The 144,179-nt window shown below is 37.4% G+C and overlaps 1 protein-coding gene across 5 annotated transcripts; it reads right to left on the minus strand.

The window, feature by feature from the left end:
- Positions 1-1,257: 1,257 nt before the first annotated feature.
- Positions 1,258-118,863, minus strand: LOC117399482 (nuclear factor of activated T-cells, cytoplasmic 1-like). 5 transcript variants are annotated; one of them, XM_034920139.2, is made up of 11 exons: positions 118,312-118,854; positions 108,097-109,162; positions 101,162-101,321; positions 77,762-77,964; positions 69,600-69,772; positions 68,916-69,056; positions 54,667-54,722; positions 52,119-52,251; positions 35,577-35,941; positions 35,270-35,480; positions 1,258-2,828 (listed from the first exon to the last, which is right to left on the minus strand). In XM_034920139.2, exons 1-11 carry the CDS (start codon positions 118,439-118,441, stop codon positions 2,773-2,775), a joined length of 2,694 nt encoding a protein of 897 aa, XP_034776030.2. In that variant the 5' UTR covers positions 118,442-118,854; the 3' UTR covers positions 1,258-2,772. The 5 variants fall into 5 exon arrangements, with proteins under 5 accessions (XP_034776030.2, XP_058878300.1, XP_034776047.2 ...); XM_059022317.1 differs by having other exon boundaries at positions 35,270-35,941; positions 118,312-118,857; XM_034920156.2 differs by lacking the exon at positions 35,270-35,480 and having other exon boundaries at positions 118,312-118,852.
- Positions 118,864-144,179: the final 25,316 nt, after the last annotated feature.

The following is a 144,179-nucleotide window of genomic DNA, read 5'->3' on the forward strand; positions in this document are numbered from 1 at the left end:
CACATGCAAGATAACAAGTACTACCCAGCTCCAATCTGACGGTGGCAAGGTACTCTTTGCAGCAAAAATGCATTGCATAAAGAGACCCACATTTTCTTTTGGAATCTTAAACGACAGCTTCTGTCTTCATAACACATCAGCTCAGCTAGTGGTGCGTCACCAGTGGTATTTCACTTTATTCCTGTCCCCACCTCTCTCACCCCCATATACTGATAAGGTCTTAGATTCAAAATGAAGGCACTCATTATACACCAAAGCATGATAAGCACAAGTCACTGGTCAAGCATACAGTACACAGTATACAAATCAGAACAAACAACATTTAAGTATGTACCATCGTGAGAAACAGAAACCTAGTGTATGTAACTTACAGTTGTGAATGGAAATTTGCAGAAGATGAGAAATTTGATTCTCAGCTAATTAGTTGTTACCTTTTTTTGATCAAAAAGGCTGCTTCCCATAGAAAATGGTGTTTCAGCAGATTTGTATGCCTGGTTTGAAATTCTGAATGGCACACATTTAATGATGTTTCTTGTCTTCTGACTGAATGCTGGAAGCTGGAGAGTTTAACAATGCACCCAGCAAGGTTCTGAAGCGGGCATATGATAAGCACAGAGTGTTTAAAAGAAACATGGCATGCAAAATCTATTCTTTTTATATGGACAAAAGAGCCAATAAGTCACAGCTATGATTAACAGGGACTGTTGCAACAAGTTGCTTTGGAAAAATGTACAAATATCTTTAAAGCACTTTAAAGCCATACTATATTCTATAGTCTTCACAGTAATGTGCAAATATTACCAATATGGCTTTTATTTGATTTGCTTTTTGTTTTTAAAGACACCATGAATACATCAAACATCATTTTAAAATCCCCATAAATATGTAATATTTCAGAGGAAATACATTTCACTTTGTGCTTCAGCATTGTAAGCCCTGGCAAACCATGAATGTGTAAAGTATAGCCACGTCTAGCAGAAACCATGACTGACTAAGGCACAATATTTTACTAATTTCATATATCAAACCATGCCACAGACTATTCTACACACAATCTGAAAAAGTACAATTTCATTCATAAGTGTATAATAAACTATTAACTGTATTCCAAGCGGAACTAGTACGACTATTCATAAGCATAACATACTCTAGGAAGCTATACATCTAGATCAGTTTTTTTTTTCTCATTCCATTAAAATATTTGATTTTAAAAATCTTATAGGAGATTACAGTTAGCAGTCAATCCTCTTCAATTTATTATTATTATTATTTGTTTATTTAGGAGATGCCTTTATCCAAGGCGACTTACAGAGACTAGGGTGTGTGAACTATGCATCAGCTGCAGAGTCACTTACAATTACGTCTCACCCAAAAGACAGAGCACAAGGAGGTTAAGTGACTTGCTCAGGGTCACACAATGAGTCAATGGCTGAAGTGGGATTTGAACTGGGGACCTCCTGGTTACAAGCCCTTTTCTGTAACCACTGGACCACACAGCCTCCTACAAAATTTATAATTTCCCTCAATCGACTGACAACATTTGGTCATTAAAAATACACAAACGTTTGTTTTCACTATCTAAAGTGCATACATTCATGAGGCATGAACAAGCTAGCTACTGTATCTTCTTAATCTAAAACAGCCAAAAAGATTAAAACAAAAAGCAGTAACTTCACTAGCTAATATGCTTTGGTATCCACAGATATGTTATTGCTAGCTTAAGTCTTTTTTTTTCCACCTCCAAAACGGCAAACAAAAAAAGATCATGATTGTCAGATATATTACTTGCATAATTTAAAAAGTTATATTTACGTGCACACGTATCTGCAATTAGTCTTGAATAAGGTATTGTGTTTGAAGCCCCGTTCTTTATTCAATTCTAAATATTTGTATGTCCCTTTTAGTGACCCTGCAGGCAAGAACACTCACATTTGATCACGGTATATGCTATAAGTCTATACTAAAGAAGAATGTTGATTAGCAAAAATCTATGCCATTTAAAATAGCAAACTTAGGAAATCATTATGGATTTCTCCAGTCTCTTTGTATTGTAATTTAACTATATACTAGTTTAGACTATATGCAGTTCTTCACTGTGAGCTTAGTTAGTGCACTAGGATGGAAATTACCATTGTGTCCTGTGCAGCAGTGTGTAACATTTAATCATTAAAAAAGTAAACAGGCCACTTTAAAGGAAAATAACAAATCATACTATTTTCAGTCATGGATATGGCATAAGATACATTAAAAAACCTGATGGTTTTGAATGATGATGAAAAAGGAAACCAGAATAAAGGCATAACATTAACATTTTTGACATTTGTTTTGCATTGTAAAAAGCACTTCTTACGAAGACAATAACCTTTTTTTTCTATATTGTATTGCATCCCGGTTTCACTACATAAATATATAAGGCACATCCATGGCTGTTCCTTAAGACCGCCAATTGATGAACAAACAGTGCCAACTAGCGCTAAGATAGAACAGTGCCACTCAGGAGCAACTTCTTTGGATGGAAGATCAGACCTTTAAAAAAATGCCAGTTTTTAATAAAACAATACAAAAAGTGGTCCCAGGAAGATAGACGATAGGGCAGAAGGGTTGCTTCGCTGCTTTGTCATCTTCTTCTAACATTGAACAACATTGGAAGATCAGTGTGCCACTCTTTAACATCGTCTTTACCAGAACAGTTCATTTAAGAGTCTTAGAATGATTATTATTATGATTTGATTTGATTTTTTTCAATCCTTCAGTCCTGTAGTTTGTATGTGGCTATGCATGGCCATGGACAGAAGTGCTGGATAGATCATTCCTTATAATTTCATTTACTGTGAAGAAAAAAAAAGAGCACAGAATTAATAACACATAGTTTATAAATAACATTAGGAATAGAGCACATTTCTTGAGGATCACAGGGAAGTGTATAAGGCAATAAAAGCACAACAAGTTAACATCTTCAGTAACAGTAAAAGTAAAGTTTTCGTTGCGCAGCTGAACATTCAGGTCTAATACATTTTCTTTACTTTGAAACCCTCTCATGCATATTGGTCTGCACAAATTGAAGAATGACAAATAAATATTTCCTCTGTCCAGCACGGAGGATAAGTATAGTGCTGTACCTTCAGAGATGTTTAAAAGATGAAAAAAACTAAATAAAATGATGAGGGACAGTGATAGCGGTACTGAAACCAATAGGTTAGCTACAATAAAAGCTTAGGAATTACAGATGTGAATTTAGAAGAATAGCTTTGGGTAAATATCTCCTAAGTCTATTCCCCTCCATAGGCAAACACAGGAGTTCAAAGTGTACAAATATCAAAATATTGAATATAAACACACACACACATATAATAAGTCCACTGGTTGCGAAAGGTGCTTACTCTCAAAACAAAAACAATATTAATGTTTATAAAAAGTAGATGAAAAGCAAACAATATACACTCTTGGTAACTTACAAAATAACCTACAATTTAATCTTCTACCAGCTCTACAGAAATACTGTAGCTTAATACATCCTCTACAATTATCAAACCATTTTTGTCAAAGAAGAAAAAAGGGCCAGTGTCAATATGTGTTGAATGTGAGTTGATGTTGTTATAAAAATAATTTTAAAGGGACTATCATGAAGAAAAAATTCATTGACAGAACCCATGAAGATTTGGTTTAAAACAAAGGTTAGTTTTCAACATGCAACATGGTTGTATTCTAGAAAAGTAGCATTCTAGATTTGGAATTAACAACATACATGCGGAAATCAAGTGGTAATATGTAATAATAATAATAATAATAATAATAATAATAATAATAATAATAATAATAAATTGTACACTTTGTATACAAAGTTCACCTTTTTGCTAATGACTGACCACCTTCTACTTAATTAGAACTGATTTATCAATATTGTGGGGGCAACTGTGTAGCTTTAATTCCACACCCATAAACAGGAGTAAAACTCCAGGTTAGCATAAAGGTAGCCAGCAAGAGGCTTTAATGAACTTTGTCCAAAAGTCAACAAAGAACAAAATGTGAATTTATACATTCTTCCTACGTTAAAATCAAGTTTGCACTAAATCACCTTTACATCAACTTTAAAGGAAGCCTTATCGCATCCCATGCCTACATATTTGGTATCCTAATTCAAATTGAGAGAAAAATAAATAGTATTATCTCACAATATCAGGCAGTGAGAAACTCCATGGCCAGTGATAATCGTGCTTTCCTTAGAAAAGACTCTCTTTTTACTCCCCCCCCCCTAGTTTCCCACACTTAAAACGGTGTCTGTTTATCAGTTGTGTTCTTTGGCAGATGAACAGGAAATGACTGAACATGGCAAGGACCAACCAAAGCTAAACAAACAGCAGCACATCTATTTCCCTCGATGTACATTCCGATAAGTGAAAATGTCACAGCTAAGGCAGCAACTTGTTTATGCATCCAATCTATTATCTAAAACAAGTATTAATCAGGCATCCAACAGTGCAGCCTCATGGAGCCAGCACAGGAAACCTTTATTTTCTTATGCCACTGGCTGTGCCACCTTGTCTGCTCATATCCCCTTCATGCCCTTCTAGGAAATATGTTTCTTGCACAAATGTCAGCGGTAAGGTTTTGCAAAGCTGACATCTTTGTGTTCGATTTCATTTGATGACCGCTCAGTGCTACTGCCAGCTACATTGTCTGTGGGGTAGAGAAAAAAAGCATTGCTCCCCAGTTACAAATTAATCTCACCTGAGAACATTTGGCAATCGCCTTCATTATATTCAGAAGCAAGCTTTCAATACGACCTCCCACATAGTACCACTGGTGATGTAGCTGACATAACAGTTTCATCAATATCAAACTTAGAAACAATGCGCTCAAAAGGATGAACAAACCCTTAGAAATCAAACAATAGTCTTCAGTAGTGAATCTGTGGGAAATATTCCTAACCCCCTTGAAAAACATCCAAAAAATAGCAGCATTATTACTACAGCCTTCTCTTGTTATGACAGATGGCTTTCTGCTCAGGTGGGTGTAATAACCTATAGCTACAGATGATGGATATACTGTAGGAAAAGGGGAATTCTGCCATCAGCGTGAATCAGGCAGAAGCCAGATTTGGGAATACATTCCTAATGACAAACAAAAAAACAAAACCCAGGTGTTGAAAAGGTTGGGAGAAGGTCTGAGAGACCCAGATGTTTAAGTATATCCCATCTGCACTGAATAGACTTTGGTTCACAACCCAACTCAGTTTGTCTAGTCTATGTAAGGAAAACAGGAATTCAGGAAGCAAAATGAAAGATTTCACAACGTCTTGGGGTGCATATGTAGCATACGGCTTAACCCTTAGCGGTCCATTTATTCAGCGTGTCTCAGGCGCGTCAGGTCCAATTTATTTTCACATGCGCAGTTTATTTTAGACGTGCTGTTTAAAAGTATTTTTTTTCACAGTAAAACAGGTTTAAAAGGCACTGCATATCAACAGGACACTCAGTACTGCATCTCCAGCCCCGCCCCACCCCTTGTTCGCTGTATTTTTCACATATCTCTTCATAGTAGTGCATACCGATAAATCATCTCCTGATCACTTGTTTTATCACCAAACTCCTCAATAATGCGATCCAAGTCATTATTTTATTACTATAACATCTAAAAAAAGCTCTGCAAATGTCTGTGATATTCTTTGAGTGCTAGATGCAGAAGCAGCTATCTTGTTTGTTTGTCCGTGTTATCTATGTGATGCCGGGGCTATCTGTATTCATGAGATACACCCCCTTATTTTTTTTTTCCGGCTTCTCTCAGCTCCTATCTGTCTCACTCGGCCATTGAATGGTTTTCTCGGCTTTTTCCAGAGAAAAAACGACTAGAGACCTGTTTTTTACATCTTTTTGATGATGTCGGACAGGGTCCGACATTGGACCGGAAAGGGTTAACTTTACTGAAGTCTGACATTTTTCAATTTTAGGGGCTTTTTCAAGTCATTCATGGGGATTCCCTCTTTGACAAAACTTTTTTGTACACTTGAAAAACAAATCTGAATATTATGGTCAAAATCACTCTCCAACCAAAAAAACCTTGTCAGTATGTTTACTTTGCTTTTTTAAAAATTGTTTGTAATTTTTCACGTGTCTTTTAATGTGTGAGTTTTAACCATTCAACTACTTTAAATCTGGCACTGGTTGAAATGAAAAAAACCACAAGATGACAAAAAAAAAACACAGATCTGTAAGACCCACATAAATAACAATCCTCTAAAGCAGTTACCATTATACAGATGCAAATATTACTTTCCTACTACCTCTTCTTGGGTAATGCTTGGTAAACGCCCACTTTAAAAATGAATATGATGCCAGAATTAACTCTTAATAGCTGTTGCTGTCTTAGGGCAAACTAGCATTTACCTGCTAAAGCATGGCTATTTATAGAAATCTTGTTTTTAAGCTTTTTTGTAACATTGTCTGACTTAAAAAGTGCCAGCTGCTGAAGACATTTTATTTTTAAGTGGCAAGGCAGTGCCTTGAACTTTCATTGTTTGTGACTCATTGTACCAATTCCTTGCTTGTACATTGACACCTACACTAAACCAGTGTTTATTTATTATTATTATTATTATTTATTTCTTAGCAGACGCCCTTATCCAGGGCGACTTACAATCGTAAGCAAATACATTTCAAGTGTTACAATACAAGTAATACAATAAGAGCAAGAAATACAATAATTTTTGTTCAAGTAAAGTACAAGTTTGACAAACCACAATTCAATAATACAGCAGGTAATAGTGATAATTACATCAGGATATGATTAAATAGTGATAGTTACATCAGGATGTGATTAAATACAAAGTACTACAGGTTAAAAACTTGGCAGATTACAGTATTCTGAAGTACAGGATTAAATGCAGTAAAATAGGGGCTGATAAGAGCAAAATAAAGCACATTTACATGAAGGGTGATAGTGTCCCAGGATACAAACAGAGGAGTTCTACAGGTGCTCTTTGAAGAGGTGAGTCTTAAGGAGGTGCCGGAATGTGGTCAGGGACTGGGCAGTCCTGACATCTGTAGGAAGGTCATTCCACCACTGCGGAGCAAGGGTGGAGAAGGAGCGGGCTTTGGAGGCAGGGGAGCGTAGCGGTGGTAGAGCTAGTCTTCCAGTGCAGGCGGAGCGGAGAGGTCGAGTGGGGGTGTAGGGAGAGATGAGGGTCTGGAGGTAGCTGGGTGCAGACTGGTCAAGGCATCTGTAGGCTAGTACAAGAGTCTTGAACTGGATGCGAGCGGTGATCGGGAGCCAGTGGAGCGAGCGGAGTAGTGGAGTAGCGTGGGCGAAGCGAGGCAGAGAGAACACTAGGCGGGCAGCAGAGTTCTGGATGAGCTGGAGCGGACGGGTGGCGGACGCAGGGAGGCCAGCCAGGAGGGAGTTGCAGTAGTCTAGGCGGGAGAGTACCAGGGCCTGGACCAGGAGCTGGGTAGCATAGTTGGTGAGGAAGGGTCGGATTCTTCGGATGTTGCTCAGGAAGAATCGGCAAGTGCGTGCCAGAGTGGAGATGTGCTGGGAATAAGAGAGGCAGGGGTCCAGGGTGACTCCAAGGTTCTTAGCTGAGGAAGAGGGAGAGAGTGTGGTAGATTCCAGAGGAACAGAGATGGAGAGATCAGAGGAGGAGGAGGAGGAGGGAAAGAAAAGGAGGTCAGATTTAGAGAGGTTGAGTTTGAGGTGATGCGAGTGCATCCAGGAGGAAATAGCAGACAGACAGGTAGAGATACGGGAGGAGATGGTGGAGTCAGAGGTGGGGAAGGAGAGGAAAATCTGAGCATCATCAGCATAGAAATGGTATGAGAAACCATAGGATGCGATGAGGGGGCCCAGGGAGCGGGTGTAGAGAGAGAACAGGAGAGGACCCAAGACTGACCCTTTATTTTTTGTTATAAACTAATACTTTCCATTTTTGTATAAAATGTTTCCACTGATACAAACATAAAAAATGCTTGCCAGTTCCACAGGTAGTTTGACTTTACCTGTTGAAGCATAAGATACAGACTCTCTCCTCATTAAATATACTAAGCCACTCAAACAGGATGTGGCAAACTGTTAGACCACATGCAATTCAGTACTGTAGGATTATTTATAGCTAACTGCTGCTGCAAATCTATTATCTATCTCGGGCTATATTTATATTTTAACTTTTTTATAAAAAATATCACAGGACGAAAGTTCAGCCTTTGACTGTTTTTTTTATTTGTGTGGTTTTCTATTAATAGCGACTTCATTTTTAAAAATACATTACTTAGAATTTTAAGTAAACATTTAAATATTAAAAACCTGTGATCAAATGTAGCTAATACCAAAGACGTTTAAGTTGTATGATGAAACCCTTTGCAATGTCCACTTTTGACAGGCTGTAATTCAGCAGTAGTTTTGGCAGCTTCTTGCAGCTGGTATTTCAAAGGGAAAGACTCTTTTTGTTGCAGAAGGTTAAATGTTGATGTTTGTCCAAGGCTGGTCTTGTGTTTAACAACAGAACATTGGGTGGGCAAGTCATCTATTAGGGAGAAATAGAGATTGCACAATTTGTGATTCATCATCCCCATCTGTGTTAATCCACAATTTAGAGTTTTCACAGATTCCTGAGAAAGTGTTTGGAACAAGGCAAGGGGTCATAGATTGCACTTATGTTGGATGCCTTGTTTATTTTTCACTGAATTGTTCAAAGATAAATGTATTTTTCTTTTAAGTCAACGAAAGTTATTAACCTCTCCTGCTCGTCAAAAGAATGCACACTAAGATTTTTATGATAAAATTAACAGGTTTCCAAGGCCCTCTCTGATAGGCCTACTGTGTAATATATGCATTTCAATTCAGAAAAAGGACCAAAGGGGGTTGTTTGACAATTGTTCTTGAAACAAGCTTTAAAGCACTACTATTGTTGTTATACTGTAAATCACAACCCCTGAATTGAGAAAAATGCAGTCAAAGCCATAAGAACTGGCATTTTTGAAAGCTTCAGACACATTCTCACCACGTGGGGCATGAGATAAACATCTCTTCTTTTGCACCCAAACAGCACTTACTCTATGTGGTTTATGTATCATCAACCACAATTAGTGGGACTACCCCATAATTTGGTTCACTTGAGAGTGAATGACCCAGTATTTAAATTTCTTATAAAACATTGTCAGATGATGATGATGATGATGATGATGATTATTATTATTATTATTATTATTATTATTATTATTATTATTATTATTATTATTATTATTATTATTATGTATTGTTCCTCATTATCTTGTAAAGCGCTTTGTGATGGTGGTCCACTATGAAAGGCGCTGTATAAAACAAAGGTTGATTGATTGATTGATTGATTGATTATATTGTTTACAAACAAATTTATTTGTGCCACACTGCAGGTGACATACTGTAGACAGGCAGGCATACAGTGGTACTCAAGAAACAACACTGGGTTCCTGTCACAGTCAGACCAATTATAAGGGGTATTATGAAAAGGTCAAGCATACTGCATACTTTAAGGAAACAGTGGACACATAATATTCAGCAAGGGTTTAGGACAGGGTTTAACTTGGATCAATACTGTGTAGTATTCATTACCCATATAATCTCACCTAGATAGCTAATGGAATAATTTATATTTTAAAATAGTACTCATGAACCCTAATTAGACATGTTGTTTAAGGTCTCCAACATGCCAGAAAACCCATATCCAGCTTTTACTGGTATTATTATAATTAAGCAAGCTAGGCTTAGTAAACATTAGACTAACTAAGTATAGTAAAAAACAAACAAAAAAAAAACAAAAAAAAACCCAGTACATTAGATGAAAATGACTTTTCTTGTCTGACACATATATAGTATATTTATATTATGTGTATTACACACCAAAGCCCACTGAACACAGTGAAGCAATGTTGCTGGTAGTTGTATTGGCCGACAAAGCAATGTTGCCATTGCTACTGTACCAAATAAAAATAACAAGAGGCTCCAGAATTCAGGTTTTATCAAGAATGCAAAAGAATGCAAACACAATGAACAACATTCATTTTAATAAGAAATTACCTCTTTTTTTATATCACCAGAAACCCAGCCTTATTATGTAAAGTTGGGTGTAAATTATTCCTTGTATGACATAGTATGCTGCTTCAGAAAGCGAAGTGCTTCAGCCCCATCACTTTGAAGATGGTCTGGGATCTCAACACCTAGTTAGGTTCTAGTTACTAATTTTCCCAGTACTGGTTTACAGTAGATCACATTGAACAGGAAGTTTGTAGCAAAGGAAAGATTGTCTTAGCTGTGTTATCTCTATCAAGGTTACCAGGAACTCCCTTAAGACAAAACACACTGTAGCTCCAAAGCTCCATGGAGAATGAAATCATGACATTACAGTAGCATTCAACCAAGCAAACAAGGACTCCCATTAACAATTGCTGCTGTAGCTTTCGGGATGTCACAGATTGGATGCAAACATTGACCCCTGACCTTATCTGTCTTTTGCACAGGGTGCTTAATGTATAAAGGATACTGACGCCTGATTCATGAAACTTATCAAGATTATTTTTAAACAGATCCCAGACATTGTTACTTAAATTTGACTTGTAGTTTTGAAGAAATACACACTAAGTAACCCAAAAACAGACCTTAGAAGGTGCATGAAAATGAGCCAGTATAATTAAATTATTTAAAAAAAAACACTTTTTTTTGTAGGGGAAAAAAACCCAGATGTTGTAAGAAACACCAGTCACTTACTGTAAGGGACTAGGTGGCACAGCAGGTTAGTGATGGTATAAAACGTTGTTTCTTGAGTCAGATCTTATTGTAGAGATCAATAGTAATTTAAATGAAATGGTCGGCCCATATTAAATAATCTTTGGTGATGTAAACCATCATCATAACACTGTCAACCACTGGCGGAGGAAGAGAAAGATGGGCCCTGGTGCAGGACCTTGTTGTGGGCCCGGACCTTATGTAATACTTTTATAAACATAAAACATGCCAAGTCAAGTGTTCAATATTTATTCTCAGAATGTTAGCATGTATGAAACAGTATACGACTACATGTAATAAGAAGCTTTTCTACTCACCGACTTGAATTGCATTTTGTGTGCAGCTTTACTTCTAATATCACACTCTTTTTAATCACAAGCTAACAAGTACAATCACCATTCCCTCCAGGATTCAGTAGAAATTCACAGAAAAAAAGTTAGAACACTAATTTTAAATCAACCATTTTTTTAAAAACATAATTAAGAGAATAGCAGTACCTGATGAAACGAGGGAGAATAAAAACTTAATTACTGGCACTGGTAGCTACAATGTTATGAATATGCAATCATAAATGTGAAGGATATTTTTAGGTTTAGTGAAGGTTTAGTTTTTTTTGACTGGTCAATAACTTTATTTTTGCCGAAGCACAGTTCGATTAATACATTATCAATACACGACATATTAAACTCGCAATAAATATACACATTGTAGTGAGAGGTCTTTTAAAGTTTTAAAAAATAAGTGACATTCCTTTTGTCACATTTGATCTTTTCAGAGGCATGACAGTAGACAAGTGGCTAGAAACAAAACCTCCGTTGGCAAAAAAAAACCCAAAAACAAGCAAGAGACACAAAGATCTAACAAGTCAACAACATAATGAAATCGAAGAAAACAAAAATGCCTGGGCAGCTGGCGTTTTTATTATTGGATAAAACATAAATAAATGGCAATCGACTTAAAAATGTAAGTGTCCGTTACAAGAATTCTCTGCTTTAGTGCATAATTCAGCTGGTCAAGAGTACTCAATTTCTAGATTTGTTATGTTCGCCTCCATGCTGGTCTCAATCGCTCCGTAAACAGTGCTGACATAAACCGCAATGATAGCCTGTTAGTGACAATGCCAATCATGTCTTTTTGTATTGGCTTCTCCAGGTCAGCAGTAGTAATGCGTGGATAGTGAACTTTGTCGTTGCCTCCTTTTCTGTATCTTTTCATTATCAACAAAAATACATGACTGGCATTTTTAAATGCTTGGTCACTAACAAGGCTAACACTGCGGGTTGGCAGGTTTATGTCAGCTCTGTTTATGGAGCGATTAAGACGAGCACGGAGGCTTCATTCATTTGAATCAATTACAATAAATGGAAACGTTGAAAACCTCCAGTTTAATGTTTACAACAAATTGGCACTATACTTGTTTTAGGCACTATTTTTTCTCCAAAGCGTAAGGATATATAATACACTTGTTCGTTTTAAAAAAAGAAAAACAATTGTGTTTTATTTTTTAATTTTTATTGTACCCATTTTATAAGAGGGATAATACACGCCAGGGCTTATGCGTTACGTTGCATTAACATACCGCTTTGTTGGTTGAAGGCACTCATCTTTGCTTTGTGCCTCCAACCCAACTACAGCTGTATGTTAATGCAACACAACGCACAAGCCCTGGAGTGTGCTATCCATTACGTATTAATCCTGCATGACATCACAATTGGCACTGGAGTTGGCACCTTTGCGAGTGGCCTCTCAGAAAATCAAAGGGCTGCATAGGCATGGTAACTGAGCCACCCTCTGCTGAGCAGTGTTCTGGCCCACTGGTGGGGCACTGGGGTAAAGAACATACAGATTCTGCTTATGCTGTACTTGATTAGTATTTCAAATAGATGACTTCAGTCTTCAGTGCTGCCAAACTGGCAACTTTCACCAGCACTTGAATCAAGAGAGGAAACAGTGCTTAAGAGTTTTAAACATTTCTACATTCATGGTGACAACAACACAAAATGGACCTCATTTACTAAAGGTTCTTATGCGACACCCCGCGTGTTATCCAAGGATAAGGGGCATGCTAGAAAATCCTGTATTTATCAACCACGATAAAGTGCGACTTAAAGCATAAAACGTGAGTTAGCATGCACGCCTTAAAAATAACAGGATTTGTACATTAGCATCTGCTGAATATGCAAAATACATGGTGATGTATTAAAATTAAGTGGCATGAGAGCACTAATGAGGCTAATGCTATTCAGACGATATTTAATAAACTGTGCTAACCATGAAGCACACCTTAAATTGCCTGCTAGATAGCACTGATGGAAAGCAGGTGTTACCAGCTGAGATCCGTCTTAAAGCTGTCTGTCAGCACAAGGTACAGCTATATGTATGTACGATACTACACATCTGAAACTCTGTAAATAAGTAAGACTCATTTTTAAAAAAATGCGTTTATATACTAAAACGCACATATACCAGCCGACTACATAAAATAAATAAAATGCGTCTATATACAAGTATATTATGATTAAATAAAACCGTATAAACAAAATAAGTAACAGGACATTGAAAATAATGTTTATGTAGCCTATAGACATAAAAAGCACGCAAAAGCTTTCTATGCAAACGAAGAAAAAAAAGGTCATAACTTACTATGCAAATGAAAAAAAGACATAGCTGCGTTCATACAGACATAATTGAAACACGGTAATATAAATAAATAAAGGAAATTGGGCTCCTAAATCACATACCTGCATACAGTGCACTGTTTTCTCCACACGATTTGGGCACAGCTATACCATTGCAGGTGTCGGCTGGCACTGGGGTCGATACCTTCTACATACCTGCTTTTACTGTTCTGTACAAATAATTCACATAAGAGTTCATGGTGCAGTAATGCACAAAGATTCAATATATATAGTACTATACATATGTTAGCAGTTAAAGTTCATGATAATTGATGTTATAGTGTTATGAGGAGAGTTTCAACAATTATTCTGCAATGACTTCAATAAATATTGCAGAGGGAGAGTTAGTACAGTTGTAGTTTATAACAGAAATAAAAAGTAATCTGCGCAAGATACTGGACTAAAAACCAGTGAAGTAATGGAAAATATGACCTCACACATTCCACTCACAAAAAAACAAAACAAAACAAGAAAATCATCTATTTTATTACCTCAAGTGCCTGGATCTGTTCAAACCCAGAACTTATTTGTACCTCTTTAATCATAACGAGCCATCACCACAGGGAATTCTATTTCTGGAATGCCTGGGACAGCAACTGACTGACTACAAGTAGCAGGCTTTAATAAAACATGATACTCTCAGCTAAATATGTTCTGTTGGCAGAGATGAATAGCGTTGTTACAAGTGACTGTCAGACACTACAATGGGACTGATTTTCCTAACTCCAGTGCCTGTTTCTCTGTTTATCTACCTTTCCTACCTTTGTAACCTGCAGCATGGATTGGATAATAGTTGTTCCGCACTACTGAAAGCGTGGGAACCGTCAGGTTTCCACAGAAGACCTATTCTGGGGGTTTTGAAACATAATATGAGGGTGCCATTTTTGTTTTGTTTGTGATTTATAATAAGTTAATACATTGTGTGTTGGTTGTCTTTTATTTTAACAGAAATATTTTTTTACACTTTGAGCAGCAAGAACCGCTCAGCTTCGTGGTCCTGCACAAGATAACATCCCATATGTAGGGGTTTACTTAAATTGCGGTAAATTTACATATTTTTCACAGGTAGGTTGTGGAATAAAATTTGGATTTTGTGGAAATTTTGCGGACCTGTTTAAACATTAAATAAAAGTAGACAGTATTTCAGAACACTATAAAGCCTAAAAATAGTGGTACTTGCTTCCTTACTAAAACAGAGTGCTGTCATTTGTTAAAGGCAAGCATGCAACATCTCCCAACAGTTGACTTGCCCATACATTGAGACTGCACGTCTGCATCCACTGAATTGGTTGGAAGTTAAGGCAAAGCTTTGCCAAGTTATACAGGTGTGGAAATCGATTAGAAATAGCCCAAAAACTTGTTTACCCAAGGACATCTGGCATAATTTAATAAAGGCAATATATGCAGCGCGTTCGTTGCCATGTTATTTGTCCCATCCAATTATTTATTTTATTAGTACCGAGACAAAACAAAGAAAACGTGCCTATTCGGGTCTAAAATTCCAACTGCGAAAAAGTAAGTAGCAGGTTGGAGCGAGGTGGCTGTGCTAGATCGTTGTAGTACTGATTTAACTTGCCAACAGGAATACTTTTTCTCTGCGCGGACGTTCAAGTTTGTTTTCTGAAAGCTATTATTTGTTTAACGTTCTGTTCAGCAGCCTCTGTAGTAGCCTTTCGTTTAATGTGTGATTCTGAAGATATAGAGATCGATCGTGTTTTCTCCAAAGACACATTAAGATATGCAAAACAATTACTTCCATCTGCATGTACAGTTTCTTTGGGAAATATCTTCACACGATCAATCACCGAAATAAACTTTGCTTTTTTTGCTTTGTCGTCCATTTCTACTATTTTACCTCCAATGCTGAAAACTAGATTTTAGTAACCTAAAACAAAACAATGCAGCACTGACTTTGTCCCACCTCCTACTGCACAGTACAGGTCACAGAAAAGCAGTACAGACGCACCGATAGGCTGAATAAAACTTCGTTGTGATTTGAACAGTAAACAAGAACGTTAACCGCTATGGAGAATTTTTTTTGTAAATGTTATTTGTGGACGTTTTTTTGTTTGATTGTTTTATGCTGACGTTCAATGCACACGGGGCGGCAAAGGAATAAAAAAGGGCTACCTACAGAAGGAAGATACATAGTTTGCGTCACTTGCGTTGTGCAGTAGTTCATTTAAACAAGGTTTCTTTATTTTTCCTCACCGTACTTGTTCGGTATGCATTGGCCCCTAAAAGAGGTTAATTTCGTGGTGACCCCTCAATTTCACGATTTCCGTGAAATCTTCGAAATCGCGATTTAAGTAGACCCCTACCCATATAAATAAGAGACCCCCTACACATTACATTATTAACTTATGATAACAGACTATTTGTATCATCCATTGTTTATTTATTTATTTTCAATTTAGAGTGCTTGCGAAATCCTGAGTGAAGTGTTTTTGTTTGTTTTAGTAACTGTGTACATTTGTCTTTGCCAGACGGCTAATACGAATCCAGGAGCTGCCGCGTCAAGTCAGCAATAAGCCCAGACTTCACTGCACCTGTAAACAAGCAAGCACCACTGTTTAAAGCACCGCACCTGCACCTGAGCACGCACTGTCTGGAGATGTGTCTGTATCTGTGTTGTGTGTCTGTGTTTTGTATTATTATTTCAGGACTGCAACCCCTTGGTTTATACGCTGGCAATACCCATAGCTGGGTAGAGTCAGCATTATTATTTCATACGGTCAAGGAGACCATTAAAAATAAAAATTAAAGATCTTGAACTGTGAACTTTGTGTTTGTTGTTGTCTGGAGCACCTGCATCACCCCTACATCCATGCACTGCCACGTTCACAGTGCCCCACCATGCATTGTACTCCTGCTGTCTCGTCATTTTAAAAATGCTTCATTTCAATGTCCTCCATGCTCCAACCTCCATACCAACTCAGATAGCACTAAAAATCAACAGGCAGTCAAGCCAGCCACCTCTCTTCATCTGGCCATCCTTAGAAACGGGTGTTCCCAAAACACTGAACACCTGAGGTGAGATTTCATCTGAAGAATCTCACCTAAACATTAATTCGTCATGAACAGGAGCATTATTTTAAGGGTGAACTACTTTTTTTTATTTTTTTTTTACTGTCAAGAGCTTTAAATGTGACCAGGTTGGGTACTCTAACAAATGCTGAAATAATTACTTTTGACTGTTCTGAACCATGACCCCAACCTTACATCATAATGAAAAGCACTCTTGTTCGAAAGTGTCATCATTCAAAGTGGGAGCAGGGTAGGACTTCGGTCATGAGGAGGAGATATGACTTAAGCAACCTCCCTTCTCCCACATACTTTCAATCTTACATAAACATTCACTTGCGCTGAACTGAGATTTGAAACCAGAATTTTGTGGCTCACAGTCTTTAACTTGACAAAGACACACTGGTTTCTATTCCCCTTGCTTATAAAAGTCCTCTGTTCTACTTGTAGGAAATCAGTACTCGACTTCACAGGTAATCCTACAGGGAGAGTACAAATTAGATTAGTCACATGCCTCACCAACTCGGTTGCTATGGCTGTGAAAATCACACTTATTTCTTAGGTGCAGTCGTTGATTTTGAGTCAGGTTAACAAAACTGAACTTCTATTTATTTCTAAACAAAAAGCAAATGAAGCCACATTTCAAGCTGCCCTGCCTTATACGATTGAATTGTTTACCTTTTAGATAACCTGTTATATATATATTACAGTTTTTCTCTATTCTATTGTTGTTTCTGCTTATGTACCAAGTCTTCTGATTGATACCCCTTTTCAACCACTTCTGAAACAACTTCCAAAAGCTGAATTTCTAAATTGTTTTTTGAATTTAAGAGATGTGCTACTGACAGTTCTACTCCCTCTGCAACTGTAGCAACTGTGATTTTATAGCATGAAAATGTGGAAGAAATAAAAGTATCCTTTTAATTCACAAATACTTCTGTCAAGTTTGGCTATGTTTCGCAATGATACATTATGCTTTACAAAACAGCTTTGGCTTTGGTAATGTACACCACAAACTTTATAAGGGCAAACATTGTTTCCACTGGCAAATTTTACCTTAGCTTTTGATAATGTTTCCACTAGCCTTAGAGTTAGTTTGGTAATAAACTTAACTGTGCTTATCTGGCACATCAGTGGTGCTGGAGAAGTCTATCAGTGTACTCAGAAGAAATGCATCCTGCTTACAATAAGGCTGGCACACTTCACGATTTCTGAAAAACTGAGGGAGTTTTTGGAAAATTCCAATAAACAAAAAATATAAAAATTGCTGTAAGAAACATTGATTAAATCATGACTCTTTTTACTACAGAACTTCATGTAAAAGCCCATCTGGTAGACACTAACATTGTTAGAAAAAAAATGTGTAAAGGAATGGGGATCGACCCATCTTTCAGAACACTTTTCAAATGGCAATGGGAACAGAGGAATGCATATCTTACTGTCTTACTGGCTCCAGTAAATCCGATCATGTATAAGTCATTTTATGTTACTTTTTGGAATATATAGTTTGTTAGAAATACACATATTCTGTGGCCAAAAACTAATTTAACACTCCTGCACTAACTGAAGAGGTCAGTTAAAGTTTGTTTGCCTGTACCAATTTGTTAAGTGCTCTTCTAAGACAGTACTGTTACAGACATATCTATATTAATAATTCATAAGATTGAACTACTTGTCTTTGGACATATTTTAATAAATAACCCGGGGGATAACATATATATTAAGCAGGTTTCTACAACAGCCCAATTTAACAGATTACTGGTCCTGTCCTTAAACAAAACAAAACAAAAAGTAAACCCCCTTAATCCCATAGTGTTCAGTATATTGCAAAGGGCTTTCAATAACACTCAGTTTTCATGGCCGATACTGTAAAAGCATTTATTAGAAAGGGATCTGTATCTCCTTGGTAAAGATTATTTGGTGAGTAAATCAATCATTACAGTAATGAAACAGTCACTTTTTAACATTATACTTATGTGTGCCACAATGCTTTCAGCTGTTAGCAATAATTCTGAAAGACAGAAGCTTTAGCGCTCACAAGCGACTACTTAGTTTAAAAATATAAATTCAATTTTCCCTGATTACTATATAATTACTACTTCTTAAGATGGATTCAGAGACACTAGACAGATGAAGCAATTTATCAACCTGTATTAGGTATCAGCAGGGATTTATGATTTAAATGGGCAATTTAAACCATTGAAATGGTGCTTAAGAAGATCATGAAATTGAATTAGCAAGCAATGAATATGAGCATATTAAATAATGAAGGAATCCATGTTAGGAGCTAAGGGTTATACTCATGATTCAACGGAATTGCTACAAAGAAGGCTTTTATCACTACAGTTAGTGAGCTGATCAAAATCTGTATGCATAAAGCTTAGACATGGAAAACAGGGAACTACAGTAACAGCGGGGAGGTTTAGAAATACACCACCACTTTATGATACACGTTTCTTTTTACCTATTCTATGGGAACGTTCAATTTCCCATAGTTTTTTTTTTAATGTTGATATATTGATAATTGTGCTAATGTCATTTTACAGCACTGTATAGATGTAATTGTATAGTTGTTGTTGTCGCTAGTGCCTCTAATGAGAAGCATTATAACATCACAGTAAAGTGGTAATTTTACACCATCCCTGAGATTTTCTATGCTTGGCTTTTTCACTTTACTGTGTTTTTTTGTTATCGTACACCACATTAAGGTTTCATGAAGTTTAGATATAATGAGTTTGCAACTGCTTTACTAGGATTTCAGATATAAATCGACGTTCCTTGCTAGCAGTAACTCTCCAGGGTGAAAAAAAAAAGAGTGACCATACATGAGTCAATTTTGTCGGTTTCCAAAGGCACAAACTGGAAGGAATTCCTTAATGAGACAACCTGTTCTCCTAAATAAGTTACATGTGTACTCTAAGTTTCAAATACCAGGGCCAGCTTACCCTCATCATAAACGTGGAAACACACCAGTGTTAACAGCTTGGCTAATTGGTTAGTGTCTACTTGTCTGTATTTTATTTTAAAATGTCATATTTCAAAGTATCTCAAAGCAATGGTATCAGTTACCACCATTTTTTATATTTTGACATACCTGTGGTGTCACACTTCTATACCATGGCACCAGTGATAATGTGCTATCGTATCAGTATTGTCATGACTGGTATAGATGTAGTCGGCTTGAGTTTGTTCAATTCGAATTTCTGCAAGGGGTTGCTGTAGTAGGCAAATATGGCGGTCATGCACTATACTGTACAATCATGAAAAGATGCACATGTCTCAGAAAATATGTATAGCCAGTTGCTGTGATGAAAGACTAAGGTCTACCTACTGCCAGTCTGGGACCACCAAAACTCAATTTACATAGTAACTGTTGCTGTGCATTCAATGTGCTCAATTGAAGTTCCAGAGATTCAAAAGTCCCACTGATGAAGGGTAGCGTCTGAAACCAACAACACATTTATTGCACCACCCATTATTACCACAGTTTATTACTGTAAATCATTACTATTGCTTTAGTAGTTTTAGTTATAGCTTATTGGTAATACAGATGTATGTAGCAGAGAAAATCTTTCTTAGAAGATAAGCAGGGTACTCTTGTCTGGATCAGTCATAGGTGATGTTATACCAATAACGGAGGGATGAATTCTTTAAAACAAATAAAGCCGTTTCAGGTAGGTTTACAGTAAGATGACATATAAGGGGGCACATCATTAGACAAAGTAAAATGAGGTTTATATGGTTATCACTCAAGATTTTCAGAAAAAAAACCCATCAATTTAATTTAAATTATGGGAGAGAAATAGATGGATTAAGGCTGATTCATATATCTAGCTGTCTAGATTATAAGCAAAATCATATTTGCTTGATGATATCTTTCTTTTTTTCTTATAATAGATAAGTGACACCCACACAGGAATAGATGGCAGCAGAATGAACAGCTCTGTTTGGTTATCATATTCCACATGACTAATTCAAGGTATTTATCTTGTTTTCTCATCACGACTTCTTCCTAATTATTCTTGTGATAACCTAAAAGCTCTGTGGCATTCTGTCAATTTGAAACCATATTCTTCTTGTACCATGTGGAAAGTATACAGCTAGGAAAATTGCATCAAAGCAAGATTGTGTCAGACTAATTGTGCCATGAAGATTCCACTTTGCTTTGACATGTTTCATAAATTTGACTCAAAACAATCTCTCTGGTTAACAGCTGGTTACTGGCTGCCAATAAACACCCACTCTTAAAACCATATGTTGTTTTCTGAAGTGTTTCAATCACTTGACAAAATGTAAGGTAAATGTTATGAAAGCTACTTTAAACATTTCACAAGCAATTCTTTCTTCGAAAAAAAGTTTTTTGTTTTTTTTTTACCCCAAAATGCTATTAGAATCTTAATAATGACGGTGCCCTATTGTCAAAGTACCAAACACAAATCCTGTTATTACACTTTGTCACAAAGACGGCTGCAGTGGGTGACGTCAGACCAGAAACAGGAAGTAACACACAGAGACTTGGGGTTTTGATGAAGAGCATTGAATAATTAAACAGAACAGAAAATAAAAGGTTTGAACACAAAACACACAGGACACGGCACATTCACCACATACAAAAGAGATAAACAAAATGGACTATACAGACAAAACACGGTGAGCAGATTTAACTACTTATTATTTTTACAATTATTACCTCCGTCTCCTATCCCGTTCTCCACTCACCGAACACACCACCCAGAGTGAGTGAAAACATGCTGCTTTTATGCAGTTGTACCGAGACTCGATTGCTAGTCAATCATTCAATTGGAATCTCGGTACAACTGCACGTGAATTAATTAAAGTGCACTTTCCCATGTTCACATACTAATACTTTAAATGCACGTGATGTGATGTGCCATCCTCGTGCCTAAATACAAATATACAATTTAAATCACATGTGCTGCACACACCCATTTATATCCCGTGTACCAACTATAATATACCAACATTAACACATGCAACATACAACATATAACACACAAATGCACACAGGGGCGGGCACATTGCCACACACTTGTAATGCATTTGTTTGACAGTCAAGCTTGTTTGCATATTTGCTTACTTGGAAAGCAATTTGATTGTCCAAAGAATCATTTTGCTTTTTAGTTTGAATAAAAAATAATATTTTTTTATTCTAAAGAGTTTTGATTTTGAGAAATGTTGGGTTTCTTAGTTTTTGAAAACCCAATCAGACTGATCCTTTTCAGCTTTTAAGCTGCTACATGGGTCTTTGGGGAACTGACAAAATGAACCAGCCCTCAGAACAGGAAACCACGAAGATCTCAAGCTTTTTGTCTACTTTGAATAAAACTATGACATGATTTCCACCAGACGCAGAATCGCTTGAGTGAGCAATTTTGAACATGTGGATACCACAATTTTACTTAAATTAAACTTTTTATAAAAATAATAGATTAATTTAGCTTCTTTATACAGAAATTTACCAAATCATTTCTGCTATTGCATGCTTTTATAGACTTCTATGGACAACACTTTTTTTTTCTTTTACTTTTTGGGCCCAAAGAGGAATAAAACAATTATGGAGATAAAAAAATTAAAATAAAAAAGCAATAAACAACTGCAGTCTTTCTACCTTGGGGTTTGATCTCATCAGCAGTTAGAAGCTAAACAAGGCATGGGCCTGGCTAGTATTTGGATTTGGATGGGAAAATCAGATGCTGCAGGAAGTGGTGTAGGTGGCTCAGTAGGGATCACACTTTTTTCTGGCCCAGGACTCATTGTCTATTCATGGTGTTGGGTAGGGTTTTTGCCTAGCGCCTTCTGAAACTCTGCCTGACTTCAGTCAGTTCCTTACCCTATCATAAGCACCAAAAACATTAAAAACAAACACAAAATAATCTTGTTTGTTCCAACTGTTTCTAGCATGAGCATGGGCAGCAGTGTGGAGTAGTGGTTAGGGCTCTGGACTCTTGACCGGAGGGTCATGGGTTCAAGCCCCAGTGGGGGGCACTGCTGCTGTACCCTTGAGCAAGGTACTTTACCTAGATTGCTCCAGTAAAAACCCAACTGTATAAATGGGTAATTGTATGTAAAAATAATATGATATCTTGTAACAATTGTAAGTCACCCTGGATAAGGGCGTCAGCTAAGAAATAAATAATAATAATAAATAAAATATCTTCAAGGGTTACAAATAAGTAAGACATTAAAATACTAATTACACAGTATTCCAAAGCATTCCAGGACCTTGGACTTTAAATTAATATAACTGATGGGTGGTATGCTTGCTAATGACCAGCTTCAGCAGTGGTTGGATGTAAAAGTCTGTTGAATTTGTTTTTATTTGGTGCTGAGGGAGCTTCAAGATTCCAGAATGATTGAATGCCCTTGAACAGCTGTACAGCCATGGAGGTATGTAGCAACCGCAGTCCTGGGCCAAGCAAGTTCACTGCATGCCAATATGCACATGGATAGGGGAAAAAGGCGACTGAAAAATTAATACCATGCATGATGATAAGTGGTGATGTAGAGTATGGCTGGGAAATCCCATATACAATAGGGGAGTTCTGCCACATGTAATTCAACAGTAATTTATGAATGCACTACTGTGCATCAGTCTCATTCCTGACGCCTCAAAGCAGCCACTTGAGAATGTACCTTGTTTTTAGGAACTGCATTAGTGGCTCGTTTCACTGCTGTTTTGGTCACTGCTCAACGCCCTTCCAAAGCGACAGCAGATAAATATCCAACCAACCAGGATTCCTGGTCAATGTACAGGCACTGTCTCAAATAACTTATCCCCTCAACTGGCTTTCCTCAGTCACTAACTGAAAGTGAAGGCTTGTCAAGTAAATAGAAAGTGACCAGAATGCTTATCTCACAGGAAGAAAAAACTTTTCTTTTTTTATTTTGTCAAATGTTTAACAATGTTTATCATACCATCTAGTTGTAGTTTCTACTGGATATGATATGTCTCATAAAACAAGATTATCATGGTGTGTAATTCTGGAGTTCAGTTTAATAACATAATTGCAGCTCTACTGTAGTTATGCTAAATTGATTGAATTCTCACGAGAGGCCTCGTTCTATTATGCTACAATAGTGGGTTGGCTGACAAACCTCATTACCCATAAAAAGATTGGTCTCATATGACTTGATACAACTCTTTTGCTGTGTAATCTAGGATTACCAAGCAAGGCAAAATATGGCAAGGAGATTCACATGCACTTTTGAAATGCTCTTTAATCACACCAAATTGTCTTTAAATATTCTTTTTTAAAGAATGTGCATCCTAAAAACATGCAACACACACCAAAAAAGAAGAAAAAGGTCATTGAATAATATATTATTACCTATATACTGTCCTTTTTAAAGTGGTTCAAAAAACTTTTTAAGTGTCCAAAGACTTATTTCAGTACACATTTGTATCACCTGCATTCATCATAAATACAATAGTTATAAACAGTTTTTTAGTTGATGCAAGAAAATGGAAACTTGGCACTCAACCAGGAAGAAGATTCAGTTTATATACTGTATTACCATTCGTCAGGATTATCCACAGACTACAGATGTTGGAGTTGCATCAAATCTGCTATATTTTCCTTGTCTGTTTATCAGGTTTCAATTTAGAATAAGCTAAACGTAAAGCAGATGAGCATGATCTCATTGTTAACTGCCAGTTCCATAAAGAAGTTGAGCTTCATCTTTTTAACCGCTACATGATGGTTAGTGGTTTGTAACTATGTCGTGGTAGATATACTTCATAAATATGCAATGCGTATTACTAAATGTTGTACTTATTATAACGCACATAACTCAACAGTGAGACAATGTAATAGCTCTGGTAGTGAAGTCAGAGACAGCCTCTCTACCCTATTACTGGCTGTTAAGTAATAACTACAAACTGCCAAGACATTGTGTGCTTATACTCCCCTCCCCCGCCACACACTTTTTAACCTTGTAAAATAAGTCAAAGACAGTGCATGTCAAGAGGTCAGGTGACGGGGAGACACATCTTCCCCAGCTTAGTCTCAGAACTGTGTCTGCCACATCATTTTCTCCATTCACATATTCTGGCAGTCATCAATAAGAGGAAATAGCTTCTCCGTACTGGGAGTCTGGCAAAGACAGACCAAAAAAAAAAAATAGTAGAAAAAACTTAAGTGCTCCTTCACTTCAGTGTTCAATTATATTCTACCCTTACTTATAATGTCAACAAAAGCATGATTTGTGTAAAAGTTGAAGGTATTTACATCTTGTTGATATACAGTAGTTTACGGGCCGGTGACAACCACTACTGTGAAGAAATGAGGGCTTTTAAAGGGCTGTTGCTTGTCTGAACACTGTGAAGGCAGGGAGCACTGCCTGGAGCAGCAAACAGCTTGGCTTTCCCTATCCTGCTGGCTATACCTTTCTCTATTGACATCCATCGCTATGGGATACATTTCACGGCACTAACAAATTTCATATGAGTTTATAATTTAAAAAAAAAAAAAAAAAGTTTTATCCCCCCCCCCCAAAAATGTTTACAGTTGATATCTAGTTTACTTGCGGAACACAAAGACAGGGAACATCTCTCATTCTTTATCTGTCGTGTGAAAGGAAGTTTGCATATTTTGACTGAAACGTTATAAAACTTGTTCGGCTGCTATGGTTTACCAGGTTTCAGGTTCTATTTTGCTGATAATGAAATGTTAATCCCAAAAAAACATGTTCTATTCATAGAGCAGAGAAGAATTTCTAATTCAGTTATGTTTAGTCAGGCTTAATGCATACAAACACTATTAAAATAGGTTGGTTACAGTTCCTAGCAGCGCAATGCAGACTTAATATGACACTACCCCACCATGCACTGTATTTTATTTTATTTTTATTTATTTACTTATTGCATTTATGTAGCGCTTTTAAGTATTAAGTATCGCAAAGCACTGTACAGTACATAGCAGAAAAAAATACATTTGTATAGCATGTCACACATACAACTGCCACAATCAAACCACTTAAATAACACATTTAAATCACAGTATACACATAATTAGGGCTTCTGATTTTTTCGGTTTTAACCGATAAAAACCGAAAAACAAAAACTGAAATCGGTGGATAGCCAACACCGGAAACCACTGGAACAACAGTGGAAATGGTTAATCAATTCATGTTAACTTCACCCCTTGTTTTTGTTGAGAAACTAAAATAATACTAATGGTAATTATACAGTACCATGGACCATTCATAAAGATTAGCCTGACAGGAGGGCAAATGATCAAAGCTATTTAGATCATTTATTTTTCTTCAGAAAAGAGAAACTCAGCCAATAATGTTACCAACCAGATAAAAACAACCAAAGATATATTTCAGCTATCCCGAACTGCTCTGTGCTCTTGAGGCAAGTATTGTTTCCTCTGACAGTAAACCTCAAACTGGTTAATTTATTAGAAACCTGTGCGTAGAATTGGAAGTTACACCTGTTCCAAGTTGTTATTTTTTATGTTTTGAGCCCTGTGTGCTCACTCAGCCTGCCCTGAGAATGCTTTACTATTCATTTTTGCTGAGACATGAATTAAACTTAATGTAGACAGAGAGAAGGGCAGTCATTGGAACAGTGTGCTCATTGAGTATTGTGTTCAGTATTTGTGGCCGTGAAAAGCAGTCTTAAGTTGTTTCTTATTCACTTTAGAACTGTAATGGTGTTATTTCCTTTAAGAATAAAATTGTACTAATGTAGACTTGTAATAAAAAAGCTTTATGAATCTACCCTTAGTTCTTCATAAAAAGAGGCCTTTTTTATATAATATCAAAACTTACCAAAAAAATTCAAGTTCCTGAGTCACTTTCACATTTCGGTTTCTGGTTTGTTTCAATGTAATTCAAAACTAGAGATTTACAGGAAATTTTGACCAAAAATTAGCATGTATACCAGAAACCACAAAGAAGTAATGCACTTTGTAATTGTTTGTATGGCTTATTTCAAGTGTTTCGAAAGTTCTAATCCAGATACAGAAAAGCGACAGTGCACCCTTAAATAACTGAGTTTGAAAAAATAAATAAAGACATACATTCAGAGTTGTTTGTAGTTAAAGAAGTCAGCACAAGAACATAACTGTAAATACATAAACGATTGCTCCTTAAAGATTACCAAGGGGTTCTCTCCAGTGGCTTCCTAGTGCACACAGAAGCATCTGCTCCACTGCACACGTGTTAGCTCCACCTCTGCAGCATTAATTCAAGTGGAACTTTTCTGGGAGCCAAGCGCCTCATAATTTACACAACGGTATCAAATAACCCCACAGTACCCCTGTGTAAGGTGATTGCGTAAAACCTGCAACCCGCCTTCCCAGCTTTTTTTTTTTTTTTTTTTTTTTTACAGTGACATAACCAAACACTGTCTCTGGAACACTGCAACTGTTTTTGATTTAAAACAGTGACTTCATTAGAAAGTTTAAAGTACAAAAAAATAATAATTAAAAAAACGTGGTTAACTTTTTAACATCTTTCTCTGTGCCTCGATGCAACCACTCATTATTTTCCGGAACCTATTTCCTGCCTTATCTGAGCTAACAGCAGCTGCGGGGGCCAGATAGAGGAGGGAGGAGCGGGCGCGCCTGATTGGAGGCACTCGCAGATGGGCAAGGAAAAAAAAAAGAAAAGCGGGACAGTCAAGAGGCGGCTGATAGCAGCTTACTGCGTCAGGTTGGGAGCTGGAAGTGATAGTGCTGTACTGTATGTAATCTGTGTTATTGTCTACCAGGAAAAATAAAAACAGCCAGGGGAATGGTAATCCTCAAACTGATTACTGCAGCTGGGTAAAAGATGGGTTTAATCGCAGTTCCTGCCCTACTCTAATAACTATTAACATTATTATCCCCATGTCCCCAGAGCCCAAGTTGTTTGGGTGTCACTACAGTGTTCTAGATGCAGAAAGATGCACATTTTTGTGCTGAAGCTGTTTTGTGCAGCAAAAGGTAAGTTTTTACTTAACCGTCTGGTTATTCTTACTACAAATGGTCAATCCAATTAATATACAAGATGTTTTTAAAATGTTATTATTAAAAAAATAAACTGCAATGTTTGGCCTCTTAATTCACCCTTAGGTAATGCTTATAAAGCAGTATAAAACTGTTATTGTAAAATAGATTGCATTATAATCCTCACTTCATAAAGCAAATAAAGAGAACACAAACATGGTCTATTTTAATGATCCAAACTCTGGCAGATCTTAAACTTTTATAAACCTACTTTTTTGCAGTTCTCTTTCCTTTGTATTTTTGCGATGGGTCAGAATGCGCTGGAGGGGTTAGTGGCACATGTATGCAGGCTATTGCTCCCAACATGCAGGGAAAACCAGAAATGTCACAGAAATTTGTTTTCAAGGTCTGTAAGTACACCCTGACTTTAGTGAAAATTAGGTATTCGAAAATGCATTGAGAACAACTGGCAATGTATGAGACAAAGTGGACTGGGAAATGCCAGCAACAATTGCGAGTGTTTAAAACGTGCTTTCAAAAGTTCTGAACAAATTGATGCAATTGTAAGTGCCGCAATTGTCTGCAGCTTTAGTACATCTCATTATAATATTTGTGAACCCTCATCTGCACTATCTCCGGCCCCTTTTTCCGAATTTATGCAGGAACGCCCATAATTACATATTTCTCTAAGGTTGAACCGCAAAGAAAAACTGCTGCCGCAAAGCATTCCCTAAAAAGTCGCTAACAGCTTTGCGCATGTTTAGTACATTTCACCCTAGACTTCCGACTCGTTTGCAACTGGTTTGCTAATATTGCGACAGACGCAACACTTTAGTACATCTTCCCCAAAGTGTGGATTGTGCACTGAATAGCAAAACTGGTATATTTTGGTATAATATGTATTTATGGTATAGTGTCTATATTGTTCATTGATGGGCCATGTCTTTGGTGCACGGTGTGTGGTGAGTCCAGATCACTCTGGCCCATCCCCACCGCCCCAGTGGCGCTTGGCCAATTGTGCGCCGCCCCCTGGGAGCTCCCGTCTACGGTCGGCAATAGAATAGCCTGGACTCGAACCGACGACCTCCAGGCTATAGGGCGCATCCTGCACTCCACTTGGAGTGCCTTTACCAGATGACCCACTCGGGAGCCCCCTGACACTCTTTTCTGAGGGCCTACGAACTTCCATTCTGTAATATATTTATTTTCTGTTAATATTTATTATATATAGTGACTGGCTTTGCAATACCTTTTTGTGTAAGTACAACTCATCCACATCTGTTGTATATTCATTGATTATTCTGGTAGTCTTAATGGTGCAGTAAGCCCTTGTTAATCCTTTGGGGGGCCCTGCAGACTGATTTTTGTTTTCAGACACATTTTCAAAACCCCCCAAAGGCCTAAGTGCATTCTTTTGTACATTTATGCTCTGGCAAGTTCATAGAGTTCTCTAGGAAAAAGGGGAGTTCAGCATCTTACAGAAGAATAAAAAATAATCTATATTAATTTTAAAATCATAAATTATAAAGCCATTTGCTTATGAGAACCTGTCAATAACCAGCAAGCAACTTATAGCCCCTGGTACATTACCATCTGTAGTACTTGACATGAGTCTTTGAGAAGACAACCAGAAGAATGCATGCTTGTCTGCACCAATTAGATTTTGGTGATGGATCTCCCATTGGAGATGAAACTTAAGGTCACAGGTTGAATGGTGTAAAAGCAATATTCTTACTGCTGTCTCAACAACATTTTTGAAATGGTCTACCACTTCCGAAGCTCTGAGTCCACCTCCATTAAAGTTCTGACCCTAATTAATTATTCCCCTTTCCCTAACTAATTGGTACCCACCACGCAAACCTCCAGCCCCCAAATGTTAAAGACTCAGCATGTTTTATCACAGTGTGTATGCTCTCAATCATCATTAGAAATGCAGAGGGCCTAGTCCCAGGCATGAAGCCAGATTAGCAAAACTTTCCATGAGGAAAGCCTTTTGTTTCCTCCAAAGGGGAAAGTGGTGGTGGTGGTGGTGGTAGTAGAGGGGGTTGTTTAGAAATTTTAGCTGTCTGGATTGTTAAATAGAGAGACAGAGAGAGAGAGGGTAGACTGCCTTCCTAAAACTGAACATTCAATCTGCCCGTGGCTCCAATTACATGTGGACTACCGAAAAACCAAGAGATCAGTCTGCTGTTTAAAAAAAAAAAATAAAAAAAAAAATAGAGGAAGACAGAATTATGGCAGCGCCAGACAAAACTAGAGGGATTTAAACCTAATCGTTGTAATTACTGTATGGAAGTCTTCTGTAAAAAGGAGAATACAATTCTGAGCAGAATAATTTTGTCTATTAAAGTTCCTTTTAAAAAGAGGTAGCCATTTGTGTTCTGCATATATTTTAACCTGGCTCTATTTTTTTTTTTTTTAATTTAGTCGTTGCCAATTATTTTTATTATTTTCTCCCAATTTGGAATGGCCAATTATTTATTACGGTCGGCTCACCGCTATCACCCCTGCGTTGACTCGGGAGGGCGAAGATGAACACACGCTGTCCTCCGAAGTGTGTGCCGTCAAGCCGACCGCTTTTTTTCACACTGCAGACTCACCATGCAGCCACCCAAGAGCTACAGTGTCGGAGGACAACGCAGCTCTCGGGGAGCTAGCAAGCCCGCAGGCGCCCGGACAGTCTACAGGGGTCGCTAGTGCGCGGTGAGCCGAGGACACCCTGACCGACCTAACCCTCCCTCCCCCGGGCGACACTCGGCCAATTGTGCGCCGCCCCTTGGGAGCTCCCATCCTCGATCGGCAAAGGAATAGCCTGGATTCGAACTCGCGACTTGCAGGCTATAGAGCGCATCCTGCACTCACGTGGAGCGCCTCCACTGGATGCGCCACTCGGGAGCCCCTGGCTCTATTTTAAAGGCTAAAGCATCAAATGTACTGTTAACAATTTCCATTCTTAAACTACTACAAGAATGGAACAGAAAATAGCTAATGCTAACATTTGTGTACATGTTACACTCTATAAACAAGGTATACTCGGGTATACTTGGCTAATACTGATCTATGCAGTGTAGTATGGTTTTTTTTTGTTATATAAAAATGAGCATTATACAAAAGCTGGAGCCTAAGGAAGCTCAGTCAAGGGTGTTATACACAGTGGGTGGGTGTAGCAGGGCGGTAGAAAAACCCTGCACATATAAAGGAGGGCAGGGCAAAGCCCTGTATGTAAATGAAATGTATTGTAAATGTTGTATTGTGGTGAAATGTATTTAAAAGAATGGTTTGTGGGTTTATTTAAAATAGAAATGTATTGTTTGTTTGTTTATTTAGTTAAACGGGTGATGTTGTAGTGATATGATTTAAATGTGATGGCGAAAAAGTCGTGTTTGTTATTGTTTGGCAGCATGGCACTAAACCTTGTGCAGAAGGTGACCATCTCCCGAGTTAATTAAGTGATTAATTTGTTGCTAATCGGGAGATGGTCACCAATATATATCGAACTCGCGGTATAGTAACGACAGCTTTAGTAGCAAGTGATTTTCAAACGAAATTTGTTAGTAAAATCAAACCATTAATGCTTTGAAATTGAGTCGATGAGGTTGTTAGTTAATGCATTTCTCATTAAAATGCTTAATTATCGCAGGTCACATGCATCACTTTCTGTCTCAACGACTAGATAATGGGAACTTGTTAATCAAAATGCATGTGTGACAAAGAGAGAAAGAATCTAAGCTGCAAATCTCCCTCCAGATCAGAAAGGGCATTGTGTAAGGTGGACGGTATGCTTCCCCTTAGATTGGTCAACTCAACGGTAGGTGAAAAAACAGAAGTTGGCCATCTTGGCGAAAGAGCGTAGTGGCGAGTACACAAAAGGAATCCCTTGCAATCGGCTACGGGGCAGGCAGTGATTGGAGAAACCATGGCGCCGGGCTGATTGCAGGGAGGAGTTGGGTAGTACCAAGGGGACGCGGTTATGTGAGTACATCCCCTTACAATGAGACAGTACGAACCAGCTGGAGCCTGTATTTTGTATTTGTTTTGTTGTGTTGCAGAGGAGTAACGCAGATCAGGAGCAGCAGCCATGGAGCCAGCTCACCATCACGATTCACCGCTTCACTGCACAGTATAGCACAGTGACTGACAGACACTCTCACCACAATCACAGAGCACAGTTTCATGCACGGAGGATTGTGGTCATCGGAGTGTTTATACTGTTTTTTGTGTTTTGGATTCCCCTATACCATTGCTGGTATAGGGGCTATCTGCTTTTGTTTTATGGTTTTTTGGAGCAAACCTATTGTGTGACTCATTCACTACCCACCACTCACCGCCCTGTCAAAGCATGTTAACGAGATCAAGAAGAAATTAATGAAAGCATAATTTCACTGTTATGGAAACTACTAGCGTACAGGGAGACAGCTTTCCCACCAGCAAGCAGCAGCCAAATGGAAATACAAAATAATGTGAATATCTATTTTGTGTATAATTTATGAACTTCATTCAAAATTGTGCATTTTGTCATCTAGAATGTACATTTATTTAAGAACATAAGAACATAAGAAAGTTTACAAACGAGAGGAGGCCATTCGGCCCATCTTGCTCGTTTGGTTGTTAGTAGCTTATTGATCCCAGAATCTCATCAAGCAGCTTCTTGAATGATCCCATGGTGTCAGCTTCAACAATAATTTAGAACTCTTCACATATAAAATGCTGATTTATGATTATCTGGTGTGTGGGTAAAAACTGGATGGCACAGATTTAACAAACATAAATAAATAAATAAAATAAACCCCACTAGTCATTTACCCTCATTGACACAGCTTACTATATACAACTCTTTTAATGTGCATTTTGGAATCTTTTTTTGGTTAAAAAGAAAGAAACTGTCCTCCGAAGCGTGTGCCGTCAGCCGACCGCTTCTTTTCACTCTGCAGGCCTGCCATGCAGCTAACCCAGAGCTATGGCGTCGGAGGACAGCTCAGCTCTGGACAGTTTACAGGCAAGCCCACAGGCGCCCTCCCCCCCCGGGATGTGCTCGGCCATGGTCGGCAGTGGAATAGTCTGGACTCGAACCGGCAACCTCCAGGCTATAGGGCGCATTCTGCACTCCATGCGGAGCGTCCCTACCAGATGCGCCACTCGGAAGCCCCTAGTATGCTGTTTTCTGTACCAAGAATTCATTATTTACTTTAAGGTTTTTATTTGTAAAATTCCAATAAAATCTACAGTACAGGTCAGTTGTCATATAATGTATATATCCAGAGTTCAGATAGGCTACAGTTGCATTGATCATTTCTGTAACAATACACTAGGTGCAAATAACGGTATATCATTTTAGCAATACAACACACATTCCATAAGTTAACAAATGATTAACACAAGTGAATAAATCTAATTCATAACCACAAGTATAGAAAAGGCTTAAATATATGTATAATTACAAATATTGAATTATCCAGGTAGTTTGTAAGAAATTAACCCTGGTCCTGGGATGGAAATACATTTTATGACCTGTTACGCATGGCCGATTGCAGGCCAGCCAAGGAGTTTTTATCAATCAGTAGTGACCAAGGCACCCAGATGTAAAAAAACCCCCAAACAAATTGCAGACAGGAACTATTAAACAATACACTGCACTATTGGGCAGTGTTTATCGGTCTATTTAGGAGAACCACAGTTTGTGCCCATTGCTTTCTCACATTATGAACTGCATTATTACCTGCCCCCCTTGTGTTGTAGATATTTGTAATCTTTTTTAATTCAGGAATAAAGATTTGTTTGCCTGTAATCTAATGCTTTCTTGACAGGGAGGTTGTTTCCCATTGGCTCCAATTGAAAACAATATTGAACAGGTTTACCTGCTGTTAAATAGCAGTATTTTAGCTAAATATTTCAGTTAAGATTTTCCAACAAGACTGTCACCAGTATATTTGTGATAGTTAATATTTCAAAAGCTGAGTAAAAAAAAAGGTAGAGCTGATCAATCATGTAATAAATCTGACTGAGGGACATTCAAAAGGAGAGCTCCTGTCTTGTATGGTTTTCCTTATTATGTCAGCTGCAAAATGATGAAAAGCTGTCAGGTCATACATCATGAATGGTAACTTATTATTGTTAACCTCCAATGATCAGACCAACTCCAGCTTCTGTCATTTTGCTAACAGCCAGATTCCTTAACTGAACAAAGGAAGTCTATCACAGTATTTTATCGTAGACAGAGTTCCTTTTTTTTCTTTGTCTGGGACCAGTTACATGTTTTACATGTAGACATTTGAAAGCCGCTTCCTTTTCTGTAATATATTGAGGCTACATTTTATTTTTTTACTTGAGGGAGCTCATGTATCCCATTAACTCTAAGAAACTCTGCTCTATTGGGACATTTAGTGGTGAGTGCTAAATCACAGTCCAATGATGTCACATAATCACATTTCAGAAGATCCCTTACTAACATATAACTAATAAATCTAGAGGAAAACCCACGTCTGATTACTTTTTCATATTACATTGAGGTCAGAATGGGAATGCCTAATTTGGAAGATACATTTGGACGTATGCAGTTACCACCACATACTTACAAAGGCTCAGGAACCATCCAAGAAGCCTTATTTAAAAATGAGATGACACAAGTATAACTTTTATTGCGGTCAGCTAGAGGCAGGCCAGACTGAAAGTCTGTGATTCCAACAGTGCTCAAATGGCATATCCATGGTACAAAATTGGTCACTAATCATGACAAGCACATCTGGCTTACAATGGAAAATGTTGTGTTTTTTGTGCCTGTTTTAATTATGATCAGTAGATGTCACACACAGTATAGACATTTGCTTTCAGAGTTGCTGCTAATCAAGACTGCTACTGTTGAATCAAGAGGTAGGTAGATCTACTAAGGCAAAAGATACAATTCGCAGCCTTGGGGTAGTGTCACTATGTAAAGCACCTACTGTACATTGATGGCAATAAAGGCAACAGGTATACCACAGTACAAAAAAAATATTCCAAGAGAAAACTATTTCAAACTGGCTTGGCAGTATACACTGATGTAAAAAAAAAAGTGTATGTAAGCTCTCATGCAATTTCAGCATCCTCTGTGTTGGGATTGCAGTTGGTCAATTAATTCACTTACAGGCACACCCACGAATTATCATTTACTCTCTAAAAAGTGTGTCAAGTTTTCAACATTTTGTCATACAATAGATTCAATTTTCTACTTGAAAGATGCTCACAGAATAATGACAGATGTGCAGACAGCAAACATGTTAAAAGATAGAGGCTTTGTGATGTCAGCATGCTTTGAAGTCTGTACTGGGTTGTGGGGGTATCAGGACTGTCGGATTATGCAGGGTTTCTATACACTGGTCAAAATGGCTGGCACCACCTGCAACTGGGTTTTATACAACAGGAACCATTATTTATGCAGCAATATTATGTCCCCTTTTTTCTAGCCATGTAAACACAGCTTTTCCCCATCAGCTTTTGCAAACATGTACTTGTTTAGTAGACACCTGAACAGCAGTGGACTGTCAACTTTATGACTACCACCATACAGCAACACACAACAGGCAGTTACTTTAGAGAGCCTAATAAACCTCACAAGCCTGTAATTGAGCAGCCCTTACCAAATGCGTAACCTTTTGATCTTTCATATTAGACAGTAGGAAATGATTCCCCATTGTTTTGTTTCCTTCAAAAGGCCCTAATGTAAACTTGACATTATTTGAGCACGTATGCGTGTGCCACTGTTTCTTTTTCTTTCTTTCTGATCTTGTTTTGCTACTTTTCTCATTACAAGGTGAGGTGGCACACCAGTACGGACGGATGCTTGGAGGCAATTTAAAACTCATTATGTTGTTTTCCACTTACCATCGTCTAAGTACATCTGGTCCAGCTCTTGGGGCTCCTGCTTGACAATGACAGGCAATGAGGTCTGACTATTCTCTTCCTGCACGAGCGGTAGTGACCCCGACTGGTTTGTGGGAGACCCATTTTGCTGAGCTTTCTTCAGCTGAAGAGGTTGCTGCCCCATCGGCACGGAGGGGTGAGGTGGGCTGTAGGTCTGCACATAAAGTGGCTCCTGGGCGGCAGAGGGAACCAGGGAAGAAGAGGGACTATTGGGATAGAGTGTTTGTTGGTAACCATGGGAACAGTTACTGCTCAGATGCTGACTCACCTGGGACTGCAGCATGATGAGAGATGATTGGTCAGGGGAGTTGGGCACTTCCTGGATTGTGGGGACACCCGCTGTGGGCTGCTGGAGACTGGCTAGCTGACTGTGACCAGTGTTGGCGTTACATTTGGTGTAGGTGGAAGGGGAGAGGTCATGCAGCTTAGGACTTGAGTTGGAGGTGGGTGAAGAGGATGACATCACAATGTTTCTCTGCTGGTAGGAAGGGAAGCTGGCCACCAGACAGGAGCCAGGATCCGGAGGCATCATGGAGGTCAGGACTTGCTGGTTGTAGTAAGATTTGGATAGTGTGCTTAGTCCGGAAGCTATGGACTCGTAGTCATCAGTAGGTTCTGTTTTTATTATTGGAACTGGTTGAAAAAAAAAAAGAAAAAAGAAAAAATAGAATAAACATACATTACGAATTAATGTGACTGAGTGGGCCTGTGGCTAGGATACCCTCAGCAAAACAAACAACTTCTTGAATAAGACTCTGTGTTCTGGTTGCCTCGCTCTCCCACCCAGAAAAGTAAAAAAAAAAAGAAATGCATGACTCATCAGTGCAAGAAAGCTCACAGCTGGTTCTAATATTGAAAAGGCCTATTTACTTTGGATTCTGCGCCTGCACTAATGTCCTATAAAAAAAACATATTTTAAAATATTTTGTTGCAGTAGGAGCCTTAGACCCAAGGGCTCCACAATTTAAAACAAATGATTTGCTTTCAAAATGCAAAAGGATTCAACTGCAGAAATTGGAAATAAAGCAGTGCAGATGTTACATTTAATAAATTAATAGTGGAAGAGATTGTTGCCATTTTACACTGTCATTTAGAATGCCATAAGCCACACTTTTTTGCAAAAGCAAGAAACACACATTTTATATTCTACACATTCATGTTTTTCTTTGAGAACATTTGAGTTTCACATAACTCTGTCACAACTTATATACTTTTCCTTTTATCCTTAACAAGATAACTTTTCATTCTCAAAGAATCACAAAGAAGAATAGATTACTGCAGTTCCTTTTTAACACAAAATCTAAAAGATCAATTGGATTCATTCCTCTTATCAGAATGATATACTATCAAGGTTGTTCTTAATACATGTTTACCACAGCATGCTTTCTGGTAGCAGCAGATCTTCCTAGCAGTGAAAGCACTGACAGAATTTATGAAGGATATTTGGAAGTTTGAAGTATTTTTTTTTTTTTTTATCAAAGATTAAATTTAAGATTTAATTAAATAATAGATGACTACTGAAGCAGATCCATTTAAGACAATTAAATTATACCTTAGATTTACAGAGGGGACTGAAATTGGGCAGCTGATTTCAGTGGTATTTAAAAAAAAAAAGTCATCATTAAAAAGAAAACTGTGGTAAAACAGTTGACATTCAATTTCAAAATAATATGATTGTAATAAAAAAACACACATCACTGTCCCTGGGGAGCCACAGATGACTCCAACTGGCATATGTGTAAAGAGAAAGCGCATTGACTTTCTCTGTAAGAAAAGCTCCTCAATTACATCACTTTGTCACCGGTTGGCAATGTGCATTGTGAAAGAACCTTCAAACATGCAATTGTAAATACATATTTGTGTGGTATTATGGGAAAAATAGCACAAGAAATCTTCTTTTTGAAAGCAGAAAATAATAAAGTCTATCAAACTTGTAAAACAGTTCAAAACAAACTTTTTCAGTCTGTTTTTATGAATTAAATAAAGTTTTATATTGATGAAACTCTTCTGGGCTGCAACAACAGTCTATAAAATCAAAACAGACTTTCTTATAACTAATAAGTTAATGCTTTGTGAATCGATAATCTCAGGCTGGGAGTACAGGACAAGCTGTATTAGTCCAAATTCAGACAAGATCTAATCTTTCAGTATTAAACTTTTAGGCAGTATTTAAAAAAGAACACAGTAAAACAAGTTAAAGCATTAAGAACCTTTATTGTAAAACACAGATACACGTATATAACACACAAATTATATTCAAGACAGCCTATATGTTTTTCTCCAGACAATGGAAATGTCTAAAAAAACTGAATATGTATTCCCTTTAACCCTGTACATCACTGTGATGCCCTGAGGAAACAAACACCACATCATTCATAATATATGAAAAAAAAAAGTTTTAAACATATTATTAAAATAATAATAATAAAAAAAGCCATGCAGTACTAGAGGGTCAACATTTTTCATATGTACACTGACCAGCATTTGGACATTGCACACAGTGCCACCTGTGGCTAATTGTTGTAACTGCAGCCTGTTTAACATGGCAGAAAGTATTTGACTACTATAATTTATGAAAGCAGATCAAAGAGAAGGTCAAATTTTAATTTTCCGCACACCCCGACCGGACAACCTTTATCTCGGCATCGGTCTGCTCACATGCAAGTTAACCTATCTAATTATAATGAATGAGTATCTTGTTTCCTGTGGGCCCCAGTGACTGGCAGTGGGCAAAAGTTGCACAATTACAAACATACACAATCTGTCATACAAAATGAAATATAAGAGCACACATATGTATAAAGAGCAATGCACCGAGATGAAAAACAGCAGCAGTTCAAAAATCAATTTAAAAAGATTTAAACATTTTAAGTGAAACAACATTGAGCAGGTGGGCACAGATCCAGGGCGAAGGAGTTTACAAATAGGAACATTAGCCCATAATGCTTTATTATTTATTTATTTTTAAATGCTACCAACAGGCGAGCTTTCCAACATTTGGTTGCAATTTTGGGGCCTGCTCCAAAAAGAAAGAAAAAAAAGAAGTTCAGGTTATACTGGGGAACCACTGCTGTTCACGTTCTCAGTAAATAAAGTGTTTATAGGCAGGCCAATCATACCATACCAATCACAAGGATTTTCGGTCTGGGACCAGCTTGCATATTTTTCTATTGTAATCTAAACTACCTTCATTGCCAATGAATAGACAACTTCAATCTACAAACAGGTATGTCATATACTAAATAGCCTGCACCTTAAATTCAGTTACATGATAGCTTGATGCACAGTATGAGGTATATTTACAGTAATCTGTATGTACTGTATATACTGTAGTAAAATGTTAAATGTTAGCTGGGCTGCACCACCTTCTTCATAACACATCACTTTGTGTTGTTATCCTATAGCGTGACCCTCACAGATTATCACAAAATCTATATCGTAGATGCCCGCTCAGAATCTTGGATTTCATATAGTAAGGGTGCTGAATTATTTTTAAGGCAATCCAGGATGATTAAAATAAATTAAAAATGGTAGAAAAGCTTTTTGCAATTACCTGTTTGATAGGTGACCTTCAGATTTTGACACTTAACTTTCGTTTGTTGTCAGTTATCGATCAGGAAATGCCTGCTGACCAGGCTTTTGTTGCATATTGCCACAGTTTCGAATGAAACAGAAACAGAATTGTCATACAGCCTTAAAATGTTAAACAAATTCCTTTATGCCACTTTTCTTTTAGTTTGCATTTTAAATTCATGTGAATGTAGCATAAGTTGTGGATTTGGAACTGAAAATCAACGGGGTTCAAAATGTCCAAATTGAAGGTATCTAGAGGTGGGTGGTAATCCTCCAAATTGCAGAAGAGATTGTTGTCAATGAATTATACTGCTAGGGAAATACTGAATAATGAACAGGAACAAAAATGTGATATTGAACATATTGTCAATCGTTACCTTTGCGTAATGTGATGATTACAGACTCGATTATATACGACTGATGATGGAACTGGCCATCTTTCACCACTCCCATAACTGGACGCTTGCCAAAGCTCTATGGTTGAGGTCAGCCCCCTTTGCTAAATATTATCGGCTAATCTTATATAAAAAAAAAAAAAAAAAAGCAAGGCCACCTTTCCTCTCTCCTCCAACTTCCCCATTCCTTCCTTCCTGGTCCTCCATCACCTGGCCTTTGTTGACTTCTCACTGCTCTTAAAGGTGGTACCTCAACTGAAGACTGCTCCTTCTAGACTGGACGGTAGACCCTGGGCCCAACTGCCTAACCATTCTTTGCTACTTTCTATTCATCTATCAAAGCTGTGCCTAAGTGTTTAATCTACAAGTACAATCGTGTAAACCGAGCACTGCCAGAGCAAGAGACCCAACACACACACAGATTAGCCAGGCCCAGGATTACTTCTTTAGACAGCTCATTTGTAACTGTTTAAATAACTTTATCTATTTAAATCATGTTCCACTTGCAATATTTCAACAGTGATTATGATGCAACCTAGCTGAAAATAGCTAGTGTTCCTATTTTTATATCAGACTTTAGAGGAAGTATATTTATCAGTACGTAAACACCCTATACAATGCAAAATGAGTGGGAGTGCAAACGTTTGCTCTAGTCATAATAAGCCGACACATGTTTTTGTGTTTATTAATAGCAGCGGTAGAATAAGCATTTTTCCATTATTAAGAGTATGGGCGTGAGTGAATGACAAACAGTGTGGCAAAAGAAGACTCTTTGATCTGCTCTATAATGAGTACTTTTCACTAGCATTAGTAAAACATTAAGGGTCAAGTTGACTTCTTTAATAAAACTACAAATAATACACTTCTGGTCTATTTCAAAACACGCTACTACTATTTCAGAATACATTTTGTATGCTTTTGCTTCCTCTCTAATGTACTTTAATCTTCTTTTGACTAACATGGCAGATAAGCATTGAAAGCATTGAAACTGTCATTTGTGTCATTCAAATTTGTTTCAGTGGTCAGTTACTAATATTTCTTGTTCATAAAATTCAAACTGCTGTTGTTTAAATTAATAGAACAAGACCCACCCTGGTATTTTACATATATACATAAAATCTGTCACTGTTACGATCAAATGAATAGACTCTGGTAATGCATAAGACAATTGTAATAGTAATATCAAACTGTTGTGCATTAATTTAACTGATTTGCTTTGTTAGCTAGTTTTTATAGCACATGATTCCACTGCTAGTATTGTACTTTTGATACAATATAAAAAATGCTCATTTTATTTTATCCTTATTAAAAAGCATGTTTATTATAATCAATAATATTTTGACACCCTTTCCTTGGCCCAGAAAATGAAAGGCTGTGCAGTTCTTCTTAAAGAAAAAAAAAAAAAAAACCATGATAAACAACAGAGACCTATCAGCTATTAAAATCACAAATTCACAGAACAATAACCGTTTTACTAGAATAATCTGAGGCAAGCAGCGGCAGTGCTGACAGAGCTGTGGGCTTTCACTGGAAATGCATTTACGTCACATCTGTCTGATTTGGAACTGAACTGCCTCGCAAATGAGAAGTCCCAACGGCAGGCCCCGGGAACATTTTAATTCTACAGAATGTTATCCAGGCCCACAGAAAATCTGGCTTTACAATATTTACCTTATGTGCCCTTTCAAACAACAGTTTTAAATATAAATGAATACAGCACTTTTTAATAGTACTGGAGCACAGCTTGATTCTGGGACAAGCAAAGATTAAAGAGAATTTTTATATAAGCCTTTTCATCAGGTGTTAGGTGACAGTAAACAACTGAAACAGCTCTGGCAGTGTGTCATAGTTCTTCGTAACACTGATAATTGCAAAATACTGTCAAATCTCAGGTTTTAATAAACAAACAAATAAATAACTAAAGGTCAAAGACAGGCTGGAAAAGGGGTGAAAAGGCCACATACATGATTGTGTACATTTACTGCATCACTTCACTTCATTAATTTCCTTTTCTTATTCATGTTTATTTTATCTTTGGTATCTACTTCTTTTTGAATGACCACTTCATGCCAATTTATTTGAGCAGATTCACTGTACTAAGTGACAGGGCAATAAGCACAATTAGCTAAGTGTTAATAAAGTGGTTCAGAAGAAAAAGTCATGCCTTCTAACACTACATCTAATATGCATCCCTAGATATATATATATATATATATATATATATATATATATATATATATATATATATATATATATATATATATAAAATAAACAGACTGCAGAATGAATTGCAGTTCATGACCTACATAAACTAGCAGTGTCTGAGGTTTAGATAAATTGGTATAAATGTCACATGTATTTGGCTACACTCTGGTTCTAGAAGTTGTTATTATTATTATTATTAATTTCTTAGCTGACGCCCTTATCCAGGGCGACTTACAATTGTTACAAGATATCACATTATTTTTACATACAATTACCCATTTATACAGTTGTATTTTTTACTGGAACAAGATAGGTAAAGTACCTTGCTCAAGGGTACAGCAGCAGTGTCCCCACCGGGGATTGAACCCACGACCCTCCGGTCAAGAGTCCAGAGCCCTAACCACTACTCCACACTGCTGCCCTTGTTGTAAATAACCTCAACGTGTAATGCTTGCTTTTCTGTCTAACCTAATTACTGCTTACAGTATATCTAGGAAAATGTTGCTTTCAATGAAGATTTATCAGAAGACCTAATCAGAATCACAAAACACATATCAAAAAAAGGTCCAGTAAATCGGATATTTCGCAACTGGTTGTTCCTGGGTTCAAATCCTACCTCAGTAACTGACTCACTGAACAACCTGACACTGGCCAAGTAACTAGTCCCTTGAACAAGAAAAATACACATGTAATTAAAGTGTAATTATAGTTTGAAAATATAATACAGTGTTATCCAAAAAGGTATTGTATCATACTGAAGTCAATTCATCCACATATATAAAATCAAATCAAATCAAAGTTTATTTATATAGCACCCTTCATACAGGTGTATCTCAAAGCACTTTACAGGACACCAATATTGTCAGATTTATAAAAACAAAACAAACAAACAAACAAACAAACATATCAGATGAAAAAATATATAAAAATACAAAGTACTACATATCAAACATTAATATATATATTATAAAAATGCCAGCTCAAATAAGCATGTTTTTAATCTGGTTTTAAAAACAGATAGAGTCTCAGCTTCCCTCACATGTGCTGGCAGCTCATTCCAAAGTTTGGGGGCCCTATAACAAAAGGCCCTTCCTCCCCATTTAACATACTTTATTTTAGGGATTACCAGCAATTCCATATTCAGGGATCTAAGGTTACAATTGGGGATATATGGGGTAAGCAGTTCTCCTAAATAGGTCGGTGCCAAATTATTTAGAGCCTTATAAGTTAATAACAGTATTTTAAAATCAACTCTAAAATTTACAGGAATCCAATGCAAAGAAGCCAACACTGGGGCGATATGTTCCCTTTTTTTTGGTTTTAGTCAAGATTCTAGCAGCAGCATTTTCAACCAGTTGTAAACGAGACAATAAACAGTTTGGGATGCCAGAAAATAACGCATTGCAATAATCAATTCTGGAGGATACAAAGGCATGTACTAGTCTTTCAACGTCAGATGTAGAGACTATAGGTCTAAGTTTTGCAATACTTCTCAGATGATAAGAAGACGATTTTGTAATCTTTTTGATATACTGTAGTTAATTATTTTATTTGTTCTGTTGTTACTGCTATGGTTCTTCTGTTCTTTCCTTCCAACACTTGGCAGTATAAGTAGAAGTGTTATGAATGTAGTCAATCTTGTCAAGGAACCCAACTTTGCCCATAAAAGCAAAGCATTCCTCGAATTGACTTGAGCATCAGGGTACTGCTGCCAGCGAGAAAATCAGTCCAGGACAACTGTGCAGAAAGATTTTTTTCACTTTCCGTATCACAGGGAAATAAAGAGCTGTAACATCCTGCTTGACAGTAGAGCTTCCTGTTTTAAAAGTCTGGGGATTCTCCAAGCAGAGCCATGACTGTTTATCTTCAGACAGCCTATCAATTACATATGCTTGACAATGATCAAGACGGAACTGTATTCAGATCATTCAGATGTGACATTTCCTTAAGCAGGCAGCGAAGTGGTATATTTGGCCATCAGGTGGTGCGATGCACAACATTGCATAATTGCTGTTGTGTCATCTGGCAGGGGTTAATTTGTAAATGAAAGGTAGATAGTGTAGTGCTACTTACATGAAAGTGTGCATTATCTGTCCGCACTGTAGCCATACCACTGTCTGGTAAAGATTGATTTTATATATGATAAAGTGACCTGTCATGCAGTGACTAATTGCAATGCTGTCTGGACCTTTTCTTGAGACAAAACAGTTAAAAACAGTTTAAGCTAAGATGCCTGCAGAGGATTCTGACTTCTGAAAAGCATCAATCAATAAGCCCAATTAGTGAGCATGCATAGGATACATTGAGGATGCATATATATATATATATATATATATATATATATATATATATATATATATAGGTAGTGAACAAAAAAATGGAAACACCAATGTAAAGTCACTTAATAGGGCATTGGGCCACTATGGTATCCCTCTCTGTGGAGTTCTCGGCGGACCGTTTTTGATGAAACTGGCTGCTCGCGCCCCAGGTTGAAATTTGCAGTCAATTGATCTGCAGTTGCTCGCCTGTTTTGCCTTGCACTTTGAATTAATGCATGGATATCACAATCCTGGATTATGCGCTTCCGCCCACTGTTGCCCTTTGCTGATGATGTCTTTCCCTCGGAGTTCCATACCGACATCACCTTAGACACCGTTGCTCGTGAAACATCAGCAAGTTGAGCTGTCTTGGTCACTGAAGCTCCTGCCAAATGCACCCCAACAATCACCCCTCTTTCAAAGACACTGAAGTCTCCTCTTGCAGCCATGCTAGCCATAATTATATTTTTATACATGACCCCAAGCATGCTGGGATGTTATTTGCTTAATTAACACATGAGCCATACCTGTGTGGAAGTCCTTGCTTTCAATATACTTGGTGTCCCTCATTTACCCAGGTGTTTCCATTTTTTTGTTCACTTCCTGTATATATATATATATATATATATATATATATATATATATATATATATATATATATATATATATATATGAAAAATTAAATAATAAATAAATAAAAATCAGCTAATCATGCACTCTGCTAATAGCAACATGTAGTTTTACAGTAAATACTTCAACCATATAGGCTATGTACCAGAATTTTAACTTAAAAAAATCAATTGTCAATAACTACAGAATTGAAAATAGGATTGTTTTATTAGTGGAACTTATTGTATAGGTTTTATTCAGCATCCGCACGCGTCTGCAAATCTGCATAGCATTCCTTATCAGTGAATGTATTTTTTGTCTTGAAAACATAAGAAAAAAACAAACCCACTTCACATGACAATACAACAGGAAACAATGCCAAGATAAGCTAACTCTTTTTTTTGCTTAGGGTATATAGAATAGTCGAGATGTAAGGTTATGTAAACGTCACTCAGGCGTATCTACATCTGACAAGCTCAATAAAAAAAAAGCTATTTCTTTTGACTTAATACAAGCAACAATGTAGTAGACAGGCTGTGTTCAAATTTCTTGTCAGGATTGACAGGACGTATTGAGCCGTGACAAAGAGAACTTTATGCTGGCCTGTTTTAACAATAACATTCAGAGACATTTTCATTAGATGACAGCATTGGTGTAGTTAAAGCTAGGGAAACAGGGCATCTCCAATAAGGTAATTGTCAATTGAAAATGCTGGCTGCTTTAAATGGTTTTGCTTATAAAACAGATGGATAAGTTAATTGCTTGGGATTATGAAGATACACTTTGCACAAATACTGTGAACTTATAATTCCATATATCACTCATAAACACTTCACATCTAGGTTTTTGTACTGCCTTTAATTGTTTGTGGGGAGCGTTTTTTTATTTTTAGACGAGCGAATGCAATAATTTTTAGGTGATAAATAGACATGCATTCAGATTGTCATCACCACCAACTACATTAAACATCATGCTGAATAATCACAGGTTAAATTTAGCTGGCAGGAAGGAAGTCAAGATACTTGACGACAGTGACAAGCATCATTCTCCTTGTGAACTGGCTTTATTGGTATACAATTAAAATATAAATATCCATATATATGTATATATCATCTTTATTTAGTAGCCTGTTCTATAAATGACTTAATAGGAAACTGCCATTGATGGCGTGATGGTATCACAATGAAAGGAAGACTGAAATGAGTGGGATGTTTTTTACTGGTGTTTCCCACATAAACGAGCTTTGGCATACAGAAAAACGCAGCTTTCCAAACATAAAAAGACTAACGAACCTTCCAGGTTCCCATTTTGTCAGCTACAATTTTTGTTAAGCAAGTTTGTTGCAGTCTACTTAACCCTGGAGTTTTGTTTTAAACATATAACTTTTTTTATTTATTTATTATTATTTTTTTAATGTTAATGTTCTTGGGCACATTGACTTAACTTCGACATGGCTCCTGAGCTGTTGAGTCAACATGTAAAAATGACACTGTATTTTATTATACTTTCTTAGTGGTACTCGCATGTGGATTCCAGTCTATTCCAGTCTATGACAGTGCTCTAACCAGGTCCTTAATTATTTAACAGAAACTGCCAGGTTCACTTGGACTTGAATAGAACAAGGTCCTGGACTGGAATGAGCCATAAGTCAGTACAACTGCTTTAAATATTACCTGGATATTGTCCTAGAAATTAAGCATTGACCTGACTCCTTTTCTTAGATTCCCTCTTCAAAAGCTTAACTTCACCACCTCCGGAAGGTGAGAAGGCCACTATGGAAACAAGCTGCATGCAGAACTAAAGAGCCCCTGTGTTTAAATATCTTTTGAACTAAATGTTAAAGTTTAGTTAACAACTATATCAACAAGCTGGTCCATTGGGGGGTGAAGGCTTTAGGTTAATGCCAGTCTCAGTTGAAGCACAAAAGCCCCATTTACAGGTTGATATCTGAATAGGATGTAATTTGGAATAAAAACATGCTAAGGCGGGGTAAACTTCACAGCAGACCTGAACAACATGGTACCTCAACTAACATGCAGAGTTCAGCTTGGGCAATCTGGTTACTGACAAACCTACTTGTACCATGCAAAAGCTTTGGTGTTGTCACGTATAAGGCTGCTAACCTTTCAATACTTTACAGAGTAACCATGCTTTTCATAACCTTATACAATGTCATAGTTACCATGCCATAGCTGTATTACCCTTTAATATAGTCTGATCTATACCGTGCTTACTATAAATCTTTATATGCTTTACATTTGCTATGCCTAACTACACTACGCTATGCTTTTACAATAATGTATTTGCACATATTGATAGTGGGAGAAAAATCCAACACAACCAGAAAATCCTCAAAATGAAACTGTTTAGTATGTTTTATAAATTTTCACAGTTAAGAAGATTTAATATGCTGACATTACTTGGTTAAGATTTGGTCATGTACCATGAGCAGTTAATGAACAACACTAGGTTAAGTTACAAAGTTTTTCGCCTCCATGTGGGCAGATGCTATGTATGCTTAACAGTCCCATGACATTAACCCACAGTCTCATGACTTACCGACATTACAAACCACAAATCCAAATATGGATCTGACAGATCTACGATAGTCAAGCATCCTTTGCCTAAAGGAGAGACTGAACTGGTATTCATTAAAGCAAAGACTTTATCTATTAAAAATGACCTGTCCTGGTTCCATGTGTGCGACACAAAACTTATTTAAGAGGGTTTTAGAAACACCGGGTTGCTTTTCTTTTTCAAATATTAATATAACCTTTTTATCTGAAACAGGAAACTAAAGTCAATGGAAAAAAGTTTAAATACCCCTCTTTGTCAATCACACATAGTTAACGTTTTACTTTCAAAATTATACAATTAACAGTACACTTATAACATTTGGAGAACAGCAGTAGCACTGCATTACTGTTTAACATTCAGTGGATGTTTTTATATTTAGAACATTCCATGACTTTTATAACATTCTCACCACAAAGAGGCTGATTTAATCCTAAAAATACAATACTTGGATTAAATAGTGCCAAAAAAAAAAAGAATAACAATTGAATCTACCATTTACTTTTGCTCCTTTCTGTTTACGTTTGTTCCAAATAACTTTGTTTTTACCTGCCTCAGTAGGGTTAAAAAATGGTATGGCCAGGTTTCTTTAGAAAAAACGTGTTTACTTGACAAGAATATGGTGTATGTACTCAGAAAGTAAATCTTAGGATATACTTAATGAGTTAACAAAACATCAGTGAATGACATCCGACAAGAGCAAAAGATTATGATTCTATCTCACAATTCCCCAAAAGGGGTACTTTGCTATCCAGCTTGAATGGTTTGTATGGGTAATACAGTTATCTCTCAAGTTTTTGTTCCTTTTGGTATTTTGCTTTTTCCAAAGTGTGGGCTTTAACTGTAAGACGATAACCTCTATAAACTGCAGAATCTTCAGAAGATAGCTGTGTTTGTGTTTGAGTAAGAGGTAGACCCAGCAAATAGGAAGTCTACAGTGCGAGTTTAAATGCATTATAGTCTTTGCTATGAGATGTTTTGTTAGGTTCAAGCTTTTAAAAATGCAGTGCTCCATCATTACATTGCTGTCTGATGTACACATACAACAGTGTAAAATATGGAGGGTGGTGAATTAGTGAAGGGTCCTTACACAGAAAAGTAAAGTACATGTACATTTGGAAATTACTGAACCATAAAATAAAGAGTGAGCACTGCAACGACTGCTTTATCTTATCTTTGCCCTTTACTTTAACATTTTAGAACAACACTGTTTATATTCTGTTTTCTCTAGAGCTAAGCAGGGAGATGGGCTGGGGTCCAGTGCAAGGCTCAATAGCACGGACTGGCTTCACAGGCGCCAGGCATTGTAAGCATTCGGGTTCTTCTCTCCTGGAAGGAAACACCTTAATCTGTCAAAATGACGAATCAAAATCCTGAATCAAATTGTATGCATTTGGTAGTGGTTCACAAAGGCTTGGTTTACACGCAAAAATAAAAATAAATTTCACCTTTTTGGCATGATATTTTGATAGTACCTTTCAGATAATTTGTGTTGACATGTCGTTTTCTTTTAAGGAGAGAAATTCTCCTTCAACATTCAAATGACCTAATTAATATTAAATTACACTATGTAACACAATTTTTGTTCCTGGGTAGTAAGTGTTATTTCCTAATTGCTTATGCCTCAAAAGTATAGAAAATGGCTATTATTCCCCACAAACTTTGCTTTTGTGACCAGGACAATGATATTTTGAAATTTACCTATTTCCAATGAGAAAACGGGCGAATTTGTGTCTTTTCGTTCACATAAAGTCAGAAAAAAACAACATATGAATCCAAATTAACATGTATTTATACTAAAGTAATACAAAAATGACTACAAAAGATTTAGAAGTGAGTAGTTTTTCGAGATTTACGATTATACTGTAAATCACTTTCACGAATCAGCCCCCAAATGTAGTCTCCCATCATGTTCTCGTTATACTGTCCTTGGTAGCGGCGTTCAAAGTCCAGTATATCCTGGTGGAAGCACTCGCCTTGCTCCTCCGAGTACGCTCCCATGTTCTCCTTGAATTTATCAAGATGAGCATCAAGGATACTGACTTTGAGGGACATCCTACAGCCCATTGTGCCATAGTTCTTCACCAGAGTCTCAACCAGCTCCACATAGTTTTCGGCCTTGTGATTGCCCAGGAAGCCCCGAACCACTGCGACAAAGCTGTTCCAAGCCGCTTTCTCCTTACTAGTGAGCTTCTTAGGGAATTCATTGCACTCCAGGATCTTCTTTATCTGTGGTCCGACGAAGACACCGGCTTTGACCTTTGCCTCAGACAGCTTAGGGAAGAAGTCTTGAAGGTACTTGAAGGCTGCCGACTCCTTATCTAGAGCTCTGACAAATTGTTTCATAAGGCCCAATTTGATGTGCAGTGGTGGCATCAGCACCTTCCGGGGGTCCCAGCCATACTCATCATACTTCACGGCGTCCAGCAAGGTCTTGATGCTGTTGTAATCCTCTTTGAGGTGCACCGAGTGAGCCAGGGGAAGAGACGGGTACTTGTTACCATTATGGAGCAGCACGGCTTTGAGGCTCCTGGATGAGCTGTCAATGAAGGACAGTATAACGAGAACATGATGGGAGACTACATTTGGGGGCTGATTCGTGAAAGTGATTTACAGTATAATCGTAAATCCCGAAAAACTACTCACTTCTAAATCTTTTGTAGTCATTTTTGTATTACTTTAGTATAAATACACGTTAATTTGGATTCATATGTTGTTTTTTTCTGACTTTATGTGAACGAAAAGACACAAATTCGCCCGTTTTCTCATTGGAAATAGGTAAATCTCAAACTATCACTGTCCTGGTCACAAAAGCAAAGTTTGTGGGGAATAATAGCCATTTTCTATACTTTTGAGGCATAAGCAATTAGGAAATAACACTTACTACCCAGGAACCAAAAAAAAAAAAAAAATTGTTACACGGTGTTATTATTTAATATTTTTTCAATTTGAACAAAGAATTTTGGCAGGGCTACTCTCAGCAAATCTTAACAAATAATTGCTTGTTACGGCCGTTACAGTATAACGTTGCACAAGGTTATGTCACAAAGGGGATCGTCACTGAGGTCTCGTGAACATAAGGTATGGCTTTTCAAACTCCTTTCCATGCAAAAAAAAAAAAAGCTTACTGATTAGTCAATTTGCACTGCTTGTTAATGTGAGAAGGCGATTTACCCACCCCTTTCAGGCGCACCATGTTTTGGCAGTGCAGTTCCTATAGTGTGAGAAATGTGTGTGATATGTATGTGGTACACGTCACATTCTCATGGCAATGGAGAGAGCATCTGGAGAGAGTTTCTAAACTGCATGTAAACCAAGCAAAACATTTGGGGGAAGTTTAGGGATTTTCCAGTAAACATTTTTAAACTGGGCTACAAAACGACTTACATTTTATTTTATTTTTTTCTTGAAATGGCAACATGTGGCTATATTTTAACAGTAACTGAATATATATATATATATATATATATATATATATATATATATATATATATATATATATATATATATAATTTACATAATTGTTGAAATAAAAGGATACAAATTGACACAGAGCTTATTTCTGAGATGTGTAATGAGACCACTGGTGAAGGACTCTTTGCATTGGCACAGTATTTTTGTGCAATGTACTGGTTTTCTAGTGGTGCTAATAGCCAGGGGAAGTAAAACCCTGGACACCCCTTAAGTTTAACTGTTTGATTTATGAATTAATTGTTGCTTCTAAAAATATGACTACAATCACTAATTACTTATGTAATTTATATAATTAACACATTGTTGAACATCCACTTGCTTCACCTTCATTAGGAAATAATCTCTGATTCAAATGTGCTCTGTTGTTGAGTCTGAGAGCTGTCAGTCAAAAGCAGAGCTATTCAATTCCATTTTCACAGAATAATCCCTTGGGTGTTATTTAAACATCCACTTACATCTTAAAGCGGGGTACACTATTCAGTTTCTTTGCACACGTCTAATTCAAACCCAAATAGTTACTGCTATGGCTGGGGCGACCATACAAATTCAAACCCAAATAGTTACTGCTATGGCTGGGGCGGCCATACAAGGCGCTGTTATTTCCACCTTGCTGTGAAAGCTAGCTCTAGACATACAGGTAAATACAATCTCTCCCTGCAAATTCACTGCTTGCAAATCTTCCAAATCCTAGCCTAGGGTTTGGGATTTGAAGAAGCTCAGCTATCACAGGGAGGTACAAGATAAATATATTCAGCCTGTCTTTTATGGATTAAGGCAACTGTAGTATTAAAAACAATCCTCTTAAGTACAGGCTGTTAAAAGCTGGAAAGCCCAAGTGGTATGGACGATAATAATAGGTGTCTGTATATATTTTCAGGCTGAAACAAGCACCAGGTGTGTTAAACAATAGGATCCACACTGCAGGATATGACAGGATACATTGATAGTAGCACACCCAGGGACAAAGGTCAATCACCAAAACCTTCTCCTGCAGCTTGTGGAAACTGTCACAGTGCTGCTCATTGTATAAATGCAAATGCAGGTCATGTACAATATGGAATTGCATACTTACATTGTAATTGTGTTTTGAAGGAAATTTAATGGAATTTGGTTTGCTTTCCAAGTTCACTTCTGTAACTAGAAGAGACTTCAAGAGTGTTCTACAAATTCTCTCTTTTTTTAAAATAGATCAGATAGTAATCTATAAATAACCTTGCAGGTGGTAGACACAATACTTAAACACAAAAGGCTTTACAACCACATTGGTTTTCCACGCCCATGCTGAGATGAATGGGTGAAGAAAAGGGTACGGTTAAAGTAGTGAGATTTAGATAACTGGGTAAATGTTTTGGGAAATACGTCTATACAGATACAAGGCTATGTATAAGACTTAGAAACACAGTTATGAGAATGCATATCTATCCCCATTTAAAATTTACAAATGTGATGAAGCAGGTTTGAAGACTCAAACAAATTAGCACATGTACAAAACAAGCCTTTAGAATGGAAAAGTTAATTGTTCTGTTATCCCAACTAAATTATTTGGTATGCCTTAAAAAGACGATGAGAAACAGTCAATGATTCACAACAGAACACGGATGATGAATAAAAAAACAAAAAACAAAGTCTAAGTGCTGTAGCAGGATCGAAAGGTAAGGTTACCATTAGCTGGCAGGTAGGTGAAGCGCTGGCACTGGCTTCTCTTCCTCTTTCCATTGCAGACATAAAAATTCACCTGGACAGGACTGGTTATCCTCTGATTTCGGTACAGGGGGACCTCAACCACTAATGAAGTCTATAACAAGAAACATACATACTCACTGAGTAAGGACAAGACAGTAGCAATGGTCTATATGAAGGCATAGTGTTATGAGATTTGTAGGTCAAACCACAATACAATTTTATACACAAACGACTATCTATTTGTCTGTTTAGGATGATTATAACTTGGCTGGCTACTGATCGATTGGAAGGATGCCACTTGTAAACCAGTATGTATCATTGAATGTGTATAATGTATAAACTATATGACTTGTTGTTATGTATAAAACTAAATTATTATGTGTTATAAATCAAATTAAGGATTTTTTTTTTTGCTAAACATAATTAAAAAAGCAGGCAAGTTCTATATCATTATAAAATATTTATAAGATGACAGTACAAACAACGACGACGTATTAGACCTGTAACTTAAAGAAATTGTTAATCAAGTCTGAGATTAATTGTATTATTGTATATTATAGAAGAAGAATTTCACTCTCTAATATAGGAGTTTGCAGTACTTTTTATGAATTGAAAAAAAAGTTAATGGGTAAATACTGTATTTATAGTAGTCATTTAATTATTATAATTAACATGCAATATTCAATATAATGACATAATAATGTTGTCAAAGGTTTGTCTTTTTTCTTGATTTCTCATTTTCTTTACTGAATTAGAGTAGCGTGAATGAAGTGCCCTAGTTATTATTTAGCACAAGATGAATCAACACCGTTAACACCTGATAGTGGTTTCCGATTATTGTTTGTGCTTATTTCTATTTTTGTTCTGTAGAAAGCATTCTGTGAAAACTTTCCATAGTGTTGGTTTAGTGTCTGTGTTTTATGTTGTTTAGCCTGAGGTCAGAATAACCATTTTTGACAGGAATGGGAACTGTTTATATCAAAATAATGTCAAGATATGCTTTTTTAAGGTTCATATTTTTCTGTTTCACAGAATGCACTACTCTGCAACAATTATACCAAATAAAACAAGGAAATAATTGGGAAAAAAGCTGGCCAGTGGCAACATGTTACCTAGGCCCAAAATGGTTCTGTGCCCCAGAAGGCATCATTATTTCCCAGAATGTACTAATAGATTTTATTAGAAGCTAAGCGCTTCTAAACATTGTGTTGGGAAGCTGGGATTTTGGGTGGAAAGAAAACCAGGTTATTCCCTTGCAGTGTGTGAGCGTGCTGCCCACACAATTTCCTGCTATCAGCCCATCCCTGTATGTACAGACATCAGTCTATTAAAATACTGTCTGTTCAGCGATGGATAAGAAGCAAGGTGTCGTGGAAACACTGTTTTGCACCTAATGATGACACATGTAGTTAAACATTTAAGTTTATAAGAGATTGGAAAGAGATTTATATTTGTAATCGGGACAGTGGTAATTGGCACATACAGGCAACAGGGAACAGAGACTGCTTTGTTGATGATCTAAAACATATTTGATATAATTTCTCACAGAGGCCATTTAAAAGGCTGTAAGCACAATACAAAAACAGATATTGAATGCAGGCTTGGAAGGCTTTTGTTTGGGAGACTTTTTTTTTTTTTTTTAAATATGCATAAAATAAAAACAGGCCTTGGCACAGGCACTCTGTTATATAAAACAATTTATATCCCCTTGTTATTGGAATTAAATGCATGATTAGAGTTACATTTAGTAAAAATAATACAAAATGATTAACGAATAAAAAAAAGATTAAAGATACAAAAAAAAATTCAGAGATTGCAGGTACTAGTTTTATCAATTAGATGCTACTTATGTGTAACAGTAACAGTTTTGTTTAAATAATGTGCCAAAATACATACACATAGCTCTGAAAATATATCTGTTTAATTTGTCCTACTTCTACTTTAATGCAATACATAAAACTAATGTCTCTTAAGGATATTATCTGAATTAGAAAATTCTTTGGACTCTGAAGAGCAGGATACAGCAGACAAATAGCAACATCCTTCTACAGAATAATGTAACTATTCTTCACGGTTGGCTTTTACAAGGCCACAGTCTCGCCAGTGCAGGGTATTCTGTAAGGTCAGGAGATGCACGCACTGGCAAGGCAGGGCCGCAGCAGCAGCAATGCTTCTGTCGACCGCTGCCTGTCAGTGTTAGCATTAAGCAGGATATCTCAGATTTCTCCTTCCCTTCCCAAAGGAGCCAACCGACCTACCCATAACAAAAGGAGGATGACCCCCAAGGCCCTAGTGACTGGGATCCAGACATCGCACTTTTATCAAAAGTTCAAGTCCTTTGACAGGATGTGAACTCCTGACATTGAAGTCGGAAGAATGATACACTCTAGGTGCAGAACATAAGTGTCTAAGTGTTATCAGCTAAACCATTAGTGGTGTCAGCTTCACTCCCCCACCCCCCTAGCTAACCCCAGTGACTAAGCTGTTGTAGTTTATCCTGTTGTACATTAATCTTAGCTGTACTTACAGACTTGATTGAGTCCTTGTCAACTTTTGCGTCCATCTCCCATATGTGGTGGCCATCTTAAAAAAATAAAATATATAATAATAATAATAATAATAATAATAATAATAATAATAATAATAATAATAATAATAATAATGCAATGTAAGGCATTAGCTGAGGTATTATATTAATTTTTAAGTTTGTACTAATTGTTGACTAAAGTTACAGCAGATCCCCTACTGTAGCTGTGTCTACAAAGGGATTATTATTTGTTTATTTAGCAGACGCCTTTATCCAAGGTGACTTACAGAGACTAGGGTGTGTGAACTATGCATCAGCTGTACAGTCACTTACAACAACATCTCACTCACAAGAAGGAACACAAGGAGGTTAAGTGACTTGCTCAGGGTCACACAGTGTCAGTGAGTGAGCTGGGATTTGAATCACTGGACCACACAGCCTCATATAATTATTGTATAGCAAATCCTTTCATCTTGCTAAAACCAGGTTGCTGCCTAAAAAGGGATGTCAACAAACTAAGATACAGAACTAGTACTAAACAAGTTGGCTCATAATGATGTCCCATTATTAAAGTGTTACAAAAATAAATACATTTATTTTAACTTTGCTATTTAACTTTGTGGGTCATAAATCACAGATGACCATGCTCCCTCCTCTCCAATTTCTGTTAATTTCAATCGTAGCACTAGCATTGTGATCTTTATAAAAAAAACATTTTGTTGACTTAGGACCCATGTCGAGTGGTTCGTATTTAGTTTCTGCAGGGTGCGGGGTAGGCCAGAGAGCCTGGGTTCTCCCTCATTTAATTTCATGTGCAGGGGGCGGGCCCGTGTTTCAGCTGCTTATTTTTCATTCATCCTTCTCTTATTTTTGGGGGTAGGTGGCATTGTGCCACTGCAGTTGTTGCATTAACCATTCATTATTTTCTTTTTTTCCAGTCATAGTTTTCCTATCCACGACACTACATGATGTCATTGCGTTTTCGCTAGCCGGCCAAATTTATTATCATCATTAAATCAGCTGTTCAGTTGCAATTTAAATCATCCTCATTGTGGATTCTCTGTCCTGAATGGAAAACGTTGTTGTATTTCTGGAAGGAGAATCTGCCCACTAATCAACACGTCATATCCAAGCTCCACAAAAACTCAGTGTGGCTTTCATTCATGTTGCTTCTTTTTGTCTGGCCTCCTCCTCAGCTGCCATCACCTTGCAGTGTGTTTTGTCTGTAGGGGGAGGTGGCCCTGTGAGCCACTTCCTATCCGTGGCACCAGACTACATTCTAGTGGCACTAGACTACGTGATGTCATTGTGTTTTTGCTAGCCAGCCAACATTCTGTTCCACATTGCGGATTCTCCGTACTCAATACTACTAATCCACACAGCTTCCTGTATTAGTATGTATTTTACTAAACAAGAAATGTTTTTGTACGTATTGTACCATGATTATATTATTGCTGACCTTATCATATAAGTACAGTTGTCCCATGTTATACTGCCCCCCTTCATAACGCCACCTCGCATACCGCCAGCTATTCTCGCTGAACAAATGTAACCAATATAAAACAGTGCTATTTTTACCCGTTATATCGCCACTCGCCAACTTCCCCTGCCAAGCAAACGTAAATATAAGCATTGTAGTTTCCCTCACTGTAGCGCCAGCGAAATAATCATGGCCAATTAAAACAACAAAATTATGCAGTTAACCTGACTCGCTTTCCTAATTCGATGTTAACTGAACGTTCATACCAATGTCATCAACACTCTCGCTCCTAAAGCAAAACAGAAAGTACAACATGGCGAGTCGACCCTACATTTAACACCAGAGCAAAAGAAAAAAGCCTGCATGTATGCATCTGAAAATAAGAAAGCAAGTCAGCAAGACATCACAAATGTTTTCTCGCCTAAGTGAGGCATATACTGTTAATCGAAAGACAATCGGAGACATTCTATAATGGATAAAAACAAATGGCTTACCTTGATGGAACGTTTCGATTTGTTTAACCTCAAAAAGGCTTGACGCAGTCTAAACTAAGTGACTTTTATAAACCACAGTAAATGTTAAAAAAAAGTACGTTAAGAGATTTGTTTGTTTACATGCAAGTTTTGCACAAATGAAGGCTGACTTAAACTAAAGCTGCAGTTTTGTAAACAGCAGAATAGTTTTTTTTTGTTTAAAAAAAGTGCTTGCCTGTAAATATTCAACGTTTTTTTTAACTGCTTAAAAAATAATGCAGTTGAGCTTAAATTGCTTTGTAGAATAAATAGATGAATTCGTTCAATCAGGGATACTATTCAGCAGGCTTACAGTCGTGCCACAAACAGTGAAGTTCAAAATGACCAACACAGTGAAAAAAAAAAAAATGGTATGCTTTTTTGTTTTTATGGAACTGTTGTTTGGGTGATTTGACACTTTTTTTTTTTTTTTTTTTTTTTAAGTATAAACTGTTCCTAGTCAAAAGTAACCATGTATGTTTCATACAGATGGGAAAAGATGATAAAACGTCACTAGTAGACCTACTGTTGTGTTAAGAACTAGTACTGTAGTTTTAAAAAAAGATCAAAGTTTTATTAAAATGGCCTGGAGATACTGTAATTGTATAACTAAAAAAATAAAACGTTTGAATTTATTGCAAACACAGTAGTTTGTGTGTGTGTTTTTTTTGTTGTTTTTTGTTGACTCTCACTGTAACGCCACCCTCGCTTATTGCCCGTTTTTGCCCATGGCCCTTAACTGGCGGGATAAAGAGAGCTGACTGTACTTCCCACAGGCATATAATATAACTAGGACACACTTCCCAGCTTTGCTAAGGGATAAAAGAACAAAAGACAACCTGAGTTGCCCTCTTTCTAGTTTTCATAACATCTCACTCTCAGAATGCACCTACACATTAATAAGTTTAGAACATCACCCACGAGTTCCTGAACTTAATTTTTTAGAATTCTACACAAATATGTATTTTTTTTTTACTTTAACAACTGAAGATATCAAATTCTTGTGGAAATGTTTGTCAGTTCTTTTTTTTTAGTACTACAATTTCTTTTAAAGCTCTGAAGAAATAAAGTTCAAGCCTTTTCATCGTTAGCTCCTACTTCCTACCTGACCCCACAATCTGCTAAACTACTTACTCTCTAATCCCTATGTACACAAAGGCTATTTCCGTAAATATGAACAGGACACACTGACAACGCATTTCCTGTACTTCACAAGCCCCCTTGATACCTGAAACACTGTACCATACTCAAGAAATCTTTCTGCCCAGTATGGTGAGCAGGCACTGGGATTTAACAGCATCAAGGCAAGGGCATTTGCCAATCACACATTTTTAAATCATATGTTTAAGCAAAGCTTCAGATTATAGAAAGTGTACAGATTAGGGATTAAACATATCAGTCCATTGCTTATCAAAGGGGCAGGCTGGCATTCTCGGATGCAGGACATCTGACAAAAATATCAATGGGTGGGAGCAGGCAAAAAATAAATACATCTTCATACATTGTTTAACATTGCAAACTTAAACACAGATATGGTACTGAGGATCTTTCAGCCATCCAAACCTTTTTCCTCTTTTGAATGAAAGTGCCAATGGACAAATTAAAGGTTTGTTATGATTAGAAACAATTCTAGTTTATAACTTATATATTAACAGTAAAGCAGTATATGACGGCACTCACTCTACTTATGCCCATATTGCCTAATACGCAGAGGTTCGCCTACCTATAACTTTTTATTTGAAACCAACTTTTGTGGTTTCTGTCTGATAACTATGAATTTTCTATTTGTATATGCTGGTGATTGTACCCAATTGGACAGCTTTATGAAGAAATAACCTAGTTAAGGTCAGGCAGTAAGTTAGTGGTGGCTGAGCTAGGGTTCAAACCCAGGATCTCAATAATCTAACCATTACTCGACAGGGCACTGCCTCCCACAGATTTTTAAGAAGTTAAATCTGCAGTTGTGGCCACACGTTTTGCATCACCCTATAGAATTAACTACTTTTGCTTCACAATGTCGAATGAAACCTGCTGAATAATGTTACATTAACATATTTAATTGCATGCCGCTTGTAGTTTTCCATATTCTTAATGAAAAACTGACAAAAATTGCAAAATGTGACATTTCGAAATCTAACATGAAATACTGGACTATTATTATGGCTTCCGGTAGACTTTTGCTAAATAATTTTGTAGTTTCTTTGGTTACATGATGTTAAGTAAAATATCTAAATTATGTAAATAAATAAATAAATAAATAAATAAATAAATAATTAAATGATGTCTTAATCCTAAAATTCTAGGTAACAAAACCTTTGGCCATAGAGCTTGAACAGCCATAAATAGCTGTAATAAAACCAACAACAATAAAGATGTGTGGACTGTGCTTTGCATTACAGAACAATTACATATCACATGTTCTTCCACTTTGCACTTTTAACAATGCAGACTTTTTAAATTATGCATCAGCCCCTTGTCATTCTCATTAAAATCTTATTAAAATGTACTTGCCCGCATTGCGTTATGTAAGGCTTTAAGGTTTTATATAAATTGTAATCATTTTTATGTACCATTTAAATGGCAAAGAAGATGTAAAATCACCGAGGCTCTCTGTAAATTTGCACCCAGCTTATCTTGAGATCAGGGTAACAGACTGGTTCTATTGTGGTTGAAAGAGACCCTTTGATCTCGGGCGGATGACCCTTGTTTACAAATGGTTGTTTCTGCTTTAGAAGCGGATTTTGAGCATACAGTATTTTTCTTTTCAAGATCTTCCCTGCAGTTTATGCATGTGATTATGTTCTGTACTGTCTCACACACTTGTTGCATTTTCTTTACTATTTTATGAAGTATATTAATGAATAAACCTTTTATTCTTTTGTTCTGTTTATTCAATCACTATAAACTGCTGCACTTGTACGGCTGTGACTCATTAGTACTGTCTGAAGTAAAAGTTACAACATACAGAAGTCTCTTTGTATCTGAAGTAGTTTGCGACTAGCTGCAGGTTATGGTGGTGAATATGGTCATTCCTAAAGTTTGTCAGTAAAACCCAAGAAATATTCCTGGTCTCAAATGGCTGTGATGTTGTCTATCTGCTGAACAAAAAGCAGACAGCATGTTACTTGTGTACAAACACAACATTATCAAGTATATTTATATTGTACAAATTGTAAAAATAAGACCCCTGTGACAACAACATGATTTAACTAGTGTTTTTACTGCTTCCCCATGGATAATTGAGTTGTATTGCTCCAATAAATCTTTTTAATCAACGTACAATTAAATAGTTACTATACAATCTGAGGATATTATAATTTGCTTTCCAAGCAATTGGTTAAAATGTGGTCTTTTGAGGGGGAGTTTCAGCTTAAACCTTTTATAAACAAGAGGCATTCTTTTCATTTATTTCTTTTTTTTTTTTTAATTCAGTAGTCGCCAATTAATTTGACCCCGCTTTTCTCCCAATTTGACATATCCAATTGTATTTTAAGCTCAGCTCACCGTTACCACCCCTGTGCTAATTCGGGAGCGGTGAAGACGAACACACTGTGTCCTCTGAAGCGTGTGCAGTCAGTGACTGCTTCTTTTCACTATGCAGGCCCACCATGCAGCCAACCCAGGGCTACAGCTTCGGAGGACAACGCAGCTCTGGGCAGCTTACAGGCAAGCCCGCTGGTGCGCGGTGAGCTGAGGACACCTTGGCCGACCTAAGCCCCCCCCCACCCCAGGCGGCACTCGGACGATTGTGCACCACCCCCTGGGAGCTCCCGTCCATGGTCGGCAGTGGAATAGAAGGCATTCTTTTCTGACAGCCCAAATCTGTAATTGCCAGTGAAATACACAAATGAAAAACAGTTTAAAACAGCTTTGAATAAACGTATTTAGTCTTTTACTAGTAGCAACACAACAAGGTCTGTAAAGGCCTCCTGAGACAACACAGATCTGTGTTGAAAGAAAAGAAAAAGCTAGGAAAGCAGACAACTCATTAAGAGGCAGTGACATGCTGTATGGAGCTCAGGATGCTATGTGGCAGAGACAAAGAGTGGATGATTCCTCAAATTACGTCTGGAGAACCAAGAGGGAATCTCGCCGCCTCCGCACTGGGAAACACTCCAAAAGGGAAACCTTAGACCACTACGTCAACCCTCCTGGGGTAAACATGTTTTCCATTTTTTTTTTTAAGCAGTCAAACTAAGAAATGGAATGGAACATTTCTGGTCAAAAAAAGTACCATGCAGGAGAAAGAAAGAAAGAAAGAAAGAAAGAAAGAAAGAAAGAAAGAAAGAGGAAACCTTGTTTTTTTCCAGTATCCACATGAATTGGGATCCTGTCACATGTGTGGGGTACCTTTTCATGTCAGAGTATGCCTGAGGACTGGCAACCACAAAATGTTCCGTTGGCTCTCGGTAACATCTGTAGAATGCGTCTATAATTCTAAAAACTACGCAACTCCCCCAGCCTTGGCAGCTGTCCCGCTCCAAACAGACGAACACCATTTCTCCTAGCTTCCTTAATGCAAATAATTATCCTCATAGACATAACATAAAGTAGATACAGACATGTGTGCTCAAATAGTGGTCGGCTGTGGGTAGCTGAAAATATACAATTCTGGCATTTCTCATACTGTATGTAACTAAAGGAAATTAAACAGCCGCGTATGCTTTTAATTGACTATGATGTAGAAACTATAGGGAATAGGACAAACATCAGGGAGCTGTGGTGCAGGGCATATTATACAAATAGTGAGGCAGTGTCTCATAGAAACCCATGAGGATATACACACACATATATATATATATATATATATATATATATATATATATATATATATATATATATATCAGTGTAAGCACGTTCAAAATCCAATTGATGTATGCCAGCTGTGCTCTTTTTTTTAAAAAGACAGACTTGCAATTTTTTTCTTTGCAAGGATTTCAATTAAAAGGTATCTCCTGATAATGAATCATGACATATGCATTCTGTTTGATACATGTTTAGAATAGATACTATTAAAATAAGAAAAACAGTTGACAGTTGAGTAGTTTGTACCTTCACCAGAAAACTAGAATGATAAAGCCATCACCCGTTCACATGCTCACGATCATTATATTTTCCATTAATCTACTCCACACATCCCTAAATTATCTATCAGACAACTACTAAAACATATTTACCCGGTTCTGATTTACTGTTAACCATAAAAAAACATTTATTATGGACAGCCAGATTGAATTTATCATCTCATAGACTCACATTAAGATGCTGTTCCAAAAACAGGATATTCATTTATGAGTCCAAACCTGTCCAAACGGCCTGCAGGTGTGAGTGTGTTGATCTGGTCATGGGTCATGGTTTGCAAGGAGAGCAGTGCTTTATAGATACTCACTAAATCCCAAACCTTTATGGAGCATGAGTTTCATCCCTGCACTACTTCACAAAAAAATACTTTCATTAAGTTGCCAGGTTTGTGTGAAACAGTGTAAATAGAAAAGCGTATTCATGAAACACTAAATCATGTGTGAATTATTACAGAAAAGATTATCTTCTTTTTTTGTCCTTTAAAATATATTTTTGTTTTTCAAAAAAAAAAAAAAAAAAAAAAAAATCTAACAGGCTCCTGGCACGCACTCATTATCATAATCTCTAAAATTAAATTGGGATCTTATAGGAGACACCACATCCCGCCAAGATTGTTCATCCTAGTCTGGAGCTGGTCTACATCTGCTTCATGTAATTGTTTAAGGAAAAATAATTCCTGATGATACTGAAACTGTCCCGAAACAATGACTGAAAAGTTGTGCATGTTATGCTATGCATTGTCAAAGTATTTACGGTGGATACAAGTACAGTAGCTGTCCAATCAGTCCAGATGTAAAACTGTCCCTGGTCATATGTGAATTCCCTTTTGTCTGAGTCACACAGTGGCTTCCCTAACACACCCCCCCACACACAATCTCACGCTCACATAGGCACTGTACATACATGCCCATGTACAAAACAATGAGTGTGCCAAGGTGGGGGAGAACACTGTTATATATTGCCTAATATATTGTTTTGTTCCTGGTGCACATAACTAAGCAGTCCTGTAACATGGAAGTCATAGCCTCAATTGCAGGAAAGCAAAGCACAATGAACCCTCTGTGCAACCGTTTGAGGGTGGATTACGTGATACATCTGTTACTTGCTACTTTTACCAAGCAGAATTAACTTTAAATGTAATGGTTTGGTTTTAAATAGTTTTTGACATAGGTTAGGAACTTCAGTATTTATTTCTGTCCTGGGAGTGTACAACGCTATGAGAGTCGGGCCTATATTGTTTCAATATAGAGAAAAGCTATTAAACTACAGATTATTAATGCTTAACTTTTAAACATACTTATGTATGGAAACCCATGGTACAGCATACATTGGTGGCCATATGTGTTCAGATACTCAGTCATTCTCTGATGTACTGTTTGTAGTTAATTACATAATTTTCAAAGATAACGTATACTGAAATCTTATTTAGTAATGAAAGGTTTTGATCATAAGTAATAACACCATTTTTTTGTATCTTTATTAACATTTGGTATTTTTGTTGGATATTTTGACACAGATTTGTTTCTGCAGTTTTTTTTCACCATCCTCTTCCATTTGAACCCAAAATGCTCAGTTGGATTGGATTCAGAGTAAGTACCAAGAGCCTTGATGTTTCTTCCTTATTGTTTTAACATTCAATCAAAATCAACATTTATTGCACGTCACTCAGGGCAATAGAGTAATATTGACATTAATAGAAGGTGTCGATACATACGGGCACTACTATATGCTCTGCAAAGTCAAGAGACTGGTTTATTTTTTCCAGAAACCTCTACATCTCATTGGAATGCAAGGCACGTATGCTGCTACTTTAAAAAAAAAAAAAAAAAAAAAAAAGGATTTCTGGAAGGTGTTTATTGGAATACATCTTGGAAAATGAATTGACAGCTTAACCTTAGAACAGTGGAATAGTAAAGTATTCCAGGAACACACAATTACGGGATATTATGCAGAGTGCTGTCTTTTTATTGGTTTTATTGCACTTTCCAAAGTAAAAGAATTCCAGATTCATGACATAAAACCTGATTTTCCCAAAGAAAAACAGTTTTTTTTGTTTTCGCTTTTGCAACAGTACAGCCCCCCCCAATTAAAAAAAAAAACACAATGTTACAAAGCACTAGTGATGAGCGATTATCACTTTTACAAGTCGGTTCGATTATCAACTAGATATTTGAAAATAATCCCGATTAAGATTACGATTATTCTAATAACATCATTTTTAAGGGGGGAAAGTCACAAAAAGGTTCCTGATTAAATGTTTGGTTTTTTTTATTTACAATTAAAAACTACAATAAAACTTCAATAACTTTTTTCAACAGCACTTTCAAACCTACAAAACATACAGTATGCTGCGCTCCCTGTATGTTTTTGTTTGTGACACTGTTTTGTATGCATTATAGGAGCTTTACAGGAGGGCGGATGTTGAGGTTCCCTTGACTACAGATCCCAGAGTGACAGCAGCTTCTGTGGCTGACTGACGTGAACTGCTGAAATCCAAAGTGGCTGAGATGCCGGAGGTAACTTTTATGATGTGTGACCATAAAGAAGACATGACGTTTTATAGTATAATAATCGATCAAAATTGTGCAGTTTATTAATCGTTCGAAGTCGGTTGCAGTGTTTAATTTAATAATCGGAAATTAACCGTATTTTCAATTAATCGCTCATCACTACAAAACACAAATGCAACATAAATTCACTTTAAGATAAAGTTAATGAAGTTAAAAAAAAAGTATACCGTACAACTCTCTGACGGTAATGTATACACCCTTATAGAGGAGCCCTTTCCTCCATGTTGGTCTGCTTTACACTCTATCTAAGACCCCCGTTCACACTACAGGGCCGGGCCAGGGCTGCCCCATTTTTAGGTCTGCAACTCCATTCACATTTGCGTTTTTAAGGCGCCTTTGCGTGTTCACATATGTGACTTCAAAGCAGGCCTAAAATGTTTTTTTCTTTTTATTTTATTTATTTATTTTTTATATATATATTGATAGCCTGCACTCAGAATGGAAGAGCTACCGGGATATACAGTAATCCTTTTGTAGCAGATGTTTCTTAGTAGCAATATTATGGTATACATTAAAAAAAAAACATATTGACTATTTTGACTTAATGTTATGGTGTGTAACGGGGTGACAGTCCGCTCTTACCCCCACCCACAATCACATTATTCTCATAAGAACACGGAGGTATTTAACTTGCTAGTGTTGACAGGTATACATTTTTATTTTTGTAATGGATACTTCACCCAGATTGCAAATGACTATCAGGTTGTACACAGTAACTGACATTCACAAGACAAACTCATGACTGACCACCTAATAGTACTACTGCTCCCTCCTAAAGAAAGACATGACATTAAATAATGTTAAATACATTACACATGTTTCTTCTCATTTATACGTATTTGTTTAACCTGCATGAATACCGTCTTTGTTTACAAACACAATTGTTAAACTATTCTATCATTTACTTGTTATTATTATCATTGTTATTATTATTCTCTAGTCCCTAATCATTACCAATAAAGACTGAACATCAGCATTACCCCTTCTCTTGGAAGATTACAGAACATATGGCTATAACAAAACCCTTGTCCCACATGTAAACGACAACTTCATATTAAGGGAATAAATCGCCATAATCTAAATACAGCAATACACTGTCACATATCAAATACACTTTGCTCAACAACATGCATGATACATAATAAACCACTGCTCTAGCGTCAGTAGAATAACATTAACAGTAATAATCACAATAACAGGCATTGAAATATTACAGTGAGGGTCTCGCCCTTTTAATGTAAAGACGCACACTTCTGTAGATATTATTATTATTATTTATTTCTTAGCAGACGCCCTTATCCAGGGCGACTTACAGTTGTTACAAGATATCACATTATTTTTACAAACAATTACCCATTTATGCAGTTGGGTTTTTACTGGAGCAATCTAGGTAAAGTACCTTGCTCAAGGGTACAGCAGCAGTGTCCCCCACCTGGGATTGAAACCACGACCCTCCGGTCAAGAGTCCAGAGCCCTAACCACTACTCCACACTGCTGCCCCGATATGTATATCGTTGCGTGCAAAATAAACAGTGGTGGCTGAATATGCCAAGTCGCCAACACCATTATTGCTCATTATTGAGATCCACAATCCTGTAGTTTTTATATTTATCACTTAGTTACTAAATAACAGGAAAAAAATGTCATTGTGACAAATTAAGCATAATTATGAATGCACTGCAGCTCGTATATTATGTGAAAGAAACAACCTGAATGTTACCCCGCTAGATTTTTTTTTATTTAATATTTTCATAATTAAAGTTGTATGATGTAGAAATAGTTAATATTGAATACTGATCCACTGCTGTCTTGCCTAGCACAGATTAATCTTTCTATTTACCTTTCATGCGCTTCACAGTATGGGAGTGTCTACTGAGCTACGTAACCACATTGGTCATGTGATATGAAAAGCCGGCCCTAAATCTGCTTTGTGTTCATATATATGTGAAGGCCGGCCCTAGTCTCGGATTGCAGGCCCTGGGCCGCATCGAAACTGCAGCCTAAATCTGGGCCGGTCCTGGGCTGCCTTTTCTTTTTTGGAGCGTTCACATATGAGAAAAGGCTGCCCTCAAATCGCAAGTGTGAACAGGGTTTGACTAGCTCTATTTTCTATTACATTTTCTCAGCTATCTACCTGCTTTAACTGTTTATCTGTGCATTATCTGCTCTGCTTATCAATCTAGAAATCCACCCAGCTGTGACAGCAGCAGGTTAAGGGTTAAAGTGTCAATGGCCTTTTTATGGGCTAATGGATGCCGACAAGGCAGATTTGGTGCTTTCAGTCGGTACATCTTCCAGCAACAGCCATAACATAAATAAAAACATGAATATGTCATATTAAATGTCAATAGCAGGTTCCCTAATGTATGATGCTGTCCTCTCGCTCAGCTAATCAGGTTTGCTAGCTGGCTAACTGAGACGCTGAACTGGCAGTCCTCTGGAGCATTCCCTTCATTCAGAGTCTGTTAACACAGATCAGCTCTCGAGAACAGGGGAGAGTCAATTGCAGACTCTCTGGAGTTCACTGATGTTGAGGGTTAATCAGTCAGAATGTCAGAGCTCCAGACAGATTGGAAGAAGGGGGTGGAGGGGAGGAGGTGTTTCCATGGACTTGCTGTGGAATCCAGGGTTTTTGCCAGCTTCAGGGAAACCCTCTTCCAAAACAACAGAGCTCAGAGCTCAGCCAGCCCTGCCTCAGGGCCCTAAAACCTGCCCACTACTACTTGAGACTCGACTGAAATGTGATGGGCTTAGGGTGACCGAAGTGGCCTTACTTAGGGTGCTTTAAGCAACTCAGAATTAAGGTTTTAATATCCATTTTCCTAGCACAGCATGGAAAATTACACTCAAGCTAAAAAAGGGTATGGTAATTGATTTGAGGCTGAAAACCCCCAAAGGTATATCTTCCGGCTATAAGTAGTTAGCTGACTAAGTAGTTAGCTTAGGGCCCTATTTGAAAACAAGTGCAAAGGCACATTTACAACACTCTGTCATTTTGGAGTCATAATAAAAAAAAAATAGTACAATTCTTTGAGAAACATTTCTTCTTCATGAAGACTTTTTCTTTTTAGTATCTCTAAATAATAAAACTAATTGTATAGAGACAGAAATAAACCACTCGGAACATTATGGTAACTGATCTTTCCTACAACTAAGTTATTTGTTGCTTATTGTACTTTCATAACTGCTCTTATCTGTATTAAGATATTCTGTAATGTGATATTTTATAATGTGATCATTAGTACTGTGATATTTTGTAACACTTGTAAGTCGCCTGCGATAAGGGAGTCTGCTAAGAAATAAATAAATAAATAAATACATAAATAAAAAGAATTACAGTTGTTTTATTCCTCTTAAAATTGAACCCTAACAGTTTCTGGACAAAAACAGTTTTGCAAACTTGAGCAAAATCTTTGGATAAGTTGTCCATTGAGTAAGATCCTCACACAGCTGTTTGAAGGCAAAGCTTTGTCAGGGCAAGTACAACAAGCTTTTCCTCACAAATGTTTACAATACGAAACATGCATGATAATTTCAAACATTTCCTCATGGTTTTCCAATGCTTGGTTGTTCTTTACCACTATTTCACAGTGCTGCATGGGTTGGTACAGTATATCATCCATAACTTCAATCATAAGATTCCCAGTAACTCTAGCACGCAAAAATAAACTAAAATAAAATAAACTAAAGAAAATCTTAAATGTTACCACAGAATGTCAGAATCAAAGCCATCCTATAAGTGGTCAGTTTATTTATTTATTTATTTATTTATTTATTTAAAGTTCCACAAAACAAAAGCTTTTAGAACGTATTTAAATATAGTATTTGACAAGGTGAAAAGTGACAAGCAGTATAATGTGCTATAGGATATTTAAACATCAATCTATACAACTCTATGAGATAACATTACTTTTCTGGAGTTTTTAAACCTGTATTGTGCAATGATACCTTCACACCATCAACTTCATAAATATAACTGTAATTTAAAATCAGTTACAATTTTTTTTTCTTCAGAATTCATTATATATAAGATCCTCTGGACTCCAAAAAACACACACACATACAAAATATTCTAATTGCCTCGTCCTGTTCTAATTGCCTTCCAAAACACATAACTGTCACAGGTGGAAAGATTTATGAGCTTCCCGTTTCCTGAAGAGGAAGGCAGAGCTCTGAAAGCAATCAGATGTGTTTGCATACTTTGGTGTTGTTGCCATAATTTGTTTAAGTTTCTACTGCTGAGCAAGGAAATAACTATTTGTAAACTTTTAATATCAACATCTTGGAGTAGCCACTTCTCTTTCCCATCCACAGGGGAAAAAATCACAACAAACAAGAGGACCTGCACATGCCCTGTTTGTGATTCATTCCTCTACTTGTGGCAACTGTCAAAGAGAAAGGCAGTGGAAACTTCTGCAAATGTAAATACATTTGGTTAAAAATATAGAGCCTTAATGTGCACCACATGTGGTTTGCTGGCACATTGAGCAATATTTTGATGGCAGGGAGAAGAGAAGGCTTGTGCTTTTGAAGTTGTGAACGGAAAGGAAAGCACAGGACTCATGCTCTAGGCAGCCTGCTGTCAGATCAGACCCTTGCTCTTACCTGGGGCCTTTTCCACAAAGACGACCTTTGAGTCAGGAAGGAAGTTGTGTCCACTTAACACCATCTTCTTCCCTCCTGTCACAGGGAAGCTGTCCATGCTCTGATTCTCCACCAGCGGCAGTTCCTGGGCAGATCTCTGAGCTGTGTGGAAGGATAAGAAATATTCCATATGCCTTTTTACTTCGCATTACTCTTTAATGTCCAACCATTTTTGAAATACAGTATACATCCATTGATCAATGTCAAGAACAAAGCGCCAGCAATACAATGTCATCAATCAGCAAAGCCTCCTTTATCTAACATATTATTATATTTATGCATTAGTTACATTTGTTTAAAGGGATACAGTAAGGGCAAAAGTACAGTACAATAACGGCTACAAAAGTATGAGCCATTGGTAAACATTTTCATATTAAGACAGTGATATCAATGGTATGAACTAATACTGACTGGCAATCAATTGTTGTACCATACAGTATCACTTCCACTGTGTGACTGGGTAGAACCACTATGCAGTATGTGTTCCAAATCCATAGTCATGCCATTGCTGGCCTGCTAATGGCCCTGACTTTCTTCAGGGTAAACACAAGTATTATAATTGTAGCCCATGTGTATTATTCTTTCAATCCCTGTGCAGTATCACACTGTGATTCAATTACATTTGGGAGGAATCAGGTTACTTACAACACTCAATGGGGTTGGAGGATGCCTGCAGAGAGATGGTCCGGCCGTTGGGTTGAGTAATGTGCACGCGAAAGACCATCCGCACTCTGGTGTTCTTTCGTCCAATGTCTGTCTCGCCTTTACGCAGCTCAATGTCCGAATTCCGCAGTTTCAGGATACCAGCGCAGTCAATTCTGTTGAAAATAAATATATAGTGGTATATATATGGTGGTCCAGTGGTTAAAGAAAAGGCTTGCTACCAATAGGTTCCCAGTTCAAATCTTGGCTCAGCCACTGACTCACTGTGTGTGACCCTGAGCAAGTTACTTAACCTCCTTGTGCTCCATTCTTCGGATGAGACGTAAAAAAACAAAGTCCTATTGTAAGTGACTCTGCAGCAGCAGTTGTTGATGCATAGTTCATCCCTAGTCGCTGTAAGTCACTTTGGATGAAAAGCATCTGCTAAATGACTAATTAATACAAAATAATAATAATCATCCAAGGTCCATGAGTCTAAACTTTAGAGAGAGGACAGTTTATAAGAATTATCTTTTACATCTATTCAACAGAGACCAAAAGGTTAGACAGACATCCTCTGTAAAACATACAGAAAAGGTTTCAGAAATATAATATTGTATCAACAACTTGTGATATGAAAAATCATAAATCATTAAACATAGAAAACTTATATAATAAATAACTTTAATGATCAGTCAAGATGTTCCATGTAAGATTCTTTTTTATTTCTTATTTTCTCCATAGACCTTTCCAACAGAACAGCATGTTGGCCACAAATCTTCTTTTAATACCCTCTATTCCTATGCAGCATGCAATTTATACACTTTGTTTTTGCTGCTCCCTCACTAACACTGGTGCAGCACTTGATTTCACCATTTCTAACTAGTAACACATTTCTCATTAAAGCTTGTCTGGAGTTTTAAAATAGTCCTGTGTCGGAATAGTCAGTGGAAAATCCTTCTTTTTGCTTTTATTTGTGGCCTTTTTACAATATAAATAAAAAAAAAACTTTTTCATTCTGGGACCGATTCAGTAAAAAGTATTTCCCCTGTTCCCTGTGCCTTGGAGTTTGATTGAATAGTGTCACAGACATACTGTACTGTGCCCATTATAAACCAGATCTGTAATTTTAAATTGAACACAATCCCAGTGGATGCTGCCCTGGGGTTGAAAGATATGCAATTGCAAATCCATCAAGCCACCATACCCTGTATTTGCAAGTATCTCTTTATATCACCAAATCAAATCAAACATCCACCATCTGTAGTGGTTATCTGAAGTTATTTCAGGTTCTCAAGTGCATTGTGGGTGCATTGTCAGCAATTTATAACACATGTGCTGAGGGAATAGGCTTGTGTTGGAGCTTAAAGAGGAGTTAATGTACAAAGACATTCTCAAAAGTGAAGGTAGATTTTTTTAGTTATTTTGACTTCAAAATAACACTTAAGATTGTTTTTACAGTGTATTGTTTGTTAATATTACTTGTATGGTACTACAGGGCCTGTGATTAGTTTAAGATTCAGCCACATGTAAATATTTTTCCGGTACACCTTTTATTCTATAGTTTTCCTACAGTAAATGTGGACTGAAAGTTTTCAGTTTACAGTGGTTTTGATCATACATTCAAATGGCTTTTGAGTGCAGTGAAATCTTAAAGTCTGTCTGACCATTCAGTAAGGGGAAGGAGATAAACATAATGTATGATCTAAAAGACAACAGACCCCGTCAACATACCTTATAGTAGTGGTTTTCAAACTTTTTAGGCCCCGTACCCCATTCCAAATAATGTGGTCTATCGTGTACCCCCATCTGATTTAGGGTCATAATTAGGGGTCTACCTAATTAGGGATTTCGCGGAAATCGGGAAATTGAGGGGTCACCGCAAAATTCAAGTCTTTTAGGGGCCAATACATACCGGACTAATACGGGGGAGAGAGAGAAAAGAATGACTGCATACCGCAAGCAATGCAAACTACATATCTTAATTCTGTAGATAGGCTTTTTTATTTTTCGCTGTCCTGTGTGCATTGCACTTGGGGGGGACATCCTTAGACAAATAACATTTAAAAAAACATACTCCAAAGAGGGTTAACTTTCTTGTTGACTGACAACAATGTTTTAATCAGCCTATCTATCAGCGCGCCTGTACTGGCTTTTCTGTGATGTACTGTACAGTAGGAGGTGAGCCAAAGTCAGTGTTGCATTGTTATTTTGACTAAGGTTGCTAAAATCTAGTTTTCAGCATTGGAGGTAAAATACCAAAAATGGACGACAAAACAAAAAAAGCAAAGTATATTTCGGGTGAGAATCGAGTCAAGACATTTCCCAAAGAAACTTTACATGAAGATGGAGGTAAAGGTTTTGCACATCTTGTAATGTGACTTTGGAGAAAATACAAACGACAGCTGACTTTGGAGAAAATACGAACGATCGCTACTACAAAGGCTACTAAACAGAACGTAAAACAAACAGCTTTCAGAAAACAAACTTGAACATCAGAGCAGAGAAAAAGTATTCCTGTTGGTTGCAGCCAAGTTAAATCAGTAGTGCTGGTACGATCCAGCACAGCCACCTCGCTTCAAACAGATTGCTGCTTACTTTTTTAACGCAGTTAGATTTTTAGCCCCAAATAGCCATGTTTTCTTTCTTTTGATCGGTACAATGTATGGGCCTTCACACCACAGAGACTGTCGGCTGCAACAGCATGCTTGCCTTTAACAAATGTCAGCACTTTTTAGTAAGGAAGCAAGTATCATTATTTGTAGGCTTTTATAGTTCTCTGAAATATTTTCTACTTAGGTTTATTTAATGTTTAAACAAGTCCACAAAACCCTAATTTTATTCCATAACCTACCTGGGAAAAATATGTAAATTCTCAGCAATTTAAGTAGACCCGTAGTCATAATATACCTATGAAAACAGTAAAAAATAATGGTATTTTCTAATTTCTAGATTAAGTACTGTAAATGGAAAACTACTGTTAAAATCTAACTAAATAAAATGTTATTAGTTAACAACAGTGCAAATGCACCAACTAAAAATGTCCAAAAACAGGTTATGCTTCAAACAAATGCAGATGTGTAGAGAGAAACAGTTTTTTTTTATTTTTTTATTGAACTCGAGTTTTATCGTTGAACACTTGAGCAGGGATAATGTAAAATGCTGTGTGTGTCTTGTGCGGTGTCGAATCTAGCCAGAATAAGCACATTGTTTTGAAGTGAATATTTCCAAGAACTAGGGGATGGGATGTAAATAGTTGTAAATAGTTGTAAATAATGTGTGTTGGTAAGTGTCGAATCTAGCCAGAATAAGCACATTGTTTTGAAGTGAATATTTCCAAGAACTAGGGGATGGGATGTAAATAGTTGTAAATAGTTGTAAATAATGTGTGTTGGTAAGCTGTATTTCTTGTTCAGAGCTGTTAGCGCACTCTGTGTGTTTTGGTGCTTGTGCGACTGGGAGCGAGAGTGCCTACATGTGAGTATGTCACTGAAGGGGGTGGGAGCAGGGCTAATACAACCAGTCAGGGATAGAGAGTGTTGGACCAATGAATGAAGAACGGGGAGGGACTGGAGGAGCTGGGCGGGAGAAGGGAGTGAGAGAGTCGAAGGAGAGAGGTTGAGATTTGAGAGGAAAGGAGTGAGAGTGTCTATAAAAAAATAAGAAGATATAGAAACAATAAAAATAGTGGTTTACAACTGCTTTGAACTGCAACCTGTCTCTGTGTCACTGTATCCTGGAACCCTTCAGCTCGGCGCTACAATATGAACACACTCAATAGGTCTGGAGTAAGGAATCCAATTCCAGACGCTTCCCAATCCCAGGAGTTAGGGATTCCATTTTTGTAATAATAATAATATCATGCTTTTGCTTTTAGTAATAATTACTGGTGTGGAGGCGTAGGTAATGCACTCACATGACAACAGAGTTCTTCAACGAATTAAATAATAATGAAAAAAACACATACAAGCATTGCAAGTAAAGAAAACAGTCGTGTCACTCCAGCTCCAGCGCAGAACAAGTGAGTGATTTCACTGTCTAAAGCAGGACGGCCCAGCTGAACTGATGAAACTACTAACACTGAACATTTGAACTCCAGAGAGTAAACTTACCAAGTAAATACTACAATTTTTTAAGAGAAGCAACATCATACAATGACAATCTTTGAGTTTTGGGGTTTTTTTAGACCACAGACTGCAGTCACCACTGCCTTGCTATTTAATGTAAGTTAGCCATGTGTGCGCTCAACTTTCACTCACTGTCAGCAGCCAGCTGTATTCATAGAGTTAACCTCGCCCAACAGAAAGGAAATGTACACCAGTACATCTGTGGTTTTATTTTAAAGGAGATTCAACATTGTTGATATGATTTCTAAGTCACAAAGTACTACAATGTGGTAAAAAAAATCTGTTGTCTGCCATTTCAGTATTTATCTTGTGTACCCCAGTTTGAAAACCAGTCTTACAGCATCTACATTTCATCTACATATAATATTTGATTTCTTACCTGTTTTTTTTTCTGATTTGGTCATGTTAGCTTTGTGCTGTGCACTGAAACCCACAAGTGAAGCCCTAAAGCCTGTGCAATGCTGTTTCCCACCAAACACAAACAGAAGGAACTCTGCCAGAGCACACATGTGTTTTTTGAATTCACAGAACATTGATTTTTTTAATTTATTTTTTTAAGAATCAATAGATTGTGTTATTGTTCATGCTATAATGAATATGTCATATGTGATGCTTATGTCTGTTACACTGATTTAGAAATGGGTACATGTGTGCTTGCTGTCCTATGGGACCCTATGCATCTCCATCTCAAACTTGATGGCTATGAGGGACTCCTATTGCCTGCAAATAAATCTGATTAAAATGATGTTGCTATAGTATATCATGTAGGCCAAACTCCACTGTAGTATATAAAGCATTAAAAGCAAAGTTTGTTTTAACTCATTCTTGTTATTTGATGAAGCATCAAGGTTAGGTTTTTTTGTAAACATTTTGGTGCTAATTGTTTTTATAGAGGTGTGCCAGTTGGATTGAATCAACCTCATTTCAACAAGGAACACATATAATATGTTTTGTTTTAAAAAAGCTCTTTTTATTTGCTGTATGCCCTTTTATACAAGCTTATTGAGGTATACACATAACAAAGTGTAGTAAATATATCTATATCACTAAATAAAACTTGGATTTACATTTACCACCTTGTTATCTGAAGTTGTAACACATTTTAAAAGTAAAGTGTAGTAAACCAAATGGTAAATGAACGTAGGGTACAGCATAGAAATTCATATTAAAGCCCACATAAGTATGCTAAGGTGTTGTAAAGTAAGGTGTATTGTAAACATGATGTTCCACAATATGATAATGATTATTTACAAGTAAACAGTAGAAAACAGATACGGATTCAGTCTTGTCTAATCAAGATTTGCAGAATTACAGTACTTTTCTATAGTCATACACATGTTATTATGTTTATGCTCTTGAAAGTGGATTTGTTTTGAGTTGATGTTTGATTTAGCTCTGTCTAATGGGCAGTGTAGGATGATACATTGTTTGAAATCAGCTGCTGTTCACATGTTTGCCAGTTCAATGGGGACCGCGATGAGGGCAGATGAGTTTAGAATCTAACATTCTTTCAAGAAGCCTTAGCTTTAAAATGGAATAGTGATGTATTTAATGTGTAAATTACTGAAATACCATAATATAGTTAGCATATAGTAATTTACAGGCTATGGAAATTCTCCACCAGGCACCAGCATTTTTAAATGCTGGGTAACCTTGCAGTGTTTACAGCCCACACCTTCCTGTAGAAACCCAGGAGACAACTTTACTTTAAAAACATTGCTTTTAAGTTAAGCTCTCCATTGTTTTAGAAACACAATTGTATAAGTGAGTCACTTTTCTAGGTATGGTTTCATATGGTATAGTTGCTAATAGCATTTTCTTTTAAACTCAATCAATTATAATAGTTACACTGTAGTTTAAGGATTCTTTTTCTGAAGTCATAACCTTAAACGTAACACATTTAATTAGACTATTAACACCCCATTTATGAAATCCCCATTCTATACATAATCACCTTTAATATCATTCTGACAAAAGTACAATATTTCTGTCTCCAACTCCTTTGACACCTTTGCCTAATGTTCTGCCCTGTGCTCCTGACAGTTGTCACACATGGCCTGCCTAATTCAATCTACAGTATGTTATTTTTTCCTAGGGATTTATTTTCCAGACCCCAAATACTTGTTTTAACTCATTGCAAGTTGTGTTTATTGGACTATAATTTCCCCTACTGGCAAACCACAGGCACATTTCCAGCTCTGTTGTAAATGTATTACCTGGGCAATTTCCCATGGTTGAAAATGGTGCCCTTTAAGTTAACATGTGTAGTTCACCGTTGTATACCATACTGTCTTATACCACACCATAAAGGTTAAGTGATATTTCAATATATTAATGTACACAGTGTTGATTACCTATTTTTACTAGCTGATCAGTATGTTCTTAGATGTTTTCAAGATTAAACATTTGTGGCTATGCATTAAAAGTTATGTGAATAATGTCAAACAAAAAACAAAAGCATGGAACGCCCACATGTTGGAACTAATTTTAAGACTTGATTTTCTTTTCCAAATCATATAAATAGTGAAATGAAACATTTCCAGGAGTACAGTATTTCTTTTATTTCCATAAGTCTGGTTGTTTGGAAAATTTTACCAAATAAAAAAGTGTACTGTGATATACTGTTGCAAAATATTTTACAATCTGCAGCAAAGCATTGTTAAACAATAGGGAAGAATGAAAAAGGCTAGAGAAGTATGGTCTAAGCAAGATGAACTGCAATACAACAGTAAAAATTAATGGTAAACCTTTTTTAATATTACATGCAACAGATGTGCTACATGTTACATAATGAAAATTCACTTGTATACTGGCCAGTCTTCAAACATGTGTGTAACTGGTTACAGTGCTATAAAATATCTTCTAAATATACCTTTATCATCCCAACATACCTTTATTAATATATTTTTTTTATTATCTTCCATTTTCACAAAACTATGCATTTGAACTTTCCCCTCTCTTTTTTTCTCAGTTATCAAAATCAAGAGACTTCCTCTACATGAATAACTCTACTGCCTAGAATTACTGTTAGCATCTCAGTTGTAGGAGAAACACAAGTGAAGCCAAAATTCTTAACTGGGGCTACTGGATGTACTAAACATCTCCCTAAGAGTTGTCTTTATGTTACTACAATTATATTAGAAGGGCCATTATGCCTTACAAACAATATTGAGAAAAGGCCAACTAGGCTGCTCTGATTCTTGGAACAAAAATCTCCAGCCCGAGACTCAGGGAATCAAACAGTCCTGTGGTAACGACTCCTTTGAGAATGAAACCGGGTGTATCGAAACTTGAGCTCATGAGTTTATTAGCAGACATTCACTACTGTATGTTTGGGCTACCCATTTTAAGATTAACTCTGGTGCCAGAAATAGAAACAATAAAGTTGCTATGGAGATGGGTAAAGTTTATTTCAGACTTGTCCACTGATTAGAAGCAGAGTAGGGGTGGGGAGGGGAAACCCTTTTGGAATAACAAATAAAATGCTCTGCAGGGTAGCAGCACTTTAGGAAACACTGCGTGCTTCTGTTTGTGTGAGAGTACTTTATATGCTTTTGTGGATGTGGAAGTGAGAATACCCATCAGAAAAATACTATAGTTCTGCCTAAATTAAAACATTAAAACAATAGATTAAAAAAAAGGAAGCACTGTAGTGAGCTATACTTTTTTATGTCTACATAAATGTCTTTATCATCTTACGTTTTTCAAATGATTTTACTAGTTTCTTTTTAATATTTCTATAGAATTTCTGTAAGTTTGTACAATATGTATATATGTGTCTACATGAACTGTGTACTTTGTGTGAATAGACTATTTTTTTTAATTAAACTAACAATGGTTTACTCCAATATAACGTTGCACTGTAGATAAAGTATTTAAATAAGACTCGTATTTATATTACAGTAGATTTATTCACTATATTACATAATATGTAAAACTACAATAGGACTCTTACTTTTACTATACTACATATAAAAATCCAGAAGGAGTAAACTAGAAATGTCTGTTAGATTAAAATTGAAGGTAAAGGACACCTACATGGCTCTCATGTTGTTTTCAGGTAGCAGTGGGATCTCCAGGACCTTGGTGTTGGAAAGCATGACCTCATGGCTGGCTGTGGAGACAGTCTTGCCGGTGATGCGGTGGACCTGGTAGAAGGCATGTGGTCGCAGCAGGCGGTCGTCTGCTGTCCCGATGAACAGCTGGAGGGTGAGGGGCTCACTTTCCATATAACCGTGGAGCTGGCAAGAGAACAGAAAACACCAGCTGAGCACCGTACATGTAAACTGCTAAAGACCAATTTAAACTTTTACGGGCCTTTATTCAGAAAAAAAAGAAAGAAAGAAAATTAATGACAGCTTCTACCACTAAGTGCTGAGTCATTTTTTTCTTTGGTACAGAACATTCATTGAAAGGTACATTTTAATGTTAACCAAAAAAAAAAAAAATCTTAGGCAAGTTCTCTTATTTTTGTTCTTTGGAGTTACAATATGCACCACAGTAAAATGGTTTATTAACTTTAGTGTTTAAAAAAATAATACATAAATAAATACATAAATAAATGGGAGTGTTGGTGAACAAAGCATTTTTACTGGACAACATTGGTAAAATAACTAAGAAAATCAAAGAATACAGCTGTCATGTCTCTATACAAGTGCACTGTCTCTATAAAGAAGAAACTTAAGAAGCCACATGTCCTCAATATGAAAGCCATATTAGGTCTGAGATCAATCTAATGGTCACGGACACATTTTGCATGGTACTATCTCAAATGATTTGACAATGTTGTACATTGTCATCATCCGGCATCCCAAACAAAGTGACCCAGGGATTGAATATGCAGCGTCTTCTTCCTCTTGCCCTTCTCCTCCAAATGTGTTCTTGTCTCTCCTCAACAAGCTCCAAGTGTCGCCGCATCAGAAAGTGTACCACAGCACCATCCTGAAGCCAATGACAGGTCTCTGTAGGTGTGTGCTTTTATACAGCTCTTAGTTACTCGCTTCTGCAATGGTTTGCACCTTGTAAGAAGAGGTGTAAAGTTTTTGGAGGGTCAGCAATTGCCTAAGTACAAGGCAAAATCCTTACATCACATTCTAATATTTGCACCCGCTTAGTATCCAGATCCCGCCTATTTCCATGCTCTTTTCTTCATTTGAATGCATTTCAATATAATTTAATGACAAAGTGCAAATTTAGCGGCTGCAGAACGCCAGGTGAACACCATTCTTTACATACGCCACATTTTTAGCAGGCGGTAAAATCAGACTTTACGGCTGCTAAATACGATTTACAGCAGCATTATGGGGGTTTTGCACCCGCAAATCATGTTGTGCGTATCCTTACATCACCCCCTATATGTGTTGTCTTGTACACACTAAGTATGCACATGCAAAAGTGCCTGGGGCCTCTCTGATTTGATGCAGACAGGACTGCCAGTCCCCTTTCAACTTGGAGTTTATCCGGAAGCTTACTACATGCATTATGAATTTCATTAACGCTTATAAACCTCTGGCATGGTGCCTGCGTTAATATGGTTTCGAGATGAAAGGACCAGAGAATCACTTCAAACACGCAATACTCGTGTCTAACTCTGATTGGCAACTAATAACAGCTACTGACTTCTAGTAAAAAATAAAAATAAAAAAAGCCATAAAAAACAACTCTTTCAAATGTCCTGGCTGGAGTGAAACAGCTACCTGCCTGCCTTGTTAAATACAGAGTTAATCAGCTCACTCTTTCATGCTGTATTTGATTAGGATATGCAGTACTAGACAGATAAAATTGAGAAATAAATAACAACCAGCACATATTTAAGTTTAAAACAGCTGCATTTATAATATACTAAACCTCCTCTTATGACAAGCTCCATACAGTATAAAGAAGACCAGTGCACAATAAAGACTCTGTCAGTCCCCTTTCAATTTTCAAATTAACAGCATTATTGAGTGAAAAAATGTTGAATAAGACTGGGGTGTATTCATGTTGCCAGGGAGGGTGTTACATTCAAACACATGATAGAAATGTCACATTTTAGCATCAGAGTAACCAAACTGACAAACTGGCTATCACTCTTCAACTGATAAAAACCCTAATGCCAAGTGAGCAACTGCCAAGCCATCATCAGATCAAACATGTAGAAATTCCCTGAGCAGCTGTTTTATCATACATGCTCCTCCAATCGATAGACAAAAAATCTGTTCTCTTACAGTTTAGATAAGGATAAAGTGCATGATAAATAATCTATTAGCTACTGTAAGGGGTTGCTGTGTGTGATTTTCTTTTTAAAATATAGATGCTCAGTAATGGCAAGCAGTGAATGGCAATATAAAGCAGAATACATTTCAGTGTAGTTCTCAAACTTAATAGGCCGCTAATAATACTAATAAAAAAATAAAAAAAAAACGTTTGCACAGTGGAGTGTTGAAACAGGCTCAGTGCGAATGGAAATACTCAAACAGCAATGAACAGTGAGTAAGCAAGATTCGCAAGAACCAGACTTTTGCTGTCCAGTCAGTGGTTCTGAATGGACACTGTACAAATTCCCGGTCGAAAACTGGACAGTTGGCAACCAACTAGTCACACCTGCAAGTTAGCCGTCGTCACATTGAGTCTCTGCCCATTATACCACAGTTAAGCCTCTGTGGGTTGACACATCCACACACATATACATTTGTATTTGAACTTAAACCAAGAGAACATGAAAAGATCTATTTAAAGATCCTAAAGTCACCGTGGGAAAACAGCATGTTTTAAACCCTATAACAGTATATGGCTTATTCTCAACATTGGTAATTTACTTACATTTTGTTGAAAGTTTTATGTAACAAATAAAAAATAAATAAACTGATTGTTAAGAGAAAATAAGATGTACACACAATTGTTAGCAACAAGCCCCATTAAATACTGAAATCTGGTTGCTCTCAGACATGTTTATTAAAATGACTCATAAAAGACAGCTGAGATACTAATCAGGTAAGCATGGTTAATTTATGTGTTGGCTTGAAAACTGTATCTGTTAGCGCTGATGCAACTAGAGCATTGTCTAATTTATGTAACCCTCTTTACACCATCCTGATAAATATCTTGCATGGTCGATGCTTCGGTTATTAAGATACAAGCCCATTTCAGGAAATGCAAAACAAGGAGGGTACTGACAAGAACACCACAATGTTTCTTGGCACCCAATACCCGAACTAAGTCACAGGCTGGTGTATGGATTGTAAAAAGACACAATAGACCATGAAGCTGCTGTCCCACGTGAGATACTGTAGCAGCGCCTTTTTATTATTGATTTGCAAATAAACACAAACTTTTGTGGTCTGTGTACTTTTCTGGGATAAAAGTAAAAGTAAGGTAGTGAGAGAGAAGCTGAAGTTCATGTAGTTATTTTAGGAGGACCAAAGAAACTTAAGAAGAAAATAGATTTTTGCCATAAGTAAATAAGAAGTGGTGTCTATTTACTTAGTAAGGCTCTGATCAGTTGGCCAGCAAGATAAAAATCAGTTTTCTATGCGTTTTAAATAAGCTTATTTATTTGAAAATGTATGCTGGACTTTTCTAGGGCCTTTAATGTTCACCTTTCAAAACCATACCACTTTCAAAAGTAAAGGCGTCAGTGGGCCTGTTTAATAATAAGTGGCTCCATTTCAAAGCCATGTATTTTAATATACCGTATTCCTTTTGAATTTAATACACACTTTTGAAACCATTTCTCAAAAATGGCCTGCATCTTAAATTTGAGTACAGTATAGTGATGAGTGTATTAAAATCGCCAACAAAAGACATGACTACCCGAGTACATAAACAGCAACGTGACTGACTGGCAGCTGAAGGATTCCGTAATAGTTACGCTCTCCTCCTCTATGTAAACAAAGCAAGCTTTCGCTCAGCGCCCGCCAGTGTAGCTATGGCCACGGTGCAGTTGCCTTGAACTGGCGCTGCTTTTAAATCCCCCCCCCCCCCCCCAGCCAATCAAGACCTCCTGATCAGCTCAGCTCCGGGAAAGACTTCCTGTTAATAAAGCGACATTAGCTTCCTGAGGAATTCGAAGAGAAGCTTTTACAATTTCAACGTTTTGTTATTAGGCTCAGTTCTAATCAGACCCAAAAGGCAGAAAAACATGTGGGAGTAATCATAACTGGAAATGAGAAGCAGTGCATAACTGTAATGCTCTGTGTGACAGCAGACTGGAAATGAGAAGCAGCGCATAACAGTAATGCTCTGTGTGACAGCAGACGGCTACAAACTGCTTCCATACGTCGTTTTCTTATATTTCTCATCTTTGTAAATGCATCTTTATTTGATTTTTTTCCCCTCAAGTTGAGGGTGGGAAATTTGGTCTGCATCTTAAATTCGAGGGTGTCTTAAATTTGAAGGAATACGGTACATCAGGCTCCTGATTTATTTACTTTGATATACAGTTATTATTATTATTATTTGTTTTATTTAGTGGATGCCTTTATCCAAAGCGACTTACAGAGACTAGGGTGTGTGAACTATGCATCAGCTGCAGAGTCACTTACAACTACATCTCATCCAAAAGACGGAGCACATGGAGGTTAAGTGACTTGCTCAGGGTCACACAATGAGTCAGTGGCTGAGATGGGATTTGAACCGGGGACTTCCTGGTTACAAGCTCTTTTCTTTAACCACTGGACCACACAGTTGTAAGTTATTCCAAAACAAATTGAGCAGTATGACTTTGAATAATAACCACTTAACTCAACCACCTGTCCTGTGTTACAAGGGGGCCTCCATATAGTCAGCAGTAAGAATGTCCATCACCCTCTACTTAAGTATAGTTTGTGAAGTCTCACTCTCCAGACTCTTTTAATGTTAAATGCCAGAAGTAATGCTAAAAGACATGCAAGTTTACCAAGGCAGAACAGGCAATAGCCAATGTGTACTATCTGGGCAGGGAATGTGGCAATCTATATTGGCCATAGAAAATATCTTAATGAAATGTATGGTTTCTTGCTCACCACACTGATACATAATCAACCAACATACATCTCTATCTATCTCTATTTTCTATTCTGTAGGTAAAATGTTCAACTACCACCAATTTTTCTTAATCTTGATTAACCAAAGCAATTTCATGTTGCCTTAAACAATACAGTATATAGCAGTATGTACCATATATAATGCATGCATGCATACGGAAGGAGTGATCTTGTAAGCCGTCTCAGGTTTCTCAATTTTAAATAAAAATGAATAATTCCCTGTTCTAAATTACATAGTTAATATCAAGACATTACCTGCTGCTAATTTTATCCCTTTTATACTTACATTTTAAGCAATTGCAGAATTCATAGTCGTTGCCATATCTTAGCATTTGATCCCCTTTAAGCAAATATTTAACAAGCTTCAAAACTAGCAAAGCTAGTCTGTTTGCAAGGGTAAAATTCAACAAAGCAAAACATGTTACTTCATGACTGGTGGAAAGCGCAGAAAATTCTTGCTAATCTCTGTGCCTAGGATTTAATTACCTTGATATTTAGATTTTATTTAAACCATTATTTATTTGGACCATTAGGTTTACAATGAATATCTAGTAAATAGGCATTGGTAAATCAAGTTGATTCTTATCAGATTATTGCTTTGAAAATTAGCTAACATACACATCTTTGTGTTGAAATGGAGTATGTTATTATTTCCTACTTGCTGGTTTCTTACAAGGCATTCATAGTTTATGCTATGAAAATGTAACTTGAATTACTGAACAATTTTTGAAAAATGGACCAGCTTGAAATACGTTATGCCCTCAATACAAAAAACACTATTCTCTGTGGCAACACACGATATGAAAAGTAAAATAATGTCCAGTTCATGACAGCTAAGTTATTGTAATACAGTACAGTAAAACATAAATGTTAATCAGGTGTGTACAGTACCTTACGATAGATCTTGTGACTACAATGTAGCAAAAACATATTTTAATGGAAGTATGCACAGTATTCGGCCGATTGCTGATAAACAACTGTGAAAAAAACATAAGACTGTCAACCATATGGCCCCATGAAGGTTCGTAGTGTGCTAGGAATCGAGTTTAACAGATTCGCTTTGCCATTTTTATGTGTCTTGCCTGATTTTCCCTTGCTATGCGCTCTACGTCACTGCTATTGCTAAACACTCAAGCAATCCCCATTATGTGTTGATGGTTTGAGATAGCTGTTGGGAACATTTCCACATTAAACTAGTTCTTAACGTTTCCCTTACTTATCATTATGCCCTAATATGGGTAGTTGATTAATTCTTCTAGTATTTGTTCTAATCTAGTAAGCACCAGCAATAGTTAATGACAGCTGACGCAACCATTCCATGTGCTTCTCACAACCACTACACATCTGCCACACCACACCCTTGGTACCATGGAGATGCTGCCATCACAAAGATGAAACGCTGGATCTAGGTTCAAGTTCAAGTTAGTTTTTTTGTGTGTATTGTGTATGTGAAAAAATAGATGTTTTTGTCTCATACATTAAAAATTACCCACAAATACATGTTTTATTATTTTGTTGACCATTTCACTATTGTTAAATAGAAAAAAAGGCTTAGTCAGCCTCATCTTAACCACAATCAAACACTTTAAGAGTTTAACAAGCATCAAGTTTACATGGCATGGCTTGACTCAGTGAACATTGCACTGAGTGAAACACAGTGCAGTGTTATTTGGTTTATTGAAAGGGTAATTATTTAGGATAATGTACATATATGCTTACATGCAGTCACTCAGAAACTATTTTTATGAATTCTTTCAGCAAGTACATTAGACAAGAAACACTATACTCTGTTGTGCAAAAAAAATTCCTGTCTAATTTTATACAGAGGAGGTATTATTAATTATCTGAAGACAGATAGATGACAGTAATTAAATGGATTCTAACCCTAGCAGTGACATCAGTTTAATCACCCCAACTCACGGCTGTCCAGTCGATTGCCAGATTTAATTAATATGTTTTTTTAATTGATTGTTCGTAATTGAAATTTAACTCAATTAACTCAACAGCCCAATGGATAACACGCTTGGATAACCTTGGAAATGGGAACATCTAGTACTGTGAGTCATCACAGTACTTTACCAGCAAGCTGCTCTATAGAAGAAGTATGGCTTAATGGCCAAGACCTAAAAGGGGTTATTAACTGAGGTATTGGATGTATTATATTTCATTTAAACTCGGTCATACCTTGCTTGGTCAGGGAGTGACTATTGGACAGAGCAACTGAACCTCCCCTGCAAATAGGCTAGGGTTGCTAATGAACATGTGAACGTATTGTGGGCTCTCCCTCCTCCTGAAGTATCAGACTATTTTACGTAGATTATTTTACATAGCATTTTCTTAATGTATTGGCGTTTCTGTTATGATTAATCAACCATTTTTTTTATCAACTTCTGGGCTGATGTGTCTGGTGGTAAAAAAATTACACTGGGTGGGCATAAAATAGCATCTGGTGCCCTTAATACTGGAAAATGTTTTTTTTTATTGGAAAGACTTCCTGCTTTTCAAAATGTATTTATTAATATAAAATACTATTGTTGTCAGCTGTGCAATCAATTACCGTGACTCTTTGCAATCTACGGATTTGTCCTTTATCCATCTTTATATTTCAATTACTATATACAGTATATTATGTTAACACATATAATACATAATACACTGCACAACTTAGACAGATAAGCCCTTAAGAAAGACGTAATTAAAGTCGTTTCAAACCAATCATTGTGATTAATATCCAGGCAGATTTACAGAGTATTTATGTTAAGGTAAAAGTCAGAATCTGGTCAATCTTAAGTTTTACTGCTAAATGTTGAACAAACAAGGTGGTAAATGTCAGAAATTATGAAGAAATAAATAGCTTTTCGAACATTTACTGGTTAATCTTTGATTATGATTTACCAAAGTGAATTGGTAAATGCAAGTATATAATCTTAGAATGTATTTATTCCTGCATATGAAAACATAATCATTAATGTTGAACAATATATTTATTTCTGCATGCATATTTTCCATTAACAAAATAATCATTAATGAGCTTACAGTAATGCACAACTGAGCAATTCAACATGGTACTGAATAATATTGTGATTCACTTATGTAGAACAACCAACAATCTGGCAAATTTGCATATAAAACTATTCACAATGGTGTTGAAGGCTATTGTACTCCAAATACGTAGTAGTTTGATGAAAAATAACATTCTGTAAAGGCAAATTAAATTATTTAGGACCTTGTTTTTTTCAAAAGAAAATCACACTTTGATTATGACACAAAATGCGACATATACAGGCAGTGAATAGATATACAGTATGTACTTGCTTATTGCAGCACTCTTGTGGCACTTGGAGTTACACAGGGCTCCTGAAGCCTTACAATGCACGAAAGTGATACATTCGGTCATTAGCCAAAGTCACTTGGTTATTCTGGATATTTACCGGTGAATGGCCAAAATAAAGTGTTACCATGTTTATTTCTGACCTTTACCGTTTTGCTTGGTAAATGTCGACATTTACCAGTAAATCTTAAGATTTGCCAATATTCAAACTTTTATAGTAACATATATCAACTAAACCCTGTTTGCTTTAGTTTTGTTTTAAAGATGACCGGATTTCATGGCAGAGTAAGTTAAGGGGCAAACCTAATCTACTTGCAAGGCAGGGATTTGTTTAATAAAATGAGCTGATGGTTGGTACTTTTGTTTATTTATCCTGCTCTGTGGGTGTGTGATAGTATGATAGAATATCTGACCGCACAGCCATCCTTACAGAACATTTTATTACCACATGGAGGAATGTCAAGAACATTTCTCCACGTGGCATTGTTAAATGTGCTGGCAAAGTAGAGGTGGTGTTGGATCGGCTTAGCAATTCAGGGCTTTTGTGGTTTTGATGTGTAGTCAGCTATGACTTTCGCCTTTCCTATTGTATGATTTTCCAGAACTGTTCTACCAATACGCTATTTAACCCTCCAATATGCATACCTGAATTCTACAATGGCGTTCACTTGTAACAAATGGAATCAAAATGGCATTTGACATGCCAATGCTATGATTAAAAAACTCAGCTAGAGCTTTTTTGCTGGCGTAATAAGTATTTTGTTACATTCAACATGATGTTACTAGTTTTTTTTTAAACATATAAATAGATATATGTAATTTGTTAACTAGTTTTAAGTGACATAAAGAAGACATGTGTGCTGTGAATTTACATTGATTTCATTTAATACAAAATAATGGTTCTGTATATGGAGGGTAATCTAGGGTGCCCTGCAAATCTTAAAGCAGCAATACCCTGCTCCACAGCACTCTGTAGGTTCATATGTGCTTTTGCAAAAGGCGGAGGGTAGCCTATTGCTAATTTTGGGTTCTGCAACACAGTTGCAACCTCTACAAAGAAACGTAAGATTTAATTTGGTGCATTCAGTATACAATTGTTACAATGACACACTGAATCCCTCTCTGCCCTGTTCTAAATTTCACAACCTTATTCAAAGTAAGTGTTGTCTCGGCAGCCTCTTCTTATGCTTAACACAGATTGAAAACAAGAGAGGAAGGACTAAAATAACAGTATAAATCTGTTATCCTGGTTATTTTAGTTATGATCAGTCGTAAATAACTTTAAACAACATACAGTCATACATTTTTAGGTACAACTATAAGACTGATACCTTAAACCACTTGACTAACATATTTTTTGTAGGCACAATAATACATCGTTTTTGTATTTTTATTTGAAAATAAGAAATGTATAAAGCATTTCATTTTTAGTTTATACCGTATACAACAACATTTTCAAACAGCTAAGGGAAGGACCCACAAATAGGTTAATGCAATCTGCAGTCTTGCAAAACCCACACGTATATATTTTGGTGGTTTTGTGCTCTCGAAAGATTTCCATAATAATGACATTTCAAACTGCATAAAAAAAAAAAAAAACGTTTTTAAGAAGTAAGCATCCTATATTGTAGTTGAAATTTGTGGCTACAAAAACAAAATAAAATTTCAACTGATTTTATCAGTAGACTTTTGAAAAAGTAACTTGTTAAACTTTTCCCTTTTACCATAGGTGTCTTAGAGTGGGACTACTTGTACTTCTCAGTGCCCCTCAATCCTGATACGAAGGATCACTCCCCTGCTATTCAGATCTTAACTACTTTACTTCCAAGAACAGACTGCCAATTGTACCAAACTATTCCAAAGTGGCTGGTTTTGATATGTCTACTGAGGATTAAGATGAGATCACCAGAATAATTTCACTTGTGACTGAACCCAGGCCTACAGAGGTGAAAGGCTAATGCATTACCCCACTACACCAATTAGCCTCAATAATGATATGACAGCTGGATGTGACTGGCAGGGTTACTTGCATGTACTAATTTGTTTAGATTTAAGCTTGTGATGTTCTTGTATAGCAGGCCTGAGGATGAGGAAATTTGGGTCTGAGGATGTCAAAGTGCTTACCCACTTTGAGTTTTCTTATTTAGAATAAAGCCTGATTATTTTCTTGCCCAGGGAAGCCCAGCAGGGATTTGATATTTTACAGAGGCCTCCCTTGTACAGTATGTAGCTTTACAACTGGGCAAGATTATGGCCACAGGATCAAGACACAACTGAGCTGACCTAATATTCAAGCAGCCTGTATTATGGATGTCTTTGGTATCACAAAGTGCTACATTTACATTCTAAAGGAACTCATGATGCATTAATAGGGCTAATAACCTGTCTTGGTACAGCATACATAATTACATAAGAAAATAAGAACATAAGAAAGTTTACAAATGAGAGGAGGCCATTCGGCCCATCTTACTCGTTTGGTTGTTAGTAGCTTATTGATCCCAGTATCTCATCAAGCAGCTTCTTGAAGGATCCCAGGGTGTCAGCTTCAACAACATTACTGGGGAGTTGGTTCCAGACTCCCATGATTCTCTGTGTAAAAAAGTGCCTCCTATTTTCTGTTCTGAATGCCCCTTTATCTAATCTCCATTTGTGACCCCTGGTCCTTGTTTCTTTTTTCAGGTCAAAGAAGTCCCCTGGGTCGACATTGTCTATACCTTTTACGATTTTGAATGTTTGAATCAGATCGCTGCATAGTCTTCTTTGTTCAAGACTGAATAGATTAAATTCTTTAAGCCTGTCTGCATATGACATGCCTTTTAAACCCAAAATAATTCTGGTTGCTGTTCTTTGCACTCTTTCTACAGCAGCAATATCCTTTTTGTAGCGAGGTGACCAGAACTGAACACAATATTCTAGATGGGGTATTACTAATGCATTGTAAAGTTTTAACATTACTTCCCTTGATTTAAATTCAACACTTTTCAATATATATATATATATATCTGAGCATCTTGTTGGCCTTTGTTTATAGATTCCCCACATTGTCTAGATGAAGTCAACATAAACTCCTAGGTCTTTTTCATAGATTCCTTCTTCAATTTCAGTATCTCCCATATGATATTTATAATGCACAATTTTGTTGCCTGTGTGCAGTATCTTACACTTTTCTCTATTAAATGTAATTTGCCATGTCTGCCCAGTTCTGAATGCTGTGTAGATAATTTTGAATGACCTTTGCTGCTGCAACAGTGTTTGTTACTCCTCCTGTTTTTGTGTCATCTGCAAATTTAACAAGTTTGCTTACTATACCAGAATCTAAGTCATTAATGTAGATTAGGAATAGCAGAGGACCTAATACTAATCCCGGTGGTACTCCACTGGTTACCTCGCTCCATTTTAAGGTTTCTCTTCTTATCAGTACTTTCTGTTTTCTACATGTTAACCACTCCATAATCCATGTGCATGCATTTCCTTGAATCCCTACTGCGTTCAGTTTGAGAATTAATCCTTTATCCGGTACTTTGTGAAAAGCTTTCTGGAAATCTTAATAAACCATGTCATATGCTTTGCAATTATCCATTGTTGATGTTGCATCCTCAAAAAAATCAAGCAGGTTAGTTAGACATGATCTCACTTTCCTAAAACCATGCTGACTGTCTCCCAGGATACTGTTACCATATAGGTAATTTTTCATTTTGGATCTTATTATAGTTTTCATAAGTTTACATATAATAGAAGTCAGGCTTATTGTGCAACTCCTGTGTCAAGAGACTGTTGCATGATCTTGGTTAGCAGTTTGTAAATAACTGTCAGACAGGTGCTTTCACACAGAGGAGTTATGACGGTTCAGAACCGCCACTGAAGCGGCTTATAGGTCTGTGCGAATTGCCTATACCGCCACAGAACCGTCATATTTTATGCCGAGGTGGTTCAGAGACGGCACTGAACTGTCATAACTGCCTGTGTGAAAGGCTATACGGCCACTGAAGCGCTACAGTGGGTGTGGTTTCAAAGTCACTAGTCCCTTTAACACTTCTGCCTCTGTTATGCTGAAGGTATTTAAAACTGTATAGGAACAGATCGACATGTGGGACATGTTGTCTGTATCCTCCTTTGTAAAGACTTGTGAAAAGTAATCATTTAATATATTTGCTATTTTTTTCTCTTTGTCTATGATTTTGCCATTTGTATCTCTTAGACATTTTACTTCCTCCGTGAATGTTTTTTTGCTGTTATAATATTGGAAATGCTTTTTGGAACTGGTTTTAGCCCCCTTGGCAATGCTCATTTCTATCTCTCTCTTGGCCTTTCTATCTTCCTTTTTGACTTGTGTTTGCAGTTCCAAGTACACTTTCTGTGTACTTTGTTCTTGGTCCCTTTTAAATGTTCTGTAAAGTGCCTTTTTTCTCTGAATATTTTTTGTTAATTGATTTATTAAACCATTTTGGACATTTTGTTACAGTACTGACATTATTTAAAAACCAATGTGTGATGGTAATAAAAAAAATACCATATACTGACAGCTAGAAATACCATATACTGACAGCTAGACTTTCCCTAAGATTTAACAGGGATTGGACCCAAACCCACTGGTTGCACCTAGTAAAATCCCACTAGGCAGGCTGCAGTCTGCGAACATCGCATTTTCAACCTTGCTGGCCTGACACATGATTCTGTTTGGTTGGACGCCTATCCTGACATGCTGTATATCAATCAGTTCAAACTGTCGATATTCTTTTTAATTTGAAGATTGAAAGAAAAAATGAAGATTGGAAACAGTTCTTTTTTAAAAAAAATTATTGATAATATTAGCATCAGGGTTCAAATTATTGTCAAAACTGAACTGTTAAAACTACATTGTTATTTCCTCCTTCTGGACACCCAAAAGTTTGGAATTAATTCATGAATTAGCAGAGTACTATTCCTGCACTGCTTTGACCTGAAGTATTTTAATAGAAAAGGGAATAGTCTTTTCTTGTTCATTACATCTTGGTCTTCTTTTCCTTTGAGATTACAATTTTAGTAAAATGATTCCTGTCTTTTATAATACTTTTATTTTAAGATTTAACAATATATAATCTGTTAAATTTTCTATAGATACCTCTAGTCCTATTATAACAAAGCAAAGTACACAAGAAATATCTAAATTTAGTTAACAGTTAAAAAAAAAACAAGAAACCTGCAATTTACCCCTTTTCTACGATCAGAGGCTAAAGCAGCTTATTTGCAAAACATCTGCTGATGTGGTTTTTATGACATTTTCTGCAAAACTGCATTACATTCACCAGCTTCACCACAAGTACCACATATTTGTTCTCTGAAACCATTTCACCATTACAACAGGCTCTTTGTACAGCAAAATATGTTTTATATATGGACTGTATCTAGACTGGCTGTCAACTGTTGAAAGTTCATGATACTTACAGCAGGTATACTTTACCTATCCCAGACTGTTGTTACTTTTTACCCTGGCCTACACCATAAGTATAATTGCTGACAGGTGGTGTGTTCACACAGGGGTCTTTACACTAATCTTAATTACGCAAGTATATATTGGTTATTATGTTGTACTGTTGTCACAGAGAAATAAGGCCTCTTTTATTCAACCGGATGATGTCAACTATGATACATATGGAGCATGCTGGAGTCACTTCTTCAAAGCTAAAACATATTACCAGACTTAAAGAGCTCAGCAGGAGTTGCACTCAACTGTGATTGGTAATCTGCATCACAGAAAGGACAACCTCTCCAATGAATAACAGATTTGTGGTCAATGAGAGGGAAAATACTGATTCTTTAAAATTAGGCAAGATCTGGGAGGCAAGCGCTTGCTCTGTATGATCATGTGGGACAATCCCAAGACTAGTGTTTCAGCTTTTGGAAGAATGATAAAAAAAAAATGCTAGTCTGGCTCATTTGTGAGTGTCCGCAATTTGCTATACCTTGTAATCTGGTGGTTTCAATGGCTCTGCAGCTTGTAAAAAACTTTTATTGCCATCTAAACATGACAACAATCTTTTGCACTTTGTCAAAGCTCATGCGGTTAAAGACATACTCTATTTGGGATTAATTTCTACAGAGCAATGAGATTAGGAGTAAAACTTTCTATGAATAAAATGGGGGGAAGGGGGATTCAAGAATTAGCCTGTTGTCAAGTCTGGTGGTTGAATGGAATGGAGTATTGTCATAAATAGTTTCATTTATTATTACTAGCTATAAAAATAGTACTAAAAAATACAATAATACAGAATAAATGTGTGCCATTCAAACTGTGTAAAATCGGTGGGTTTATAAAAAGGGAAAGGTTGTGTGTCTTTTTCTCCTCTTAAATTCGGTTTACAAATATTTACCATAGGAGGTCCTACAATTGCCATTGGAGAGATTTGTCATCACAACCAAACCACTTTCAAAGGGTGGAAAAACTTTCATGCCTTGGACTAGAATTGTTTTTTTAACTTTATCCAGAATGAGATCATGTAAAACAACACTATTCATTTTATCAAAACTCTATAAAATAAATTTTACATACCATAAAAAGTTGCTCCCCACTTTTTGAGACTTCAATTTTAGGAAAACAACTTTTTTGTGTTTAAAATACTTTTTACCTACATGCTCAACACCGATCAATAAAGATACACATGATTGCTTATCAATTACCCAAACAAGTTCAAGAACATATCTTATTTACTTTACTGAACATTTATTTCCAAAACCATACTATGACAATAGTTCCAGCTACACTGGCTTTTACAAATTCATTGTATTAATTCAAATTTAAAAGAAAAGTATTAAACAATGTTGCTTGCATCAATTAAAAAAGCAAACAGAACAATCAACTAAATAGTGGTTCAAGTAAAGTTAAATGCAATGTCGAAATACATCAAAATATAGATATAATACTACTACAGTACTGTAAATTCCAGTAGTAACAGTGTAAACCACTGACAAATGGTACTTGAATGGATTTAAAAAGTAATAATTAACAGAGTTTAAAATCAAGTTATACATCCAACATCGCATTTGTATTAACCTATTTTATTTTAACTTATCAAGTACTCAAACAAGTTCAAGAACATATCTTTACTGAAAATGTTTTCTAAAACCAAACACATTTGTTGTATTAGTTCAAATTTAAAATAAAAGTATTAACAGTGCTGCTTGCATCAATTAAAAAAGCAAAAAAAGAATAAACTAAACAGTGCACCATCTAATAACCAGTAAACAAAATATCTTAGTGTTGCATACGGTGCAGTACAATTGCATTACATTTCCAGCTGTACAAATACATTCATTATGTTTTGTTAATCAGAACCATAACCATACACATGCTTTACAAGTGTACCACTGTGTTGCACTGACATGTAGAACAAGTTACAGTATGTGTTAAAGTCATTCAAAGTACTACATTCAAACAAAATGTTTTCTACATTGGGCCATAAACACTTTCCTCCTCTAACAGCTCGTTTATCTTTTGCCATTTTATGTTTGTCTTTGTTTCGTCTCCAGTCATGTACTGTTTTATCAGCATTGCGATTGCCATGCATTTCCTCAAATTCACAAAGTGCAATTTCAAACCTGTTGTGTAGCATTTTCATTTTTTGTCTGACTCTCCTACTTTATCGAGTCTCAAAGTCATCTGCATTATTATAGCATTGCAGTTACAATGAACGGAAGACTTGATAAGTTTACTTGGCTTTCTAACCAATAGCTGTTTGCTACGGATCCCAGGGGCGGGTTCAGTCCGAATGTTGACAAGTCATTGGCTCGTGAGGGTGGGAATAAGGAAATTCATGGAGATGGACAGCTATTGTGTTATCAGTGAAGCAGTATAGCTGTGATGTTTTCATATTCCAAAGATTGGTAACTTTAACCGCTCCACGTGCGTGCGTGTCTGGGTCGAGAGGAGGTCAGTCAAGTCTGGAAGCTTACATTTAGCATGCAAAATGACTAAGGGTATTGAGAGTAACACATTAAAACTTTTAATTAGAACAGTGGTTTAGTGCTTCTACTGAGCAACATGACCTGAATGCCATAGATCCTTAATGTTTCTTAATGTTCTGTATAAAAAAAGAAAGCAGTAAACGGCAAAATTCAAAAGAATCCTTGGACAAATATTATTATTATTTATTTCTTAGCAGATGCCCTTACTTACAGTCGTAAACAAAAATAGATTTCAAGAATAACAGTACAAGTATTAATACAATATATATATATATATATATATATATATATATATATATATATATATATATATACAGACGTGCTCAAATTTGTTGGTACCCCTCCACAAAAAACAAAGAATACACAATTTTCTCTGAAATAACTTGAAACTGACAAAAGTAATTGGCATCCACCATTGTTTATTCCATATTTAATAGAAATCAGACTTTGCTTTTGATTTTTATTCAACATAATATTGTAAATAAGAAAACAAATGAAAATGGCATGGACAAAAATGATGGGACCGCTAACCTAATATTTTGTTGCACAACCTTTAGAGGCAATCACTGCAATCAAACGTTTTCTGTAGCTCTCAATGAGACTTCTGCACCTGTTAACAGGTAGTTTGGCCCACTCTTCCTGAGCAAACTGCTCCAGCTGTCTCAGGTTTGATGGGTGCCTTCTCCAGACTGCAAGTTTCAGCTCTTTCCATAGATATTCGATAGGATTCAGATCAGGACTCATAGAAGGCCACTTCAGAATAGTCCAATGTTTTGTTCTTATCCATTCTTGGGTGCTTTTAGCTGTGTGTTTTGGGTCATTATCCTGTTGGAGGACCCATGACCTGCGACTGAGACAGAGCTTTCTGACACTGGGCAGTAAGTTTCGCTCCAGAATGCCTTGATAGTCTTGAGATTTCATTGTGCCCTGCACAGATTCAAGGCACCCTGTGTCAGGCGCAGCAAATTAGCCCCAAAACATTACCGAGCCTCCTCCATGTTTCACTGTAGGTATGGTGTTCTTTTCTTTGAAAGCTTCATTTTTTCGTCTGTGAACATAGAGCTGATGTGACTTGCCAGAAAGCTCCAGTTTTGACTCATCTGTCCAAAGGACATTCTCCCAGAAGGATTGTGGCTTGTCAATATGCATTTTAGCAAATTCCAGTCTGGCTTTTTTATGTTTTTCTGTCAAAAGTGGAGTCCTCCTGGGTCTTCTTCCATGGAGCCCACTTTCGCTCAAAAAGCGACGGATGGTGTGATCAGAAACTGACGTACCTTCACCTTGGAGTTCAGCTTGTATCTCTTTGGCAGTTATCCTTGGTTCTTTTTCTACCATTCGCACTATCCTTCTGTTCAATCTGGGGTCGATTTTTACTCTTGCGGCCGCGCCCAGGGAGGCTGGTTACAGTTCCATGGACCTTAAACTTCTTAATAATATTTGCAACTGTTGTCACAGGAACATCAAGCTGCTTGGAGATGGTCTTGTAGCCTTTACCTTTACCATGCTTGTCTATTATTGTCTTTCTGATCTCCTCAGACAACTCTCTCCTTTGCTTTCTCTGGTCCATGTTCAGTGTGGTGCACACAATGATACCAAACAGCACAGTGACTACTTTTCTCCATTTAAATAGGCTGAATGACTGATTACAAGATTGGAGACATGTGTGATACTAATTAAAGAAACTAATTAGTCTGAAATATCACTATAATCCAATTATTTATTATCTTTTCTAAGGGGTACCAACAAATGTGTCCAGGCCATTTTAGAATATCTTTGTAGAATAAGCAATAATTCATCTCTTTTCACAGCTTCTTTGCTTTATTCTATGACATACCAAAGGCATGCAAGTATACATGATAAAATAGCTTTTAATTTCATCACTTTTCAGGAGGAATGAAGCATTATTTCAATGAGCTGTAAGGGTACCAACAAATTTGAGCACGTCTGTATATATATCTTTTTTGTTGCAATATTGCACATCATTCTTAGCTTGATTTCATTTTTGCTTTAAGAGACGCAAATTTTACAGAACTTAAAATCCAACAAAGAAATACAGGCTTTAATGACTCTGGTGTTTAAACAAATTATAACATAATTTCCAAGCACACAGGAACGTGATTTGTCACTGGTAAAAATTTACAAACATAACAACCGCACCAGGGGGAAGACAGACGAAGACTGATGAACTGTTGGCAAGCAACACTAGGGTAGCAGGCAAGACTAATTGTAAATGTGGTAGTGGTCATGTAGGGGTCAAGTTTCAAAGATAGAGATATGTGGATCTTAAAAATCCAGTCTAGTGGGTAAGGATGGAAAGCTACATTTCAATGCAGTATTAAAACGGCACACTGGACAGAGCGACGCGAACGATGCAAGCAAAGTCGCCAAATGTCAATCCACACCAGACGTGACTTGGACCGATCCAAAAGACTGGAAATACATACGTGACCTCGCCCATGCATTCCTATTGGACATACTAGAGATTGGCTGTCCCATTACAAAACAGATCTTGTTTTGATAAAAGGTTACCACCCTGACCTCCCGCAACTCCGTTGTAAAATAAAGGTTGATCAGAGCTATTGAACATCCCTATATATCCAACACTTGTTATCATTACTATTAGTAGTAACTGTACAGTTGTAGTCATAGTATTTTTTAGTAGTCGTAGTCTGATTTGAAGCGTGGTACATCTTCAGAAGACAGCTGGGCAATAGTTGAACTGATATTTTCAACAAAATTATTTTATTGTTATACATTTATATATACAACTTACTGCAATCTCAATTGTGTGTCTTTACAAATTCCTTCTTTGATCCTTTTTGTTAACTTTTTTAAGTATTTTAAAGCGCATTATTATTATTATTATTATTATTATTATTACATTGTTTTTGTTGTTACGCACAACATAATCACCATCTTCATCATTATTATTATTATTATTATTATTATTATTTTTATTATTATTATTATTATTATCATTATAATCCGTGTTATTATGCGCAGGTCACCACTTCCCTTGTATTTACTTTTATTTAGTTTTTCCTTTTAAAACAGTCTGGTGAACTTGACAGAAAATGCTTTATAAATATGGCTCATAATCTTCAAAAAAAGTTTATCTTTTCTTATTAATAAACCTATTTTTATGCAACTTGCATAATCAGAAAGAAAATGTCTCGGTGCTGCTAAATGCACCACCTGCAAGCCACCCACGCATTGTCTTTCTTCTGGATGTCTTTGCAGTTCAATTTAGAATCATCTAATAATGGATACTGCTGCACCTCATAAATGAACTTTTCGTCGTCCACAATTAACTTGTTTTGAGACATGACGTGTTTTGAGGTGTGACATGTTTTGAAGCATGACGTGTTTTGAGGCGTGTGTTTGACGTGTGTCAAGGGTGTACCTTGCTTCTGATTGGTCAGTTTCATTCCAGTCGCGCGATAGAAAAAAAAAAAAAGAAGCAGGTTCTATTTTAGCGTCGCAAAATTTTCTCAAAGCGACATCGCGCGCGTTGCTCACTGCTGGTGTGGGTACTCCCATTTGACTGCAGTGACTTCAAAATTGTTCGCTCGCATCGCTAGCGTCCAGTGTGGATACGGCTTCAAGTTCTGTTTCATACTGAACTAGAATTGGTATCTGTTTACCATATTCTCCTACAGTTCTGTGTTCTCAGATTTAGCTCTTGAAACATGCTTGTCACAGTTCCACAGTGTTCTTAACACACATGCTCTATTATACTTACACTGGTCCTGATAGACATGCAGATGTCTACAAACTCTTACAAACAAATCAAAATTAATTTAAAAGAATCATTTGAAAATGAGCCAAGGCCTGAAACATGCATCAGGTGCATGAGCTGGGTGCCCCTGAACTGTGAATGGCTGCTGATTATACATTCCCTTGGTAATTGAGATTAATCAGTGAAGATACTTACTGTACAGGTGTACCCATGAACTCACAAGCCCCTTAGAGCAAACAATCACATCGCTTACCTTTCTCTGGTAATTCTCTTTTCTCATATGCTGCACCCATAACCTGGAACTCATTATTCTAAAACATATGGGAGTTATCATGCTTCTCGACATTAAAGAAAAAAGGTCTGTGGTAATATCCCCCAGTGATCTCTTGTTTTAGATCCATTTTGAGTCTCTAACTCTCTCTGGCACTGCACTTAAACTTTGTTATTGATTTCTTGCTAGCTTTTGCTTTGTCTCAGTCAAAAACCCACGACTGCTGTTTGCTATTTGCACTTTCAAGTTCTAAACATGTACAGTAACCTCATCAGTTCACACTATAGTGTTTCACATAGCCACTTTTACAGTTCATCTAGTTCATTATTATAATTAGGTGAAACCCCCCCATTGTCACACAGGTCAGCTACAAGGATTGTAGGAAACCTTTGACTTTTGACAGAATATCAAGCCAATTCTGTTTTCAACATGGCCACGACAGTAGTACGAACTGATGGCTCGTATTGGTTTGAAGTAAATCCATACATCGCAAGTAGGTCAATATAGCCTCTGTTTTTGCCTTAATCAAAGTACTGTAAACCAAGACATTTATTTATTTATTTATTTATTTATTTATTTATGTATGTATGTATGTATGTATGTATGTATGTATGTATGTATGTATGTATGTATGTATGTATGTATTTATTTATTTATTTATTTATCTATTTATGGTAATTTATTCAATTAACAATTAGATATAGTACAGCAAAGGAAAAATACAATGTAAATATGATTATTACAATTATTGTGCCAGGGGTCATGGAAGTTATGTTAAAATAAAACATGGAAGTTAAAAATAATAAATGTGTTAAGTGCCGCAAGACTTTTCTTTCGCACGTGATTCTCGGCCGCTATCTTTAAGCATTACAGAAACTCAGTACAATGTAGTAAGTAAACAGTTTTGAAAAAAAGACGATATTAAGTCTATCTAGGTGTTGTTTTGCAAGCAGTGACTTTCGCTTTAACTCTTAAAACTCAGCCTCATTCATTTTGGGGCACCAGCGCACCGAAGGTTACGCACATTTTAATCAGAGACCATAAAAGCCACCTACCTGGCTTGTTCAGAAGTACAGATTCTGGGCTTTCCAAAGACGTATTCACTGTGTTATTGCAGTACTCCTAGCCGGAACTACGATTGCATGAAGTTAAGCCTCTCATCATGTGACAGAGTTCACAGCTTAGGTTTCATTTTGAGTCTACTGCTCCGTCATTGCAGAAGCTAGACTGAAAGGGGTGATATCGTTGAAAAGCTTAGAAGCTCAGCTTCCTCCCCCCCATGTTCATTTCATATTGAGGTTCAATGGTGCAGTGTTTTATTTTGAGCCATCTATGATTACAATATATACAGCAGTGACCAAACATGATTTTTTTGGAAAAGCAGGGGTTTTTTTTAGTTTTTTTTTTAGATATATTCTCATGTCTACCACATATAGTATGCTTGATTGCAACTTACATAATATAAAAGGAAATTGTGTGGCCTTTCATTTGATATGTTACATGCATGCAGTACAAACTATCCAGTAATAAATGAAAACAGTGAAAAACAGGTGGAAATAGGGCTGAGTGTAAAGAGTTACAAAAAAAAAAAGAAATGGAGCGCTGGTTAAAAAGAAAAGCACCTTTTTCTTCTGCTGCAGCAAAAACTTCACATCAGGAAATGGCAAAAGCAGTGGAGAGTGCTCTGTCTCACAGTGATGAACAGCTGTTAGGTCGCCTGAAAGCAGCTTATTTTAAAGCAACACCAGTGTGAATGATGATGCAGTAAAATACATATAGTTTTTTATATGCAAAAGTGTCTTTTTTTTCCATTCCCCCCTAAATTTTTGGAATCCCCCCCTCCCATTGGCTGCAGCATAGGGGGGAAATCCCCCCAGCACACAAACATGAAATTCAAGCCCTGTAACTTGTGAAAACACTTGTCACATAATTGCTATAACTGGTTAAGTGTAACTCGTTAGTATACAAATCTCAAGTCAGTTATTTCCATGTGCCTTCAAATGCTCAAAGGGTATCACTTTAGTAGACAATTAACATCATTATGACAGACTACATCTTTTAACAATGCATAATTTATGTGAATAAATATTTAATTTTTATGAAGCTGGCTAGTCTCCAAGTTGTACTTACTAATGAGTATTAGACTGTTTTAGGTAGGTGTTGTTCAGATGACTAAAGAAGCACTCATAGTAAATAAAGTAATTCAGAAACTTTATCAGCCTTTGACACTTAAAATAATGGCCTACTTCATATATGCAGTGAGCTGTTAAACATAATACAGCATTAGTAACAAACTATTATTAAACAGTGCAAGTACTAAGTGTGCATTAAAGTATACTAATCAAGTTTAAAAGAACAATATATTTTTTAATTACACTGTGAACCAACTACAGTAAGATGTATCAACAACAATTCAATATAAAAGCTCCCCATGACAGACTATAGAACCCAGAGTTGCCGCCACAGGTCGCCACCGTCAGTTGTATTTGATAAATGCCAAGCTAAGTCATACAATATTGGAACCGCTGCAAGACTTTAAATGGACACATTTTTTGCAATTTGCAATTGACCTTGACTGAGTGCTGCTACTGGTTGCTAGGGCGACAGACTCTTCCCAGCCAGTCACAACTTCTTCAAATGGGTGCAAATTTGGCGCTATGGCGGTAGATTATTTGTTTAATTCGTTAGCAACCACAGATGATGATAGTTTCTCACTGGGTTGGGGCTACTCACCTTACCCACCCTCACTCATCCACATACACAGGAGAGAAGGTTTGTGTCGTAACTGCAGAAACTGGTCGCAAAAAAGCGGGGGAGAGGGGCTTGTTTCGCACCATTTTTCAAAATGATTTGCAGCCCTGTCAAATCAGCCATAAACCTAAATTCAGCTGACTCCAGGGTCTGTTTCAGACTCATGCAGTCATGCAGAAAGACATCTTGTTTAAAGATTTTAAAAAAGTAAGAAATTAGATGAATGATAGGTTATTAATAAAATGTGTTTTTCTACATTGTGGGGGTACTTCATCTATGTTTGAAAGTCACAGCAAAACTGACTGACTAGTTTTTCGACTGTACAGTAACTCAAAAAAGTTTATTTACTGTATATTTATATACCAGGCTGGAATGGTGATTTCGATTTTATTTTAAAAGGTACCTGCACAATAGGATGTCCGCCAGAAGATGCCTTCACTGCCCCTCGGCTTCCTTCTGTCTCGTAATGAGCGCGGTGATGGGATTTGGGCTGCACATCAACCTGAAGTTCATAAGGTCCCGAGCAAGACGGCAGCTGCCAGTCAAGTGCAGGCAGAGAAGGACTGTAATGGAAGGGAGTGCCCATTAAACATTCATGAGAAGTAGATTAGCATGCACCACAATAGAGCATGGCACTATTACTTTCAAGAACATGAATCGCTGCTCATCCTTCACCATCTTACATTTGCAATATCATCAATAATGATCATACCATGACATAAGTAATGTAAATGCCCTTGTTATAAGCAGTGGCTGTGTTATGAAGATTAATGGCTAAAGGAATTTGCACCACAAGGGTTGAGATGTTGCTTGAAATACAAAAGTGGTACAACCCACATTGTCTTCATGTTATGAACATTTACAACTGTTTACCAATAAAGTTAGTGAACAAAGAAACAATATTACAAATAATTGTTCATATTTATATACTGTCCAGCAATATATAAAAAACAAACAAACAAGGGATGGGTCATACAGTATGTAAGCAAGGTGACATAATATTTAATGCATACATATGTATAAATAATATCTATACAGTGAATATTAACGTAGCCTCAAATCGTCCTTCTTACCTGAGGATGTAAGAAGCCAAAATGTTGTGTTCTGTTGGATTATGATTTTACTTGGATATTTATATCCTTGGAAATATATTGTATAAACACAGTAGTAGAATCATCTAGAGGAGGTCTCTGCAAAAAGCATGATAATAATTTACTGCAAATATATATCAATGCTTTTTAGCGTTACGAAGTCCTAACTTGTCATTTGAATTCTTGTTGTGCAATAATATATTTATTATCAAATTATATGTGATGTTTGTGATGGGGTGGTGATCAATGTACATAGTGAAGTGGAGACCACATAGACCAGAGTGCAACTCTGCAAGATGCATTTATTTTTTATAATAATTTATTTTATTATTATTATTTATTTTTTTATTATTGTGATGAGGAAGGGGGGAGCTTCTGTACAGTACATAAAAGATAAGTTTATTTTTCAATAGTAGGCTTATGGCTGCTTATTGAATCTGCAACCTCAAAAATGCACAAACACATGTTTTCCAAAAACTGGAAAGTGATATTCGATATATGTCTGATTACAAAAATACAATGTGTGTGGCCCTTTAAACAATGCACACAACCCATGGAACATATCTTTTTTTTTTTTAAATGTCTTCTTAAAAGCTAACACAAAACAGACAATAGCTTGTGTGTGCAAAGCAAATTAAAAGCAGAGTTATATTTTACAGGCACGTAGCTTAAGTGTTGTCTGTGTGGTCTGTACCAGTATGACTAGTACAAAATGTAATCGTACACCTGATCTCAATTAGAAAATAGCAAGAAAATAAAAAACAAACACCCGCATAAAAAATGCCTCTTTGAAAAGGATCAGATTACTTTGGTTTACTAAAACAAAGACAGGAAGACTGAATTTAAAGACACTGTGGTACAAGGAAAAAAACAGCACACATAGACATACAAAAAAGCTGTTATTACGAGATAAAGAGACCATCGCAAAAAAATCAAAAAAGGGAAATCCAACACAGAAACACCTTTAAATAAATTATACACCAGTTGTTTTATTTCTTTGAAAAATGGAAATACAATTATTTGCAGGGTCGAGTACAAGCACAAACTGAAGGGCTAGCCTTTTACTCAAGTTACCCAATATGAACTCAATATGAACTCAATATGTATATTTTAATAAATTATATTCTTTTAGAAATGTTGTCAGGAAATCCCTTTTTCAAAGTGAAAGTAATATATGTATCTCTGAAATGATTCTGAACTGAACGTTCCATCTGCCTTTCCTCCTCACACAACACTGAATGATGCTTAGCTCCATTGTGTTAGAGACTGTGTTACACTGGTCCCTAATTCTTCCCCTCTTGATTGGCTTGCTATCTCTAGACCTGAGATTGCCCTATTGGAGCCAATGCATTTTTATATATATCTTTATTTTTATCTTCTGAATGTTTTTTTTATCATGCTCATTACAAATACTTGTTCTTACTCTGACCTAAGCACACCCCCTAGTCAATCTCAATCAAACAATTAAACCTGGAAAATATCTAAATATATGCATTACATTATATACCACTAGACCCCTATCAGGGAGTACTGTCCTTGCAACCTAACGCTTTCAGTTTGCATTCCTTCCAATCACAATATCCATAGCATGACATCACATTAGCAGCAATAATATGATAGCTTTGAACTTTGAAGGCATTACAATTATCCCACTAACTGTTTCTCTCCGTTTGGCTGTCAAGTTCATTTCCTATTTAAGATTATCTCCATCAAACACTTTATTTCCTGAAGGAAAATGTGCCAGTGGAAAAAAATTTACTGTGTAAATACGAAAATGTTGGATAAATCAAGTCTTTAAAAATGTAAGAGGAAATGAGGCCAAGTTCATTGTGAAATTACAATACACTTTTTTGGTATCAAAAGGAATTATATATATATATATATATATATATATATATATATATATATATATATATATATATATATATATATATATATATATATATTTTATAAATTTAGCCTATGCCAATTATTTTTATTATTTTCTCCCCAATTTGGAAATGGGCAATTATTTTTAGGCTCAGCTCACAGCTACCACCCCTGCGCTGACTCGGGAGGGCGAAGACGAACACACGCTGTCCTCCAAAGCGTGTGCCGTCAGCCGATGGGTTTTTTTCACCTGCGGACTCACCATGCAGCCACCCAAGAGCTACAGCGTCGGAGGACAACGCAGCTCTCGGGCAGATTACAGGCAAGCCCGCAGGCATCAGGCCAGACTACAGGGGTCATTGGTGCACGGTGCCTGGCCAACCTAGACTTTACCTAGATTGCTCCAGGAAAAACCCAGGGGACAGGTCTACTGTGCCATGCTCCTCTTCGTCTGGTTCCACTTTAAGGCTCATGGTGGGACTGAGGTCGACATTGGTCTTCCTGGACTTAACAGGGATGCCGTCCATGTTGTCCATGTTGTCGGTGGTCAGAGCATTAATGGCTGCCACAAAAGCAGTGAATTATTTGTTATAGATTCACAAATTACAGAAAATAATTAGCCCTTAACTTTTTTAAACACCGAATTACTTTAGTTTACACTTATCATATAATAATAAGAACATAAGAAGAACATAAGAAAGTTTACAAACGAGAGGAAGCCATTTGGCCCATCTTGCTTGTTTGGTTGTTAGTAGCTTATTGATCCCAGAATCTCATCAAGCAGCTTCTTGAAGGATCTCAGGGTGTCCGCTTCAACAACATTACTGGGGAGTTGGTTCCAGACTCCCACAATTCTCTGTGTAAAAAAGTGCCACCTATTTTCTGTTCTGAATGCCCCTTTATCTATCTCCATTTGTGACCCCTGGTCCTTGTTTCTTTTTTCAGGAAAAAGTCCCTTGGGTCAACATTGTCAATACCTTTTAGAATTTTGAATGCTTGAATCTTCTTTGTTCAAGACTGAATAGATTCAATTCTTTTTTTTTTTCTTTTTTATAATTTAGTCGTTGCCAATTATTTTTTATTATTTTCTCCACAATTTAGAATGGCCAATTATTTTTAGGCTCAGCTCACAGCTACCACCCCTGCGCTGACTCGGGAGGGCGAAGACGAACACACGCTGTCCTCCAAAGCGTGTGCCGTCAGCCGATGGGTTTTTTTCACCTGCGGACTCACCATGCAGCCACCCAAGAGCTACAGCGTCGGAGGACAACGCAGCTCTCGGGCAGATTACAGGCAAGCCCGCAGGCATCAGGCCAGACTACAGGGGTCATTGGTGCACGGTGCCTGGCCAACCTAGACTTTACCTAGATTGCTCCAGGAAAAACCCAACTGTATAAATGGGTAATTGTATGTAAAAAAAAATAATGTGTAAAAAAATAAATAAATAAATAAATAAATAAATAAATAAATAATAATGTAATTGCATATAAAAATAATGTGATATCTTGTAACAATTGTAAGTCGTCCTGGATAAGGGCGTCTGCTAAGAAATAAATAATATATATGGTTACTTTTATTTTCAATCTGTATAAACTGCAACACTGTTTTGTATGTTTGCCATTTATAAATGATTAAACCTTCCTTCAATAGTACAGTATAATTAAATCACAGCCCTCTGCTATACCTACATGTTTTTTTCATCACTTTAAAACCTGCCTCTAGCATCCTCTGCATGGGAGCATTTATTAGATTACAAGTAATTCCTCCATCAGAGCAACTGGGCCCTAAGAGTCTCTCAGTCTGTATTCCAAATCCAGACAGTACTGTCAGTCCCAGTTCAAATTGTGCTGATATCACTCTTCTACTGATGGAAAAGAACAAGGGTGATTTAAAATTGCTTTTAACCCTTTCAGGACCACTCATTTTTCAGTGGGATGCTCCCCCAGTTTTTTAGCTGTACTTGACTCTCTTCCTATAAAAAGTCACAAAAAAATCTACACTCTAAAGTACATTATAAAGTACTTGAGAAACCATACAAACATTTCGCTTTTTTTTTTAAAACACAATATTTTTTTTTATTTATTTTTTTATTTAATGTAAAATGTTTTATTATGTATTCTGCTTTGAGATACATGTATAAAAACGTGTTGTTCTATGACCCGAGGGACCTTACAATACTTCCTGAAAATGTTATTTAATAATATTGATGTTTGGACATTGTTTCACCTGAGTGATTGCAATGACATAATACACAGTTATTCTCAGGGTCTTTATAAGAAATAATGGACACTACTCTCGCTTATTTTCTCAAAATAAATAGTTATAAATTAAATAATAGTTATTCATTCCATTATTATCAGTAATAAGGAAAAACGTGCCTGATAAATTTTGTTCATGAAATAGTATCTGCTTATATCCATTTGTTTCTTGATATTTATTTATATATATTAAAACACACAAGATATAATAACTGTTCTAATATAATTATGTCCAATACATGGGATTTACAGCATTTTTCAGTGTCTTTCTTACCACTAAACAAGTTTCTCTGAAGCAGGCTGCCAAAACTGTGTCTGCCCTTTAGACACTAAATGCCCTTCTCAGGAAATGAAATGTAATCCCTCCCTTGCCCAATGATATGTACTGCAAAGAACGGTGGCCCAGTAAGTCATCAAAACGAAGTGCATTTTTATCATGTTTACACGATCGCGGTCCTAAAAGCCCACTTCAGTATGATTGTGTTAACACGACCCTGGTCCTTAAAGGGTTAACTTGATCCCAGTGACAGGTCATATAAGGCCATAAAGAAACCTGGTAGTCCAAGGATACTGAAGGACATATATCCAGTTAATACTTTACGTGCCTCCAGTCTATAAAAGTGCACTGAATGCAACATATTTGCTTTATTGTTTTAATGTCCCAGGGGCTCATAACCCAACTGGCTCAACAGGCAACTCAAGATGCACATGCGGCTTACTGTTTAGAGGCCTATGGGCCCCATTCACATACCAGTGGTAAAACCAGGGTTAAGTCCAACGACAAGCCCTGGGCTTAAACATTAAGGGGGCCCTAATCTCGTTCCCACAAATACCCTACACTATACTGTACTGTGTCCCCCAAAGGTCTTCAATATTAAGAAAAAATTATACATACATGGCAGCTGTGTCTTTGAGATACCGGTATGTCACTAATGTAGTTACCAGAAATAAAATTGAAAAGGCATGTTACACTTTAAAATAAGAGCTTGTTAGTTATTCATTAAAATGTGTGGTTTGATATGAAAAAGTAAGGCATGTACTTTTTGATTTATACTTTATGAATTACTTACAAAATTAACTTCTACCACAATTTACTTGGCAGTAGTTATTATTATTATTATTATTTATTTCTTAGCAGACGCCCTTATCCAGGGCGACTTACAATCGTAAGCAAATACATTTCAAGTGTTACAATACAAGTAATACAATAATGCAATAAGAGCAAGTTGAGATGAAATATGCCAGATATTGCTGTTCAAAATTAAATTTGACTTGATTTCATATATATATATAAATTAACTTTAGGATAATATACTCCATCAAAATAAAGTCAGATACATAATGGGAAAGACTTTGGCCCAGACCAACTTTGACAACCCGCTAATCGCACTTCACAAAACTGTATTTAATAGTGCTTTCTTTTTTTTTGTAAGTACCTTATTTCTTCTGCTCATAAAAAGAAAACTATTACATACAGTTTTGTTAAGTGCGATTAGCAGGTTGTCAAAGTTTTGATTTGGTCCCAGCCTTAAAAGGATTCAAAATCCACATTCAAAAGAAATTCTATTTCCATGTTTTCTCATTAGCAAACAAATGCGCTGGAGGAAATTTAAAGGAAACAAGGTGTTGATTGTGCACAGAGAAAATGAGGAGATGAGATTTGCAAATAAAATGCGTGGCACACTGTATACAAAGCAGCGCCTGCACCAAACAAGAGTTGTCTATGCTGGGTGTCCTCTGCAAGGTGAATTGGCTTGTCACACAGTAACCTTTTTAGATCAGACTGCTTCAAACCATGACAGATCTGAACCTAAATATGCCGGTAGCTCACTGCTATGTCATAACTTCTTATTTCCCAACCAAATAGGGGTGATCCTCTGAAAGACAGGCACGCTTTTTTTTTTAAATGCAGCCACAAGACCAAACCCATTACCTTTTAATCCAAAGACATCTCTGCTAACCTTTAACCATTGGATTAATCCATGGTAGATAAGGCTAGACTGCTGGTATACTGGCCCGTCAAGTGCTTTTCCTGGATGTTTGTGGCAAGATGATAACAGTGTCTGATTGGCTTCTGTAATGTGCTTACACAGTGTGAAATGAAAGAGAAGGCATCTTACCTTATGTAGGACTTTGGTTTGCACCAGGTGTACGGGTTCTGTGGCACTGATAAGAATTCCCCACAGAAGTTTTCTTTTTTGAAGGGCATCCGTCGGTTGGAAAAGTCTTCAGGGGACAGGTCTACTGTGCCATGCTCCTCTTCGTCTGGTTCCACTTTAAGGCTCATGGTGGGACTGAGGTCGACATTGGTCTTCCTGGACTTAACAGGGATGCCGTCCATGTTGTCCATGTTGTCGGTGGTCAGAGCATTAATGGCTGCCACAATGGCGGAGTTGGTGTACTGGTTGGTGTTGTTCAGCCAGGTCTCATCGGTCATACTGAGCCGAGGGGAGGTCTGGGGTGATGGGGTTGGGGAGTGGTGCGGGGAGTAGGAGGAGGGGTGTCTGTAGGGGACGCCGTTGAAGCTGTACTTTCTCTTCCCTCCACATGGAGAGGTTGACCGGGAGTTGCGTGTGCCAAGCCAGTTCTCGTCTGTGACGCTGGTCCTAGGGGATGTGGAGGGGGAGTGCCTTGGAGAGGTGAGCAGTGTGCAGGCTGCCAGCCCGCGGTGATAGGCTTCCTCTGGAGCAGTGCCCTTGGGGGAAACGCAAGGAGACTGCCAGGGTGAGTTCTGTGGGGAGTTATCATAATTGCATGAGTAGCCTGACTCATAGGAAGAGGCTTCTGAATTGCAGCTTCTGGAAGACAAACTGCTGGCTGGGCTGAGGCAGCTGGGATCTCTGTAGTTGTCCGCATTGGGCAAGGTCAGAGTGACAATTGAGTTTGATCTCTTAGCACTGGGGATGCTTTCTTCAATCTCTTCTTCCTGGGGGTACTGGCTGTTGCCATGGTGCATCCCGATGTAAGGAGTGATTTCAATCCTGGGGCTTTCCAAGGTAGGGGCTCCATTTGGCCTGATGTTAGGAGACAGATAGTAGCCTGAGGCACCGTTGTCCATATACCCGGCTTGATGGTTGGAAGACATAACTTGGCTGGAATGGATGCCATGGTATGTTGACAAGCAGGGGTTTCCCATGTTGAGGGGCAGGGAGATGCTAACATTAGGCGTTGCATAGTTGAAGGCTTCTGCAAGCAAAAGAGATCAGCATGTTTAAATATACCCATATTTCATCATAATAGTCTATGATCTCTAAATGGCTAACAGCACAAAAAAATAAATCCAAGTGGTGCTATCACAGTACATCGATATCATTATTTCCATTTAAAATATATATTTTTCCTTGAGATAAATATGTATCTTAGAACAAATTAATGTCAAAATTGTATGGGATTCAACCAATCATGTTAGTTCATTCATTGCTTCCAATATACATGGACTCCTAGAACAAACAGCTACTTTACATAAAAAATAGTTTTAATCTACATTCCTTCTGTGCTTGTTACTCCATTTCTAATTACATAAAGATGGGTTTTGACTTTTATAGTTAACCTACACCTGACCAACACGGTTTGAAATATGTTTTAGAATTTGTTTCTATACCAAAGTCTACATAATAAGCAGCAATTGTTTATTTTTCTACCCGTGATCTGTCAGTGATATCATATTTATTTTTTACAGTAAACTATTTTGTAAGTATGTAGTTGGACTTCCTTATTAATGTCTTGTTTTTTATATATAATGTGTTGAAGACAACAACACACACACACACACACACACACACACACACACACACACACACACACACACACACACATACATATATATATCATTTTAAAAAGGAAAACTGCTGTGTACCAAAAGGTGCAAAACCAAAAAGAAATAGATAAAAAAAAAGATTCTATCTGGACGTCCTTCTTCACAGGGACAGGCTCTGTATATGGGGCACTAGTTATATGGGGCAACAGTTAGTAAGCTGCTGTTTGAAAACAGACCATAAAAATAATCTAGAATGGCAGTTATAAAGGATGTTATAAAGTTTATTGTATTTTGAATGATCAGTAAAACCCAATATCATCATGCATTAACCATATGCAAACTATCCCAAAGGCCATCTTGGATAACCCTTCATCTAGCAGGGTATGTTACTGGTCTCTTTTACAACGCTTACGTAGTTCACATGTTGCCATCTTCCCACCACTCCAACATAACCAGCCACCAAGCAATTTGTATCTATTTTTAAATTAGATTACAATTAATACAATTTAAGCAATGTGCTTGTAGAATATGTATAACAAATATAAAATACAGACCAACACTTTACAAAGTAAAATAATTTTACAGTACTGTATGACATTTAAATTATTTATTAAAACTAAAAAATCATGGTTATTTTTTGCTTTCTTTGAAAGATAAATGTTAGCCCACTCATTTTTTGTTAAAATTCCCGTTCCTTTTTGCCAGAACAGAAAGTTCTAAAGATCTTTACTGCTTTCCAGAAAGCACAATTTTTAATTTACTATTTTAACTGTATAAACGGGGTTCCAAGTTCCCATCTCTAGAAATTGTATTACAAACCTTTATTACTGGTGGAGTCTTCTCCTTGGTTGTATTCAAATAGAAAATCAAAATCAAATTCTTGCTCTTCTGTTAAGGAGCTCATGTTTCAGTCTTTCAACAAACTGCAAACCTGTCACGCCAGAAATTGATAAATCCTCCTGTTAAACCTTTCGTACAACATGGATCAGCTCAGGCACAACAACGTGGCAGAGGAAGCACAATGGCTGTTGGTAATTTGGTGAATTAAAATGTGTTTGTGAGATGCAGGCTTTGTCTCTCTAGGTGGGTGTGTGTGTCTCAACCCACATTCACTCTTGTGACTCTCATTCACACCACTATCTGCCACCATCTCTAAAACTGTAAAAGTTCACATTTCCGTGTTTGCAAAAAGAAAAGACGACTAACAAGCTGCTTGTCTTTATCTGCTGTCAGCTTCCTTCTTTGAAATTCGGTGCTCTAAGAAAAAAAGGCAATACAAGCATGAACTACTTTGCCTCAAAGCATTGTAAGTTCAAGTCCTATTTTTGGTCACCATTTTTTCTCACTTTCATGCTTGTTAACCACAAAGCACATTTTTGGCTTACAATTCTTTTTTTTATAGATATTCAAACTATGCCCCTTTAAACCTAGTGTTAGGTATTGTATTATGGAACTCCAAATAGTATGGTTTATATCATGCTATTTGGTTTTAGATTGAAAGCATTTGATTGTTCAGTTATAAGAATAGTTATTTTATACACTTATAATGGCACTACCTGAACTGAGTTTGCATTTAACAGTTTCTTATCTTATCCTTAAAAGAAATACATGAAACAGGGGTGTTACACTTTTTGTATGAGGGCAGTGTTTAGTATAACAGAGATACACCAATAAATTGTGTAGTCTGCTTAAAATGTCTATTTGTTTTTTAAACAGAGGAATACAAAGCCAAGAATACAGTATACTTGGTACTTTACCCAAACTTATTGGAATCATCATTCCTTTCTAAGCTCAGTTCTTTAGCTGGCAAATTAAAGGTATGTGGAATCTCTGTCTTACTTAATGTATTTGATTAATAACATTTTGTGGGTCTGTGTTTATTATGGCTAAATCACAGAAATAAAGAGCACTGCACCTGCACTAGAATGTAGGTCTGCACATAATTAAAAGTCTCTAAAGCTGCCCATCAAAAAAAAAAAACATTCTAAGCAATATGTGTCTAGTTTTGACTGTGAATTCTCCCTTGCACCTGGCGAGGTACAAACATGTTTGTCTTTCAGTGTTTTTCTGTTTTGCATGAAGACATCAGAGGACATGCATAATTAATATTAGTTTTGCATACCTGGTTTTTTAATATATCATGGCGAGCTGGCCTGTATATCGTTAGTATTTATTACTGATTGTTAGATTTTTTTTTTTGAGCACCACATGCCTCTCTAGAAATTCATTATTTACAGGAAGAAATAATACAGACATAGTTCTGCCAGTTTAGCAGTTTATCTTTGCATGGGCCTTTGTAATAAGCACAATAAAAGTATTGAGCACTAGCTGTGAAAAGGGTTTAGGAATTGCTCTTTATCATTTGACATGACAGTTATCTTAATTAAAGTCTGGAGGCTTGAATCTAACCACAAATATCTTTTTTTCCCTAGGTTGCTATTCGGATCCTGAGTTCATTCAATTTTTTTGTGAATCTGTTTGTTTGAAATTAAAAATGTTATTCAGGCGATAGTCCCTCCCAGCCAATGAACTTGAGTATATTTGTTCTCAGCAAGAATGGTTTATAAATGTGGATGAATGAGAAAAATAGGTGTAAACAGCTCAGTATCTGCATGCTTTGATGACACTAATTTTATTACAATCCTAGTAAAGTATGCATTATAGAAACAAATCGTTTGAGAATAACTGTGTGTTCCAGGTTACCAACACAGCCCCATATGAATACTTGTAGGAGGGGAGTGTATACGGTAATTACTGTACATTTATTTGTGGGTTCAATGGGAGCAGTCTGTAATAACAGATTTAAACATGCGTCGAATGACATGGTTAAGGTGTAAGATTGTAAAATAAACTTGCCTCTTTTGACTGAGGAGTGAAATTGTTGTGTGTAGCATAGCATATGATGCACAAGACATGCACCTGAAATGTGCTGGGGACTAACAGGTGATGGGTAAATTAATACTAATATCGGACTATCTTACCCAAGTTAACATTAGCTAGTCTAAGATTTATGCTAACTGGGATCTTAGGAAAAGGTTATGTTTTCAAAGACTAGTTTGGTCGATATCATGTGACATTGCTTAGTTACATGACATTATTTTTTTTAACTGGATGTGGCCATAACAGAAAAAATAAATCTTTTGGAAGGAATGGACAATGGAAAAATAATAGGTTTCAATTGACCATCCAGATTATTTTTAGATGATGGTCTTTAGTATCCCTAATTGCTTTTACACTAGTTTGACAGTGTACCAATAAAAACCTTTATAGGGTACAGCAGAGATGGCCCACATTAAAATTACCCACTTTTTGCAAGATAGCAATAAGAAACAAGACCTGGGAGGAAGAAAAACGTGGCTTCGTTGATTTCATTCTGCCAACTGGCTGCAGTATGCCTTAAAATATAAATAGAGCCTTTCTTTAGATTCCATTCCAGAATATACCATGCTATAAAATACTGTCTCCTTGCTTTTGGCTAAATAGCAAGGCATGAAGTGGAGATGCTTATAAGAAGGTATAATAATAATACAAAGAGGTATTATTTTCTTAAAGTTTGTGTCGATGTGGATTTTTAGAGTTAGACTATTGTACACCTTCAATTTTGTACAGCTCCCTCTGCACATTACACAGGTGAAATCTCTTCAGTTGTTCGATTCATTTACATTCTCTCAGAATGTTTTGTTTTGTTTTGCATAGCACGCTGTGCTACCTGTAGTGAAAAAACTTGACACTTTTATTGATCAGTATTCAAAATCCACACCCAATAGCACCAGGTCACCGCATCTTAAAATCCTGTAGTTTAATTGATTCTGCACACTCCTAGTATGTACTGTTTAGATCTATTTTTTTCTCTTTGTGTACTGTAGTATGACTATGAAGCAGTTATTTGGGAGCTTGAGTGTTTTTACAGTGTAATTCAGACTATAGTTCCCTTATGTGCCTCCTTCGCAATCCCCCTCCTTCCCCCATGCATTCCCCACTCTTGCCTTCATCCCTTCCAGATCAAAAGACGATCAGGGCCACAACATTACGTTTTCCAGCAGCCACCAGCTCTGCAACAATTTCAATAAAGAAGCCTCCTCCTATTCCTCCTGCCATTTTCTTCACATTTGCAGCCACTGCAAAGAAGCCCATTCATGTTTAATTTGTCTGTGCAAGCCCCACCCCCGGCCGAATTTCAGAAAACCAGATCTAATACTGCCAATGCACCTAAATCACCCTCATAAATATTTAAAGAAAGAATCAGACAACCAGTTTATTACAGGTCCCTTTTAAAGCCCCTCCTTTTCCCATCTTTCGCATTAACCCCATCAGGGTTGCAATACGGAAATACTCAGGCAAAAAGATTATCGACCTTTCCGCTCCCCATAACTCCACCACCCCCAGCTTTCCCCACGCTCCCCCTGCCCAAAACAAATATGATTCTCAAATCATTATTTTCAAATCTTGGCATCCCCCTAGCACTAGAAAAGACCCTGGGTCCTCTCAGTTTCATCGAGTTTCTAGGCATCACCCTGGATCATATCTATTTCCACTTTTCTGTCCGTTCCCCCTCCTACCAAACGTAATCTTCTGTCCTTCCTAGGCCATTTAAACTACGCCTGCTCCATGGCCCAAAGAATTCAGCACCATTCCTATACCTGATCAGTCCTCGTTATTGTACAAGAAGTATCCGGTCGCTATAGCCGCATTCCTTTGGGGGTCCTCCTGTGTCCACAATTCCATTCCTATCCACTCAGATAATTCAGCTACAGTCCAAATCATTAACAAAGGTCGTTCATCCTCCCACATATAGCCCAAGAAACAGCTCTTCTCAACATCACTCCCCACTCACTACAAACATACTGTTCATCCTGGAATTGCTTTAAAAATGTTCACATTGCATTCAGCATTCCCTTCCCTTCATTTTTAATACCTGTAGTATCATCCTTCATTATGTCCCTTAAGAATAGATCTATAATAGTTTCCTCTATCAAAGTTTCAATATCCAGTTTTTCCACAAACTTATTTTTGGTGCCCCCAGCTCTACACTCAGCAACTCACAAATTTCACTAATCCTGAAAAGGGCTTCAACGATCAGAATCTCATTTCCCCAGGCCCACCTACCTATCACCATCAACATACTCTCCCAGTGCATCTCATTTATTCGCTCCCGCTACTCCTCCCTGTTTTTAGAGAGAACCTTAGAAGCCCCCTTTTCTCCTAGCCTTCTTCGGGGTCCTCAGGGTGCATCGCCCTCAGAACCGCTGTTTATGAACGAAAACGGAGCAATTGTCACCCGCCACTGGTTCCTCTTTCACCTTTGCCAGATCTTTCCAGGTCTGGATTCGCAGCTGAGCAGTTCTCCTGTCATTCCTTCAAGATCGGAGCACAATCTTCAGCTTCTCACCACGGAGTTCCAGACTCCCTCATCAAACAGTTAGGTCGTTGGTCCACCAGTGCTTACCAAGTTTACATTAGAACAAATATTATAGATCTTAAAAATGCTTTTACTAAAATGTGCTCTTAAGTGTTAGCAGCCTGCCCAGAGGAAGGGCAGTCGGATCAGCCATGGATTCCCAGAGGTTTATTTTCCAACTGGGGTTTTGTTTTCCTCTCCTGCATACTGACGATCATTTGTTAAAGGTTGGCTAAACCTTCAAGTGGGCTATATCCATTACTACTCACGGCATTGAGACCTGCTTGTTCTTTTTGGGGGTCTCCGCCTCGTCCAGTCAGCCAGGCAGCGAGCCCTCAAACTAAGTTAGGTTTGATGCCAAATGAATGCGCATATACAACATACTTCTGTGTAATTTTGCATACGCCACATTATTCTCAAAAATATTTGTACTAAAACATGTTGTGATTGGTGTTTGTCCCGAACTACTGAATGTTGAGTTGGTTGGATGTTGATCATTACATGACGCAAAACTGGGAAGGAATTCCCAGCCAATTCATTATACACAATAAATATATTTTGAAATATTTTGGAATTACTTTGAAAAAAAAAATAAAGGCCAGATTTTCAAACTGTTTACTTAAATATTTTTTTTTCTAATACTTTCCTTATAATCTGCTTAAAATATGCATGCTTTGTTTTGTGTTTATTCATTTGTATGGTTTTCAAGAGCAAACCATTAAGTCTTGTGACCTAGCCTCCACAAGCAAACACAAATAGGTATTTTTATTTCTTAAACACAGGTATTCTGAATGCTAATCCCATTTCAGGTATGACTCCTAATATGACCGTGGGATTGTGAGAAACTCGTTGAACCAAAAAACACTGAACATAATGTAATGGCTCCACCAAGTTATTTGAGCCCTGAAAACAGATTCCTGTACCATAACAGTACTAGTAATTTTGGTTTCAAGTAAATGCCTTTTTATTCAAATCACCATACGGAAACACTCAAAGCTTGGGGTTACTTCTGCAGAAGTGCTGAAGACAGTAATCCCTGGTATTCCACCAACTGGTGATCCCAGTGACAGACACATTTTAGCAATTTAGAAATAACTGGGAAAACAGTTATTACCCAGTTCTATATATCAGGCATTTAGGAAACTGGTGTTTCAGGAAAATACAAAATGAATTTAAGTAACTTTAGTATGGAATGAGTAGAAACTAAATAGGCAGTTCAGCAAGCTGTCACAGGAAAAGTCATATGACAATGAGCATAAGATGCCATCCAATGTGAACTAAGATTCATTATTTGCTTTCCACAGAGGCCTGGTGCTTTGCACCAAACTTCTTGAATACTTTTTGCTGAACTTACCTTTTAAAGCACCTGGTACTTTGTTAATAAATAGAATCAGAACAGCAGTCATTAGACTTAATGACCTCCAACAGTATTAAAACTTCACACTATCCCTAGAGAGGATCCCTGATTTGGTACAAAGAGGATCTTTTGATTTATGTGGGATTCTGGCATTCAGATATTGTAGCTCTGACAATATTGACTGCAGGATAGGATTTAACCACCAAAGGCTGGCTTTCATACAGCCTTAAGTCACCACAGAAGAAAATGGGGATAAGCATCTTTGCTAGAGTCAGCACACTGGTAATATATGAATGTCATGTATTATCAACAGCCAACCAAGGGTACATACACAGCCGCCAGTGCCCCAATCTGCTATCAATTAGAAGATTTATACACACTTTTATGGAAGTCTGGCATCTAATTAGTTGTTGAAATTAATATGCTCCTTGTTTCGTACTTTATATGACAAAATCAAATATCCAGGACACTCTTCAAAAAAGATATGATTGTTTTGTTTTTTTAATCAATCAATAGAAGGCAATTATGGTTTGACAACCAAGCTGATGACAACCTTGCAACCCAAGACAAAAATAACAGACATCTTAAAGGACTTCCTAAATCTTAACTAACCAAAAGCAGCTGTCCAGCTGGAAAGATACAACGCCACTCTTTGGCAGATTGTCAAATGTTATATAATTTCAACTGCCACATAGCCATGGCATGGTTATGGCATGATGGGAGTAATTTTAGCAATGCTCAGAATACAAACTGGTAAGTGAGCAACCTTATTTTTTTTATTTATTTTTTATTTTTTACTAAACCTATTATTATGACTGAAATATTTTTATGTATAGACCTGATACGTCACTAGTCAAGAAATGAAGACAGTAATTGAATGTAGTTACTTGATTTATCCAGGTATGGCAATTGATTTACTCCCAAAATGGACACATAAAATCCCCCCAAGTTAAAAAAACCAAACAAACAAAAAAAAAAAAACTACAGTTTCTATTATGTTTAGATTTACTTAGGCTGAATAATGCTTTAAGAGATGGCTGACAGGTGTACTGTGCACAGAAACTATTACATGGTTTCATTTCCAGTTGATATTCTATATTAAAAAAAACTTGGTACTGTATATACTTTGGCATTCAATCCAGTTACTTAAAACTATAAATCTGTCTATTCACAGATAGCTTGGCATGCAAATCTATAAAAATGTAAGTTAATAACATAAACTTTTTTTTTTTTTTTTTTCAATAGCTATCAATTTTATCAGGCTATTAACTATTGTTTCTATTGTATTCCGCCACAACAAAAGGGCAAAATCTCACTTTGATGCCAAAGCGAAGTTTGTGATTTAAACATCCTATCTCTAAACTTAACTTTCGACTTCAAAACGCTTCTCAGTGGTAACTTCAAGGACTGTGTCATTTGGCGCTGAAACGTAATTTTCAGAAAAATAAAACTTTTAAAAATACTAATTAAAATACGACTTGATTGAAAGTGTTAAAAGCATGTGATGAACAATCGTGTCGGCGTTTAAGTTGTGCAACTACTGCAGAATTGAGTACTGCATACTTTTGTTAATATAAAAAACGTAACGCAAGCACAACATGCTGAGGGGGACACCTATTGGCAGTGATCTACAGGGATACCTTTCTTTGGGAAACTGCTGGAGACTCTAGTCAACATCACATCATTGGAAGTATGCTGGCTGACTAGCTAATTTCAAAACCTTTTGCAAAAACAACTCTACACACAATTGTAACTTTATAATCCTCAAAAGCAATAAATGACGATACAACGACGCATGCAAAATGTTTATATAAAATAGTTACCTTCTTCTGCAGATTTCATGTTGGTGAAGGAAGAGAATAAATGAAATTCCAATGTTTCCTTTGCCAGAGCTGAAGAAACCAATGGTCCAAATGCAAACTTTGAGACACTCAGGCTATTATTATTCTGCATTCAACCAACCGCTTTTCTCCTTCCTTGATAATAATAATAATTCTATATATATATATAAAAAAAAGTTTTTTTCCCTTTGCAGGAAAAGATGAAAATACAATTGTTTTTATTCTGAGTTATATTGAAGCAGTCCAAGTGACAGTGACTGGCTGAAATGGAAGACAAAGAACCTGTGTGTGCATTAAAGAAGTTTTAGATGAATGACTGACTCTCTTTCCTTAGAGACCGCGAATGGCTGGTGTTTTGGCTCTCTGATGGTAATGTAATTGAGAATGTCATCTGCTCTGGGTCTCTCTCTGACGCAGGATTGCTCGTGGCTCCTGTCTTTTTAAAGCTGGAAAACACCTTCGAACCCTCCCTCCGCCCTCTCATGGTGACGTAACCCACACTCTGCCAGCTCCTCACCGAAATCAGAGGGAGGACACAGACCTTGAACATGCTGCACAACTAGAAAGTTGTGGATTGACAGATAGAATGAAAATGTGACGGGCCACTGCTTTAAAAACGGACGCAACCCCAGCCAAGCCACCTTATACAGTCACAGTTTATTTTATTACTTAAATGTTTTCAGTTAGGTCCTCGGAGAAAGAGAGCTAGGGTAAGGGTCCGTCCAAAATTATCAACTTTTCTTGAAAGCGTGCGCTGGCAGGTGGGCGGGTATGACATTTATAGAGAGCTTCAAATATTTACATGCCTTCCTGAAACAATACTGCAGACAACAGAGGTGTTATTTTTGTCAGAGTTCATGATATTTACATTTTGGTTAAGAAAAGTGATCCTGAACACGTTTCATTGGCACAGCGCATGGGGAGTAAAGAAAAACTTCAAGGGAGTCAACACGCTTACATTAGGTAATTTTTCTTAGGTTTACAACTTTTTTTGGCCCTATTCTATAAAGTTCCATTCTGATTAAATGTGTTTATCAATAAAACAATTAAATAATTTGAATGGCAGATGTTACAGTATCTTATAATTAAATGAAAATAGGCTACTGTTTATTTCTCCATGTCTGAAACTGTTTGTTTTCTTTGTTGTACTGTTTAATACTATTCAGTTTCATTTTGAAATCGGATTAGAAAACAAACCTGCAACAAGGTAATAAGACAAAGACCTTGCTTAATAAAAAATAAACTGGCCAGCTCATACCTGACGTACTGTACGCAGCTTCCAGGTATTTGCATTAAGACTCCAAGCTGGAGGAACATATGAGGTGCCGTTTAGGACACAATTCACCCACTGATATTCACATACACTATATACTGAAATGCACACACTGTGTACTGACATGCATACACTATACTGAAATGCATACACTGTATACTGACATGCATACACTATATACTGAAATGCATACACTGTGTACTGACATGCATACACTATATACTGAAATGCATACACTGTATACTGACATGCATACACTATATACTGAAATGCATACACTGTATACTGACATGCATACACTATATACTGAAATGCATACACTGTGTACTGACATGCATACACTATACTGAAATGCATACACTGTATACTGAAATGCATACACTGTATACTGACATGCATACACTATATACTGAAATGCATACACTGTATACTGACATACATACACTATATACTGAAATGCATATATATATATATATACTGAAATGCATACACTATATACTGAAATGCATACACTGTATACTGACATGCATACATCACACACTGAAATTTACGCATACACTGTACACTGAAACTCATACACTCTACTGAGACGGATATACTCTATACTGAGATGCATACACTGTATAGTGAGATTACTTGCTCATTCACTCTATACTGAGATCGGTCATCAGTCACGTGAATTGTACTCTACACCCACATTTTAGAAAATTGCTTGATGCACACCCATCATTTTAAAGATTACAGACAAGACGACAGGTCAAAGTGTGTATTTTTCTTGACGAGAGTTCTTTTCTTTTCAAACATGAAGTTTCATTCTGAATTTATTATTTTTACTTTTGTGTTCACTACTAATCCTCTAGTTCAATCCAACGATGAGGAGATCATTGAATATTTTGTTCAACACGAGACTCAAAACAGGGAGGCACATCTCTCTCTCTCTCTCTCTCTCTCACTCTCGCCGCTCTCGCTCTCTCTCTCTCTATATATATATATTGTAGCGAAATCTTAACACCTTGAGAATGAGCTTTCAGGGCCAAACTCGATATTTATTAAAACACTAATAAATGATCAAAGACAATCTGTTGTTAAGTAATAGGTCGCTGTGGGCCATGACCTATTCCGCTAAAACTAACCAATCACCAGCAGGTCCTGTGGTCCATGCCTGTCACCCATAGGCTGTTCAACTCGTCTGATTGTGCGCTGTCCCATCATGACCGATGTGAAACACAGCCCCTCCCACTCCAAGTGTTCCTGCAATTCACAGACATACGTTACATTATATATTAATATATTATTAATAAAATAACATCAGACAGTGAGTCACCATGTATTTTTGTAAAAAATAATAAAGAAAACTCTTTGACCTGTCGTCTCGTCTGTAATCTTGAAAATGGCGGATGTGCAGCAAGCAATTTTCTAAAATGTGGGTGTAGAGTACAACTCACGTGACTGATGACCGATCTCAGTATAGAGTGAATGAGCGAGAATCTCAGTATATAGTCTATGCGTCTCAGTATATAGCATATGCATCTCAGTATATAGTGTTTGCATTTCAGTATATAGTTGTGACAGAGAAGAAATGAATCCTAGTCAACAATCTCCCTCACGACCTGTGAGGGCGCTGTGTAAAGGGAACAGTGTGCCCCGGACTGGATGGTTTGACAGTTCATTCCAGGGTCAATACCAGAAGTCATCGCCTTAATGTGGTAGACGATGTGTCAGTCACGGATTGGAGGATATGTGATTGGACACCACCGAAGGGGGCGTGACTGAGGGTATTTCAGGGGATATGGCCGAGCAATCTGTTCCTTTGTTATGGTTGCAAACTGAGCGGTGATAGAGCCATAAAGAAACCGTGAATGTTTGTATTTGTTTGTTAACCACTGTTTGTTTGTATTTAATAGACGGCTAACAACCAGGAGCTGTTGCTGTCAAGTCAGCATCAAACCCGAATTACCAGTAGTTCACTAGTCACTTATAATTGTGTAGTCACCACCAGCACGGGAGCACCATGAGAAAGGACACAGAGCCATGCCTCTATTCTTGTATTTTTATTTTGGGACTGAAACCCAGTATTATGTAGCTGTGCAGCTACACATTGCTGCGTAGTTGCCAGCGTTATTATTTAGCGGCACCAAACCACATAAAAAGGAAAATAAAGAACAATTTGGACCGTGGACTTTGTGTATTATTGTCTGAGTACTCTTCACCTCTTCACCTGCGCACTGCAATCCACTTTGCCACAATAGTGTATGTGAATATCAGTGGGTGAATTATGTCCCAAACAGCACCTCAAAGGAACAACACCCCCTTTGAATCCAGGTGCTTATTTTAACACATTTTGGAACTGGGTAGTAAGCACAGTCTTCCTCAAATTACTATCAAGTTGTTTGTCAGGATGAGGTAGCCCATGTCTCTTGCATCCCTTTTATTTGTTCTGCATTTCTTGCCCCGGGTCACCAGGTTCACTCTTTGGGAACTCAACTAATGTTTAGTTTTCCTTCTATACTTTTGCATCATTAGTTTGAGCTGTATGTTAATAAAGTGTACATTTAAATAAGTTCTACACCAAGCAACAGGTATGACAGACTCAATCTTTTTATTTTTTATTTATCAATTAATTAATTCGTTTATTCATTCATTTAATTAAAAAAACTTCCAGCTTCAGCTTTTTACTTCATCTGATGCATTACCTGAATGCCTATGTGTTTTTGCAGTTTAAGATACAATAAACCAGTAAAAAGTGTATATTTTCACATTCACGTACAGAATAACACTGTGGGTGGTATATTCTTAAAATCTTGTTATAGTATTGTCTGGTGCAGTCTTTCATAACACTGCAACAATCATCAAATTATTCCATTCTTTATTATGATCAATCCCTTATTCTGATAATGTAATCAAAATACTAGAACTATAATATTAAAAAGTCCCTGTATTAAGGAAAAATTGTTTCAATGTTCATCTTTGTGATACTCAAGGAAATGAATGGATTAGTCTGTTTAGCCAACTTTTCGCAACCATACTGTAAATCGGAATTCAAATGATCTAATAAAAAATAACTGAGGGCCTTTCCCTACTGCCTTTGTAGCTTAATCTGTTTATAGTGCTGAGATATTTTATCGTTGCCAATATTATTATCAGTGTTTAGGTTCCAGAGCTGTATAATTAATGACAGTTTAAATCATTCAGATAGTAAGTCACAGGGAAAAAAAAAACAGGGCACAAGAAACCCATAGGGGTTGTTTTAATCTTGAGGAAGGGCTGCCAGTTGAAACAGATGAACACATTTAAATAATCACAAGCAGATTGCACAAATCATTAATAGCATCACAATGACTTTCTTTAAATAATATGCAAGCTCCAGAGGTGTTTTTTTTTTTTTTAATTGAAGGCGTGGGTCTATGATAATGTGCTAAAACACATAGAATTGCCTATATGCTCTAGAAAAACAAGACAGTTGTGTACAAGCAATAGTTTCACAGCAAGAAACAATATGGATTCTGTTAATGGCACATATTTAGGAGGAAGTGGCATGGCAGGAGCAGGCTTGAAACTACTCTTTTACACTCACATATGTGTTAAAATAGATTTGTACTTACAGCATTTCAATCCAGTGTTATTCCACAGACATAAGAACATAAGAACATAAGAAAGTTTACAAACGAGAGGAGGCCATTCAGCCCATCTTGCTCATTTAGTTGTTAGTAGCTTATTGATCCCAGAATCTCATCAAGCAGCTTCTTGAAGAATCCCAGGGAGTCAGCTTCAACAACATTACTGGGGAGTTGGTTCCAGACCCTCACAATTCTCTGTGTAAAAAAGTGCCTCCTATTTTCTGTTCTGAATGCCCCTTTATCTAATCTCCATTTGTGACTCCTGGTCCTTGTTTCTTTTTTCAGGTCAAAAAAGTCCCTTGGGTCGACATTGTCTATACCATTTAGAATTTTGAATGTTTGAATCAGATCGCCGCATAGTCTTCTTTGTTCAAGACTGAATAGATTCAATTCTTTTAGCCTGTCTGCATACGACATGCCTTTTAAACCCGGGATAATTCTGGTTGCTCTTCTTTGCACTCTTTCTAGAGCAGCAATATCCTTTTTGTAACGAGGTGACCAGAACTGAACACAATATTCTAGGTGAGGCCTTACTAATGCATTGTAGAGTTTTAACATTACTTCCCTTGATTTAAATTCAACACTTCTCACAATATATCTGAGCATCTTGTTAGCCTTTTTTATAGCTTCCCCAAATTGTCTAGATGAAGACATTTCTGAGTCAACGTAAACTCCTAGGTCTTTTTCATAGTTCCCTTCTTCAATTTCACTATCTCCCATATGATATTTATAATGCACATTTTTATTGCCCGCATGCAATACTTTACACTTTTCTCTATTAAATTTAATTTGCCATGTGTCTGCCCAATTCTCAATGCTGTCTAGATCATTTTGAATGACCTTTGCTGCTTCAACAGTGTTTGTCACTCCTCCTATTTTTGTGTCATCTTCAAGCAATTGCAAATGATTATATACATACAGGATCCCAGCATTAATTATTGTGATTTCATGCCATGACATATTTCCCAAGAGACGTCCTTTACAGTACCTGAGATGGAGGAATGGTCAAAAACAGCCAAAACATGTCTGTTTACAACATAAAAAATACAGAGAATCTACTTTAAAGATTTATTAGTGGTTTCATTTTAGTAAACGTTTTAACATAATATTTTAATTCTGTTTTCAGGAGCGAGACAGAAAACTACAGCTATAGCCAAATGTTTTGCATCACCTAGAATTTTAGAGAGATACGGTATAATTACAAAAAAAAACCAAAAAACTATATGAACATAATTTAGATATTTTATTTAATATCATGTAATCAAAGAAACTACAAAATGAAATAAGTTAACATTACATTATTCTGCAGGTTTCATTAGACTTTATGAAGCAAAATGAGTTAATTCTATAGGGTGATGAAAAGCGGCGGCTTGGAGAGTAGCAACGTGGGAGAAGTGCTTCGTGGAAAAGTGCAGAGCGGTTTAAAAGCAGTTTGAAAGCAGGTTGACAGCTGCAGAAACTAAACTGAAGCTTACAAAAAATTTTTAAAAATTAACATGGCCTTCAAGGCTGTGACACCTACATGATGTGGGAAATCCGAGAAAACCCAGCAGACCTGAACTAAGTGTGTGTAAAGTGTTGCAAGATCCAGGGCTTGCTTCAATGAGTAAGTATGCTAGAAAGAGAGCTGCACAAAATGACAGAGCAACAGGAGTTTGAGGAGCTGGCACACCACGATTTCTTGGAAGAAAACCACCAGGGAGATAGAAGAGGGACGAAACAGCTGGGTTCAGGTAGGCAGAGACAAGGAAAAAAAAGAAACGTAGTCGAACACAACCGCCAGAAATCAAAACATCAAACAAATTAGACCCACTTCAAAATTTAGATGATCAAAACCAGCATCAAGAGAACGAAAGGAACAACATCCAGGACCCCATAAATGGTGCTGGCCAGGCAGCAAAAACAAGGGAGGTCATGGTTGTTGGGACTTTATATTGAGAAACACAGCAAGTTCAGTGCACAGTCTGGATCCCCTTACAACAACAGTGCTGCCTTCCGGGAACCTTTGTCACGCACATCACTGAGGACGTGGACAGGCTCCTAGAACAAACAGGAGATGAGTTTCTGGGATACTACCGGCATCTTGCAAAGGACCATACAGACAGCTGGAAAATAAATAATCTAAATGCATGGCTGAAATCGTGGTGCACACAGGAATGCTTCCCCTTCCTTGAACATTGGATCCCATTCTACAACAAGGACTATCTATATAGGCGGGACGGACTACACTTAAATAAAAAGGGAACCAATCTACTCGGAGAAAGGATCCTCGATTTAAACTAGAAAGGAAGGGGGGAGAAATCAACAAAAAAACAGAAGGGAGACTACAAAACAAGGGCAACAACTCAGGTAAGACAGCCATTAAATGTATTTATCGAAAAGCTAGAAGTCACAAAAACAAAATGTTACAACTTGAAGCCACTGCACTAACAAGTAACAATGTGATAGGTGTTACAGAAACTTGGTTATCTGAGAGTGATGGAGACGAACTAAACCTAAAACTAAACTAGACCAACTAGAGGGGGGCATGCCTTGATTTAGTCTTTTCAAATAACGAAGACAGAATAACTAAAACAGAGGTCAGAGAACCATTAGCCAACTAAGATCACAACATGGTCTCATTTGAAGAGCTTATTAAAACCCCAAAAGTATACACTTTTAAAAAGGTAAACTATGAAGGAATGAAACAGAGACTAACAGAAGTAGATTGGAGTAAACTAGAGAAAACGTCCACAGAGAAAGGATGGCTATTTTTAAAAAATGTAGTCCTAGATGCACAAAATAATTACATCCCAAAAGTAGACAAATCAAAATCTAGAACAAAATTGCCAAAATTGTTTAATAGATCAATTAAAAAAAATATTCAGAGTAAAAAGGCACTTTAGAGAGCATTTAAAAGGGACCGAGAACAAAGTACACAGAAAGAGTACTTGAAACTGCAAGCACAAGTCAAAAAGGAAGTTACAAAGGCCAAGAGAGAGATAGAAATGAACATTGCCAAGGGGGCTAAAACCAATTCCAGAAAGTTTTTCCAATATTATAACAGCAAAAGAACATTCAAGGAGGAAGTAAAATGTCTAAGAGATACAGATGGCAACATCATAGATGATTGCAAATATATTAAATGATTACTTTTCACCAGGTAACTACAGACCAATAAGCCTGACTTCTAGTATATATAAACTCATGGAAACTATAATAAGATCCAAAATGGAAAATTACCTATATGGTAACAGTATCCTGGGAGACATGGTTTTAGGAAAGGGAGATCGTGTCTAACTAACCTGCTTGATTTTTTTGAGGATGCAACATCGACAATGGATAATTGCAAAGCATATGACATGCTTTATTTAGATTTTCAGAAAGCTTATGACAAAGTCCCTCTTAAAAGATTAGCTCTCCAAATCAGGTCTTTAACTGCTTCCTCTGCATGCTCCCTTCCCAGGCAGTGTATGCACCTGTCGTGCTTATCCTGTGCTAGAATGTTTCTCTTGCAGCCAGCACAGTGAAACCCAGGCATGGTGCAATGTTGAAAAAACAGTTCAGCTGTGCAATGTATGAGTACAAGAACAGACAGTAAGCTGACTGGTGCTGAAAACTGTTGTGTACAGTGTACATAAAAATGGAGCACTGGTAACAGTCTTGGTGTCAAACCGGACTGAACCGGGTCACTGGTACCGATTATGGTATGAGCTAGATGACTTGTTCCAACCTTGGTACCAATAAAGGTGACTGGTACCTACTTTGGTACCAGCTCTAGTACCGACTGGTACCAGCTCTGGTACTGACCAGGTGACTGGTACAGGCCCTGATACCGAGTGGCAGACCTGTCAACTCTCCCGTATTCACTGGGACTCTCCCGTATTTTGGACCCTTCTCCCAAACATCACCCGGGACAGATTTTGTCAAAACTCTACTGTTAAACCCTCTTATGTCAGCAAATGTCATGGCTGGTGTGTGTTTTCTGCAATCCTCTGCAATCTGCAATCAGGATTTAGGACCCAGCGGAGCCCTGTGGCAGGCATGCATTCAGTGCACGAGGCAAGTTCACATACTTAGCCACGCACCTGCACCCCCTTGCTAAAACACTTGCTAACTATATATATATATATATATATATATATATATATATATATATATATATATATATATATGAAAAGGCACTAACAAGAATTTAATATCGACTCCCAAACAGCCAAGCAGCAACGGAGAGTACGTGAACTTAGCAGCAACAAGGTACTGAATCCCGGAGAAGGGGCAGGAGAGCCGCCAGCTTCGCACAGGGCACACGGCCACTCATCAGAACCTAAAGCTAAGAAGAATTGTTGCTAAAAAGCTAAATTATTTCAAAATATGAAAAAAGTGAATTCATAAACTTCTCTGTTTTTATGGCTTAAAGTCAGAGCTCACTCCTTCCTCAGGCAGGCTGAAAGAACAAAAATGGCGCTGAGCCTTATGCATCACTCATATTTATCTCCTGGGGGCGGAGATGACGTCTGTCGCATACAGGGCTCTTAAAGGAGCAGCTTTGATATAAGTGCTCTGGTAATTCGGGCTAGAAGAGGTTATATCCCATTAGGTAATGGTTACATTTTGTACTTGAAATGGAAATTTTGGCCATAGCTGTATGTTCTCCGAAACCATTTCACCATTACATCAGGCTCGTTTTATACATGGACTGTATCTAGACTGGCTGTCAACTGTTGAAAGTTCATGATACATACAGCAGCTATACTTCACCTATCCCAGACTGTTGTTACTTTTTACCCTGGCCTACACCATAAGTATAATTGCTGACAGGTGGTGTGTTCACAGTGGTCTTTATACTAATCTTAATTACGCACGTATATATTGGTTATTATTTTGTCCTGTTGTCACAGAGAAATAAGGCCTCTTTTATTCAACCGGATGATGACAACTATGATACATATGGAGCATGCTGGAGTCACACTAGTTGCATTCAACTGTGGTAATCTGCATCACAGCAAGGGCAACATGTTACTGTCTGCCCAGTATATAATAGGTGTGTTGTCCATTACAGATATTGTACAAAATGAACGAAGACTTGAGATCACTGTCAACTGGGGTAAAACTATACATAACTAAATTAAACATATGTTCTGGCTCATGCCTTCATCAGAGTCACTGCAATGCAGTTCACTATACTTGTCTCAAATTCTTGGTTGGAAAAGCAGCACACTACACGAAAGTAACATTTTCACTCGTCCCATGCTTTGCATGCAAGAATGCCTGGTTGCTTTAATCCAGGGAGAAGTATAAACTCATGTGACTCATAAATAGCACAATGGTTGCAAAGAAACTCCAAAAGCTGCTGGGAGATGCAGTTTTCAGGAATTTTCTCTTTCCGAGCAATAAGCAATCAATCACTGTGTCTTCTGTGAGTCAAATGATTCCAACTAGGAAATCTCAGGAAAAGCTGAAAAGCTTTTGATGTTCAGACTTTTCTTTTACTCTAAAAAATATTTCCACGTGGGGTTTCATCACCAGGAATTTGAGACAAGAATTACTCTTCATTAAGTTTATTGTTTACTACATTATTAAAAATGCAAGTCCTTTATTTATTTTCTCATTGTGTTGTTTTGGACATGCAAAGGCATATGTATTATTTTAAGTGGCAATTTTATTTTAAACTTTACAAAGCAATGTGATAAAGACACATCAGGAAGATGATTGTCACATGACTAATATATAACTGATGCCCAAGTTAAAAAAAATGTGTCAAAAATACTTGTGGTTACAATTCTAGCTGCTTTCACGTCATTACAAAGCTGTTTTAAGGTTATAACAATAGAATTACAGAACTAGATCCAGTGTAGAATTCTATTTAAGATGTAGATGTCAGGTCAAGCAAGTGATCTGTTAGTATCATGGTAAATATTAAAATGATTCTTTTACAATATGTGGAATAACTTCTTGTCTTCACAAGTGAGACATAAAGACTGACAGGTGCAAAGACAGAGAGACACCTCCATATATGTCCATTATCTGTTAAATAATGTTAATACCAAGTTTAATCACAATTGGATAAGTGTTTTTCCAAATATATGGACACATATAATCAGTACCATAAAGATATTCACTGTAATTCACGCACATAATTCCAGTAGTTTTTTCATCAGCTCCCAGGTGTAACACAAAAGGGATATCATGTGCCAGCCTCATGACCTCGGGCTGATAAGACTGGGAAACCACTCATTGTGTTACAGGCTGTCCTGTGCCTGTGGCATGGTTCACTCTATATAATAATTGCCCCTTGATAATGAAGTGTGGATATACTAGCGCCCCAGCGCCTTCAACATCCTTACCTTCAATCGACTGGACCTGTCCCCAAGCGTGCACCAGTGTGGGGTCGCTGTGTTGGTCCCACACCAGGTCCGCGCTTCGGTCCCACACATCCCGAATATCGGGAGGGGCCGGTGTAACTTCTGCCCTGGATGGCCCAGTAACCTTGCCCTCTCTGTCACACTGTGTACCGACTCCCTTTGATTGGTGTTTGATACCAGCCGAGCTTTCTCCCACCAGACCCCAACCTCGTCTCATTGATGCACCTTCCTATTTCTTGATTCATCTCTTTCTTTGTTTTGCTAGGACGAAAAAGGGAAGAAAGCAAGTCAGCTTGTAAGTGAAAAATCTCAACAATCGTTTTCCCTTGCTTTTTTGCCATGTTTACGTGTACGGTCGAGACTGCCTTTATAAGCAATTATTTAGACTCTGGCTAGTCCCAGCCCAGAATTACTGGGTGTGGCAGCCTTTCCACCACCCCTACTACGAGGTGACACTGCATCGGTCCTGCGGATATATCCATTTTTAGTGTGGGGTATGCCACCGTATCTCCATGGATACAGGAGATCGCCACCTGACCTTGTGGCTGCCACAACACACCGCCCAAGAGAGCTGTCCGAATTAAGGTCTGCCCACACCCCGAGTCCAATAATGCATGGGTACTCACTTTTCCGACAACCACATCAACGATACAAGACTGGACAAAAATTCAAAAGGCATAATAATAGGGGCATGCTATAGACCGCCAAATTCAGACACAGAGCAAAATAATCTGTTATACAAGGACATTAGAAATGCGTGCAGCAAAGGAGAAGCCATATTAATGGGGTGTTTTACCAGCACACTCAATCCCCTGGTGGGATTTCTGTGTCTCTGTGTTATACAGCCTTGAGGCCTCAGTGTTTCAGCTCCGTCGACGTTCCAGAGCTACACACCTCGACTGAAATGTCTAATCTCCACCTGTGCACGTCCTGCAGGCGGAAATTGCCTCCAGCAGGACAAACACACTCTCTGTGCGAGGTGCCTGGGCATTGAGCACGCCTCTGCTGCCTTGGCAGACAGGTCGTCCTGCTGCTTTCCGCCGGGTCCAAGGAGAGCACCCTACAAAAAAGACATTCTTATCCATCCAGCGCACAGGAAATATTCCCTTACAATGCAGCCTACCTGTTGGATGACAGGGTAGCTGCTATTCGCAAGTGCCTGGCCCTGTTTCAACCAGGGTCCACAGTGCAATTAGTATTGTGCCAGAAACTACTGGGTCTGATGGCCACAGCGTCCTCAGCTATTCAACTGGAGTTACTTCACATGTGCCCACTTCAAGCGTGGCTCAAGGCCTTTTCGGCTACACCCCAAGTGTGACAGACACCGTCGGCTGACAGTGTCTCATCTCTGCTGGAATGCGCTACACTGGTGGAAGCAAGCCCCTCACCTGAGGGAAGACGTAAAGAAGGATTTACAACCTTCAAGTGGTGACGATAGATGCATCCAACCCCAGTTGGGGGGCGGTCTGGGCAAGCAGAGGAGTCCGCGGATCCTGGTCGGGCCACTGGACATCCCTGCACATAAATGCGCTAGAGCTGACAGCTGTCTACCTCGCGTTACAACATTTTCTCCCTGTGCTCCTCAGAAACCATGTCCTTGTCCGTACAAACAACATCCCCGGGGTTACACTGCATAGCCTTTCGGCTACTGATCTGGGCACAGAGGCACCTACTGTTCCTCCGGGCTGTACATCTCCCATGAGTGGTGAACTGGGCGGCGGACCTCCTCTCCAGGGAGGGTCCTCACCTGTCAGAATGGCGACTGCACCCTCAGGTGGTGCAGCGCATTTGGGAATGCTTCGGGGAAGCCCAGGTTGACCGCTTTGCCACAGCAGAGACGACCCATTGCACCCTGTGGTTCTCCCTCCGCAACTGCGGAGGTCCACTAGGCATCGACGCCCTAGCACACGAATGGCCCAAAGCGCTTTTATACACTTTCTCGCCTATACCGCTGCTCCCTGCCTTCCTCGAGAAGGTCAGGAGAGAGGAAGCGACTGTTTTTCTGGTGGCCCCCAGATGGCCCAGGAGAATCTGGTTTTCAAACTTCTGCCAGCTGCTGCAGGACCAGCCCTGGGAGATTCCACTGTGCATGGATCTCCTCAGCCAGACGAAAGGCACCCTCTGGCACCCAGAACCAGGCAGACTCCAGCTGTGGGTCTGGCCCCTGAATGGGACCGTCTGTCTTTCCGAGGGCTCTCAGATGCAGTAGTTAGTACACTAGGGCTTCTTTCACAAGAGCGTTGTATGCCTATAAGTTATTTTGCAGTTTCTACAAGATCTACTAGAGGCGGGTAAATCCTAGCAGCCATATCTGCTTGCTACGTTCCCATCGACTCATTATCCCCGAGTGCTCATATTCTGATGACCCATTTTCTAAAGGGTGCTCGGCGGTTGCGACCTCCTATAAAGGACGTCCTCCCCGAATGGAGTCTAGATGTGGTATTCGAGGCTCTCTCTAAGGCCCAGTTTGAGCCCATACATTCAATAGAGCTGAAGTATCTCTCTATGAAGACAGCCTTTCTATCACCTCCGCTAAACGGATCAGTGAGCTACAGGCACTGTCCGTACACAGTTCCTGTATGCGGGTTTAGGACGATGGAAACAGGGTATCGTTGCACACGAACCCTGCTTTCCTCCCTAAGGTGATTACAGCGTTTCACTTGAATCAATCAGTGGAACTAGAGACTTTCCATCCCCCTCCCTTTGCGGAGGAGTCGGATAGGAGATTAAATTTCCTCTGCCCAGTTCGGGCATTGAGATGCTATGTGAATAGAATGAGAGCGCTGTGTCAGTCTGACCAGCTCTTCGTTTGTCATGGTAAACTACCCCGCATACGTTTACCAGGTTCTACCAATTTAATGTTGTAGATCCCTCTATGTCTTTAATAGGCACTAGGGTCCTTGAGGTTGCACGCTCACACCACCAACACTAGATGGCGGTAGCGAGATGTCCCTCAGATGCTGTGCGCTCATTCTCCCTCACGACGGCTCTGGTATACTTTCCCAAAAGTATTCAATTTGGCGGTCATCTTCGAATTGAAAGGGAACGATAGGTTACGGATGTAACCCTGGTTCCCTGAACCTTGTGAGGTCACATCACTCGCATTCGCGGGTTCAATGCAAAAGAGACTGATTCTCCGCTCAATGACAATTTATTACCTCAGTGAGGCGGGACCGAGGATGTCACTCTGCGGAGGGGCCTATCGGCAGCTTTGATATAAAATGCTCAGCGAATACCTGACCATCAGGCATATCCCAAAAGTATCTATCCAGGATGCTAAATTAATCAAACACATCTAGAGCTGATTAACTCAATTCGGCAGGTACACATGCAGGAATTTCAACTTTACAAAATAACAAAATAAAAGCTGTTTACCTGTGGTGTATACTTAGTGTTCCACGTTTCCAGTTTATTCTTAATTTTTTTTTTAACTGGACGCTGGTTTTTACTGATTTATACCTGATTTTTGTCTATTATTCATTATTTTCCCAGTACTATTTTCTAGGAAATACACAATATTTTGATTAAAATGCTGTTTTATTTTAACTCTGACATTGTAATAAGCAGCCTACACTGTATATCCTAAGATACAGCAGACGTTTAGACGTCAGATGATAAAATAACATTAAAACGTGGTTCTCAGTCACTTCACAAACACATTATCACCTGATTATGTTGGCCAATCAAAGTCTGATTATTATGGCAATTGCTGGGCGTAGTAACTACTAGCTTGATCAAAAACTAAATTAAATTACTTACACGAAAATACAATATTTTTAGTGGATGAGGAATGGCGAGAAAATGTAAATCAGTTTATCAATATTCAAAAGAAAACAAAAAAGTATGCAAAAAGCAAAAATAGCAGAAGTGGGTCAGATGAGGCAGAGGATGCATAGCACTGCAAATACTGCTGCATTGAGGTACACGTTCAAGCTGACAATAAAAGAACATACTGAAAAATAAGCGACACATTAAACTAAAACAAGAAAGTGAACCGAGAGACAAGCAATCCATTTATCCTGCTTTTACACACACTTTAATAAAAGAAAGTGCAGAATGACTGTGTTAATGAGTTTGTCAGAGCGCTGTGCTTTGCTGGACAGCCACTGTTTCTTGCAGAAAGGTATGTATTGGTGACGTGCGACAGTACTGTCTGTAGTAAAACACTGCCTAACGCCAACAATCTTAATTGGAAGTATTTGACAGAAAATTGTGGTAGTTGTCTATTTTCTTTTTTTTATGATTTCAAGGTGAATAAACCTGGCTTGTTTTGTGCTGATGTCATGTTCATACCTTCTGTAGATACTATTTGTCAGCACTGCGATTGCCCAAACATTCGCAAAGTACCAGCTAACTTGGGAAAATGTGGCTTCGACTTGCACAGATTCTGCTTTATCATACATGACAGGGACATTATTAATCAGAAACCAGAACTGCTACTCGTCATATTCCACATGATATTTGTTTTACCAATGTTTCAATTTAAAACTATTTTGTACCGTTTTAAAAACCGAAAATGCAGAACACTATGTATACTCTATAAGCATATGAAATACAAAAGAAATCATAAAAAACAGTTAACATTGGTACATAAGTAATGATGTATTCTGGCGATCATCACATGGGTCAACCACAACATTTGCTTCTTCATATGCTTGAATCAAGTCGACATCCTCACATGTTGCAGGAACAAATGAAGAGGCTTTGTGAATTGCAGGATTGACTCTGCACATACCAGACTGACAAGGAAGTTACACTTAAAAATGGAATACAGAATTCTTTCTGCATCATAGTCGAACTGTACGGATAATCACAATATATTTTGCACAACAAAATCACACGTGTAAAAAAATAAATTGAAACTACTAGAAATGAAGCTTAGCCTAGTAATAACCTTTAAATTAGTTAAAAGAAGTCAGACAGCATATAGTTTACTTGCACTTACCATATCAGAAAAGAGTGCATAACCTTAGACATCTGTACGTTCTCCTCTTGTTGAGCGCATTTTGCCTTTCTATGCTCGGCACCTGACAATTGTTTCCTTTTACTTTCTGCCTCCATCTTATCAAAGAATAATTTAAGAGCAATCGATGCTGATGAACAACAGCGACACATAGAGCAGAATGAGCAGAGTACTCTGTACAGTACTGTCTTGGCGCCAACGTTATCTCGCCCGTCTCTCCTTAAACTTAGATATTCTAGCGTGGCTGCAAATGTTTTGTCTAAAGCAAAGTATGTGGGAATATTTATGTGGGAGTCTTTTCATGCCGGGACTCAAGTCGAGTCGAGTCACCGAAAATTTAAACTTGAGTCTGACTTGAGTCGAATCACTGACTCGAGTCATTATAATTCTGACTTACTGTATTGTATATACACGTGATAGTCACTGCAGACACTTTATTAGGACCTGTACTGTACTTAATATCGGCTGCCCTGATCACAGGTTTTTCAAGTTCATCTCAAACGTGCTCAATTGGATTTAGGGATTGTGGTGGCCATGGAAGATGCCTGATGTCTCTGTCATTCCCCTCAAACCATTCACCCACAATTCTGGCATGGTGAGAGCTCTATCATCTTGGAAGTTCACAGCACCATCAAATGCAGCAGTGTTGGGTGGACTTGAAACTACAACATTCATTTGGCATTCCAGAGTAATCAAGGAACCCACAGAATTCCAGGAGACCATGAGACCCACACCAGGACAGGTAGACGGCTCCTTATACAGCGGCAAGGCAGTGTACATATACATGTTTTTGTCTGGCTATGAAACTGGGTCAAAATAGTTGGAGATGAACGGGTTAAGCATATTGATGAAAGCTGCAACTGAGAGTTGCTAAACAGCTTCCAGTGCAGATCAGTTTACAGTGTTATATTCAATAGAGCAGGGTTCCTCAATAGGCAACCCGTGGGCCCAATCCGGCCCGCGAGAGCCTTTCTTTTGGCCCGTCGAGCGTCAACTGTCCCTTACAAAACTTGAAATTACTGATACACAAGACTGTAAGGTTGCCAATATCTACAGGGTATTTGTGTCCCCTAACAAGCAAGGTTTTTTTAGGAACAAGTCAGCTGATTGGCCAAGCTTTAATTCTGATGAGATATCATTTTGGCATACGTCACTAATCTCCGCCCGTTTGCTTAGTTTTAGTGCCTCATTGGTTGAGCAACGAGAAAAGGCTTTAGTAGTGCGATATAAAAACAGCGGTAGTAATATTATTTTCTTTAGTGCGGAGAAACTAAATTTGAAACTGAAATTGGCTGAAGAAACCGAGCCTGTCAAATATCTTTTATTTTGGCTTAAAAAAAACTATTTGGCAACAGTAAGAAATGCACCTATGGCACACCTGTCAAAAAAGTTTATTTTCCCTCTGATTACTGCCATGTATTTAATTTAGAAACTTTTCATTTACGTTTAAACACATTGGAGTTAGAACATGCATATTTAAACACAGTGCTGCACTGTTAATCAGGCGCTTAATAAGATGCTTATACAACATAAATAAAGCGATTAATAACTTGAATGATTGGTGCACAGTCATTTTCAGAACATTAAAATTAAAATGGATATCATGCTGTTTTAATAGCATTACAGTGGGATTTGTATAATTATTTGTTTGCAAGATTTTGAATATTGTCCGAAAAATATCAGGAAAAATATATTTGCTTTCTATTTTTATTATTAAATAGCGATCAGACACTGTATCATTGTAAGTAATTATTTCTGACATGTATTAAGTTGATTGGTGCAAGTGTAGTGTTGCAACGTTCTGTTACTGTATGTAAAGTATGACTGTATAATCAGTTTTTCATTTAAACAACCCCCTACCACTATGCACATCTTGAGCGCCCTGTGGTCCCCCAAGGTGTGGACATTGCCTTATCTAGCCCGCCAGGGAATGTAATTGAGTACCACTGCAATAGAGTATAAATGCATTTCCATATTGTTGCAAATACAGTAGGCAAATGCTAAAGACTGTAACTAGTTCCTGGACAGTCTCAGGTCTATCACTAGCTACATTACCTTGTAGAAATAATGTGGGGAGAAACAGAGAAGACAGAAAACAAGTCACAGAGGGGCAGTATACAATAAACTATTTCTTTTACTGTACATTTTAGTTTTAGATTTTTTTTACTCGCACAAGGAGGGGATCAGGGAGCAGGATTGGGAGGGCCCATTCTCGTTTTACTTTCCTTTCCTGTCTCTCTTCAATGCTTTCCTTTTTTCTCTAGTGAAATGACAGAATCCCCAGTCTGTTTCCTGATGTTTAATGCCGTTGCCTGGACCACCGTGGCAATGCTCCAGCTCTGAGGGAGTTTTCTGAAGCAGCAATTCCCTCAGAACCTTAAAGCACCGTCCTCCTCACATTCTCTCTCAAACACAGCTCCAGATGCTGTTGTTATTTAGGCCAATAGCTACTGACACAACAGTTAGCCTTTGCAGACTCCTTTTTCTTCTTGAAGTTTGTAACTGAAACCACTAGTGGTCATCTGCACCTACATTGGATTTTAGTTTTGAATTCCAATGAGCAATAAAATATGGGAAAGTATTACCCAAAAACTAGGGTTATATTTACAACAAAAATGCTGTAATACACCCAAATAACGAGTGTATTATATTTTTGATATTTGAATCATATTTAAATATGTTATATACAGATTAATACACATATTAAGAAATGCTTAATATTAAACCCCTGTTGGTTTAATGGTGAGGTTTACAGATATGTTTTGCCTTGAATTATTCTTCTCCATGTATGGGTGTTGCTGTTGCCTTCCTCAAGGATCTGGTGAATGACAACTAGCTCAGTGATGTAAAGCTCACTGGCTTGCATGGTTTGTTTTTGTAGTTTTTTTTCACAAGAAGTACTGCCCTTCTCTGATGCATGGCACATGCCACATGATACTGAAAAGCACCACCTAGTTTCCTTAAAGCTACAATAGCTTACCTTTGAAAAACATCAGTACTCTTTTCAATAGTTTCTAATACATTTTGCTTGATACATCTCTGGAGGCACAACAGTATAGAGCAACTACATATTGATCTACATATTGCTCCCTTACAAGATATTACTTTAATTATAATGATGTTATGTTTTATTCACCAGCTTCACGGTTCCAGTAAAGCAGGATTCCATACGGAAAGAAATTTTTTTTTTTTATGAATGGGTGTGTGAGAGATCGAATGGTGCTTGGTGTTAGATCTCCCTCTCGACCTGTGAGGGCACTGTGTAACAGGAACAGAGTACCCTTAACTAAATGGCATGACAATTTATTCCGTAGGGTAGGTGGAAGTTGGTCATTTAGGAAAGGGGTGCAGCTACGGTATCCAAACTCAATAACCCAGACGGTAAACGGTGTGGCATCTGAGGATTATTTATGGATGCTGTTTAAATATATTAAAAAATATATTTAGCAACAAATTTGTGTATTCTGGAACTGAATAAAAATACATTAAGAATGTATTCATAAGTTTCCCTGGAATGTATAATGATGCTAATATGTGATGTTGACATTGATTAAACATTAACAATTTATATATATATATATATATATATATATATATATATATATATATATATATATATATATACACCATACAGTACATACATTATAGATTTAATTGTATTGAAACATGTATTTACCTTTTTTATTTCATATTAATCAATATATTTATTATACAAAGCATTGGAATATAAGAAGGTTACAAACGAGAGGAGGCCATTCAGCCCATATCGCTTGTTTTATATATGTATTTATATATATGTATATATGGATATGGCCAGAGCAGACTCATGTAAATTAATTGCTGGCAAAGGATGCTTGGGGTTGGGATTTTTTGTGTGGAAACTGATTATTTGTTGATTTATTGTAAATATTTGATTACTGTTTTTGTGATAATTGTTCAAGTTATTGTTTTACATGTTTATGGTTCATTTGGGAGTATTTCTGTGATTTATTATTAATCTTCGAAAATCACCCTGAGAGGTGTGTGCATCCAAAAGAGTGGGGATGTGCCTGTGTGCATGTGTGTTAGTGAGTGCTGAGTCACTGCTGTTGGCAATCTCTGCCAAGTAACACCTCCGTTGTCTACAGTATTGCTGTTTTTTATTATGTGCCATACACAAGTACATACTGTATATTACATGTCATATTTCAAATGTATACATAATGTCTTTTCCGAGATGTGCTTCATGTCACCCGGTTGTACAATTTCCACCCGGCGCTGCTTTGCTGATTTACTGTAATATTTGGCTGATCCGGGCCCAACTCCTTGATCTGTAATTTTTCTGGCAGAGTTCTCCACTCAAACGGACTTTGCTGTAGAGACAGTACGGCGTTCGTTGGCCTTTCTTCTGTCATCGTTCACTTTCTAACAAAAATGGCTGCGAGCTACAAACTACTTCTTCTCTTTCTCCTTGTTTAATGTTCTTATTCTGAGGCTGCTATTTGGCTACAACATTAATCATCTTGATAAATATAGCAATATTTTATAAACCGCCATCTAGTGTGTCTAGGTGGTAACTGCATAGACTCTGTATTGGGCGTTAATTTTGCCGCCCCAAATGGGATTAATAGGAGCAGCGAAAAGCAATGCACAATTTCGGCCAAAAATCATAACTACGTATGCTCATAAACGGTCATCCTCCGGGCGTGACCCCCCGGAACCAGGAGAAGAGGCATACGATAAAGCATAACCAGCGATTTGGCATAAATCCTTTTTTTCCACAAAATGCACATTTGCTGTTGATAATAACAAATAAGAACATGAGTAAATGTCAGAATTAAGCACTTAAATGTTCACAGTCGTTTTTATGCTTTTTATTTTTTTTCCTGTGTTCTGCTATGGTAGGGTGGCGCCCTAGCACCCCTAGTGGACAATCCGCCCCTGATTGTAGCAGACCAACATGGAGCAGTTTATAAAGCCTTTGCTTCGATGTTTGCACTACACTACTTCTCATAAGAGACATTTACATGTTTGCTCTTTAAAACAACCAAATAAAGGGTTTAAACATTACAATGGGTGAAACTGTAGCCTTGATTTGTCCCTCCAGCAACAACTACCAATCCCCCATTAACCCTTTGCGGTCCTATGTCAGACCTGGTCCGACATTGCAATTATTCCTATCCGGTCCAATGTCGGACTGTCCGACATCATCAAAAAGACACAAAAAACGTGCTTCTAGTCGTTTTTTCTCCGGAAAAAGCCGAGAAAACCATTCAATAGCCAAATGGGAGTGACAGGAGCCGAGACAAGCCGAAAAGAAAGGGTGAATCTCATGAATAGTCATACTTGCCCCTGGCATCAGATAATGGCGGCCATAAGGAAACAAGCTGGCTGAAACTGCATCAGCACTCAGAGAATATCACGGACATTTGCAGAGCTTTTTTGAGATGTTATAGTAATAAAATAATGACTTGGATCGCATTATTGAGGCGTTTGGTGATAAAACGAGTGATCAGGAGATGATTGATCGGTATGTACGACTATTATTATTATTATTATTATTTATTAGAATATGTGAAAGCTATAGCGAACGAAAGGGTGGGGCGGGGCTAGAGATGCCTAGTGAGTGCTTTGTTGATATGCAGGGCCTTTTAAACCCGTTTGACTGTGGGAAAAAAATACTTTTAAACAGCGCGTCTAAAATTAAATGCGCGTGTGAAAATAAACTGGACCTGATGTGCCTGACACGCACTTAATAAATGGACTGCAAAGGGTTAATTAAGCATTTGACTCACATTACATTTATGTTATCTGCCACCTTGTCTCTGAAAAAACAGTAACCACTGTTTTAATGCAGCACTCGCACATGAGATTTTTTTTTTTTTTTTAACGGGAAAGGGTTTAAAACATTAGGTTATTATCATAACCCTGGTTCCCTGAAATAGAAATGTAACCATTACCATATGAGTATATTACCTCCTAAAGACCCAAAACCTGAATAAGTTATATCAAAGCTGCTCATAGAGCCTGTTACGCAGTCATGGCCCACTCCCGAAAGCACAACAGCACTGCGGTCACAGACCTTGTCATTTATCCTTCAAGGCTGCTGCAGTCATGGATGCAATGAACCAAGGTTATGATAATAACCTAATGTTCCCTTTCAAGTACAAAATGTAACCATTACCGTATGGGCAAGTGTACCAAAGTCGTCGCAAGAGTAATATTGCAGAACGACTGGAATGCTACAAGGCTAAGCCGAGAGATGGCCTTGTGCATTACCATACAGAACCCCAGTAACAAGTAGCTAGGGCTAAAAAATTGAGGGAGAAACTCACCTCTATGCCTGTGTTGTAAGGGTCGACTGAGAAGCTGTCCTTAACACTCTAGTTCCAAAACCAGGGTTTTGAGGATCAACGACATTAAGTCTGTAGAACCTAGTAAAGGTATGGGGAGTAGCCCACACCACTGCATTGCAAATGTCCTTGACAGTTGCAACCTGGAATAAAGTCCAGGAAGTTGCCATGCCCCTGGTGGAATGGCCAGTGAGGGGGCAAGTTTGCCAACTCATACGCGTAATTAGTAAAACCAATGCAGCGATTATTTGTAATATCAGATATAATTTGTATAAAACACAATAAATGCAAACTATATAGCAGAAAAGGTAACACGCACTTCTCTGAACTAGCTCTCCTGTCAGGTCAGTTCTTGAAAGCAAAAATGGCATTGAGGTCTGTGCCATTGGGGGCAGGCCATGACTGCGTCACACGCTCTACGAGCAACTTTGATATATCTTATTCAGGTTTCGGGTGTTTAGGAGGTAAACACCCATATGGTGATAGTTACATTTCGTACTTGAAAGGGAACCCTTTTTATACTTATAGCAAGTTAATAATAATGGGGTTAGGTGGTGCAGTGGATGGAGCTTTCCTCTCTCATTTCTAAAGCTGGTCTGCCCCTCAATTCTATCCCCCCTATTCATTCCATATTGGTGCAGCCAATATGCAATGAATAACCTCAGCAGCTGAAGTTAATGTCAATCAGCATTTAATAAAATAAATGGAGCGCTGATCCTCCACTGCAGTAGAGTCTTACATCTGCTCTTCTCTCCATGATATCTCTTTTGCCCAACAAAATATCTCATGATATCTCTCCGACAGGACCACCAGAGGTTTCCTTCCAACTGGGTTTTTCCTCTTCACTGAGCAGTGAGATTAGTCTTTAATTCCCCCATCAGAATAAAAAAGTGTGTATATATAATGAACCTCCATTTCCTTTTTCTTTGCATTGGTTGTTTTCTCATTTTTCAACTCACTCTAATCATTTTCACCCGTGCCAATCTGCCTCTCTGGAGAGCAAAGCTTTTTCTCAGCCTCGGAGCCCAGCAATTCAGCTTCAGCTCCTCGGAGATGGCTCAGCGAGTTGGAGGTGAGACGCCTGGCCCTCTTTGCATGTTTATTTCTCTTTTCCCTTTCCAGCTCTCCAGTCTCCCCGCGAAGGAAGTGAAGCTCACTACTCAAACTCGGCTGGTTCAGCCGTGCCAACCTCCCTCAATAGTGACCCTTGTAAGCTTTTCGATTCCCCTTGGGGGAAGTAATGATTGCTTCCTAGACATGGAGTCCTATCGGTTCGGTCTCACCGCCAAGAGGCTGGCTCTCCACGAGCCAAGGGGAAACCTTGTCCTTTTGTTAAGGTCACAAGCACTTTTCCCCTATTTAAATTCCTGAGGTTTAATCCTCCAAGCAGTCCTTGTTCCAGTCTCTGTAAGTTTAGAGTTGTTTGATCCCTATATTGTATACATTGCTAATTTTCAAGGAGGAATGACATAATTTTACCAGTATAAAACCAGCAAGAAACTATTTAGAACAACAATGTTTTCCTGCAAGAAGTTTCCTGATTGGTTTCTACATTAAAGGACAAAGGTCTATAGGACAATTTTCCTTACAAGTAATATCTTACAAGTAATGGAAGCTGTTTCACCTTAATGGAAATACCATTGCCACATTCTTATTGTTTCCATGTGTATCAAATCCTATATAGGCCCGCTTTTGCAAGTTTGCTCATTTAAAGGTACATTTTCCTACTTCAGTATAACCTCATTTATCCATGCCCCATTCATCCGTGGCACCCTGATGAGTTTTATCTCTGAAATACAGCACATTATACACACACACACATACACACACATAAAGACGAATGTGTCAGTCTAAATGCTGTGGAGTCGACGCCATGACAGCAGTGCTACATATGTGAGGATTCATGTCTTGGTAAACAGCAGAAGGATTCTGTAAAATTAGTTCTCTGAAGCAGTTACTTAATGAAGCCCAGCAAACATTTTTTGCCTCACTGAAACAAAATACTATGATGGACTTTGTCAAGGTTCAAAAGAACGACTTGCAGCAGTGAATTGTTTAAAAACGCTGTTCTGTTGGTACGTATTTTGTTGAAATATAAGACAAGTTTAAATTAGACAGCAGGCTTGTTTATTTATTTTAAAGTTGTAAACAATGTATAGAATTGTAGTTTGTTTGAAATTCCAGAAAACTAGCAATACACTTAGCTATCATTATTTAATATTAATTAGTGGAATAAATTAGTGGAATACCTTGTGGTATTTCTAGCTGCTAGCCACACGACTTGATTTACAGGAAAATTGTGAGCTCTGATGGGCTAAATATCTTTTCCCATCATAAAATGTCTTATGATTTTGTAGCTTTGTAGCATTTTCTATTATTATTATTATTATTATTATTATTATTATTATTGGTAACAGAAAAATCTAGGGAAACGAGGTTGGAGGTGTATGGAATGTTGAATATATATATATATATATATATATATATATATATATATATATATATATATATATATATACAGTTGTAGTCAAAAGTTTACATACCCCAAATGAAATTTATTCTCGAAATTTCTTGAAAACAAAGAATTATAGGAAAAATCTTTTGTAGTAAAAGTTTTGCTTTTGTAGGAGATGACATTCTGCATGAAGTATTAATTATGTATTTGATTATAATTTTCTTCTATGTTATTGTCATATTTTGATATCTTAACGCATGTTTAACTAGCTAAGCGTAGCCTGGGTAAGGGCATCTGCTAAGAAATAAATAATAATAATAATAATAATAATAATAATAATAATAATAATAATAATAATAATAAGCAAGACATTTGCAGTCTCTCGTATCTTGGCGTCTGGGCAGAGAGCCAAAGTTAGCAGGTATCTAATCAAGATGTGTGGACAAAGTGTGAAAACAGAACACCACAAACAAAGAACAGATTACATTGTCATAAAGCATTGTCATAAAGCTTCTCCAGCTTCTCCAGCTTTATGACAATGTAATCGGGATTTTGACTAGGCCATTCCAGAACCTTGATTTTATTCTTCTTTAACCATTCTGAAGTTGATTTTGATGTGTGCTTTGGATCGTTGTCGTGTTGGAACATCCAGTTGCGCTTTAAACCAAATTTTGTAGCAGAGGGTTTCAGATGATTGGCCAATATCTTTTGGTATGCTATGGAATCCATTTTACCATGTATTGGAACTAAATTTCCTGTGTGATAAGAGGAAAAACAGCCCCATAGAAGGATATTACCACCTCCATGCTTGACAGTAGGTATGGTGTTATTTTCTTTGTATGTCTATCAGCCTGACCAAATAGCTC

Source organism: Acipenser ruthenus, chromosome 4 (genome assembly GCF_902713425.1).
Source record: "Acipenser ruthenus chromosome 4, fAciRut3.2 maternal haplotype, whole genome shotgun sequence".
Lineage (NCBI taxonomy): Eukaryota > Metazoa > Chordata > Actinopteri > Acipenseriformes > Acipenseridae > Acipenser > Acipenser ruthenus.

Excerpts from the sequence above, each read along its gene's own strand:
- LOC117399482 (XM_059022317.1), bottom strand. The coding sequence starts at position 118,441 with ATGCAGAATAATAATAGCCTGAGTGTCTCAAAGTTTGCATTTGGACCA. Across the intron at positions 54,723-68,915 it reads CTTTGTGGAAAAGGCCCCAG|ATGGCCACCACATATGGGAG; the intron begins GTAAGAGCAAGG and ends TATTTTTTTAAG. Across the intron at positions 52,252-54,666 it reads ACAAGGACTCAATCAAGTCT|ACTTCATTAGTGGTTGAGGT; the intron begins GTAAGTACAGCT and ends TTCTTGTTATAG.